Genomic DNA, 144,179 nt, shown 5'->3' with positions numbered 1-144,179 from the left:
GATTATTGATATAACTGAAGAAGGATGATAACTATCTTTATAACATTATTTTGTCATTGATGTCAAGAAATTGATTATCGGATTCAGTATGATGTTGCCATATCTTGAGAAGATTGACTAGAAGAGAATTAAGATGTCGGTAAAAGACACAGAAAGAATGTGATGAATAAAGGGAGCAATAAGTTATTCAATGGGCAACTATTACCGAGTTAGACAATGATGAGATCATGATGTTTAGATTGTTTTGATATCCTACATATGTTGTTGATTGTAAGGTTAATACTATACTATGCAACCGAGAAAAGAACCTAGTCGGTAAACCCTAAGGAACCTATTCGGTAAACCCTAAGGTTACCGATATCGGTTAAAGAAGGCAAATTGTCTACCAAGTAAAGTTTAGTATTTATCAAGTTGTAACCGAGTTATAACAGTGCGCATTGGATGGATAAAAACATTATTTAATGAAGGATAATGATTAGCTGGAAATGTATAAATGATTGGTATGTCATGCATGAAGTTTGTTAAGGATCTATGGCAAAGGAAAATCGACATGAAGATCTACAACGCAGATTGAACTGCAATAACCTTGTGAAAGTTCCAAGAAGGGAATGCAAGTCTCGAGGTAAGGTAAAACATTTTCAGATTAGAAGGATACATTGAACCTAGTCAAGTTTGAAGATCTGATGGCTAAGATTGATCATGGGAAATGTGATCAAGGAGATTCAGCAGTTAGCAATTTTTTATAAATAAGGAATTGTTGATAAATAATGTATGTGGGCAAGTGTATGCACAAGGATGCTACATAGTTATTACCGAGAACAGAAGCTTGAAGACCTGTTTGAATAAAAGAGTAGAGAGCCCAGCAGAGGGACAAGATAAGTCCTATGACTAGATTGTTTTGAGCAAATAAGAATCTGGTTTAGCATTTTAGATGTGAAGTTGCAAATAGATTTTTATTACTGTTATTTTGTAAGTGACAGAAAATCTCTTAACTGAGTGGACTTAATAGTCTTATATGTAAACCCTCTAGCAAGGTAACATTATAAATGAGTGTTTGAAATCCTTTGACAAGGTCACATCTAACAAAGTGAAGATCCTAATAGATTTGAGGGAAATCCCTTAACCGGGTCACATCTAGCAATGTGTTTGTAATCTTTAACAAGATTTTCTTTTAACCGAGCATACTCTAGAAGAGTATATTTCTTAGTGGGTCCGAAATCCCATAGTGGTTTTTCCCTATTTGGGTTTCCACGTTAAATATGGTGTTATGAGTGTTATTATGATTATGTGTTCATAAGTTTGCATGTTTAGCAGTTTTTTGGTTAAGTTGCTGAAGTTTAAGTTACCGAGGTTGAATCTGTTGATTTATGGAATTTTAAGTTTGTATGATTCACCCCCCCTCTATCATCTTGTTAGCTATTGGCATCTGTACTTTACATTAAGTATCCAAACTAACAATTGGTATCAGAGCTTTGGACTCTAGAAGAAAAAGTATAAAGGTACTTGAGGGAAAGATCCGAAGATGTATAAAAGGGATGCACCAAAGCTGAACAAGTCAAGTTTCTCCACATGGCAAAAAAGGATGAAGCACCGAGCACCAAAGCTGAACAAGTCAAGTTTATCAGGAATTGGATAATATGCAACATATTATCTAGAGAATGATTACATTGCACTGAGCACCAACCCTATGACATTGGAAGAGATTAAGGAAAAGTAAGAACATATTCAAGCTATGATTGAAATAACATCAACATTGACCGACTCAGAGTTTAATGATCTAGAAGGCTGTAATGATGCAAAAGCAATGTGGACTAAACTCATATCTGTGTATGGAGGTGATGAACATGTTCAAAGAGAAAAAGTAGATAGTCTAAGAGGACAACTTGAATCCATGAGGATGAATGAAGGTTAGAACATAACCCAATACAGTACAAGACTAAAGGAGATTGTCAATCAAATTAAAGGAGCAGGTGGAACTATTGAAGAAAATGATATAACAAGTAAGTTGTTGAGAACCCTTCTACCAGCTTATGCTATTCGAGTCTCTGCAATCAATGAATTGAGGTCTATATCTAACATGCCAGTTTCTTTGGATGCTACTATTGGTAAGCGACATGCATTTGAGTTAAGTAATTTTGATAATAGTTGATCTTTGGTAAATAAAGTAGAATCTGCATTCAGTTCTTTTCATATTGGTGAATCTAATGATTGCAATGATAGAATGAGTAAGTACTCTGAAGGGGATCACAGTGGAGAAAGTGAAAGATTTCACATGAACATGGAAAAAGTGCACAAACTGTATGAGGAAATCAAGAAGCAAGAAGAATTTGAAGCATTATTAGTTAGAAGGTTACCGAGAGGAAAAGGTAAGTATAAAGGAAAGCTACCTTTAAAATGTTTCAATTGTGATAAAATAGGACATATGGCTTCTAATTGCCCTGACAAAGAATCTAGTGAAAAGAGAGAATACCGAGATAACAGGTAGAAAGATAACCAATATAGAGGACACCGAGACTTCAGAAGGAGAGATAGAAAGACATGTCTAGTAGCAGATGAGGAATCCAATGATGATAAATCTGATGAAACTGATACTGAGGAAGTTGTTTATGTGGCTATTAAAGATGGATCTGAAGAAGAAAGGTATGAAAAAAAAGCCCTAATATCTCACATAAATAATAATGATTCTTGGATCATAGACAGTGGATGCTCACATCATATGACAGGTGATAAACACAAGTTTGTTAAATTAGAAGACTATGATGGAGGCTATGTAAGATTTGGTAATGATGCACCATGTCCGGTAAAAGGTAAAGGATCTATAACACTTCTTGACAATGCTAAATGTGATGATGTATACTGTGTTGAAGGTTTGAAATACAATTTGTTGAGTGTAGCACAACTAAACAATACAGGATACCAAATCAAATTTCAGAAAGGAATTGTCAAAGTTCATGACAAGCATGGAAAGTTAGCTACTACCAGGACACAAACAAAAGGTAATACATTTCATCTTGACTCAACTCGAAACAAGTGTCTTTATGCAAAGATAGATGATACCTGGTTATGGCATAAAAGGTTTTGTCATGTAAATTTTGATAATCTAATCAAAATAAGTAAGAAGCACCAAGTAAGAGGTCTACCGAGTCTTGAAAAACCCAAGAATGCCATGTGCTGAGGATGCTAGATGGGTAAGATGACAAGATCAAGCTTTACAAGTAAGTCCTACACTTCTAAAGGAATTTTAGATCTAGTACACACTGATCTTTGTGGTCCTATGAAAGTTCAAAGTTATTATGGTGATAAATATTTAATATTATTTGTGGATGATTACTCAAGGATGATGTTAGTTATGCTTTTAAAAGAAAAATCAGAAGCTTTTAAAATGTTCAAATGGTACAAGGCAAGAGTTGAAAATGAAACAGGAAGACAACTAAAATGTCTTAGATCTAATAGAGGAGGATAATTCACTTCTGATGAGTTTAACTTATACTACAATGATCATGGTATAAAGAGGCAAGTATCTGCACTGAGAACACCTCAGCAAAATGGGATAGCTGGGAGAAGAAATAGATCAATTGTGGATTGTGCAAGAACCCCGATGATAGAAAAGAGGGTACCTCAAACATTTTGGAGAGAAGCAATGAGCATTGCAATTTACACCCTGAACCAAGTTCAACTGAAGAAAGGAACTATGAAGACACCATATGAGATTTGGTATGACAAGAAACCTAATGTAAGTTACTTTAAAATCTTTGGAAGTAGATGCTATGTTCACAAAGATGACATAAATGGAAAGTTTGATCAGAAAAGTGAAGAAGGAACATTTCTTGGTTATTCTTCAAGAAGTAAAGCATTTAAATGTCTGATCAAATCATCTAACAAAATAGTGGAAAGTGCAAATGTGAAAATTGATGAATTTGTAGAAAGAAATGATGAAAGAAATTCCAAAGAACCAAAAGATTATGAAGAATTTGTTTATGTTCAACCGAGAAGTCCTACCGAGAAAGCTGCTGAAGAAAATGAAGATAATGTCCAGTTACCGAGTGATGAAGAAGATCATATAGAACCTACTGAGCCTATATTAGCCAAATATGTCAGAAGACATCATGCATCAAGTCAGATTATAGGAGATAAAGATGATCCAGTGATGACAAGAAATAAAATGAGACAAAACACATGTCTGATTTCTGAATTTGAACCGAGAATAGTGAAAGAGGCATTTAACAATGAAGATTGGGTAAATGCTATGACAGAAGAAATTGATCAAATCAAGAAGAATGATACATGGACACTAATCCCAAGACCAAATGACAAAAATGTAATCAGCACTAAGTGGATTTTCAGAAACAAGCTAAATGAAAAAGGTGAGGTCATTCGCAACAAAGCAAGACTAGTTTGCAAAGGTTATGCTCAAGAAGAAGGAATAGCTTATGGTGAGACTTTTGCACCTATGGCTAGACTTGAGGGAGTAAGAACATTGTTGGCATATGTTGCTTTCAAAAATTTTAAGGTATATCAAATGGATGTTAAATCTGCATTTTTGAATGGTATACTAGAAGAAGAAGTTTTCATTAAACAACCTGAAGGATTTGTTGAAGACAGGAGTAAAGATCAGGTATGCAAACTGAACAAAGCCTTATATGGTCTAAAACAAGCACCTAGAGCATGGTATGAAAGATCACACTCTTATTTAATCAAGATCGGTTTTATAAGGACAAGTGAAAACAACAATATGTACATGAAGAAAGATGAGGACAATGGAATATTGATCTCAGCCATATTTTTTGATGACATTATATTTTGCGGTAATGACTCCTTATGCAAGAACTTTGGAAATGAAATGTGCAAAGAATTTGAGATGTCACTAATCGGTGAGATAAAGTATTTTATAGGTTTATAGATATTGCAAATGAAAGATGAGATTTTCATTACTCAATCCAAGTACATAAAGGAAATCTTGAAGAAATTTGGAATGGAGGATTCTAAACCAGTAAGTACTCCTATGACTACTAACTATAAATTATCAAAGAATGATGAATCTGCATCTATTGATGAGACACTTTACCGATCTATGATTGGAAAATTGCAATATGTTGTGCATAGTAGAGCAGATATAGCACATGCAGTAGGTATTGTAGCAAGATTCTCTACAGATCCCAAGGAAACCCATATGACAGCAATTAAGAGAATTTTTAGATACCTGAGAGGCACTGAAGATTATGGCTTAGTATATGAAAAGAGTAATAATTTTGATTTAAAAGTTTATACTGATGCTAATTGGCCAGGCAACATAGATGACAAAAAAAGCACAAGTGGTGGAGCTTTCTTTTTGGGAGAAAGAATAGTAAGTTGGCTTAGCAAGAAACAAGGATGTATTTCTCAGTCTATAGCAGAAGCTGAATATGTTGCTTCAGCATTGAATTGTACCAATATAGCTTGGATCAAACAACTGTTGGAAGGTATAAATGAGAAAGTTACCGAGCCAGTAACTATATTATGTGATAATACTAGTGCCATTAACATTTAAAAGAATCTAGTAATGCATTCTAAGACAAAGCATATATCTATAAAGTATCACTATCTCAGAGAAGAAGTTTAAGAGAAGAAAGTTGTGCTGGAATATATCAGTTCAAAGGAGTAATTAGCAGACATCTTCACAAAGCCATTGCCAAGGGACACTTTTGAGTATTTCAGAAGCAAGTTAGGGGTCCTACCCCTATCTTCTACTCACTGACCGAGTTCGGTGAAAGCATCAATTCGATAAATCTACATAATATTATGTGTGGATTGATGCTGATTTACGCACTTTAGAAGGTTTTCTAAAGGTGTGCAAGAAAAAGTGAATAGAGACAAGTTGATCTGACTGAGATTGAGATGTTACATAGCAAGGCAAATCACTTCACAGAGGAAGAAATCATGATTTAGTACTTTTACTTTTTGGCATTGTTGTCAAAGGGGGAGAAGACTAAATGGTTGACTAAAAGACTAAATGGTTGAAAGACTAAATGGTTGAATGCATGGTAAAGCCCTGAATGATGGAAATAACAGAAGACTATCGACAGGGGGAGTAGATTGCAAAAATGAAGAAGACTAAATGCAAGTCAACGGCTCAGAAGCCTAATGAGAAATGGAGAAGACTTCAGAAGACAACAGACCAAGGATAACAAGAGAAGTCTAGCAACAATCTGAATCCGAATCAATTTGAATATCTTGTTGGTATTACCATTTAATTGTTGGTTTTGCCATCAATGCCAAAGGGAGAGATTGTTGGCATTACAGTAAGAAAGATTGTTGATATTCAATAAGGATATTGAGAAGGTTGTTGAAGATTATTGATATAACTGAAGAAGGATGATAACTATCTTTATAACATTATTTTGTCATTGATGTCAAGAAATTGATCATCTGATTCAGTATGATGTTGCCATATCCTGAGAAGATTGATTAGAAGAGAATTAAGATGTCGGTAAAAGACACAGAAAGAATGTGATGAATAAAGGGAGGAATAAGTTATTCAATGGGCAACTATTATGGAGTTAGACAATGATGAGATCATGATGTTTAGACTGTTTTGATATCCTACATATGTTGTTGATTGTAAGGTTAATACTCTACTATGCAACTGAGCAAAGAACCTAGTCGGTAAACCCTAAGGAACCTATTCAGTAAACCCTAAGGTTATCGATATCTGTTAATGAAGGCAAAATTTCTATCGAGTAAAGTTTAGTATTTACTGAGTTGCAACCGAGTTATGATAGTGCGCAATGGATGGATAAAAGCATTATTTAATGACAGACAATGATTAGCTGGAAATGTATAAATGATTGGTATGCCATGCATGAAGTTTGTTAAGGATCTATGGCAAAGGAAAATCGGTAGGAAGATCTACAGCGTAGATTGAACCGCAATAACCTTGTGAAAGTTCCAAGAAGGGAATGCAAGTCCCGAGGTAAGGTAAAACATTTTCAGATCAGAAGGATACATTGAACCTAGTCAAGTTTGAAGATCTGATGGCTAAGATTGATCATGGAAAATGTGATCAAGGAGATTCAGCGGTTAGTAATTATTTATAAATAAGGAATTGTTGATAAACAATGTATCTGAACAAGTGTATGCATAGGGATGCTACATAGTGATTACTGAGCACAAAAGCTTCAAGACCTGTTTGAATAACAAAGTAGAGAGCCCAACAGAGGGACAAGATAAGTCCTATAACTAGATTGTTTTGAGCAAATAAGAATCTTCTTTAGCATTTTAGATGTGAAGTTGCAGATAGATTTTTATTATTGTTATTTTGTAAGTGACAGAAAATCTCTTAACTGAGTGGACTTAACAGTCTTATATGTAAACCCTCTAGCAAGGTAACATTATAAATGAGTGTTTAAAATCCTTTGACAAGGTCACTTTTAACAAAGTGAAGATCCTAACAGATCTGAGGGAAATCCCTTATCCGCGTCACATCTAGCAATGTGTTTGTAATCTTTAACAAGATTTGCTTTTAACCGAGCATACTCTAGAAGAGTATATTTCTTAGTGGGTCTGAAATCCCAGAGTGGTTTTTCCCTATTTGGGTTTCCATGTTAAATCTGGTGTTATGAGTGTTATTATGATTATGTGTTCATAAGTTTGCATGTTTAGCAGTTTTTTGGTTAAGTTACTGAAGTATAAGTTACCGAGGTTGAATCTGTTGATTTTATGGAAGTTTAAGTTTGTATGATTCACCCCCCCTCTCATCTTGTTAGCTATTGGCATCTGTACTTTACATTAAGTATCAAAACTAACAATTAACACTTCTCTTTAGGTTAAATGAATTTATTCAATCATCCTAAGTGTCTCATGTCACAATCAAATTAATTATTTAATTGGCTAATCTCATCTCTTTTGTGAGTTGATTAATAAATAAAAATCTATTACTTAATGCCACCTAATTTTCTCCCACCTAATTTTCTTCTAACATTTCCCATTAATTTCTCCACCAATTTGGGCTCCACTTTTCATGCTTAATGTTGTCATAATTTGAAATCTAATTTCATGATTAATTCGTCATGAATTGTCTTATAAATTTGTCATGAATTTTCATATAAATGTGTCATATTTCTTCCTGTAAACACTTAAAATACTTATTTTAATTATTTTTAATTTCTCACATAATTAATTTATTAATTAATTATGCAAATTGTAATTCTCTTCAATATTAATTAATTATAATTAATATTGTCACTATAGTATATAATTGATTTATTTAATAAATCAACCCCTCTTTTTATTCTTCTAAAAATTAAATCTTTTCAAAATCCTCCCCTTAGCTAATTAATTTTGATTAATTAGTTAACCTACATGATTCTTACAAATCATCTTCCTAATCCATCATTAACCTAATAAATTCTTCTAGAAACTCCCTAAACTCACTTAACCTTATTCTTCTAATTTTTAATTCCCTCCACTCATTCTATCTCCTAGTCAAATCCTCCTACAAATCCTATCCCACCTAACCTTTCCTCTAATCTCCCTTCTAATGAGTTGCTAGTGGCTAACATTATGATTAGCCACAAAGTCAACTCCTTGTCCCTTCCATCCAACCACTATCCTTAAATGCTCTTTTCCTAGGTGAAATCTCACATTCCTCTAGGCATCTCCCCTCCCAAGGAATTTTTAATTCCTTCTTATTCCTCCAATCCCCATGATCATCCCTTTTTGAAGAATTTTAAATTCCTCCTCCCCATTCTTCAAGGAATGTCCCATCCCTTACTCTTCTCAAGCCACATTGGGAAGTCTTCGCAATGCACCTTGAGGAGTGTGGAGACAATAAATGTCTTTAAGACATATCTTTTGGTCTCGACACCCTCTCTTGGGCCTTGTGTGAGCTCACAATAAATCCTAGCCATCCATTCTTCTTCTCCTCTTCCTATAAATTGAGGACCCCATCCCTTCATTCATCATCTCCAAGTTTAGTAATCTTATGCTACTAGTTTGAGTCTAGAAAAGCCATCATAGCATCCTTACCATGCCAAAATCATCTCTCATCCACACTTAATCATCTCATCCATATCATTCCTCAAAATCCATCTTAATCCATTTGTGCACAATATTTGGAGAGCCCTCCACATGAAGCAACCAAAGGAGCATATCAAGTGGAGCATTATCAAGGGGCGCCTTCACTTCACCAAGCTCAATCCAAGGGAGAGTTAAAAGGATTGTGAGGTATATGCATATTATTCATTTTTTTATGTGTTTTTGAGTTATGTCTTTGATTTCATATTCTTCCATATTTTATTTGCATGTTTACTAACTAATCCACCTCATTCTCTTTTTCACCCTCTTTATTTTGGCACACCTGGTGGGACCCTTGTCCTTGAAAACTAATTTTTTTGTGAGTTTTTGTGAGTTGTGAGACGTAGGTTCTGGAACAATGCAAGAGATTGGAAATAAGTGTGAACGACTTGTGTTCAACGCGACAAATATCCTATATCAGCGCGTGTGTAGGCACATCAACACGAGTGTAAGTGCATCAGCGTGACCGCCCCAAAACATTTAAATTTTTCCCATTCGCCTTTTTAAAAAAAAATTATTAAATTTTCCCCCTTGTTTGTTTGTTTACTGCGTGCGCAGGTGTTTCGGCGCGATTGCAGGCATTATGGCATGATTGATTTAAATCAACATGACCACTTTTATAAAATTCCCACTCTGTTATTTGAATTTGAATCTAAAAAAAATTTATGCGCTAACCTGCCAGGTTTTTGTTTTCATGGTTTCAGTGCGAGCGTAGGTGTTTTAGCATGAGCACGGGCATTTCAGCACGACAGACAGGTATAAAACTCTTATCTGTTCTATGATTGACTGTTATCTTTTTACTAGTTTTATTTTCTTAAGCGCGTATGCAGGTGTTTCAGCGCATGCGCTATATGTGTAGTATAGTAGGTACTAATTGCTTTTTTTTTTAGTTTTGTAGTTTAAATCAACCATCCAAGACCTTAAAAATTAAAAAAATAAAAATACTAATCCACTTTTTTGCAAGTTGCTTAGGAGACCCTACCAAACATTGTGCTTTCTTTTTTTAACTAGGCACTTAGATGATAATTAAAGGGTGAATGAATCATTGTTTTTTTTTGTGTTCTAAGAAAAGTATAAAGGTAGGAGAGTATTCTCTCGTCTAGCTAGATGATCAAAAATCTAGACCCTCCAATATTTTCTTTTTCGATTGCATGTTTACCCGTAGCGAGCCTGCCCTCCCAACTTGCTCTTTGAGAAAGTAAGAGGGGAACGACCCAAGTGAGTACACCCGAATCTAGGGTTCCAAACTCACTATAATAAATAGGCTATTGACTTACAAAAGGGTCAATGGTTGGGGCTATATGAGAGTTCACCTCATATTGGGTGCTTAGTAGGATCCTAGAGATCTCAATCACACTTGCGTGACTGCTAAGTTCTTGGTGCTTCGTTAGGATATAGGCCTCAATTGTGCTTGCACAACTGTGAAGGATAGCTCCTAATGGGAAGACTTACTAATAACCTTGTTCATAGTGGCCAAAAACCTTCTAGTCATTGGTGCAGGAGGTCCGACCTCCGAAGCAGCCCATATTTTTATGACCCTTAGTAGAGACACGAAGTTCGTCATGAGGAGTTTTCATGGGAATTTATGCTTGGCTGCCCTAGAGAAGTTAGTGTCATGGAGGAGAGCCAGTGGGGTCAAGCATCTAAATGTGCACTCTGGGTAAGCATAGCTGGGAAACCAATTGGGATCCAATGACTATTGTCCTTGCTAGCCTTAAGAATGTAGTATATGAGCATGAGTGTCTTTGAGTTAGAATATATTTGATCATTGTGTTTGCTTTGTTTGATACATACTTTCCAAGAGTAAACTAGATAACACATCATTATCCTCAAACACATTACAAAAATACTACCCACACAAAGTCCAAATTGCGTCAAAACTTTGTTTGTCTCATATTTCATAAGCCCAAGTTGTATAAACATCCTAAAAAGTCAATTCACCGACCTATCGAGAAGAAAAAGCTCATACAAGCACAACTCCTTAGGCATCAGAAATTTTGGTATACCAACCGTAAACTCTTGCTCAAACATAGAACATTCTTGCATCATTACCACGATTACGTCCATGGTCATAGCAATGAGTTTGATGCTAGTGATGAACTAAGAGTCTGTGCTCTCCATCAAGGTTTAGGTTTGTCCTTTAACACCAACTATCGTCAAAATCAGGGTATTCGTGTCCCTTCATACAAATTGCCATCCGAACCAATCATCTATTGAGCCATCTTCATGCCAAGAATAACCTAGTCATCAAGTTTCCTCTAGTCCTCACTATCATATCTCCCCAATCAGTCACCCTTAATCTCCTAAGGACTTAGCACATCAAATCAATCTCACTCCACTATCAAATCAATTATCAAAATCCAAATCCAATCATCCTTTAATCCAATTTGACCTCACATTAAGGTTGCAGGCCTTGTGAAGTTCCATTTAGACCCCATCATTAATCAATTGGCTCTTGTGCTTGAAGAAGAATCCTCTCCAAGTATCTTTTTCCTTATCCTTTTTGAGTCGATTAAGACTCTTAACTTGTGCCTTTACTTTTCTTAGGGTCATTAGTCAACCCTTGATGGAAAAGAGGCTTTTTAATCATCATTCCAAGGTCTAAATTCTACCCAACTTGGTCATTACCTTGATTATGGTTTCATCCACCACCTAAAATCCTCATCCAAGGACTAAGGTGTGAATCCTAATCAAATCCGGGCTCTAATCCAAGAACCCCACCAATTAGCAGAATCCCTTGTCATCAAAGACAAAATCCAAAAATTCCACAAAAATCTTTCTAAGTCCTTTCATCAACGATTTCTTCCTCCAAGCTTTTCTAAGGTTATTCGTGTATGGTCACAACTTGATCCCAAAAGAAAAAGATGGCTGAACAACAATATGGCATGCCAGACATTAGTGTCCTATATGAAGATCCCACACAATATCCTACACAAAGTGGGCAACCTAGCAATCAATATCAAAGCTAAAATCCTAACATGGTTAGCTAAGATGAACTCTCTCCAGAAGTCCAAACTTTCCTAGAAGACTCTTACAACCAAGAGATGATTGAAAAGTTCATCTAACACAATCCTACTGCACTTCTAAAGACTCTCCTTGAAAATGGAGCTCAACTTCCACCTTAATTTGATAAATCCACTCTCGGCCAACAGCCACAAGGAGACCTTGCTCCCACACAAAATGTTGCACCTATTATTCAAAATCAATCAAGTGCAGCCCCATCAATCATCGAAACTCAGTCAATACCACCCACCACACCTCCCACCGTGGTCTCCATCCCACCTTCTTCCTCTTTACCATCTATAGCATTATCAAATCCGATCTCATCTATTCTCCAACATGCTTCTATATCACCTCCTTCCATTCAACCACATATTTCTATTCCACAAACTTCGCTTCCTGTCAACAATGTCACAAATTTTATCTAGGCTGTACTCAATCGCGTCACAATAGTTTGTGGACCACAACTAACTATCACTCAAATCCATGCGACATCGGTCATCACATCTCATATTCCCACCTCTTCATCATATCAATACATTGGTGGTGGTGCACCTTCTTTGGCTCATCCAATTCTTGGGGCAAATACAATTCATCATTATCAAAGTCCACAACAAGACCTCATCAAGGAAATTCAAGACATGAAAAATATCATCAAGGACATGAAAGAAGGGACTAATAAGAGGAAACCTTACTCATTTGAGGAATTTTGTCCTTGTTCTTATGATCCGTCTATATCAGTTGCACCTTACCCTTCAAGATTTGAGATCCCTAAATTTACCAAGTATGAAGGCAAAGGAGACCCTCACGACCATGTCCGAGAATTTCACATCTTATGTCAAGAAGTCTCCTATAGTGACTTATATCTTCGCAGACTCTTTCCCAAGAGTCTCACAGGAGATGCCCTCGCATGATTCACATCTTTACCACGAGGCTCCATTCTCTCCTTTCCAAACTTCATAGAGAAATTTTTAGCTCACTATGCCTACAACATGGCTAATGACGTTTCCATGATGGACCTATGTAACACAAAACAAAGGCTCGGAGAGACTTTCACCATTTCTTACAAAGATGGCGACATCTTATCAAGAAATTCCAATGGGACATGCCAGAACAACATCAAATTGAATTATTTCAAAAGAACTTGGTACCCAAAATTTCAAGACCTTTGACATCTCAATGTATCAAATCCTTCCAAAAATTGACCAATAAGAGCCTCACCCTCAAACGTTTCTTGTTGGAGGAAGGAACCTTGAAACATTACCAAAAATTGACACAAAGTTCTTCCTCTTATCATAAGGACAAGACAAAGTTCTAGTCTAAAAACAAAAATGTACTCAATGATGGTGTAACTGATACAAGCAAGTCCAAACCGTGGCTGCTCCCCCAAAATCCACCACCAATAATCATCAATTCAACAATCAAAACAATCAAAATCAATCCCAAAAACCTCACAACAATGTCTCAGTCTAGGGACGACCACCCCGATCAAATAAGAGGACTCCAAGAGACTTCACTCCTCTTGTTGAGCCTATTGAAATGGTGTTTCAAAAACTTGTGCAAGCAGGTGCAGTGGTTTTTCTGATCATTCACCTATTTTACCCCAATCAACCAAAACCTAGATGGTATAATGAGAATGAGTATTGTGAGAATCATCGTATCAAGGGACATGATACACGAAAGTGCATGAAGCTCAAAATCTACATACAAGATCTCATTGATAGGGGTGAGATTGAAGTAGAAAATGCAAAACCTGGTAATAACAATGAGAAACTTAAAATGTACCAGGAACCCTTCTCGAAGCATGATAAAGGAAAAGGCTCATCATCTAACGCAGTGAATTATGACTACACCAATCATATAACCGGTTTTGAATCTTTAGTAGGTTGCATCAAGCCCACAAACAACCATGTTAATGTCATAACTATCCAAGGAGTTCATCCTCCCCCTCCCCAAAGTAGACCAAATCCAGCTAGGATAGTCATTCAAGGTGCCATGCCTTCCACCTCCCATCCCCAAAATGACTGCAATGTAGCCACACTCTGAGGTAAAGTGACCATTCAAGGAGTTCCTCCCCCACCAAACCCCCCGCCCATGTCTTCCACCCGCTGATATGACCTCCTTGACCAACTCGGGAAGACCCCCACACAAATCTCCATCCTAGAACTTCTCAAGACTTCCCCTGTACATAAGGAAATTTTAGAGCAAGCCCTCCTTGAGCCTTGCATTCCTGATAACATCAATGCTACTCAATTCCAAGCTCTCATTGGAAACCTTATTGCCTAGCAAAACCTTATATTTACCTCCAAAGATGTTCCTATGAATGAATATCACAACAAACCTTTGCATATTGAAGCCCTTATCCAAAAGCACAAGGTTAAATGTATTTTGATAGATTGTGGATCCGGACTTAATCTGTGTACATACAAATTAATAAAACAATTGGTACTTTCTGAGGACTTGGTAGACACATCAAGAAAGATCACCATAAAAGCATATGATGATGCAGAAAGAGTTTTGAAGGGCATGATCACCTTACCTCTTCAAGTGGGCCCCATTACAATTGAAACCCCTTACCAAGTACTAGATCTTGATCTCCCCTATAACATTCTCCTCGGACGGTCATGGATTCACTCCTTGCAGGCCATACCTCCACCTATCACCAATGCATCAAATTCCCCTTTAATGGAAGAGAGATCACTATCAAAGGTGATCCCTAACCTTTTCAATATTGCAAAATCTTAGAGGGGAAGCATCCATATCATTTCCCACTAAATAGACCCTCGCCAATGCCTACATTTGACACATCAAATATTGCCTCCACTTGATTCCAATCAGATACTCAAATCAAAATCTTGGACAATGGCTATGGAGAGTACAAATTGGAGGACATCTTATTAATAGGTAACCTCCCCCTCTCTCCTAAGTCATTTGGCAAACTGAAAGAGCTCAAAAAAGACCTGAAACAAGTCATGCAATGCCAAAACACTACCTTCTAGCAATGGGGCCCACTTGATGAGGAGAGCCTCGAAGTAGATGTCTCTTCATGGTTGTACCAGGAAGAAGATGAAGATCCAGCAAAAATATCAAAAAAGATGTACCCAAAAGCATCAGCCATAGTTGAAAAAATGGGTTACAAAGGACACGACCTAGGACCAGAGGATAAAGAAAGAAAAACACTAATAAATCCTATCTCCTACAAATACAACAGAGCCTTGGGGTACACCCCGGTGCTTAAGATTACTATCGATGGTGCCCCTTCTAGTCCTTCTTTGGATATCAAAAGCACTGATGAAGAGGAGTTCCACAAAATGCCTTATGAATATGAAAATGATATCTTCTTTGACACTGACGTCAATACCATTATCCCCATAACTCCTTCCACTTCACTCGAGCTACATCTTGTCCATCCTGAACTCATAGACTGGGGCCAACGAGACAAAACCACGTTAGACATCTGTGCCGATGATAATGCTCTCATTACTCTCTTGACGGTGCAAAATCTGGAAGATTGTAACAGAGTAGAGGGTATTCAACTTCATGAACATGGATACTTTGATAGTCAGGTCAATGCCCTTAGTCACAAAAAGATAATCAAAGTAAAAAACATGATTCCCTAGGTGAAAAACTCTCTAAGGCACCTTTGGATGAGCAAAAAATAAAAACAAAGGGCGTATCCAAAAGTGAAAACCTGGAAAAGGCACTTGACAATGAGGAACTTGACCTCCCTACCATTGGTTACCTTCCACAGGATAGATCAAATTTACTAATAGAAGAAACAGATAGCATCAACATGGACACCAAAGCCATCCCACAAAATGTGCTCATTGCTAAGTCCCTTATAGAAAAAGAGAAACAAGATTTCATCAACTTCCTTACAGAGGTAAAAATCAATTTTGCATGGTCCTATGCCGATATGCCAGGGTTGGATCCTGCCTTGGTGGTTCAGAATCTTGCCATCTACCTAGATGCAAAACCTGTAAAACAAAAATTGCGCAAAATGCACCCGCATATTTCTCTCATGGTCAAGGCAGAACTCCAAAAGATGTTAGATGCAGAATTCATCAAACCAATAGACTACATTGAATGGGTCTCCAACATTGTACCTGTCGGCAAAACCACCGGGGGCATCTGCATCTACACAGATTTTCGAGATCTAAATAGAGCGTGTCCTAAAGATGATTTTCCGCTCCCCAATATAGACATGATTATGGACCTTACAGCAGGACATGAGATGTCGTCGCTTATGGATGGATTTTCTGAATACAACCAAATCAGGATTGCAGATGAGGATCAATATAAAACTGCATTCACAACACCATGGGGTACTTTCTGCTACTGTGTTATGCCTTTTGGCCTTAAAAATGCTGGAGCTACATATCAATGTGCCATGACAATAATTTTTCATGACCTCTTGCACAAAATTATGGAGGACTATGTGGATGATTTGCTAGGAAAATCTAAGACAAGGAAAGAACACATCCCTATCCTAAAATAGATCTTTGAAAGGTTAGAAAAATACAAACTACACCTGAATCCCAAAAAATGTGTGTTTGGAGTCACATCGAGAAAACTGTTAGGATTCATTGTTTCCCGTAGAGGCATCGAGGTCAATCCTACAAAGGTAAAAGCTATCATGGAAATCCCTCAACCAAAAACTCTCAGACAACTGTGTAGTCTCCAGGGGAAACTCCAATCTGTTAGACGTTTTATTTCACAACTAGCAGATAAGTGTCATCCATTTGCACACCTCTTGCCCAAGGACACAAAATTCAAATGGGACTGCTTATGTCAAAAGAATATCTAGCATCACCTCCAGTGTTGATGCCTCCTACTCCTGGAAAACCTCTTATTTTATATATATGTGCTACTAGAGTGGCATTGGGGGCATTATTGGCACAAATAGATGATCAAGGGAGGGAACATGCCATTTACTACATTAGTCAGACACTAGTGGGGTATGAACTCAATTATACCCCCATTGAAAGAGCATGCTTGGCATTGGTGTTTAGCACACAGAAGCTCCGACACTATATGCTAAACAACAAAACTAAACTAATTGCTAAGATTGATCCACTTAAATATCTCTTGTCAAAAGCTGCTCTCACTGGGAGAACCACTAAATGGGTCATTCTCTTAAGCGAGTTTCACATTGAATATGTGGACATAAAGGCAATCAAGGGACAAGTCATTGCAGATCAGTTAGCTAAAGCTCCACTTCCAGGTGATCATCCTCTTCTCACAGAATTACCAGATGAGTTCATTATGACTGTTACCACATCCTCCACATGGCAATTGCACTTTCATTTCTCTTGCACCCAAAATGGATCGGGGGCAAGAATATTATTGATCACACCTCAAGGAGATGACATCCCAAAATCATATAAGATAGCCTTTTCATGTACCAACAACATCACAGAATACGAGGCACTCGTCATAAGTTTGCGCTTGGCTATCCACTAGAAAATAAAAGAATTACAAGTCTATGGTGATTCCCAACTCATCATAAAACAAGTCAATGATGAGTACCAAACAAAAGATGATAAACTATTTCCCTACCATACCATGGTTGAAGATCTTAAGAAATATTTCATGGAAATCAAGTTTGATCAGATCCCCTAAACAAACAACAGGGCTGCAGATGCAATGGCCACCATTGGTTCCCTCCTTCAAATGCCAACACACAGTCAGAAGTGCGAGTTCTTGGTTGAGAAATTATTTATATCAGCATATGACCTACCAGAGTCTGAAATGGTGTGTGTTCTTGTTGGTCCCGAGTCCCCTTTGTACCAAGAAACCTTCGCTTTCCTCAAAGACAACACCATTCCCCCACATCTCACCAAATCCCAACAACAAACATTCGTTCGCTGACGTGCTCATTACACCATCCTTGGAGACACCCTATTCAGAAGATATTTTGATTGTTCCCTCCTAAGGTGTTTAGATAAACAAGAGGCTGAATGGGCATTACGCGAAGTACATGAGGGCATCTATGGGGCACACTCAAGTGGGCTCACCTTGGCTAAATTTTTTTTGAGAATAGGATATTATTGGCCTAAAATGGAAGTACATGCATATAATTATGTGAAGAAATGCATCCCTTGCTAGTAACATGGCGACAAGATTCATGCACCGTCACAATAATTGCAGTCATTCATTACACCATGGCCCTTCTCATAGTGGGGGTTCGATCTCATTGGGAGAAAATTCACCCTCCATCTTCCAATGGACATAGATTCATTATCACCACTACTGAGTATTTCACCAAGTGGGTAGAGGCTATCCCTCTTACTTTTACCACTAGTAAGAAAATATCCAAATTCATCTTGAACTACCTAATCTGCAGATATGGCATCCCAAAAGTTATCATTACGGATAATGGATGACAATTTAAAAACCAGGATGTTAAAGAACTCTGCCAAAAATTCAACATCCAACATCGCTTTTCCACCCCATATTATCCCCAAGGCAATGGCCAAGTTGAGGCTTCTATTAAAACCCTAATCAAAATCCTCAAAAAGACAGTCAATGAAGCTGGTCGTGATTGGCACGTCCAATTCCATCTAGATTTGTGGGCCTACCACACCTCCATCCGCACCCCCATAGGAACCACCCCTTATTCATTTGTCTTTGGCTCTGAAGCCATCCTTCCCCTTGAGATCAAGATCCCCTCTCTAAGGGTATTGTTGAAAAATATCTTACCAGATGAGGAATACATAATTGTCTACTTACAAGAGCTAGAATTGTTAGATGAAAGGTGCCTCAAGGCCTAGAATCATCTTCCAATATATCAAAACCGTCTGTGCATGAGTTATCACAAAAAAGCCAGAACCCGGGAATTCCAGATTGGTGATCTTGTCCTCATGGAGAATCAAAAAAATCTACAAGAAAGAGAAAATAAAGGCAAGTTCGAGCTTAATTGGCTTGGACCATATGTAATCACAAAAAAATATGGATCAGGAGCTTAATAGTTGGCTACTCCTGAAGACGATCCTTTAGATGATCCAATGAATATCATGCACCTCAAAAGATTTTATGCCTAGTCCTCAGAAAGTCTTAAATTATCAAAAAAACAAAAAAATACAAAAAAATAAAAATATAAAAAATGAGAAAAAGATCCTGAATAAAATCATCACTTTGGTGAAACTTGGCAAACTAGCACCTTGTGGTGCAAAAAAAATTAAATTTAAATCAGAAAAAGAAAGAAAAAACAATTCATCCATTAGTGAAAACCACTTTGTGGCGCTATGGACAAGTACCTTGGTGAAAACCTCCATGTAGGCACCAAGGTAAATAACCGGATCCATTGTCTATTAGGTTGATACTGCAAGCACCCTCCATCCAGTCCACCCATTTGCAACATTCCTTCCCTTCCACCTCCCAATAAAACATGCGTATGATGATGAGTCTTCACCTGAGTCATGAATAAGGAATGTCCCATTAAACTGATCTTCTATGCCTCTATGTGAACTTCAATAAGTCTTGAGAAACATTCCTAAACCCACAAGTCAATCTTCAAAACCATAGGATCCCTTACCTAATCAAAAAGTCCACTTTTCCCTAGGGATGAATCCTTCCCTTGCCTGGCAACCTAATCCTCCATCATAATCCTACTCTTGGCAAGAGGTATCAAGTTGGTCATGAGTGAGTGACTTGTTTGACTTGTTGGATTTTTCATTTAGACGTGCATCTTTTGCCCTACAACTGGAACTATCTACGACTGCCTAGATTTGCCATATCCAGGTATGTTACAATAGTTGCATACTGGGGCATATTTTCATAACATGGCATGTTTTGGATTTCTCTTGTATAAACCGATGACCTAGTACTAGTGTTTATCAACATTTACCTTCTCGTGTACAAGAGGTGTCAATGTGTTTTAGGGTTTCCTTGCACGTACCCACAACCTTGTATTAGTGTTTCTCAACACTTGCATAGCTATGTGTAAGGAATTCCCGTTTGTCTAAGAGTTAGTCCATGCCTTGGGTTTCTCATGGCATCCTAATTTCTATAATGAGTGGTGCAAGTCACCCAAGGCAATATCAAACTAGGTTGTCTCTCCACATATTTGTGCACAAAATTTCACCATGATTCCATAAAATCCTAAACTCAATAATCCCATGGAGTCCTCAATTTCCTCAATTTCCCATTTATTCTATATTCTTCTATTTTTCTATCTAAGATCATTATGTGATTATTGGCATATTCCCTCTTTATTATTTATTCACATCATATAGATTGCATTACTTATTTCATTTAGATAGTCATTTTCCACAAAACATTTATCACATAAGGTTACACTTAGGTTGCATCACATAAATAAAAGATACTTATTCATCCATGTAACATTACATCCAAATTGCATCATAAATCATTTTACATCTACGAATCCATCAAACATTTTCATATATGCACATCAAAAAGCATAAGTCACTCATCCTGTATCCAAAAATGTGTCAGCAATAGATCATAAACATACATGTATAAGCATCTGCTTTGCATCACAAATAAGTCAGCATAACATATCCATAATTGCATTCATATATTGCATCACAAGATAAACAAAGAGTCCATCATAATAAAAAAGTACACATCATCCATCATCATCAAATCATGTATATATATATATATATAAAGAGGTAAATGTGTCTGTCATAATACAATGATCACCCTAAAGGGTCAAAATATGATACACAAGCAAAACAAGGAGCAAGCTCTCCCCTCCTGTCTCTCCACCCCCCTCTGTTGTACCTCCCCCACCTGATCCTCCTGCCCCCCTGCTGGTGGCCGAAAACCCACTGATCCCCATGTCTGCTGACTCTGAGTTGGCCATTGACTATGGGTCCTATGAGACCGCACACTCTCAGTGTACGAGGTTGCTCGTTGTACTATAGGCATTGCTCTGTGATAGAGACCCCTATAATACTGCCCCTCTCAAGCTTCCCTCTCCGCTCTCTCTCGATGCTGCATACTATCAGAAAATATCTGCGCCAATCCTGCAGGAACCAATGCTTGGTGGGCTGCATCCCTCTCCCCTCGCAGTCGTGTCACATCCGCCTCCGCCCTCTGCACTCTAGCTTGTAATCACTCTAACTCAGCATCCTGCCAATAAATGACATCCTGTAGTCCTACTATGGTTGTCCCTATCCGGCCCTCCTCCAATATCCTCTCTGACTCCTCCCTCTCCTCCATCAGGGCATCCACCTCTGTCTTGGCAATATGGAGACTCTCTGTCAAATCAACTATCTCCATGTCAACCGCTCCACCTCTGCCTCCATGCTCTCCCTCTGAGCCCTCTCTTCTTGTAGCTCATCCTCCACAAAATGGAGCCTCATTCGTTAACTATCCCGCTCCTGCTATAAAAGGTCAAAATTAGCTTGTGTAAATCCTCCCCTCTCCTCCTCCTATGCCTCAGGGATATCCATAAGATCAACCTCCCCTCCCTTGCCAACTGCGGCCTCCGTAGCCTCTCCCTCTAGGGCATCCTCTCCCTCTCCCTCTCCCTCCTCTAGATCCCTCCTCCACACCACCCGGACTCTCCTCTATTGTCCGCCCACACCACGCCCTGCGCCAACCAAAACTCTCTCTCCCAGGCCATCATCCTCTCCACCCACCACCTGATCAGCCCCTGGCTGCAGCTCCTCATCCTCCAAGACCCCAGGAATGGTAAGCCGCACTGGAAAGTGCCCCTCCCACCATCTCCTATATCCACCTGTCATGCCTAGATCCTCCCCTGCCCCCATCCTCTCATCCCACACCAAGTGAAAAGCTATTTGGAATCTTGTACGCCCCTCCAAGGGATTCGTTGTAGGGCCCCAATGCCTAACCTCTCGGGTAATCTAGGGATACACTGGAATATCCCCCACTATATCCTGTACGTGCCCAAGCTTTTGAGCCACCCTAAGTGGAGCATGGTACTCCATGATATACATAGATCTCCCAAAAATCCACATCTTGACTCCTACCTAGTGCAGCTGCCAGTCATCCCTCCACCGCTCACACTCCAAGAATGGTCTCCATGTGAACTGTGCTAGCTGATCCAAAACTACATGGATGTTGTCTGTGTATAGTGTAGCAGTCCCCTGTATCTGTCCACAAACGACTGTCGTGGCCTCCTATCCTATACCCCCAGTGGTCGAGTCACGACAATGTGCTCCCATGCCCAGATGTGTAAGAGTGTGACCCTTACAGATAAACTGGCATACTCTCTATACACCACCAAATGCATATCATGATATAGCTGGGAAAGCATCATTGTGCCCCATGCATACTGCTCCATCAGCTCCATCCAAGAGGAAACCCATGGCCGCCCAAATCCAGAATGATCCGCCCACTTAGGAATCTACAAATCACCAAAACCAATCGAGGAATTTGTCGAACACCCATCGCTTGACCCAGGTGCATCCTACTCCTATCTAACATAGGTGGCGTCTCATACTTGCACACCTCCCATAGATAAAAATCAGCCGCATCTAACTGATACTCAGGGATAACACCACAAATGGGGATCTTTAAGATCCTCCAAACATCTAACAGAGTCACTGTAACCTCTCGAGTCGGCAAACAGAAGGTGTTATATTGACTATCCCACCTCTCCACCAGTGCTGTCATCATGGCAATATGCACTCATATCCTCGGCCACCTACCTACATAATGTAATTCTAGTGCAGCTAGCACCTCCATCTCATCACAACCTAACTAATGATATAGACTCATCGTAGCAGGTCAATGCTCTCTCGAAGCTAGTGGTCCCCTCTCCACCTGCATCCATTAGACCAAATCATTACTTTCATGCCCAAAAATTCTCTCCTAACCTCCCGAACCAACCATACCCTTCCCCCTATTCCAAAATTCTAAACCAAAATTGCATTTCCCTCCTTCCTAGGTGCACGCGTTGATTTACATAGTCCTTGCGCCAAAACTGTGATGCTAGTGCCATTTGGTAGGCATTCACACCAACAGAGCTTTCATCCCTTCTCTGACCCTCCCTCCCCAACCCATCAATGCAAGCACCCGCGTTAAAGCGCGAACGCTCGCACTAATGCACGAGCACACGTGTTGAAACCCCCCATTCCCTTAAGTTCCCTATTTTAGCCGACCCTTTTGCGAGCGCCTGCACTAGTCACTAGCACTCGAGCTGAAATAACGATCAGCGTGTGAGCCTCGCTTAACCTAGACCTCAATTTCTAGCCCTACTTTTTACATAAAATTAAAAATTCCAAAAGAGGGATTGTCCTACTCACCAGTGGTCCATAGCTAGTGGGTCGATCGAAGTGTCGGATCCTCTCAGCGTGATGATCACGAACTAGAATGCGGTCCATGTCTCCTTCTCTTCTTCTTCATTGTGAGTGGCTCTACGGCTTGTGTGTAACAATGAATCCCCATTGGGCCCGTTGTGGCTTATATGGGCCCTCATGAGGGCCCATTTCCTCCACGGTCTCGCATCTTCATTTCTTCCTTCTAAATTTTCCATGACTACGTCATATTTCTTCCTAACTTATCGCTTTCACCCAAATTCTTCTTCCTCTATTTTCAAGAATTTTTCATCTTTTTTCAAAAAAATTCTCGAGGGGGCATACACTTCCTACACTTTATGCTGGGGAATTTTATTCTTCTTCTTCTTCTATCTTCTACCCATAACCAAATTTGTCATTGTGTAAAAGAGGGACAAAATGTAGACACTTAAAAATAATTTTAATTATTTTTAGTTTCTCACATAATTAATTTATTAATTAATTATGCAAATTCTAATTCTCCTCAATATTAATTAATTATAATTAATATTGTCACTATAGTATGTAATTGATTTTTTTAATAAATCAACCCGTCTTTTTATTCTTCTAGAAATTAAATCTTCTCAAAATCCTCCCCTTAGCTAATTAATTTCAATTAATTAGTTAACCTACATGATTCTTACAAATCATCTTCCTAATCCATCATTAACCTAATAAATTATTCTAGAAACTCCCTAAACTCACTTAACCTTATTCTTCTAATTTTTAATTCCCTCCACTCATTCTCTCTCCTAGTCAAATCCTCCTACAAATCATATCCCACCTAATGTTTCCTCTAATCCCCCTCCTAATGAGTTGCTAGTAGCTAAACATCATGATTAGCCACAAATTCAACTCCTTGTCCCTTTCATCCAACCACTATCCTTAAATGCTCTTTTCCTAGGTGAATGTGAGATTTTTAAAATCTCCCATTCCTCTAGGCATCTCCCCTCCCAAGGAATTTTTAATTCCTTCTTATTCCTCCAATCCCCATAATCATCCCTGTTTGAAGAATTTTAAATTCCTCCTCCCCATTCTTCAAGGAATATCCCATCCCTTGCTCTTCTCAAGCCACAATGCACCTTGAGGAGTGTGGAGACAAGAAATGCCTTTAAGACATATCTCTTGGTCTCCACACCCTCTCTTGGGCCTTGTGTGAGCTCACAAGAAATCCTATCCCTTCATCTTGAATCCATCCTAGCCATCCATTCTTCCTCTCCTCTTCCTATAAATTGAGGACTCCATCGCTTCATTCATCATCTCCAAGTTTAGTAATCTTATGCTGCTAGTTTGAGCCTAGGAAAGCCATCATAGCATCCTTACCATGCCAAAATCATTTCTCATCCACACTTAATCATCTCATCCATATCATTCCTCAAAATTCATCTTAATCCATTTGTACACAATATTTAGAGAGCCATCCACATCAAGCAACCAAAGGAGCATTATCAAGGGGTGCTTTCACTTCATCAAGTTCAATCTGAGGGAAAGGTAAAATGATTGTGAGGTATATGCATATTATTCATGTTTTTAATGTGTTTTTGAGTTATGTCTTTGATTTCATATGCTTCCATGTTTTATTTGCATGTTTACTAACTAATTCACCTCATTCTCCTTTTCACCCTCTTCACTTCCATATAATTTTATCATAAATTGACATAGCATTTGTCATGGTTTGTCTCTGCAAGCATGCCAATTTCAAATAAAATTGCTTCTTTCAATTTATCATGCTAGTTTGGGTCTCTCATTCAAATTGTCTATAAATTGAGCTCTTTCATGAATCATTCCCAACACCAATTCGAGTCTCCTTATACCGTCTCTTTCGAATTCATCTTTTGAAATCCAACTTGCTCTCATATTCACTTAAATTTGTAGGTGATACCCACATAATTTGAAGGAGAAAGAATGCCAATGGAGGAGCTATGAAGGAGATTCCAACACTTTGGTTTGCGTTTGTTTTGAATATTGTCTTCATTTCCTTTATTGAGTGTATGAGGAGTTCATTTCATTGCAATTTAGGTTTGTGGTTGCCTAATTTTATTTCTTTGACGATTTTTCCCATTTTCCTAGTTATAGTCACTACTAATTTTTTTGATAATTAGCCTACATTAGGGGCAAATCTTATTGAGATCGAGCCTGATAATTGTGATAGTTTTGAAAATGATGAATTCCTTTGGTGTATGATTGAAAGGGTTAATCTTGCAACCTAGATTAATGGTATGAAAGGTTTTGATCCCTCTCTTTCAATAATTTTCCCATTCTTGGGATGAGGGGAAGGTTTTTATTAGGGGATTGCTTTCACTATTCCTATGAAGCTCATCATGTCTAATACTGGGCTTTTGATGGATAGAATAACTCTCCCAAAAAGACCAAAGGAAGTTACAAAGAGGAATTCAAGAGATTCTTGAAAGTTGGTGAGTGAATCTCTCAATTGTACAATCTTTCCAATAAGGACATCCTAGGTGAATAAAAGGAGGTTGCATTGTTCCTGGTGATGTACATCACTCTTGATGGAAAGTACAAAAGATTCCACTCATAATTATTTGCAATGCTGACTCATTTTAGGCATGGTGTACAAAAGAACTTTATTATCTATTATTTTTCATCCCTTTCTCAATCTACTGCTATGACTAAAATGAAAGAATTGTTTCACTTTCTCCAATGGTTAATTATTAGGCTTTATAATTTCCATTTGTTTCTATCTCTACTAGTGGACTTAATATGAACCTTACTCAACACCTTTTAGACCCTACCATGGTTGTAGAGTTGTTAAATGCTCCGAAGACTAGTGGTAAAGGTGCTTCCAACTCTTCTATGGTCACTCCTATTTCCAAATAGTTGTTACCTAGATCAATCCCTAGTATAGTACCAAAATGAAAAATATTGAGTCTCATACCCAACCCTAGAAAGAGATAATTGTCAAATGGTTTTTCATTGAGGAGGTCATCTTTAAGGACTGCTCTTTCTCCTAGAATAATATATCTGAATGGATCCCAAATAATTTTATCCCTAATATTTCTATACCGACCTCTAACCCTTGTACACAAGACTTGGGTTCCCCTCCTCCCTCTCTTATTTCACTTATATGCATTATTTTAAAAGATGTAAAATAAACCAAAGCTACAAATTACACTTCCTAATAGAGGTGTTTAAATATATGTATATTTTGTTCTTGTATAAATTTCTATACGAACGTCAAGCCTAACCAATAATGCAAGTGATAATCAAAGTTCACCTAGAACTTAATCTACTAGATATCATGGAAGAGAAAAAAATGGAATAATGATATATAATTTTTATCAATTAAGAGTTTGACCCAACAAATCATGTTGATGCATTGAACCTTATATTTCATTAATAACAAAATTATTATTGAAAAACTACCTTATACATTTAATTATTTAAATAACAAGTTTATTTTATGAATATATGATATCTTGAACATTAAACAAGATTTGTATTTATTTACCATAACAACCTATTCAATTTCAAACAGAACAAAAATATTTGAAATCGATTCGTTTGTTAAGGCTATCAATTCATTTAGAGTTTAAAATAGTAAAATAACAAGGGCTGCATTGCAGCGTAGTTCCTGCCAAAGCTGGCGGGGCAGTTGTGAAAGAGAAAATAAGGATACCACAATCTAGATTATAGAAAAATGCAAGCCACCATAACACGAAATTCATGAGGGCTTAGAATAGAGCATGAATTCATGTTCCATTAATGGCACAAAAGAGAAAACTTAAAAATGATCAAGAGTACTAAGAGTCAAGCATTACTTATTTAAAGTGTGTTGAACTGCAATAATCATTCACAATCCAGAGTCTATTTTCATGTTGTTGTTCTATATCACTGTTTAGTGAACAATTGAGAAGAACGAGGCACGCAAAACTGCCCTGCAATTGATAAAGAAAACAGATCAATTCCAAGTTCTTCCGTTTAAGCTAAGATTTTTTTTCGCTTTGAGAGAAAAGAAAGAAAGTATATTAATCGTTAACTCAATATTCCCTTTGGATGAAGTTCTGTTGCTAAACAACTATATGAATCTTCATCAGAAGAATTAAAACGAGAAGATGATAAAAAACATTTGCAAAATTTGGTCAAACCTATGTATGCGTGTATATATGTACATACATTTCCACAACCTTTAATAGCATCCTCCCTGTTCGTGCCAAAATGGCAGCTTTGAAACAAGGTATGGACATCCATCAAAGCATGAAGGATAGAGGATTTTTGTCAAATGTTGCAGTTGCAACTGCTCTGGTACACATGTATGCAAAATGTGGAAGCAGGCAGGGCACACCGGCGGTATCCCTGAAAGAAATGTGGTCTCAAGGACTGCAATGATCGTGGGAAATGCACAAAATAGACTTGTTGAAAAAGCTTTAGAGACTTCCAAGCAAATGCAATTAGCAGGTGTAAAGTCAGATTCCACGACGTTGAAGGAAGAGGAGAAAAATAAACACAGAAATATACTGATTTTTATTGATTATCATCCACTCAAAAATTACATTGCATTGCTTTATTTATAGAGGGCTGCATCAAATTCTTCAGCCAAGAAAAGACGGTGTAACTGACTGAGAAGAAAATGTGAACAGGTAGTTTTGACATCGCATGCATGATAAAGAATGCATGGAGGAATAAATCTAAACTAATAGTCTAGTACACTGCATGGTCGATGCATAGTGCATGAGTTTAACGGTGGCTGACTGGAACGGTAGAATTGCCGGTGGTTGCATGGTGGTAGAGTTTTCTTGCATGAGGAAGAAATTACACTCCAACAGCTAGCATCCTCCCTACTCCCGATAAAATGGGATATTTGGAACAGGGTATCTAGATCCATCAAAGCAATATGGAAGGTGGATTTTTGTCCGCTTGGAAATGCTCTGGTAGACATGTATGCAAAATGTGGAACCACAGACAAGGCATGTGTACTGTTTGACAGAATGCCTCAAAGAGATGTCATCTCATGCAGTGCAATGATTGCAAGATATATAAACAATGAATTTGTTGAGAAGATTTTAGAAACTTTCAAGAGAATCGAATTGGCAGGTGTAAGGCCCAATTTTTTTGCCAGCATCCTCCCTGCCTGTGCCAAAATGGCAGCTTTGGAACAGGGCATATACATCCAAACCAAGAAATATTTACGAAAGAGGAGAATGCCAGTAATACCCATTTTCTACAAGTCTGTAAATTTTATGTTTTGGGAAATAGTAGCATTGTCTTGAAGAAAGTTGCAATCCTATGTTTGGTCTAACGTGAGTCTCAGACATATCAAATAAAATAAATAACTAAATAAATATGGACAGAGGAAATAGGCAAAAGTAAAGATTGTTTAGCATTGGCCCAAGTCAAGAAAGAGTTGAATTCTCCCTCTGCCTCTCAGCGCCATGACCGCTGCAACCTGTTCTTGCAACCTGTTCTTGGCCCTTTGTGTAGACCTATGAAACATTGAGATAAACCCATGGCTAATCTCTGAGCTTGCATTGTGGGTGAAACGTCATATAATCATAGAACAAAATCTATTTTCAAACATGATAAAGGGAAGATATGGAATGATCTGAAACTTAGCAAAGGCCAAAATGGCAGAGCATCGAACGGACACGTGGGCTTGAGAAGTACCTTTTTGACACGTTACATACCTGCATGCTAATTCCGAGAAACGAACGCACTTGAGGCGTGGATGGGACGATGCACAGGCCTTTTGTGCTTCTTGATATTTGTACCTTTTCTCCCATAAGGGACTCTGAATCTACCTCTGAACGCTATGCAAAATCTGACAAACCAATCCAACCTAGACAGTATAAATTTTTAATTGTAATTAATTAAAATTTGAGCAAGTTTTCATAATAGACATAGGGCAAGAAATTTAGACAAACAAATCTGAACATTTGATTGACTGAATCAATTTAGATTAATCGTATATACTTACTTTACACTATCAACAATTATTTCTCTTTCACATTGGGATTTGAGACTTCATGCTTTTCCATTTTTTTGGCCGCTGCCATTAAATTAAGGTCTTAGAGATGAAAAAATAGAGTCTCTAATTCCTATTAATTAATTATAAAAGATAAGTAATCTTTCGATTTTAGGTACATGCAATGATTTTTTTACAGCCGGTTGGGCCCTCTTAACATGACTTTTCCACTTGCTATCGTTTCCGTTACTGTTCCTACTTATTTCTACCGTTTAATTTTGGAAGAGCACGTAGTTTTAATTTTTTAATTTTGTTCTTTACTATATACGATTTCAAACAAATAAGGTGGACTACGAGTTGTCATTTGTTCTGCAGCTGATGGGAGAGGCCTCTTCTGCAATCCTGCACGGACCGAAAAATTGTCCCATAAGAAACTTCAACCATTTAATACAATTCTCGTTTCACGTGAAGGTATGTATATCGCTTAAATAATTTCATCCAATGAGAAGACATTAAAAAAAATTGTTAATGTATTTTGGTTAAAAAATGTTTAGTTTAAACAATTTAAACATTGCCAAATACAAAACTGTACTTCATGGAATAATTTATATGGAATGTCATTGGATGCAATAAGGAAAAATTATTCGAAAGTTAAAGCTGAGCCTCGACAATAGTTCTTTGAAGGCAGGAACTAATAAGTCATTCCCTATGACAGCCCTAAATTTTTTTTAAAAGTCCTAAATCGTTTAATATTATCAAGCATTCCTTTTTGTTTTCTTCTTTATACAATCTTTTCCAGATTTGGTTTCATCCAGCTACTCGGAGAAGATTCACATGCAATATCAACATTAATGTTGAGGATTATACTTCGAATAATCCTCCACTCGCCATTGACAGCCAACACTCGAAGAAGCGCGATGAAAACACAGATGGGACGGAAGATTCAATGAAACAGACAATATTCCCCAACACTTATACAAATAACATGATTGATTATAACAAGTGAATTGTGTGGAAAACACGATAGAGAGTGCGGAAGACACGAAGGAGAGACTTTGGCGTGTGAGCTATATAACTAGTTAATAATCCTTTCCCCATAAAATATCTATCTGGAGTTAGTTGCTTTTATACATGGCAAAGGTCATATATGTATTCCTGCGTTGGTAATAATATTATTTGTTATCTGACGAACACACGGAGAAGATCAGTCGTTGGTGTGTGAGCGGAAGACACGAAGGAGAGAAGATGGCGGGTGAACTGTATAAAATATATATCTACAACTGGTTGCTTTTATACATGACTAGTTATCCTCATAAAATATCTATCTGCTCTTATCCTTGTTTTCATTGATTATTTTTTCTCTGCGGAACACACGGAGGAGAGTCGTTGGCGTGAGAGTTATATAAATCTGGACTTGGAGTCATACATTACCTTTGGATAACATATAGCTTTTTAATATACGCCCTTCGCCATCTAAGCAACTAATAGCAGATGTTTTATATCTGTAACTAACTGCTTACATGGTGAAGGTCATATATTACAAAGATATATCTGCAATTACTAGCTGCTTACATTGCGAACGTCGTATATTACAAAGATATATCTGCAGTAGGTTGCTTTTGCTCCTTCGGCTTTTTCTCTTTTTCTTTTTTCTTTTGTAATAATAGTATTTGACTTCTGCTGTAGATTAATATTTATATATGGTTTTATAATTCATCTGTTAATGCTCTGAATTACTCTGAATTACTTACTGGTTTGGTTTTGTTTTGTTTGAGGAGGCTTGAAGGAAGGTCACAAAGACAGGATGGGGGAGCGAGGAAGGTCTTAGTAACTAAATTGATAAGTAGAAATTTTGGTTTTCTTTTCTATCCAATCTCTTAGAAACATGATTTACTTTGGTGAAAGGAATAATGTCCATTATGACTGTTCGGCCTTGTTCTAATTATTCCTTTGGTTAGAATTGTTTATGGTTATTTAAGTAGTAGATTTGTATAATTCTTTGTGGGTTGTAAATAGTCTAATTTTTATTGTGAATATTTTTTAAGAATTTAATTATTTAATTTTGTTTTTTTGGTTATAAAATACATATAACAAAAATTGGTTGATGGTAAAGTAAGTGATTATTAGTTCCTGCCGTGTCGGCAGGATATTAACGCATTAGTTAGATGCAATTATTATTTTGAGTTGTCCAATGAGAATGTAGTATTTTTCAACTTTTCATTTTTTTCTAAATGTTTTGGTTTTTAACAGATTTAATAATTCATATAAAATTATTTATTCTAATTTCCATTGGAGCCTGCCGTTAATTTTATTTATTAAAAAATAAAACTGAAATTGCATAAACTTCTCCAAGAAGCACTAGGATAAAATAAAACTAGAATTGCAAGCAAGAAATTCTGGAAGCGTCAGGATAATTCAACATCAGGCATCGTCAATATACAATATACAAGAAAAGACCTTTGATACCACTTCTGCAGAGGTTCATCCGAAGAGCTGTGTATGTTGGCATGCTTGCATTGGGATATCGAGGTAAACATCTACTAATTTTTTTGTTTCTGCTACAAATGCAGTAACAAAGCGAATGACAGGTTTTATTTATACTGTTCCTACCACCATATTTTTTAACTGGATATATAATGCAAGCTGTTTATAAACACCCTTGCATCTGAAACCCTTTAAGCGGAGGACTATTATCACTTTAGCGACCTTCGAAACCTCTGTCAAATCAATTTCATCCTCCTTGAAACCCATTTCATCCACAATTTGATCACCCAATTTGGGCATGTCTGACAACAATTCTTCCAAAACCTCATTTGAAATCTTTAGCATTCACACTTGAGTATGTGAAGAGAAATGCACACTGTATGTGTAATATATAGAAAAAGGGTGTGGTTTCAGTTTAGGGGTTATCACCTTCATCTTGGTCATAATCGACTTCCTTAGAAGACAATATTACGAGGATATAAGAGGACCGACATTGCCAGATTTTGCAGTCTTTCCCAGACTTTAACATTTCAGTCTCAAACACCATATCGTCCACTTCTAGCATCATTGGACAACACTTGATTTTGTTTCCATTCCAGAGTGGGGTTTCATAGGCACCATTTTACCCTAGGCGGCTATCTTGGGGAAAGACATTTGCATATGTTAGAGGCTGCCAACGTCATCAAAGTGGTCCAGAATTGCCCAGAGTACAACAGCAGGAGTGCAAACCTAAATCCTTGTACAAGCTTCAACGGTCATCATACAAGGGTACAATCCATCTGGGTATGTGAAAAATGACTTAGATTTAATGTTGATTGTGTAATGTAACTCATCATATTTCAGTCTGAAAACGTTTATATCAGACCTAGAAATGCATGTACTCAAACTTGATTTGAAGTAATGAAATGGGCTTTCATTGAAATTAGTTGTTGTTCATGTTTACGCATTATTGTTCTTTCATTTTGTATGCTCCTATCATCATTTGGCATCAAAACATAAGTGCTCAAACCACAAATCAGTGCTCAGGAAACAAAATCAGACTTTGCACATAAATTGTTTGACAAAATGCCAATAGATTAAAATTGAAAATTTAAGGTAGAATAAGCAGGGGTTCTTACACTATCAGTGGGCAGACTTCCCTGCATATAGATTGCGGATTCCAAACTGCTTTTCCCTCAATTTTAAAGTTGTTTTCTTCAATGTAGTTTAGAATATCCTATGTGTGTTTTCCGCTATTAACTAAAACAATTTTAATATTTTTGAAAACTTCCAGCTGCACAATTTTTTAGACATACATTTTCTTCCTATGTGATATATTTATTCATTTTTTTACAGGATTTCATAGAAATGTTACAAAATTTCAACGTTGTCTGTGTTTCACTAATTTTATATATTGAAATTTTCTTGGTCTCTCATTCAATTGTTGATTGGAACTCATTGATCACTTCCCAAACGATATTAAAATCTGATAAAGATAAAAAATACATCATAGACTACACAATGTTTTGTGACCATCCTCTAATGCAATGTTTACCTCGTATGAAAAATGCAAATGTAATTAGAGGCATCAACAATCTTCAAAACTTGAGTTGATTCCTTATTTTAATACTCGCATCCTTCTCCTTGATTGTGCATGACAACTATATGGGGTAAATTTGGTACAACCAGCCTTTGACCTGCAAATATTACTATAAAATAGTACGACTGCCCTTCAAGGCCTCGCCTCTAATCTATGAGTATATTTTCAAATAAGCTCACAACTAGAGTTTGATCAACACTCTGGAAAAATAAAATTCTTTTGTTAATTCAGCACACATCTCCTTACCAGAACTTGATTTATATTTGTTTGCAAATGACTTTTGATAAATCTAAAACTTGTAACTCCACTGTAAATCAAAACATCGATCTTTTGGAAATGACATTTTAAATATTCCTTTCAAATCTTCACAAATCTTCTAATATTCAACACATCAATGAATCTCATATGAATCCACTCGATTAGCTAGGTGGGTTTTTGTATACATATTTATATATTCCACTACAAGAAAGGACCAAATATCTCTACAGTAATTTAAATCAATATGAAACAGAGTATTGTGTGCATTTGGTTTCTTTAAATATTCTTGATTTTCTTTCTGTCTTTCCAAATTACGTTGTTGGCTGAATTTTGATGAAAGAAGCTTACTGAATTTGATGATCAAAGCTAAATACTCAAACACAGAGTTCAAGCACAAGTTGTTTCATCATTATTTCAATCAGCTGTACAAATGAATAATCTCCTTGGACTTAGTGTCAAGAATTTCTTTCAACCTAATGCCAAGAATAGAGTTTTCATTCGCCAAATTCTCACCTTATGCAAGGCCTTCTCATCTTTAAGAGTTGATGCAGGATAGCTTCGATATTTAGAATATAGGAGCAAAAAATCCTCTACTAGGATAGCTTTAACATTGATATTCTAGAGAGATTAAACAACCTCTACCATACTAAGTACCATTGTAGATTGAAGGTTCAAGGTGAATAGCAGTATCTTCACCATTCTAATAGTGATGGATAACCAACCAATCACTTATTATTGGTTGTGGTTTTCAATTTATGTCTCGAATTTACTCACATCGCGGCTTTTATCCACAAGGTTTCTTATGCCAATACAGTATGACTTAAGAGTTGCATGGAAGATGGGAAAATCAAGAGTTTAATAAACACTAGAATCCTATTTTGAACAGACTGTGGAGTTGAAAGTTTGCATGGATTACACTTTGATGAAAGAAACTTATTGAATTTGATGATCAATGCTAATAATGATCACTTGGTCTCCACTATTCTAAAATGTGGTTTGATTTTGATAATACTTAGGGCTCTATCAATCTCGAGTTTGATGATAATTTAATTTAGCGATTCTTTTCTTTCATATGTGTAATCTAGTAATTCGTTTCTTTCAAATGTGTAATTTTTTGGTTTGCTTTACAAAGGCAAATTTTTTTAATGCAAACTTGACACTAGAAACCATATAATTTAATTTCTTTTTGTTTCATATTGTATACAAAACTTGGAAGGAATAAGAGCATCAACAAAGTAGAGAAAAAATGTGTGTATGTGTATGTATACGTATACATACACATCCATATGTACGTATACATCGATGATAGATATGTATACACACATACAAACATATGTACATACACTACCATGAACCAATAAAGGGCCTCCATATTCCATTCTTCACAGTATAATAATAACAATGCAACACTCTTTCCTTCCTTACTCAATATACGAACCTCTAAATATGTTGAATCTGAAATGCATAGAATAAACACAAACAACTACAACATTAAAAAGACAAAACATAGAATGGTATTACTGTTAATATCTCTTCACGGGTTTATTTCTCTTCATGGGTTTAGTTTTATTTAGATTAATTTTTCATTAGTTTATTTATTAGGTTTTTCTGTTCCGGTAGTTTTGTATAACAGTTTACAACTGTTTTTGCCTCCTCTTTATATCTACTTGTTTATTTTATTTTGAATGTACAGTTTTTTTATTGGAATACAAATTATATTCAGATTGCCATTCTTTCCATTCTTTTTTCTGTCTGCTGCTAATAGAGATTCCAGATTGTTATTTTTTGCTAGGCTAACAGTGGTATCAGAGCTTTGAAGTTTGGAGTATATTTTTATGTGAAGCATTTGAAGATTGTAGCTTTCTACAGAATCAAAATATGGAAACGAAAAAAAAAATTGATTCAGGTGAAATCAATTTATTTATTTGTACAAGAATTTTATATCTTGTTATATTTGATAAAAATTGGCAAGAGATTTTGAGCAATCCTATAAATTTGCAAACTCTACAAATTCTATATACATTTATTTTCAATTTACAATGCAGTCCATTGTTTCATTGATTGGGGAGATATTAACTGGAAAAGATACTTGGTTGGAATGGCATAGAAAAGTGGAAAATACATTAATTTTTAAAGATTTATGGTATAAAATATGTGATGGAGATACCCAACCTACAGAACCAACAGATGTTAAAGAAAAAGAAATTTGGAATTATAAAAATTCAAAAGCCTTGGCTTTGATAAGAGCTTCAGTTAACGGAGATGTATATCGTCATATACAGGATGCAAATTTGCTTGGGAAGCCCTTGACAAATTAAAATTTTTATTTGATTCTCATTCAGAATTAGAATTTATTCAGTTACAATTAAAATTGTTCAATCTTGAATTAAAAAATGGTGATGTTATGAGTTTGGCTTTTGAAATTAGAGCCATAAAACAAGATGTTAATGCTGCTGGTGGGAAAGTTGATATTTATCTCACTACTTTTATTAAGGCACTCCTTCCAACACATTCTACTTATCTAGAGTCCCTTCAAGCAAGTAACCAATTGAAAACCATTACTTTTGATTTATTGGTTGAAAAGTTGGCTGAACGTGAAAAAGCTTTTGGAAGGAAAATAGATAATACTAATGAAAATGTTTGTTTTGCTCACCAAGAAAAACCTCTAAATAAGAGCTCTTCAAGAGGAGGTTCGAATGATAGAGGCAAAGGTAGAGGTCAATGGAGGAAAAATGATAATCAAAATGATAGGCAACATTTATATTGTAAAAGATGTGGTAGAAAAGGAAGTCATGAAGCACATGAATTCAAGTTGTCATGGGATAAGATAGAAAGTTTTAAAGAAAATACTTTTAAGAAAAAAGATAAAATAAAAGTTTATAATGATGATAAACATTCAGATGATAAAATTCCAGGAGCAGCCCAATTTGCTTGTGATAGTGATGGTGATCAATATGTGCTTTCTATTTTTGACTTTGCATCTAATTCCTCATGGTATGATTCTTGGATCTTAGATACTGGAGCCACACAACATATGACATTTCGGCGTGATTACTTTGAGGAATTTCATGAAAGTGCATGTGGTCCAATTCATTTAGTTGATAAATCAAGTCTCAAACCTATTGGAAAAGGAATTGTTCGATTTAAGTTGCCTAATCTTCCAGACTTTGTGCTTCATGATGTATTGTTTATTCCTCAATTGCAACATTATTTGTTATCACTAGTATTGATTCGACAACAAGGCTACTCCATTCTGTTAAAAGATGGGCAAGTTGTTGTTAGAAAACAATCAAATAATCAAATTGTATTCACTGGATGTGAGGATGGGAGATTATTAAAACTAAATGGCACTTCTTTTTCTAAAAATTTTGCATATCTTACTGAAGAAGGTAGTCTATCTCCTGTTCTTTTATGGCATGCAAGGCTTGGGCATACTGGTTATGATAACATTCACATCTTGCAAAAGCATGGTGTTGATGGCTTACCTATTTTGCCTAAAACAATTGAAAAATGTGAAGCATGTATTCTTGCCAAGCAACATAGAAATTCTTTTCCTCGCTCCACTTGGAGAGCACAAAGAAAATTGCAGCTTATTCATTCTGATTTATGCGAGCCTTTACCAATAAATTCTGTGGGAGGATCTAAGTATTTCATGTTGTTTATTGATGATTACAGTCACATGACTTGGATTTATTTCTTGCAGCAAAAATCAGAAGCTTTTGAAATTTTTAAAAGGTTTCGTGTTATGATTGAAAAACAAGCTCAATCTCAAATTGGTACTCTTCGAACAGATAATGGTGGAGAATTTACTTCTCTAGTTTTTGAGGACTATCTACATCAAAATGGGATCCAACATCATCTTACTGTTCCAGGTACTCCTCAACAAAATGGTGTTGTTGAACGAATGAATAGAACTATCATGAATATGGTCCGTGCAATGTTATATTTTAAAGGAATAAAATTACATTTTTGGGCTGAAGCAGCAAGAACTGCAGTTTATCTTCATAATAGATCTCCATCATCTGCATTACATCAATCTATTCCATATGAAGTGTGGTTTGGATATCCTCCTTCTGTTCGACATCTCCGCATTTTTGGTTCCACTTGCTATGCTTTAATTCCCAAGGACAAAAGAAGTAAGTTACAGCATCACAATATTAAGTGTATTTTTCTTGGTTATTCAGAATCTTCCAAATCATATCAATTGTATGATGAAGTAAACAAAACTTTCTTTATTACATGTGATGTTGTATTTGTTGAAACCTCCAACATTGCTGAAAATGATGAATGTAAATTCAAACAGCTTGATACAATTACAAATTTGTCTCCTTTGATAGAAAACTCTTGTGAGATTCCACATATAGAATCTATATCTCCAAGTGATCTAATTCATGTTGCTCCATCAATAAATGACCAAGAAGATGCCCATCATGATGAGCTTGAACTCTCTGAACTATTAACCACTGGTACAACATCTAGTAATGAAATGGTCACATCTTTTGTGCAACCAAAGTCTTCTCATAAGTGGGCAAAACAAGTCCAACAAACATTGAAAGATTTAAGACCTGATGAAATAGGTAAAACAGGTACAAGAAGCTCTTACAAAGCAAGGCTCCAAGCTCAAACCAATAGTGCAGATAACTTGGAGGCCATTGGTGAACTCAATCTCATAATTGACTCTGAACCATCATCCTATAATGAAGCCAAAAATATTACAGTATGGAGGAAAGCTATGCAAGATGAGTATGATTCTCTTTTGAAAAATGGCACATGGCAGTTGGTTGATCCTCCACTTGGTTGTAAACCTATTGGCTGCAAGTGGATTTTTAGGAATAAATATAAAGCAGATGGTACACTTGACAAACACAAAGCCCGACTTGTTGCCAAAGGTTATGCTCAAAAGAAGGGGATAGATTATGATGAAACCTTTGCACCTATAGAAAAATGGACCACCATTCGTGCTTTGTTGGCCCTTGCAGCTCAATATGGGTGGAAAATTCACCAAATGGATGTTAAAACGACATTCTTAAATGGTGATCTCAAAGTATCAGTTTATATGACTCAACCAGATGGGTATGTAGTCAATGGAAAAGAACATCAGGTATGCAAGCCTGTCAAATCATTATATGGTTTGAAACAAGCTCCTCGAGCCTGGTATGAAAAACATACCGAGTATCTTTTAAAGTTGAATTTCTAGCATTTTGAATTTGATGATGCCACACTTTTTGTTAAAAAACTTGATAAGATTATTGTCTATCTTATTGTTTATGTGGATGATTTATTTATCACTGGTCCCGATGAGAATAATATTCAAAATGTGAAAGAACAACTGAAGCAAGGTTTTGATATGACTAATTTGGGCCATCTTCATTACTATTTGGGTATTGAGGTAACTCAAACACCTCATTTTATTTTTATCACCCAACAAAAATATATTGGTGAACTTTTGCATAAGTTTGGCATGGCTGATTGTAAACCCCTTAGTACTCCTATGGAGCAAAATCTTAAGCTCTCTTCAGATGACCCTTCAGCATTGGTTGATGCAACTATCTATAGGAAACTTGTTGGTAGTTTGATTTATGCTACAACTACCCGTCCGGATATTTCTTTTGCTATTGGAGTTCTTTCAAGGTTTATGCAACAACCTAGAGAAACTCATTGGTTAGCTGCCAAGCACATTCTTCGCTATTTGCAAGGTACTCAGCACTATGGGCTCAAATACTCCAAGACAAACCAATTTTCTTTGGTTGGCTATTCCGATTCCGATTATGTAGGTGATTCTATAGATGGAAAATCTACATCCGAGTATTTAATGTATCTTGGATCTGCTCTCATCTCTTGGAGATCTATAAAGAAATCTGTTCTAGCTACCTCTTCTTCCAAAGCTGAATATATGGCCGCCTTTGGAGCAACTCGAGAAATCTTATGGTTTTGAAGAATTCTTGAAGACTTGCAGACACCATAGATTTCATCAACTCCACTCTTCATTGACAATCAATCTGCTATCAAAATGACTAAAAATCCAGTATTTCATGATCGCACCAAGCACATCAATACAAAGTTTCATTTGATTCGGCATTATGTGAAAGATGGCACCATATACCTTAAATATTGCCCCACTGCAGATCAACCAGCAGATATTCCTACCAAGGCTTTGGGCAGAGAAAAGTTTGAGATGTTCAGAGAAATGCTTGGCTTAACCCCTTCAGTTTAAGGGGGGGATGTTAATATCTCTTCATGGGTTTAGTTTTATTTAGATTAATTTTTCATTAGTTTATTTATTAGGTTTTTCTATTCCAGCAGTTTTGTATAACAGTTTACAACTGTTTTTGCCTCCTCTTTATATCTGCTTGTTTATTTTATTTTGAATGTACAGTTTTTTAATTGGAATACAAATTATATTCAGATTGCCATTCTTTCCATTCTTTTTTCTATCTACTGCTAACAGAGATTCCAGATTGTTATTTTCTGCTAGGCTAACAATTACACACATAAACCTTTTTATTCATTCAGAATTGATCATGTCTTACCTCAATAAAGAGGTCATGTCTTTGTTCAATACAAATGAGGGTTAACACTCCATTCCGAACAACATTAGGATATTTTTTTATGAAGATTACATCATGGTTTGCACTCTTCAGTGCATGACATAAAAAATTTGGTTCACGAAGCACACTTGTGGCTTTACCATGAGAATCCTAGCCAGGATAATACTAATGTTAATCATGTTTTGAAGCCTATGAAGGATCCCATAAAAGACCCTTTGGCTTCTTTTTGGTTAATTGTTCTTTCTCTGTTTGAAGGTTTTGACATCTCTCTACTTGACCTCTAGCACATTTGATTCATTAGATAAGGTTTGTATAGAAATTTTTTGATTCATCTGATTCTTTCTCTTTTGTAATCTCATTAAAATAATAGTGAAAAAAATTCCAATTCTTCCCAAAGTAGAAAGCTCTAACCGTATTCATAGTAGTCCAAAAAACTTGATATCATCTTCAATTAAAAAATTGTGCACTAAACTACAGCTTGACCGAGGTGTCCATGCCTACAACATGCTTAACTTTCTTGTTCTCTCAATGGTTCAAAGAAAGGTAATTTCCTTTAGCTACACACCACTTGGCTAATTCCTCACAACATTTGTAAAAATTGGATTGGGCAATTAGAAAATATTCACCAGGTTTTACATATGAAAGAAATCAATGAAGCTCAACTGAAGAATCTGAATTAAAAAAAATTGATGATTTTATCTGAAACAACCCCCTCTTTCTCTTTAATAGATTGCAAGTAACAATGTCTTCAAGAACACTAGAAACTTTCAGAAAATAAGATCAACATCTACAACATGAAAACAGAGAGAAAACTAAAAAAATGAAAACCAAGTCAATTTAAACAGTTGTTCTATGAAAATTTTCAGCCTTCTTACCAAATTCTTGAGCTCCTACAATCAAGAGATAAAGCCAAACGAGCAGAGATGAATGAGGATGAAAGAAAATGCTCTGAAATAGAAAATGTAAGGAACATATGGTGTTGTACAGCCAAACCTCTGCATCCCCTTAGGACATATTCTGCTTATAGTGTTGTACATTTGGCTTAGTACTCAAGATGTTGAACTCATCTTCTTAAATCATACTTTGACGTCGTTCCAAGATCTGCACAACTTGAAGCCACTTGCCAGCGTGCATATAGTTACTTTTGTACAACTCAAATCTTTCTCATTTCCTCTCCACGTGTTTATTTCCTACAGACATTTAATTTTACAGATTGTCTTCTCTTGCATCTAGTGAAAGGATTATTTTGGAGGCCATAAATTTTTTCAATTAATATACTATGCTTTTCATGTATGCGCGATGCATGTAGGTAATTAAAATGTGTAGAGCAATTTCTGCTGGCACGTCACCTGCCTATAATATTTTTCCCTGTGTTTTTTTCTGTTTATTTTTTGATGTCCGGAATGCACTAACCTCTAAGTTATTAGTTAGGTGAGGGACAACCAATAAAATATATAAGCTTTATTAAATAATAAAAAAACAAATAAAAAATATATATAAATTTGAAATTTTGATTGAATCAGTGGAGAGGAAAAGGCTTGGTTCTAGGTGAAAAGAACAAAATTTAAAATAAGAAATATTTTTGTTATTGATATTTTTATTATTGATTTAAAATAGAAATTAAATTATAAGTATAATAATATTAAATTCACAAATTTGATTTTAGATTATGACATTTTATAAATTATTACATAAAGAAATTGTGAGTTATAATTTTAAATAAAGATTTTATGATAAAGATTATAACTATCCATAAAGATTATAACTGTAGAATAGAATTACACATTTCTAATTAATATGCTATTAACATATTAATGAACATACCTTCAACATATCACTAATGTTACTAACAAATGTTCATAATTCATTTTTATATTGGCAGCTATATAAATTGGACTACCATGAATGAAATTATGCAATTAAAAAAAGTTCAAAATGGTGTTCACTTAAACACATTTTCATTTGAAAAATTTAAATAAAGAAAACAAATTAAAAGTTTATCAATTCCAACATGGCATTTCGAATCCTATCAAGAATAAAAAATGACAAATAATTTTGTGGAAAGGAAACTATGATATTTTTATATAATATCATCTCTAAGTGGTTAACTATATATTGGTTGTTTCAAGTGTTCGTCAATTACTATCTTAGACATTGAACTATTATCTGTTCTATTGTCTCATTATCAAAAATTTCACAAACAATTGTTGTTGGGTGATTCTGATCCATCCTACATTTTACTAACCTCTCACCAGATGCCCTAACTAATTTGACATACAATCATATTACTAATTTATATCTTTCAGATCGACCTAATACAACTACCCTCTCTATTACAATTATTCATGTTCACAAACATCTTACCTCTCCCTTTTCCACTCTACCCTAATCCTCTATCGCAAATGGCAGGAACATGATGCTTTGCGTCTCTTGTTTTAAGAGTTTTTAACATGATTATTTAATTTGTCAAATTACAAAAAATTTCAAACATCTAGAGTAAAAGTTTAATTTCATTACAATGCCAAACTATTTCATGTTATCACTTTAGAGAATGAATCTTAACTATAATCATAAGGCATCAAGACATTAATACCATAGTACACAACCAAAGCATATAAAAGAAACATATTTAATCTTGTATCAATGTATTAAAATTATAAGATATCCGAACGAAAAATATAATTAGTTTGAACATTTTTTATTTTGATAAAAAATTTTAAGAGCATCACCAAGAAAAAACATAGTGACCATGGTAATTACAAACTATAGTGATGACTACATTAAATTCTAAATATCAATACGATTAGTCAATGAGATTTTACACAATTTTTTCTTCACTAAATGCTACATGTTTGTACACAGGACCAACACAATAAAATATTTAATGATGGTGTGAGCGGTTTGGTCTATGCACAATACAAATGTTCAACTCTGTATGTTTACATCGTGCTTCTCCTCTAGTGGGAGACTATAAATAAATAAATTGTATAAAAAATCTATGCAAAACAAAATATCATCCGTTTTTGTTATTTTGGTATAATCAAATAGTTTTTTTTTGAAAATCTTAAAGATGTATGTATAATTTTAAAAGTTTCAATTATGTTAATAGGGATGAGTATACGAGGATTCCTTGTAATTTATATAAATAATTTTTTATTTGTAATATATAGTTAAATTTAGATTTAGATAATTTCAAAGTATAAAGAAAGTTTGAAAGGCTTTTTATGTAAAGATTCAAAATGATCTAAAGTTATGTTTATAAAGGAGATGACTTAGATCAGACAATCTAGTCAAACATAAACTATTTGCCCCATAAGAAAAAAACAGTTAATATTATGCATGGTTATATGTACGAGGATATTAAGGAATAGTTAAAAGAAGAAAAAATCAAACACATTGACATTACATAATATATTTATAATTCTATTACACACACACACACACACACACACACACACACACACACACACACACATATATATATAGATATATAAAATAACCTTGAATTAGTTCATTATCATAAGACTCTTTTTAAAGATACTTGAATTCATATATTCATACACATATTTTTGCTAGGCACATAAAGGGTGAGATTACTTCATCAGCGTTGGCATGCAATTGCTCTTGTAAAGTAGGAGGCATGATAGTTGCAACCAAAAGATAAAATTAACAAGTGCCACATAATGGTCAGTAGTTGCCTTTTTAGTATGCAAATTTTTAACCTAATTCTAACTATAAATCTAACATTGAATACAACCCTAATCTTTTTTTTTTTTTTAATTTTAACCCTAGTTCTTAATCTAACTCTAAGCCTAAATCTAGAATCTTAATTTAGAAATAATTTGAACCCTATTTTTAATCCTAACGTCAACCCTTATTCTAACACTAACTCTTATTAGGAAATCTAATTTTAATTCTAATCATTATTATAATGATTTTAGAATTATAGTAATAAATAAGAATTAAGATTAAAGTTATAATTTAATTAAGAATTATAAATTAAGTTATAATCATTTATTTAAATAATAACTGTAAAATTAATAATAATAATCTTAATTTTTAGTAAATTAAAAAAAAAAAAAGGGGGTACTATAGAGTACCACCTTTTTTTTTTCTCTCATCTCTTCTCCTTCTTCTCGGCCGAGATTCGAACTCGTGCAATAAAAATATTTGAGCTTAGAAATAGCCAATGCACCAGATTGAAGAGGATATCCAGAGCAACCCTAGTAGCCTTGAGTTATCCAGCAAAATTGTATAGGGTAGGGATGCTTTGAGGATGCACCAACAGGTTAAGATTAGAGGTGCAATGATTTGGGCCCTAAGTCACTGTATGCAATTTGGTGACAAAGGGTCTAAGTTCTTTTTCAATTTGCTTAAGCCGAAGCAGAACCGAGAAAAAATTGATAGACTATGGGATGATAACAAGGAGGTAGTGGAGATAGAAGATATTAAAGATGCCTAAATGCCCTATTCTACAACGAGCTCTTGTCCTTTAAAGATTCTCCCAATTCACAAAGAGCTAGAGAAAGATGCAAAGCACTTATTCCTAGCAGAATAACTGATGAAGACTTCCACTCCTTGAAACAAGCTATATCTATGGAGGAAGTGAAAATTTCCATTATTGCCCTTAATAATTACAAAGCACCAAGCCCAGATGGATTGCCTCTTTGGTTTTATAAAGATAATGAGGAATGGATTAGCCAAGATATCCATGAGTTGTATGTTGAGGCTCTTGAGAAAGGATACCTAGGAGACATCATCAACAAAGGGATTATCAAGTTGTTAATCAAAGAGGGGGATAAGACACATAAAAAATGAGAGACCTATTACGCTTCTCGATGTGTCATATAAGATCTTGGCCAAAGTTCTTGCTCTTAGAATAGAAAATATGTTTCCCAAGTTTATCTGTCATACTCAAACAGGTTTCATTAAGGGAAGATTCATTTTGGAAAACCTAATAACCAGTTGGGAAGTAATGGATTGGGCTAATGCTTCCAGGAAAAATGTTGCCATGTTCTTCTTAGATTTTGAGAAAGCTTATAATAGGGTTGAATGGGATTTTATATTGATGATGTTAGAAGCCTTCAGATTCCCTATAGAGTTCTGTCAATTTGTGAAGGTTCTTCTCAAAGATGCTTCCACACAGGTTGAGGTTAATGGTTCACTCACTTAGGTCATTAAACTTGGAAGATCCATCAGGAAGGGATGCCCCATTGCCCCGACCCTGTTTGTCATTGCCTCTAATGCATTGTAATAAATATTGAGAGACTGCACCATTTCCCCTAAAATCAGAGGTGTTGTACTTCCTGATGGATCGGATTTGGTTAATATTCAATTTGTAGATGATATTGCATTATTTGTAGAACTCACCAAGCAGAACATGGAATCCCTTGAAAGAAAAATCAAGTTCCTCGGTGATATCTCAGGGGCCAAAATCTCTCAAACTAAATCCACCTTGCTTAGGTGGAGAGAGAACCCTTTAGATTGGTTACAACAATTGGGGTTCCAGTGGGGGAGTCCAAACAAGATTGTCATATATACATTGGGATACCCTTCTCTATCTCCCCTTCTCTAAAGGAAATATGGATATGGGTTAAAGGTTTAATAGAAAATAAATTAAATAAGTGGAACAATAGATATATGTCACTTGCTAACTGAGTGCAAGTTTGTCAAAAGGTTCTATCTTCATACAACATTTATTATTCATCTATCTAGATGATTTTTAACTATCAGATCATTGAAATCCATAAAGTTATAAGGAAGTTCTTATGGTCTAATGGGAAAGGAAACAATAAGATACATTCAATTAAATGGGGTTGGTCTCATATTGAGAAGAGATTGGGAGGGTTCAGACTAAAGGATTTGAGACTCCAAGGGATTGCACTTTCTGCAAAATGTATCTTACAGGCCTTTGAAGACAGTGAACCATGGAAGTCTTGGTCAGAAGCAACATTATGAGGGTTGTACAGAAGGGGGCTAAATCTTGGAAGCCTTTACCCTTTTGTGACCTGGTGGTTGGAGGTTTCCCAGTCTCAGTACAAGAATCGTGTGTCTTTAAACCTATTTGGAGGGCCTGGGAAATAGTTAGACCATTCATCACCAATAGTAGGGCCACCAATAGTGATCACATTCATGGAGAGATATCTATCTAGTGGAACCTTTTCCATTTCTCCAACCTCTTGCACTTACAGAAGGTTGTTCTGCCAGAGCATTGGCTAACAAAGGTATTTGTTGCTTTAAAGACATTATTGATAGTGATATGCTTATGAGTTGGGAAGAACTTAGTGCTAAGTATGATCTTCTGGCTTCCCAAAAAGGAACTTACAATATAATAAAAATACTTGTTTTTTTCTTCAGTTGCCTAAAACTTGTAATGTGGATAATAACATATTTACTTCTTATAAATGGAATAATGATATGCTTATTTCTAATGTTAAGTATATCATTGTTTATAATACTCTCTCATATGATGAGTCTATTATCAAACATGCTAATACTTTGTGGTATGCATATTTATCTTTAAAGAAGTGGCATAAAGTATTCACAGGATTATGGAATAGTCCTACTGTTCCTAAGATAAAATGTTTTAAATGGATGATGTTAATTAACAGGCTTCCTTTCTGGAAAGCTCAATCCAATATTGATATGTGAAATATATGTAGAGTGCCTGAATCTATTAGACACATCTTCTTTGAGTGCATTATTGCTAAAGAAATTTGGTTTATATTTGGTATTTCTATTCCTAACGAGGTTAATATTATGGAAGTTCTTACTGGTTGCATCCATGGTTTGAAAAAAGACAATATATTTTGGCATATTCTTTCTACAGATATCTTATGGTACATTTGGACGATTAGAAATGAAGATAAATTCCAATTTAAAACTAAGGCCCCTACTGAGTCATTTCGTGGACTTACTCTTCATTGCATTATTTTGCATGTCTTTGTAACTATGAGGATAGAGAAGAACAAATTTATGTGGTTTCTTAAATATGGTCACGATACTATGTTCATATATAAGTTGGAGAATGGATTTGAATGAAAGCGGGTTGTAGGAGACCACACCTCTTTTGCAACTATAATGGAGAATCTTGGTGCTGAGATTCAGAAAGGTAGAAACCCAACTATGGAACAGATCTAGACATTGACTCAGCCGCATGAGGGAAGGAAGACAATCTAGATAGAAGGCCTTTTGGGGTGGACAACTTGGATGGAGCCCTGTCAGGATCATCTTGATGAGTGTTGAGATGTTGTTTGGTTCTTTTTGTTTGAACATGAATATTATCTATGTATACTCTTTTTTCTTGGACACATCATAGAATAGGATATGTATAGGATTATCTTGTTTATAATGTGCATGCAGAACTATTAGTAGTCTAGGATTGTTGGTTTTGAAGAATGACCTCACATTATTATTGAAGCTATACTTTTTGTAATTTTACTCTCTATATTTAATATAAAAAACAATAATATTAATTTCAATTAATAATTATTTAATAAAAAAATTTAATATAATTATTAATAATATATTGATTACTATGTATTTTTGGTAATGTTATTATTAAAAGATTATCTATAATTAATATATTAATCTTTAAAAAAATATTTCTGATTATATTATTGCATTATATAGATTTAATATTATATAATAGTGATAAATAATATTGTATTTCATTTATGTTATAAATATAATTTAGATTATAATTAAATATGTTAATAATATTTGTCAATAATATGCATAATATTAAATTAGTTATTAAAACCTTAATCTGTAATTTTTTTATATTTTAATAATTTAATATATTTAACCTTACTAATATATTATTATATATCATTTTATTATTCATTGATTTTATATAATTAACATATTTAGTTTTAATATAAAAAATATATTTAATCTTAATATAATAATTTTAATTATATTATTATATATATAGACTAAAATATATTAATAATATTTATATTAATAAAATTATTTATTATTTTTTATCTAATATTTAATTTAATTATATCCTATATAGAAAATATATATTAATGTATTTATCAAAGATATATTTTTATATTTTCAAATTATCTAATGCAAATTTAAATACAAATTTTAAAAAATTTAAAAATAAAATTAAAATATACTACATATTATTTTAATGACATAAAAATTTGCCTAAAAAAATTCATGTAGAAAGTGGATTCAGTAATAAGATGTAAATTATTTGAGCCAATTAGATTGAAGAAAAATAGTTTCTGGAATTTGAAAGCATTAAAAGCATGCATCTTAACTATTTAAAAATTAAAACAAAATGTTGAAACAAAAAAATTGTGGATATAATTGGTGGAAAACCAATTGAATAATAATGGGTTAATGAAAATTAGGTGCAATGAATTGCAATAGTACTAGCCTAACGACAAGTACTAATAATAGATCTAACTAAGAAACTCGAGTAGGCATAAACAATAACATTATATTATAGAGAAGAAATTTTTTTTTTTTTTTTTAAATATACCATAGTGAAACAAATATGTCACATTATGAATAAGCATATTAAATGATACATATGAGATAGTTGATGATGTACCATCTTATGATATTAAATAGAAATATATATATAGAATGTTAATCTAATTTTACAACTAAAGTTCTTGTCCATGATCACTAAGAAAATTGTGGAAATGCTTGGGTAGACATGTCGGGAAAATGTAGAGTTTTAAACAACACAATTGAATTATTTGCAGAATGGCTCAAAGAGGTGTCATCTTATGGAATGCAATCATTGTTAGAATTGTAAAAAAATAGATTTCATCAAAAATTTGTTGGAAACTTACACACAATTGTAGTTTGTAGGTATCCTAGTCAAACTCACAAATCAACAGTCTTAAACCACACACACTAAGCAATAAATTAAGCCTAGGAAATGTCAGTCAATTCTTCGTATTTTTTTAAAAAGTTGTTAGAAACTTACACACAATTGTAGTTTGTAGGTATCCTAGTCAAACTCACAAATCAACACAAGTTCAGCCTTAAACCATACATAGTAAGCAACATATTAAGCCAACATAGAGATTCAGGACCTGAAGAAAGTTGCTCGGGATATGTGCACCCTTGAGACCAACGTGGCTGAAACTCTAAAGTCTTTAGGTTAGGGGGTTCCTTTTTTGTGTCTATTTTTTGCTGGTTTTTTGTTTTGATGCTATTGGCTTTTCTTCCTGGCTAAGTAGCCTTCTCGTCTGGTCAACATCATGTTTTAATCTTTTATTTGTAACTTTGTGATTTCAGATCCCTCTAAAACCCATTTTTTCCTTAATAAAAAATACTTTTAAGCCAGCAAATCAAAATTTAATATATTAGACTTAAACCATGCGCAAAAAATCTATGATTTATTGAAACTTTTTATTAAGAAAAATGCTCTTGGCAGGTCTAAGAACAATTTAATACTATTGTTTTTACTTATTGGTGACTATTGTGAGGGTACCATGCCTTGACGTGAATGGTGTAGGAGATTGCAAGGGTCCCATGCCTCCATCAATTCGATGTCTCCCACCTACTTTGACTTCAACAAAATTATTAAACAAATACTTGCTACTGTGGAGTAGAGTGTAACACAAAGAGGTGTATGGTTTAATGCATATGGCTTTAATCAAATCATAGTAAAGGAAAGTTCATAGATAATATCAGGAAAATTATTAAATGAATACTTCCTACCGTGGAGTAGAGTGTAACACAAAGAGGTGTATGGTTTAATGCATATGGCTTCAATTGAATCATAGTAAAGGAAAGTCTGTAGATAATATCAGGAAAATTATTAAATGAATACTTCCTACAAAAGAACACAACACAGTGTAACACAAAGAGGTGTATGGTTTAACACAGATGGCTTCAATCAAATCATAGTAAAGGAAAGTCCATAGTTAATATTAAATATTTAATTGAATAAATGATTTAAAAGGGAAGTATATAGTTAATATTAAATATTTAATTAAATTTTTGAATATTTTATTATATTAAAATATAACATATTTTGTGCTAAATATAATATTGTGTTTTATTGATTAGAAAACATAAGCCCAACTTTAACTAAAATCAGAAAATAAGATAATATTTACATTTCATTAAATAATATTTAATTTACTCTAATACTTTAAACACATTTATATAAAAAATGTTTATGAAACTATATTCTTTACATAGATTAATATTTATTTTAATTTACATTGAAACTATAGTCCAAAAGTTAATAGAAAAAATCCTCTATCCATATTACCAATGAGGGTTTAATTCTCCTCATCATGGAATATGCCAAATATGTTTCGGTTTAGAAGAACCCTGCTCCTAAATCTAGAAATAAATTGGAGCATAATGTCAGTCTTGAGGGTTTCTCAAGTGAGTCAAAGGATGCACCCTTAGATGAGGATGTGGGTATCCATTTAGGAAAACATAAATGATCGAAAAGGGGCACCTTAGCCCAACATAAAATTGTGATTTTGATGATGAGGACTCTGAGTATATCCCTTCTCATAAATATGTGCCTGATTTTATGGCTCCTAGTCATGATGTTAAGGGTAAATGTAATTTTGGAGGTCCCTCTCTTGTTTTGGTGAAAGGGAAGGGAAAAGTTTTGTCCATTTGATGGGAGACTCTTCCCATAGAAGGAAGTGGAAACAATAGAAGGATAGGAGAATTGACCCTGGTTTGCAATCCTTTAGAGCCCAAACTCTTCCTATTGATGGTATCTTTGTGGGTCTTCATGTTAAAATCCTTGTGGATATTGGTAATGATACCCCTTTGGAGAAAGGCTCATCTGTCAATGATTCTGGGCATATGATCTAGAATGCTAAGGATGTTGTGAATAGCTAGAGTGCCCTATTTTTGTGGATGGTGTCTGAGATTAATGCCTTGAAGGACAAGGTTGCTCATTTAATTTGAATGTGCAAAGCATGGATAAAATATTTGCACTATTCAGGAGCTAGCTAAGAGAATTAAGGATCTAAAGTAAAGGCATGATCAATGCATTAAAGCCCTAGAGGAGTCCTTTGCTAAAGTTTAGGATAAACATAGAGTTGTTGTGGCTGTGAGTCAAATGGCCATCTAAAGGACTTAAGCAATTGAACATCCAACCTCATTCTATTTAGAGCCTTTCCAAAGGAGGTGATGATTCCTATAATGCTAGTGTTAAGTCTATGAAGAAGGTTGCCACCCATGACCTTGTTTTTGGTTCTTCCCTTGGTCCTCATACCAGGCTCCATAGTAGGGATAAGGGCATAACTCCCATTGGCAACATTTTCCATAAGGTACACAGCATAAATGAATATTTGATTGAAAAAAATGAAAGTTTAATGAAAACTCTGTAATATCTTCGGGGTTTCGATCCCTTGTTTTTTGATGTCATTTTGCTTATGTCCATTAGTTGGTTAGTGTCTATTTTCTTTGACTAGATGACTTTGTTGTAAAGGGTTTCAGGTCCCTTCAAAAACTATTTTCCTCTAATAAAAACCTATTATGTATATACACAAATTTAATTTAAATTATTGTTAAAAAATTATTTTAATAAAAGTATAATTAAGTTTTATGAACATCTATTAGCTAGTTTAAAAAAGGATAATAAAATTTAATATAAAATCATACTCTTTAAAATTGCATTTTTATTTATTTTCAATAGAATTTAATTTTTAGTAATAAATAATATTTTACCATTATCAAATAATTTTTTAAATATATTATTTTAATTTCAAATTTTCTTCAAATGAAATACCTTCTATATTAAGAATTGCAAGAAAGTCATTGAAAAGTAACTTTGCTGCAAAATCGAAAAATATTATATTCCAACACATTAACCCCACGAACCTATCCATTTTTTATTTTTTATTTAAATAAAATGCAAGACATACATTACTGAATTAATTTTTTAATTTATTATATATATGTTATTTAATGTTAGATAAAATTTCTTCTAATAAAATATATAATAAAGTCAAAATCAATGACATATATAATAATGAACATTTCATGTCAAGAATTTAATACCAATGACATTTGATGTAATATTTGTAATTTAAAAAAAAAATAAAAAGAAATTCTAAACTTATTGTTTACAAAATGGACCAATAAAGAGAAAGATAAATATTATTTTAAAAATTATTAAATAAAAATAATAATAATTATAGACTATAGAATTGTTATTTAAAATTTTTAATTTTGTGCAATGATTGTGAAAGTGCATAATACAAAACTTGCAACCATCTATACAACATGAGAGAACATAAAAGATTCCCACCCTCTATGTACAATGAAACACATTTCTTCCAAAATTCCACATCTCCTTTGAATGTGTCTAATGCCTTCTCTAGTTCTACACATGAGACTCATTTCCTCTAAAATTCCACATCTCCTTCGAGTGCGTTTAATGCCTCCTTAAGTGTTATAGAAACAATCCCTCCTCTATTGCAAAAATAATCAACCCAATGTTTGCACATAAGACACCTTTCCTCCCGAAGTCGAGATCTCCTCCAAGTTTGTGTAATGTCTCCTCAAGTACTCGACAAATCACCATTCATATGCGAATACACCAAATGGACCCACAAGAAATCTTGACCCCCTTGCTGCTAGAAGGGACAAACATTCTACCAAGCCCCCTCTTTTTTTCAGGGACATAAATGTGAAAGAATGCTTCTCATGCACTGAATCAATCTTAAATGAAAAGATAACTTGAGACGATAAAACCAAAATTAACAAGATCTCAAATTCAATAGAAAATTGAACCTTTACAATAGAATGTAAACACAAATGAATCAATGCAAACTCCTTTTACACCTTAAAAGTTTAAACCACACACCTCTAATTCATCCATGATTGCACTTCCTATTTCAACAATGCAAACTATTAGCTGTATCAAACAATTCTCCCGAGTGACATAGATCTTCAACAATTCCAAATATGAGGTAAAATCTCATGCATTTTCTTGCAGTTGTGTATAGAAACAGATACTAGTTTTCTCCTATTGCGCAATCATATAGAAATATTGTCTTCATATGCAAATTCCCATCCGTAGAAAAATCACCACGCCATATAGCTCAAAGGCCTCATTCCTATATTTGTTCAATAATTATTGATCAATGCCCTTGAAAAATAAATAAATACCTATCTGTAATTCCTTGGTTGGCTCGTTATCCTTGGTTACATGTATTTTAAACTTACTCTACAAATGTGATAAGGACTCTTTCACTTGCAATTTCAACTTAAAAAATGTTGCTTGTAGTCACTATTAGAAACCTATTTCAACAGCTAATCAAACCCTTAAAATGTCTCAAATAAGATGAAGAAAATTTTGCCTGCAGCAACTAAAACCTCCTCACCTGTTCTCTTAATATTCAGCATTTGAAACACATTTTCTAAGATCCTAGTAGTACTGTGCATCATCCACCTTTCTCACCATTAATGCAATGCTCAGCAAACCAACATATATAATAATACATCAATCTTAATTTTCAACGACTAGGAGGTATAGCAACATATTTAGATAAAGGAACATAATTTTAAAATTGAATTACCGATTACATTCTGTTCCATACAATCCTTAAAATTGGTTGCACCGCCTTCCTCTCTTAACGGGAGCACAAAAAAGGAATACAATCAAAACCAGAAGCAATAGATATATTTATTTTATGGTTAGTATAATACATCTTAAACATAATATTATATGGAAATTTATTAGACATGTATTTGTGCTTTAATATAATTATAAAATTTATTATAAAGTTTATACCATTTTCAATATTTAATTTATTATTGTAATTTTAACATTTCATATGTATCCAATAAATTTAAGTTAAATATATTATAAGTTATGCTATACATTCATTTATGGTAGTAATATTGAAAGAAGTAGTTAACACATTTACACACACATAGTCGAATTTTCTTATAATATTATCAATTGAGACATTATATATTATTTGCTACACATGATACATATATTATAAGTTAATTTATCTCATAGCTCTAATGCCATACAACATATCCATAGTGGTCAATTCATTATCCATCACAAAAAGTAATCAAAATCCTTATAACATTAATCATTGTACCACATAAGGCATAAACATTAACTTTATTCTCCATGGGTCAAATCACTAGACTCTATTCATTCAAAAATATTCTCTCATTCTAGATTCTAGGTTAATACTACATATCAATTAAGTCCATGTGTATTTTTATTTTTCCTTTGAATATTTAAGATTTTATTATATACCTCAGATATTTTACACATTCAACCAAACCATAATTTCCATCTACCCATAAACTAATAGTACATAACATTACGATAAAGTGAAGTATCTCAAGATAGAATTGAAATGTGAAGTGTTTATACCCATCTATAAGTGGGGCTTTAGAAACTCATACATTGTGCATGAATACCTCCATAACAGGCCTTGTAACTATTTGAGGCTCTTATTTATAGTAAAAGAGTTATTTGAATAGTTTAATACATAGGACACAACTTAGCATATAACTTTCATCTATAATGTTTACATGAATATGACCTATCCGAGTTCATGGTTTATTTATACTTTCATAGTGATAACTTCTAACTATAAAACTTATTCTATCTTTCTAAATGATTTATTAGTAGCTTTGCACTTGTCTCATTATCAATGGCTGCATGAAGGAAATCATACAAGTTCATAGCATAAAAGATAATTAAAAATATTTGAAATAATCTCAAGTTATTATACCTTCTCACACCATTTTTCAGCCAAAGTGATGCAAGCAAATCACTTGATTTTCTCTCGACCTACCTAATATGTTGATTTATTTCAAGCTACACAATCGTATGGTTTTTGTAAGAAAAATATTAGCATAAGGATGAAATGAATTCATGGATGAAGGAAAAAGGCTCCAATTTATAGATTTTTGGTGGAATACTGAAGGACTAAGATGAAAAATGACATGGAGGGCTATGATTTCATTAAAAAATATGACCACAACTAAGAGTTTAGCCTTCTGACGAGTGTCACTGTCATGCCCAAAATTTTACTAATGGGACATGACACAACTCCAACCTTTTTTTTATATTTAATGTATATCTAGCACACAATATTTGTCACACACGAACGTGGTGCGGTGTCTATGCATGATAGGCAATCAATACTTGTGTATCATCCCCAAAGACACATAGACTATTGGAAGGGATTGAAGGAGTGTTAGTAATGACATGGGTGAGTGTTGACATCATCGAACACAACCCAAAGCAAATGCTTTTGTACAAGTAAGTTTGGTCTAGAAAGGGATAGCTTGACTCCAAAAGAAGGATTCCTTGTTAAGGCAACTAAATTGGATATAACCCTAGAACTTATGACTACCATCGTATATATAACTGAATTTAAGTCTTATATAATATTATTAAGGATTCCTACAATGTATCCATTAGAAACATTTAGGTTTTTTGATCATGATAAACATAATATGAATTTGGTACTCAAGAGTGGATATCATGCATATGTATACTATACATATATACATACGTATAATACATCAAATTTCAAGCACGTATGATAAAGAGGCCCCAAGATTACCATTTTCGTTATATTAATCATCTAACACCATTTTAGTAGCATAATCACAAGTATTGAAAGTTGTGTGCAAATTATAATTGTTACTTTTGTTTAAAGAAATCATTATCCTTATCGTTATACATAATACCTTAAATTCTCACAATAATAATTAATACTATTCATGTATTATCAGTGGTATAGTTATGATTGAATTCGACTCCTTTTTCTTAAGCCACCAAATTTATCAATTTTAATTATTTGAATTACAATAAAATTCCCATATAAACTAATAGTATAAATGTTAATAATTAAATTATATTATTTTTCATGCATTTATTATATATATATATATCATACTTGTTTATTACTAGATTTACTTTTTCTAAAAGTAATTTTATATGTAAAAATAAACTAATCATGAACCACTTATATAAAGTATTTCTTTATTCTTTAAAATTTGTTAAGCGACATTTTTAACAAACTAAAAGGTATATTTTAATAACAATAAAACATATTTTTACAAGCTATCATATACAAAATCAAACCCTAGTTTTTTTTTACTACCACTATGAATCTGTTTGTTCTTTCTTTTCTTCCTTTCTCTTCTCTAAAGAGGTGGCGACTGGTTTTGAGGACAAATTAGGTTTTCTATTTTTTTGTATTACAGGCTAAAACATGATTGATAGAAGCTGGGGATTAATGGTGAGCTTGAAAAAGAGGTTATGACCATAACAAGGGTGTTAGGATTAAGGAGAGGTGCACACATGAAATATGAAATGTTGTTTTAATTTGTTATTTCTTTTCTTTTCTCAGTTTCCTAAGTTTGATTTTAATTCATTTGGTGGTCTGCTCCTAGAGAGGCGATCAAGGTAGATTTACAGCCTGGAACCCAAATTGCATCCTTTGGAGGTGCAAAGATTGACGAGAAGAAGGCGAAGAGGTGGTGCGGATACAGAAATGGTACAGATACGAAGTCAAAACAAATGAAGAAACCACAGTCAAAGGACTCTCTTGGAATCACCAAGGAGAAACAGGATCAGTCTGCCACCTTCCTTTGGGTGACGAAAGAGGGGTGAGATCTAGAACGACGCAGACCCCAAATTCTATATGATTTCCCTAGAACAGGTAGTGCGTAAATGTACTGAACTAAATAGTCATCTACTTTATTTTGAGTGTCTAAATAAAATAAAATCATTCTCTCTAAATGTAACTACTGAGCCAAAATAGAATTTTGTAATTGTGCACTCTATTTATCGAGAAATATACCAATACCTATTTCATTATTTATCATTCTTATACTGGAAATAAATGGGGTTTTATCTAGTGACTGTAATACCAGATGTTCAAAGAACATTAAATTTTATTCAACATCTATAGTGAAAGAGTGTTCATTTCTGAATTGAACCATGTTATCTTATGCAATAAAGATAAAAGCATATACAATTAGAGAATTAAGATTACATTGCATATAATATCTCTTGGAGGTTCTGGTTCACTGCTCCTTATTTAATCAATAAGAAAGAACAAAACACAAATTTCATTGCACTTATATATATACATATATACATATATATATATATATATATATATATATATATATATATATATATATATATATATATATATATATATATATATATATATATAAACTAGAGAACATGCTTCATATAATTTCTTTATGTTGGCATTGAGAAACAAGCTTTCTCTATAAGTCCCTACTCTTGTTGCTCCATTTATTTCTTTTTAAATATACTCTATGAGAGAACACAAGATAAAGTGCTTACAATAGAGCTTGAAAGGACTAATAGTCTAGTTTTAGAACAAATAAGAAGAACATGACAACCTAGTTTGGCATTTCAACAACTATGGACTTGGTAAGGGTGATTACATCAGCACTGCTCTTTTTTTTCATTTCATATGACAAGGGAACAAACAAACTTTCTTCTTTATAATTATGGTAAGGCTTTGGAATTGTTGACTCTTCTTCTTTTTCAATTACAAAACGAGCTTATCATATGCCTTGATTTTTGATAGGTAGACTCAGATGGTTGCGCCCTGCTAAATTGCACATTTATGCAACCTACACAAAATAGAGGAAAGAAAACACTCCCATGGCTCGTTTTAAGCTCACCTCCCAACCTAGGCAGGAGAACCAACCACCCCCAAGCTAGGAGGTAATCATAATGATAGAGGTAACATTCATGCAAGACACAAATTTCATTCATGCAAAACACAAATTTCATTGCACTTATATATATACATATATACATATACATATATGTATATATATATATATATATATATATATATATCTATATATATATATATATATATATATATATATAAACTAGAGAACGTGCTTCATATAATTTCTTTATGTTGGCATTGAGAAACAAGCTTTCTCTATAAGTCCCTACTCTTGTTGCTCCATTTATTTCTTTTTAAATATACTCTATGAGAGAACACAAGATAAAGTGCTTACAATAGAGCTTGAAAGGACTAATAGTCTAGTTTTAGAACAAATAAGAAGAACATGACAACCTAGTTTGGCATTTCAACAACTATGGACTTGGTAAGGGTGATTACATCAGCACTGCTCTTTTTTTTCATTTCATATGACAAGGGAACAAACAAACTTTCTTCTTTATAATTATGGTAAGGCTTTGGAATTGTTGACTCTTCTTCTTTTTCAATTACAAAACGAGCTTATCATATGCCTTGATTTTTGATAGGTAGACTCAGATGGTTGCGCCCTGCTAAATTGCACATTTATGCAACCTACACAAAATAGAGGAAAGAAAACTCTCCCATGGCTCGTTTTAAGCTCACCTCCCAACCTAGGCTGGAGAACCAGCCACCCCCAAGCTAGGAGGTAATCATAATGATAGAGGTAACATTCATGCAAGACACAAATTTCATTCATGCAAAACACAAATTTCATTGCACTTATATATATACATATATACATATACATATATGTATATATATATATACACATATATATATATATATATATATATATAAACTAGAGAACGTGCTTCATATAATTTCTTTATGTTGGCATTGAGAAACAAGCTTTCTCTATAAGTCCCTACTCTTGTTGCTCCATTTATTTCTTTTTAAATATACTCTATGAGAGAAGACAAGATAAAGTGCTTACAATAGAGCTTGAAAGGACTAATAGTCTAGTTTTAGAACAAATAAGAAGAACATGACAACCTAGTTTGGCATTTCAACAACTATGGACTTGGTAAGGGTGATTACATCAGCACTGCTCTTTTTTTTCATTTCATATGACAAGGGAACAAACAAACTTTCTTCTTTATAATTATGGTAAGGCTTTGGAATTGTTGACTCTTCTTCTTTTTCAATTACAAAACGAGCTTATCATATGCCTTGATTTTTGATAGGTAGACTCAGATGGTTGCGCCCTGCTAAATTGCACATTTATGCAACCTACACAAAATAGAGGAAAGAAAACTCTCCCATGGCTCGTTTTAAGCTCACCTCCCAACCTAGGCTGGAGAACCAGCCACCCCCAAGCTAGGAGGTAATCATAATGATAGAGGTAACATTCATGCAAGACAATACACAAGGAAAAAGTGATAGAATTCTTAGAACAATTACACATACATCCAAAACAGGGGACTCACAACACTTTGAACCATTCTTTGGTTCATTTTAGGGAGAGGCGAGGGGATCTCAACATGGGTAGACTAATATAGGAGTATTTTCTCAAATTTTCACTTTCTCTTCTACAACAAATCCATCCAAAAACCAATAAAGGGATACTCATACCCATTTTAAAAAAAATTATTTGCAATAAAATAGAATTTCTCCCATAGGTTCTCCCTCCCTCAATCCCAAACATGGGTTTCTCTCAGCCATGAGGGGAGCCAACCCAAAACACATACATACACAAATAATCACCTCACAACACATACGTTCATAAACCAAATATTTTAGGATAGCAAGTAAAACACTAACCTGAAATAGCAATTCAAAAGCAATTCAATATGGAAAAGGATGATGTTGAACTCTTTCCTCCTCCCAATCTTATCTTTCACCTTCTACCCCTTAGTCAAAATTAGAATTGTCTTCCTCCCTTGTTTTTATTTTACAACTTCTGCATACTTATCCTTAAAAAACTTCCATTTCCTTCTTCCACCCTTCATTAAGAGGAATGGTGCTCAAAATGTACCCTCACCCTCTCTTGCCCCCTCTCATAAATGGGGTTTAAGACTAAAGAGGGAATAGGGTTGGCTTAGTATTCCATTCATCCCCCCATTTTTGTTACTTCTATAAAATGGTATTTATGAGGGGCTTTTATTAAGGTATGGGCATGACAGTCACAAGGTGGGAGTATGGGAGAATAAAATTTCTTATGGGGAAGAGAGAAAGGCGTGCTCACACATGTGTGATAATACCTTAGGATGAACAAAGATATGTTGAAAGGATATAAAAGTGGAAATGTGTAAGAGAAGTCGGATTGGAGAGGTGACAAATGGAGAGAAAGAGAAATTATAGGGTGATTCTACTTGTAACAACATTTTAAGACATTTTTTAGTAAACCAATTAAATAATTGGTCAAAGGATGTGTTGGAAATGTGTAATTCACATACGAATGCAAGCATTTATAAGGTTACATGACTACAAGATTGGATGTTGTTGAATAAGGGAAAAAAGGTTTTGATGGGCCCCTAAAACCCATTACAAACAAAAGATCATAAGATATACATTAAAGCGCAACAAAATGCAAAAGACAACAAACAAGAAAAGGAAAGCTGGCAAGAAAAAAGCCCAGCAAACTAGAGACAACTAACAACATACAGGATAGATAGAGAAAGAGCCCAGGTTAGGTAAAGTTCTGAAGCATCTCAGTGGCTTCCAGCTCTAGTTGCTCCATATTATCAGTCGTTCACTTGATATCATCAATTTCCTTGCTTTGGCTTTGCATCTAACTAGTGCTCACTCAGATTCTTCTGCCAAGCCCTGTCTCCTTATCATCAGGGGTGTCTTCCTTCATATCAATGATGCCCGTAGAGGCCTTATGCCCATAGTCATTCTCAAGCTTACTGATAAGAGCTTAGTACTAGCAGAGGTGGCCTTAAGGATCTTATGACTTTTCTCACCAATCTTCTTGAGCGTGTTCTCAACTCTTTCAAGTCTTTTTTCAGTAGCCCCACCTTCGTTCTTCAAGATTTGGAAGCTATTCCAATGAGCATTAATGATCTCCTCAACATTACTGATAGCTTTGATAAGCTCACTAAGACAATCAAGGAGGGAGTTAAATTTACTCGTGCTAATAGCTTCTAAAGTCTCAATTTTTCTTGGCTTCCTGGGCTTGCTTGGTTTTAATGCCAGTAATTTCCTTTTGCAACCAGTGGAAAACCTTGTTGAAGCTATCTGTGCCATTTTTGATGCAAAGTTCAATATCCAGATGATGGCCTTCCTGGGCCTTGTCTCTAGTAGACTCCAAATTCACCTCAAGACCCACCTCCCTGAGATCAGAGCTCTGAGATTATTTCATGGTCGTGTCCTCCCCAACCAAACCCTTATCTTTAGAACCAGTCATGAGAGGTGACCAGTTCTTGGTTCCCACATCCTCATTTTTAAGAGTTTTCCTTTTCTCCTTATGGCTTTGATAGGATTTGGACCTCCTCGCTTTCAATATCCATTGCATCATCAGTCTCATTTTCCTCCTCATACTAGCTATCATCATACTCTCCCCTATGCTTCCTTTTCACCGACCCTTTGTTATGTAGCTCATGCCCTATTTTTCTTTTGCTCTTGCTCGACCCAATAATTTGGGGATTGTCCTCTATCTCAGCTTCCATGTCATAGCCATCACCATCCTCATCATCATAGTCATCCAATTCCTCTTCCGACTTTGAAACCTCAGTAATGTTAAGATGGATGGTAGTATTCTTGATGTGATTATACAAAATCACCATCAGACCCTCATGCATTACAGGATTAGTATTGGGGTTGGAAATTGCATCCTTTATCCTAGCATTTAGGGCGTAGAAAAGATAATATGGAATGGAAATTTTCTCTTTATACCAAAAATGGTTAAGAATGACAAAATGATAGTTGTAAACACTAGTAAATCTCCTATCTAAAGTGATAAATTCCATAATAGAAAGCAAAACACTTCACCAAATTAACTTAATTACGTTCGGTGAGTAGTAAGTATGGCTACCCTTCACCAATCTGGCTTTCTCATCCTCATCCTTAGGAAATTTATTCACAAAAGCATCTGAAATATTCCTATCCCTATAGAACTTGATACCGTCCATTGGAAGACCCGTAGCCTTAGTGATCATGGTTTCAGTCACCTTGACCTTCCTGGTGCCAATGGTCAATGTGCCTTATTCCAACCCCTTTTGAAAATTCTTGTAATTTCAGGTTGCTTCTCTTGCATTCTCTCCTTGAAATCAGTCATCTTGGCTTCTTGAAGCACAACCCAAACCTAAGGATGGTTCATCCATTTATCAATAGTGGTAGCCTCTGTTCTCTTGCGATTTCCACCCATATTGTTATTGATATCTATCAATTGTGAATTCCTGCAAATATCTTTCTTCGCTATGAAATTTCTATGAGAAACCACTAGAAGCCTATAGAAATTTCTAATGCTTCTACTTGATAGGGAAAAAAGATCCCATAAAGCATGCGAAGTGATCCTACAATTATCAATGTACCTCCTTCTCGGCTGCATACAAAACCGGTTCCTACTGCCATGACCTCCCCTATCATCTGGGGAAATGATTTCAAATCCAACCTTGCTTACCATGATATTTTTCATAAGTTAAGATGTCACATGCCACACACGGGAGCTCCTCCTCACTACTCCTGATCTTGATTTGCTCACTTCGTACTGCCTCATTGGCAGCCTAGTCAACACACCTATTGGCCTCTCTATACTCATGAGAATTGTAGCACTTATCAAACCCCTCAAGCAATTCCCTGGCAGAATCAATGATGTTTTTAATCATCCACGAGGGTTGGTGTTTAACAAGGAGGCAATCAATAATATTTTTAGAGTCCCCTTCTAGCCATAACACTGTGACACCCAAATTATAAGATAATTTAATAGTTTGGAGGATGCCCATAGCTTCAGCCAGATGATTAGTCTGAATCCCCAAGGGAAAGGAAACTGCCCCAACACAAAAGTCAGCACCATTCCGGATAAATCCACCACAACCAACAGGGCCTAGGTTACCTTTAGTAGCTCCATCGAAGTTAGCCTTAAACCAATCATTAGGGGGAAAAGACTAGTTGCACATACTTCTTTTGATTTGGTTTCAATGTTGGTGTCCATGTAGGCTGGAATGTTCCAGCTCTTGAGAACATCAAGGTCCTCCTTATTATTATAGCCATGCTCTCCCCTAGCCATCACATTCTCAACATAATTATATTATATCTTGGCCCACACCGCTTTAAAGGTGTGAATATCATTCTTGAATATTCTGTTGTTCCTCTCTTTCCATATACCCCAAAGGATATGAGCGAAGAAAAAATTCCATAAATTTCTTGTGGTCGGATTATTAGTAGTGTAGTACCAGCTTCTGAAATAGTCTTGAATCTCCTTTGGGAAGACCCAATTCAAACCCCAATGTTGAAAAAGCATTCTTAGATAGGAAGGACACAAGGACAGTGTATAAAAATGTGGTTCACTGATTCCTCATCATTGAGACAAAGCTAGCATCTATTGGGGATGCAAAAACCCTTCTTTCTCAAATTATCAGTAGTTAGAATCTTATTTTGCAAAAGAATCCATAAAAGGATATTGATTTTAGGAGTCAAACCTAGGCCTTAGCCTAGCAAGGGCTAGGGTCTTGGGACTGAGCCAGCATAAAGACAATAGATGAAACTGAATAAATCCCTGAAGAGGTTCCACTCCACACCATGTGGTCTTCCCCTCTGGTATTTAAGATGGCATGGTTGATCATTAAGTTAACCTACTTTAGGTTGCGATCGGTAGAGTTGAAGTCCACCCCCTTTTGATCTTTGTAGTAATCAACCACTTTAACATCGAACTTCTCCTTACAATTTTGGATGAGCATCTGAGAGGCACACTTATTAAGAGGGGCTCCTCCAATCCAAGCATCATCCTAGAAATCCACCTTCCTACCATTACCTATGGCCCAAACATTGCCTAAACTAACAATACCTTTAGCCTAGATAACATTGTTCCAAATAAAAGAGCCACTTGGTATTTGATCAAAGGCAAGGAAATCTTCCATGGTGGGAACCTCTCGTAAGTACTTAGCCTTCCAGATATCATTCCAATATTTATTTCCCTAGTAGTTTGTATAGATTTATTTGGCAAGAAAAGTCTTGTTCAAGGTTTTAATATTTCTTAAGCTCAGATCCCCCACCTTTTTGGGTTTAGAAACATTATCCCAAGCTATGAGTGCCATTCTCTTCTTCTCCTCAACCCCAGAGCAAAGGAAGGCTTTCTGAATTTTCTCAATAGCATCAACAAATTTTCTAGGGATTTTGAAGAGTCTTAAAGAATACACTACAAGACTCTGGCCAACTTCCTACTGAATCTATCAACAAGACTATTCCAGAACAACTCTTAAGGTTTCATACCCAAAGGGAGACCAAGGTAAATAGAAGGAGGCTTACCAACTTGGCACCCAAGGATCTGGGCCATCCTAATCTATCTGTCCTCCGAGGTGTTGAAGAGGAAAACAAAGATTTTCTCCCAATTGATCTTGACCCGAGGCAGAACTATAAGTATTGAGGAGGTTCTTCAAATTGGACACTACTTCAATTGAAGAAGTACCCATTAAGATGGTATCATCAACAAATTGCTGGTGGGTACATGCTCTTAAACTAGAAGAGGGCGAGATTCCAAAATGAATCCCCTGAGAAACATAATTGCTAATAAATCTACCCAAACATTCAACCAGAATAATGAAGAGAATTACAAGATTAGATGTTAGTAAGAGTTAAAAATTAGATTTTAAAATATTAGTGAGGATTAGAATGTGTATTAGTTAATTGATGAATCTATTAATTAAAATAGAAATAAAGTTGTATTTAATCTAATTCAATTGGTCAACCTTAGTGAAGAATGGATGAAAGTGTAATTAATTGTGCATTAAGTATGAGAAGAAATTATCATTAATTAAATCTCCATATTAATTATGGAAATAAGAACAATGAGTTGGATGAACTCAAATTAATTTAAAAAATTATTTAATAAATTTGAGTAGTTGAATTTAGGGTGTTTACAATTGCTTTCTACTTCTGCCACTCATTTTCAATTTCTATCAATTTCTCTTTTATAAATAATGGTGATGGCTTTTACTTGATTCATCATATTTATAATCTTACAATTTATTCATAACCTAAGGAACTAGTTAATATTAATTGGTTAGTTTACATAGATTATTCAATATATTTAGCTTATAATGCTTGTATGGGATTAATTACTCATTTAACTTTATGCATATAATATCAATATGAAACTCAGCCCGTCATTATATGAGGTCACATGAATATGTAGATAACATTTGTAAGTTAAGTTTTGCTAGAACATAACATTATTAGGGGCCATACCCTTATAACATTTACATAATGTTCTAATATAAGGTTATAAATATTTTATATTATATGCTTTATTAAATATATCATGCTTGAAATAACTATAATCTAATAACTAAATTAGATTATTAATTATTTATGAATGGGGGTTATTGAAAAGGTGTGACTAGTGCAACCACCATTCCTCCTATATTTAAGGAGGTTCTCTTTCATTTGAGAGGTATGTGAATTTGGAAATTCATAGTGAGTTGTATCACTATGCACAATAGTTATTACTCGCTAGACGGAAGTATTTGTTGAGAATCCCTTAGTCCAAGTCTATTTTGTTATAGACTATATTTTGACAGTGTTTTAATAAATAATACTTTATGAACTTTTTTACTCGAAAGAGTTTTCCTCATATATATGTTGTGTAATGTGTACACATATCCATGTATGATTCTCATATCATTTTCTTTAATACTATTTTTATATAATAAATCCTAAGATCCTTTAATTGTTAACAAGATATCAGAAAAAGTTAAGCTATAATATTCACTTTTATAAATTATAATATTCACTTTTATAAATTATACTAGAAAGCATGTGCAACTTATGTTTTCCTTGATATATTCACATAAAATACAATAATGAATGATATATATTTAATGTTTATTTTTAATTATCTTATGTCATATTCAATTCAAAATTACTTTCTTAATTTTAAAATTACTACATATAATTTCTATTATATAGAGAGATAACATATGATCATCTTATCATATACTTGCTTCGACGTTTTATGTATATATTTGCAACATTAAGCAAATCATAGTTTCTTTGCCTTTAATTTAATCCTAATGTGAAAGGCCTTATTTAACACTATGTCCTTACAATGGGTCAAACAATGCACACCAAAACAATGGGTCAAACAATGGGTTAAACAACTCTTTTCTAGTTGAGTGCACATGCACACCAAGCTCTTGCAACGAAGAATACAGAAATTGTTTTGGTACCGTTCTGTATTATATGATATGATACAGAAATTGTCTTTAAAAGTGTATTTTGGTTCTACATTTTGCATGCTTGTTGACAAGAGTATTGTTTAACCGGCTGCTAGCTTTGACTAGTTTCTAACTTCAAATTAAGTGGAACAGTAAACCGTACTCCGGTACACCATTTATGGTTGTATATATCTTTATAAATTCTTGGCACGTCATCATTCTAATTCCGGTGCATATTTGGACCACCTCCCAGCTCTCTTTTATTACATTTTCTATTCATGCCAACAGTTCATCAAATGCCTCACAGAAAACGCCATCCCACAGTGGAGTATGATCGCAGGATAAGCACAAAATGAATTTGGATATCCTATCTAGTCTTGGTGTCGAACTAATCTAAGTCGCATGATACCTATTTGAAAAAGGCCCAACCTTTTAATATTTTTTTAATTATAGGCAATACCTTTTGTTATTACAAAGGAAACTTTTGTTGTGAATTTGTTTTTTGAAAATATTCACCTTTATATGGAATAAAAAGAATCAAATTAGAATTTTTAATGATTTTTAGTATAAATGTATAAATGACATGATTTTGAATTTTTTATGAAAAGGTATAATTTTATGTTTATATAAAATAAGTCTAAGTCATTTCAATTTAAAAAATGTATAATGAATAACATAAAAATGCTATTGATAATATAGTATTGTAGCATTGTAAAGTGTACTTACTTACAATATCATCCTTCCCTGGGCCTCGCTTTGATGTTCTGACTTTTGATGCTTAATTACAGCGTTGATTCTGCTCAGACAACATCCCAAACTCACATTTTTGTCACATTTCCATCTCCACCCTCATTCTGATGTCCTAATTTTTTAAGATTAGGGCATTGGGCGCATTGGTTCTGAATTGGGACCAGAGGACCAAGGCAGCCCACAACCTAGTCCTCCTAATCAGGCCCTAAATCAGGGTCTCACAATGGCCATCTCAAATGAGTAGGAAATTTGATCTTGTGTTGGCCTCTTCCAAAAATTCAATTTATTTTCGAATAGTCAAGTATAGAAGGAAGTCGACCCCCTCTTATTTGAAGTTGAACTGAAATCAAGATCTTAATTCAAGTGAGCAAGTAATCAGTCATTCATCAAGTATTGGAGTAGAAGTGAAGTCAAGCTCAAGATGACATCCATGATCAATGTTTTATGAAGACATGTTACATGACACCCTAAAAACTGTGTGTGAAGGTCAAACAAAACTTCATCAAGGTATACATTATTGTTTCAAGTTTTTCAACCTTTTTGTGAAAAGGAAAGTATTTTATTACATTCTTTTATTACATTTTCCAATTCAATTGCATGGTTAATTCCAAAATTAGGGTTTGACCTAAGGAATATCCTTATTCCCAACATCTTTCCCTCTCTTTCTATGTGTAGGAAATAGGTGTAGGAGTTGTAATCAAGAATTTTGGTAGTGTTGATAGTGACAAACATGTTCAACTTTTGATGGTAGATAATTCAGAGGACCGGGGCAGATCTGTGCTACTTGGTTCCAAAAAGTTGGGCCGAACTTCTATAATAGGTTCTAAGAAACTTTTTTTGCCCAGATCTTTATTTGTGGCTCAATGGGATATCTACAGTAGTCGATTTTTGACAATTTACTTCAATTGTTCATATTTTTACCTTAATTTCATAATTACAATCTAAATTCAACTAAGAAAAATGATAATGAATATTAACCAATTGAATCCAATTAGAATCTTAGACCTTTCCTCATTGGGATTGAGCCTAGATCTATTAGTTTCAACCCTCTTTTAATATTGTGGTGTTAATTGGGTTATTTAGTGTATTTACTTGGTGAAACTCTAATTCCTAATTTTCCCTAGATTACAAGTATGATTTAAATGTTCATACTCTTTTATAGTTGTATGACTTTTGCATTCTTCTTTGGTACTTTATCATTTATTAGAAGGTTTCCCCTTTCTTAAATTTCAATAAATTATATAATGTTACACAATGATTATAAGAAATCTTTCTCTTTTGATGGAGTTATTATCCTTTACAAACTTTTGATTTTTCCAAGTTACACATTGCATTCTTGTTGACTTTGTTGGTATTAGATTGTCATTGTTGTCAATAGTTGAGTTGATGTAGTAGAATGAAGATGCAACAAACAACAGATTCGTTAGATATGCAAAGGTATGCAAAGTTGATTGATGTCAATAGTTTCAGTATTGGATGGAGATACAGAGAGATGCAAAGGCATGCAGAGAAATTAGATTGGATAAAGATGTAGGATGATGAATGCCTCGGAGGATCAAATTGACTGATATAGTGCTGCATCAGGTTAGTAGAGCTATGTAGGTTAAATGTACATGCAAGGAGGTTGCATAGAGTTAATGGCCTCAAATAAGATCTAGAGGACAATGGAGTCTGCTATTGAACCTACATGTGGTAATAGGACCAAGGCCATAGAGATGTGATGTCATGGGGCAAATAAGATTAACCAAGAGCATAAGTGTTGTTGCAACTTCATATAAAAAACCGTGTTAGTGTCACATGAAGATAGAAGGAAAGCATGGAATGTTCTATTGGGACAGGTTATTGGATGAAGAAGACAAAGGCTAGTGAGGTGGTAAAGGAATTGTGCAATTTAGTCTGACTTAGAAAAAGTAAAGTTGCAGTTGTGTATAACACACCATGTTAGTCGCATGCCATTACAATGTGTATCAGTTGCAGTTATGTATAACACGTCGTGTTAGTTACACAAAATATTCAGGAATGCCATTAACTCCCTTGAAGTGGTGTGGACTAAGATAAAACACAATCTTGTTGAGAATGTGATGGCTATTGGATCTCATCATTAGAATAGTAAAGAGGAGTATGAAGTTTTAAGGACCTAGAATATCCCAACCTCTATGGACAATAACACCAACCAACTCAATAGAAGGATGTGTTGTTGGTCTTCTCCTCCTAATGATTGGATTAAGGCTAACTTTGACGGGGCTACTAAAGGGAACCGAAGGCCAGCTGGCTGTGGTGGAGTTATCTGGAATAGTGTTGGCTTTTGCATGGGGGTGGTTGCCTTCCCCTTGGGGAACCAAACTAATCACTTCGCTAAAGCCATGGGGACCCTCCAAGCAAAAAAATTAGCGCATCAACTGGGAGCCCAAAATATATGGCTAGAGGGAGACTCTAAAAATACAATCAATTGCCTCCTTGGTAAGAAACAACCATCGTGGACGACTAAAAATATTATCAAAACAACCAAGGAGGTACTTGAGGTATTTGACCAATATCACATTTCTCATGATTATAGAGAGTCCAACAAGAGTGCTGATTGGGCTGCTAGTGAGGCAGTATGGAGTGGGTAGATAAAGACTTGGTATGGAGAGGGGGAGCTCCCTCAAGTGGCACATGACATTTTAAATTATGAGAGATATCATAGAAAATAAGGTAGGATTTGATATCATTTCTCAATATGGTAGGGGTGGTCGTGGTATCATGAAATAGTATCATAATCAATAGAGAAGGAGGTACACCATTATTTGCCATAGCATCGCGCACACTTTGTGGGTTCTTCTTTCCATTTAGAGTGGAAGCTTGAGAAATATCTATTTGCTTCTAGAGGATTCTTCTTTGTTTTGAAATTTAGTAGAGAAGAGTGGTATTTGCTAGAATTTACATTCTAGTAATACTCATAAGGAGATGGGGGGGAATCGTAAGCGCACTGAGGCTACAAAAATTGATAAATGGTGGCACCATCCCAAGGTTTGGGTTGTGCTGCAAGTGGCAAAGAAATTATATTAAATGGAAATAATGCAAGGAATAAGACCTGAAATCACTAGGATTTTCAAAAAGGGGTGGAATAAAGGAACCCTAGCCATTGACAACATGAAGGTTGAGGTTAATGAGACCATATTGCAGAGGCTACTAGTCTGCCGATGGATGGAATCAAATTCTATAGGGGCCAAAAGTTGTGGGATGTTGCTGTGAAGAAATTCCCAAAGGACGAGATGGAGAAAGCAAAACTGGTCAAGGGAAGCCACACATACTACTCCCCTAAGGTAATCAAGTTGCTCTGGTGATTGATTTTGTTTGTTGTTATGGAATTTATAACTTTAGATGGTAGATATACCAGAGTTAACATTTTGTTATTCTTAATCGTTTCTGATGCAAGGATAAAATTTCCCTCCCCTACTACCTGTTTTGTGCTCTAAATGTCTGGCTTATGGATGCTATCTCTAATCCCAAGACTAACCCTTCTTTACATGAGGGTCTTATGGGAGTCCTATATAGCCATATCAAGAACACCACTGTTCAATAGGCTATATCTGAGGTATCTGAGTCAGATGATGATTTGGGTGATTTGGGTGATTCGGATGATGAAGATGACGAAGGATATGACCTAGAGGCGGTTGTCGAGGTGGAACCCCATACCACCAGGTCAAGCAAGTGTAAAAGGAAAGCCAGTCAAGAGGAATAGGGTAAAGGGTTGATTAGTTGGAAAAAGAAGGGGGAGAATGATGATAGTCGGCGTGAGGAAGAAGAGGAGAGTGAAGATGACATGGAGACACATAGTGAGGAGGTTAAAATTATCTCAAGCCAGAAGAAAAAAGGGAAGATGCTCAGAGGTGAGGAGTTGGAAGCCAAGAACCGCTCGCTCCTTCCTACTGGCTCCAAGGATTAGAGTAAGGGCTTGGCTGGGAAGAATACCCTAAACAAGGAAATTAAGACAGTTGAGTGGAAGGAGGTGGGTCTGGAGGTGAACTTGGACCCTATGGGAGATGACGCTCAAGATGGCTCCCCTCTAGAATTCAACCTCTATATCAAAAATGGAATGGACTGCTTCAATAAGGTCTTCTTTTGGATTCAGAAGGAAATAAAAAAACATAAAAGCTAAATAGGTCCAGGAAGCTAGCAAACTTGAAGCTTTGGAAGCTATTAGCATCGACAAATTCATCTCTCTACTTGACTACTTAAGTGAGCTAACTAAAGCTATTAGCAATGCAGAGGAAATTATAAATGTCCAACGCAATAGCTTTAAAACCTTGGGAGATAGAGCATGGGCAACTAAAAAGAAGATGGAAGGGATTGAGAATACCCTAAAAAATATTGGGGAGAAAAGTTACAAGATTTTAAAGGCCGCTTCTGATAGTATCAAGGTCCTTATTAGAAAACTCAAACCTGTCCAAGGGGATAAGGCCCGTGGGGACACAATTGAGGAGAAGGATGGATCCCCTAAAGATAAGGAAGCTAGTCTCAGAAAAAGAACAACAACAAGTACCAGGAAGAAGCGAAACCAAAGCAGGGACATTGAAGATATCAAGAGGATTGTTGTAACAATGGAGCAGTTGGAGCTGGAAGGTGCCGAATCGCTAAAGAACTTCACATAGGCTTGGGTGTTCTTCTATGCTTTTTCTATTGTCTGGTGTTTAGTTTCTTTGTGTTGTATTTTTTCTGTTGCTGGCTTTCAATGACTATTTTTTGAATCTATGATATAAAGGATTCCAGGGACCCTTTTCAAACCTCTTTTCCCCTAATAAAAAACAACCTTATATTTCATTAATAACAAGATTATTATGTAAAAACCACCTTATACATTTCATTATTCAAATAAAGAGTTTATTTTATGAATATATCATATCTTGAACATTAAACAAGATTTGTATTTATTTACAAAAACAACAGGTCCAATTTTAAGCAGAACAAAAATATTTGGAATAGATTCGTTTATTAAGACTATCAATCATTTAGAGTTTAAAGTTGTAAAATAATAAGTCATTCTCTATGACAGGCCTAAAATTAAGAAAAAATCCTAAATCATTTAATGTTATCAAGCATTCCTTTTTGTTCTCTTTTTTATACAATATTTTCCAGATTCGGTTTCATCCAACTACTCGGAGAAGATTCAGATGCATACTATGGTCATCATTATGCAAATGTTGAGTTTAACATTAATGTTGAGGATTATACTTCGAATAATCCTCCACTCGCCATTGACAGCCAACACTCGAAGAAGCGCGATGAAAACACAGATGGGACGGAAGATTCAATGAAACAGACAATATTCCCCAACACTTATACAAATAACATGATTGATTATAACAAGTGAATTGTGTGGAAAACGCGATGGAGAGTGCGGAAGACACGAAGCAGAGACTTTGGCGTGTGAGATATATAACTAGTTAATAATCCTTTCCTCATAAAATATCTATCTGGAGTTAGTTGCTTTTATACATGGCGATTGGCTAAGGTCATATATGTATTCTTGCGTTGGTAATAATATTATTTGTTATCTGACGAACACACGGAGAAGATCAGTCGTTGGTGTGTGAGCGGAAGACACAAAGGAGAGAAGTTGGCGGGTGAACTGTATTAAATATATATCTACAACTGGTTGCTTTTATACATGACTAGTTATCCTCATAAAATATCTATCTGTTCTTATCCTTGTTTTCATTGATTATTTTTTCTCTGCAGAACACACGGAGGAGAGTCGTTGGCGTGAGAGCTATATAAATCTGGAGTCATGCATTACCTTTGGATAACATATAGCTTCTTAATATACGCCCTTCGCCATCTAAGCAACTAATTGCGGATGTTTTATATCTGTAACTAACTGCTTGCATGGTGAAGGTCATTTATTACAAAGATATATCTGTTACTAGCTGCTTACATGGCGAAGGGCATATATGTATTACTGAAGTTTTCATTCTTCATGGCTCCTTTAATTTCTCACAGCTCCTTTTGTTTCTCCTCTCTCTCTTTTTTTTTTTTTTTTATAATAATAGCATTTGACTTTTGGCTGTAGATTAATATTTATATATGGTTTTATAATTCATTTGTTGATGCTATGAATTTCTTACTGGTTTGGTTTGTTTGGTTTGCAGAGGCTTGAAGGAAGATCACAAACATGGGATGGGGGAGCGAGGAAGGTCTTAGTAACTAAATTGATAAGTAGAAATTTTGGTTTTCTTTTCTACCCAATCTCTTAGAAACATGATTTACTTTGGTGAAAGGAATAATGTCCATTATGACTGTTCGGCCTTGTTTTATTTATGCCATTAGTTTGAATTGTTTATGGTCATTCTAAGTGGTAGATTTGTATAATTCTTTGTTCTAATTTTTATTGTGAATATTTTTAAGAATTTAATTATTTAATTTTGTTCTCTAATATTTTTATGGGGAATCAGTCAATTTCTAGCCCTTAATATTGAACCTTAAGGGCGAGGCCTTGAGAAGGTATAGACAGAATGTAAGGGAAGCAGTTGAGTTTCTGAAGTGGAGAGTTCCTCACCATCAACCAGAGGACATCATGAGGGAGCAACTACAACTATTTAAGGAATACGTGGCTAGCAAGGTTTCATCCCTCCCTTAGAGCCAAATGAGCCGGTGATCCCGTCTGGTCAACCCCAACCAGATATTCAGCTCGTTTCACAGAGTGGTGGTATTGGAAGTCCATTTCGTGGCAGGGGTTGAGCAGGTCTTCGAGGTCGATGCAGGGGTGTGGGCCGTCTCTTGTGTAGGGGTCGTGGCAGGGAACGTGGCCATGGAGGGGTCTCAAGTTCAAGTTCAAGCTCTACTAACTCTCCCTCCTCCTCTTCTACATAGCGTATGGGAGAATTGGTTAGGTTTTGTTATCTTCTAAACATAACTATTTTTCTTTTTCAGCTGTCGCTACTCTGCAAAATGTACTTTATACCGTGCTATTTTTTCAATGCTTTCTTTCTAGTAAGGGGTTGATTCCAATCTGGCCCCTTTATTAATTTTGATAATCTAGACATGTGTTCGGATATTTACCTTTTGTAAATATTTTTATAATGTTATAAATTTTTTGGCTTTTCCGTTTATTAATAAAAAAAACATATAATAAAAATAGGCTGATGGTAAAGTAAGTGATTATTTGAAGAGTTTTCAACATGATTACTTAAATTGTCAAATTATAGAAAATTTCAAACCTCTAGAATAAAATTCTTATCTCTTTACAATGACAAACTATTTCACGTTCTAACTTCAGAGAATGAATCTCAATTATAACCATAAGGAGTCAAGACATTAATACGCTATATAATACACAACCAAAGCATATAAAAGAAACATATTTAATCTTGTATCAATGTATTAAAGTTATAAAACATCGAACAAAAAATATATTTAGTTTGAACATATTTTGTCTAGATAGAATTTTTGAAGAGCTTCACCAAGAAAAAGCATAGTGATTATGGTAATTACAAACTATAGTGATGTCTACATTAAATTCTAAATATCATTACAATTAATCAATGAAATTTTATACAATTTATTCTTCACTAAATGATACATGTTTGTACACAAGACCAACACAATAAAATATTTAATGATGGTGTGAGTGTTTTGGTCTATGTTGAATACAAATCTTCAACTCCCTATGTTTAAGTTGTGCTTCTTCTCTAGTCGGATAATGCGAATAAATAAATTGTATTAAAAATCTATGCAAAACAAAATATCATATGTTTTTGTTTTTGATTAAGATAAAATGGGTTTTATAGGGGCCCAAAACCTAAATCCAAAAAAATCATAGAGAAATAGCAAGATAGTCCAGAAACAATAGCTAAATAGAAACAAAATAGGGGCGTAGCCCCACAAAGCCCTATAACAAAATGACACAAAAGCACCAGGCCATCTAGAAAAAACTTAAACAAAAGCTCCTAAAACCTCTTGATTTTTCTCCACAATATCTTCCAGTTCCTTCACGATGCTCCTCGTGGTGCTCTTCTCTTGAACCCTACTCCTAGTTCTTGTAGATGGACCTGTAGAAGCTTGTACCTCTAGAATACTACTAATCAGCTAAGCATGATGGATTTTGATTTTCTCATTAAGCATTTTGATGCCTTTCAGACTGTTATTCATAGCTTTTTTCTGATCTCAACCATATTTCCGAGACTTCCTTTAATGCCTTCCAACACTTTCTCCAGGATGGCAATTCTGGATTCATGCTTGGTTTTAATGACCTTAACATCTTCAATTAGTTTTTGGGTAATTTTTAGGAGCTTATCTATTTTATTATGCATTGGAATATTAGTAAAAGTGTTAATAATTTCAGATATTCATTGTCTGATGATGTTGATTTCACTGATCACCCATCAGAAGCACTTCTCCTGACTGGAAGTGGAATTGGCCAGTAGCATATCAATATCCACCGACTCACTTTCACTATTGTCCAGGTCCATCAAGTTTAGATTTAGGGGAATATCCAACTTCATCTCCTTCTCCCCTTTGTCATTTGGATCCACATATTTCCCCACCTTTTCCTTTTTAAAGTTAACATTACCCAAGTCTTGAGAAGGAGGGGTAATGTTGTTTTTGGTTGCCTTTACAAGAGGGGTTTACACTTCCTACTACTATTAGTGGCAGGACTGGCCTTAGCTCGAGGAACCTCATCCTTAGAGGGGCTATACTCTGGATCTTCTTCGGAGCCTTGAAGGTCCCACTAATCCATAGTCATCTTTTCATCCTCCATTTCGGTATCAAACATGACATGCAGCTCATCAACAGTCTAGGATTTGGGGTCAATATCACATTTGAGGGCTGACGAGGGTTTGACTTCATGTTTTTTAGCATATTCCATGATAAGAAGGATAAGACCCTTATGTAAAACAGTGCTTTCTTGACCTCTCTGGAAAGCAAGTTGAAGCCCAAGGTAAGTTGAGTTTATATCATATGTTTTTCTTATTTTGTGATAAAATCCCTGATATTATCTATGGATTTTCCTTTACCATGATTTGATTGAAGCCATATGTGTTAACCATACACCTCTTTGTGTTAAGCCCTGCTCCACGGTAGGAAGTATTCGTTTAATAATTTTCTATGTATTATCTATGGACTTTCCTTTATTATGATTTGATTGAATCTCTATGCGTTGAACCATACACCTCTTTGTATTACACTCTGCTCCATGGTAGGAACTATTCATTTAATAATTTTGTTGAAGTCATTACACCCTTGCCATCTCCTACAACATTCATGTGAAGGCATGGTACCCTCACAATAGTCACCAATAAGGAAAACAATGTATTAGATTGTTCTTATGCCTAGCAAGAGCATTTTTCCTTAATAAAAAGTTTCAATAAATCTATGATCTATGATTTATTGAAACTTTTTATTAAGGAAAAATGCTCTTGCTAGGCATAAGAACAATCTAATACATTGTTTTCCTTATTGGTGACTATTGTGAGGGTACCATGCCTTCACATGAATGTTGTAGGAGATGGCAAGGGTGTAATGACTTCAACAAAATTATTAAATGAATAGTTCCTACCGTGGAGCAGAGTGTAATACAAAGAGGTGTATGGTTTAACACATAGAGATTCAATCAAATCATAATAAAGGAAAGTCCATAGATAATACATAGAAAATTATTAAACGAATACTTCCTACCGTGGAGCAGGGCTTAACACAAAGAGGTGTATGGTTAACACATATGGCTTCAATCAAATCATGGTAAAGGAAAATCCATAGATAATATCAGGGATTTTAGAGTTATTGGATTATTGGATGGTGTCTCTCACATTAATCCATGATATTAGAGTAGTCCTTAAGTGAATTCATCATTCAGCATTGACATGTTGTTTGGTAGAAAAGTAAATAGAAAAGTATTTGAAAAAAATATTTTATGATTGGAAAATCCATTTGTTTACAAGTAAATTTTTTTTGGAGTATTATTAGTTATAAAATAAATTGAATTATATTTATTAATTGTAGATGACATTCTAAATACATGCATAAAAATATATATGTAAAAAGAATTTAAGAGTGAAATAACAAATAGAAACTTGACATATTCAAAATTGAAAATTCATATTTTAATATTTTATTTTTTGAATAAATTTAATTTTCTTTATAATAAAATAAATGATTTAAAATGGAAGTATATAGTTAATATTAAATATTTAATTAAATTTTTGAAGAATTTATTATATTAAAATATAATATTATTTGTGTTAAATATAATATTGTGTTCTATTAATTAGAAAACATAAGCCTAAATTTAATTTAAAATTCGAAAACAAGATATTATTTACATTTCATAAAATAATATTTAAATGAGTATACCAATTTAAACACATTTATATAAAAAAATGTTTATGAAAATATTTTGCTTACTTAGATTAAAATTTATTTTAATTTACATTGAAATTATAGTCTAAAAGTTCATAGAAAAAACCCGTCCATATTGGTTATCCACAAGGGTTTGATTCTCCTCATCATGGAATATGCCAAATTTGTTTCTATTTAGAAGCACCCTGCCCCTAAATCCCAGAATAAATTGGAGTATAATGTCAATCTTGAGGGTTTCTCAAGTGATTCAGAGGATAGACCCTCAGATGAGGATGTGGGTATCCATTTAGGGAAACGTAAACGACCCAAAAAGGATGCCTCAACCTACCATAAAATTGTGATTTTGGACGATGAGGACTTTAAGTATGAAAAGCATCTATATGTTTAACCATTTATGTTTATAATGAATATATATTCACATAGAGTATAAGTCACATACTACTATTTTTGAAATGTATATATATAAATAGATATGATGAATCATATATCAAATTTATTGTTGGATTTTGAATGCTTTAGCTATGGAATCTATTATTAAATAATTTTAATAGATTGATTATAATACATATATTTATTTCATGTTTAGTATAATATATTCTAAACATAATATTATGGGGAAATATATTAGACATGTATTTGTGCTTAAATATGATTGTAAAATTTAATATAAAGGTTATACTCTTTTCAATATTTAATTTGTTATTGTCATATGTAACCAATAAATTTAAGTTAAATATTATAAGTTATGTTATATATTCATTTATAGGTAGTAATATTGAAACAAATAGTTAACACGTGCACACACACAGTCAAATTTTATTATATCGTTATTAATTGAGGCATTATGTATTATTTGCTACACATTCAATACATATATTATAATTGATTTATCTCATAGCTCTAATTCCATACAACATATCCATAATGGTCCATTCATTATACATCACAAAAAGTAATCAAAATCCTTATAAATTTAATCATTGTGACACATAAAGCATAAAAATTAACTTAATTCTCCATGGGTAAAAATCACTACACTCTATTCATTCAGAAATATTTTCTCATTCGAGATTCTAGGTTAGTACTACATATCAACTATGTCCATGAGTATTTTTATTTTTTGTTTGAGTATTTAAGATTTTATTACATACATAAGATATTCCACACATTCAACCAAACCACAATTTCCATCTACCCATAAACTTATAGTACATAACATTAGAAAAAAGTGAGGTATCTCATGGTAGCATTGAAATGTGAAGTGTTTATACCCATCTATAAGTGGGGCCTTACAAACTCATAAATTGTGCATGCATACGTCAATAATGGTCCTTGTAACTATTTGAAACTTTTATTATAGGAAAAGATGTATTTGAATAGTAAATAATACATAGGACACAACATAGCATATAACTTTCGTCTCTAACGTATACATGAATATGACCTATCCTACTTCCAAGTTTATTTATACTTGCTTCTTGATAACTTCTACCTATAAAACTTATTATATCTTTCTAAATAATTTAATAGTAGCTTTGCACCTTTCTCATTTTTGATGGCCACATGAAGGCAATCATAGAAGTTCATAACATAAGATAATAAGAAATATTTGAAGTAATCTCAAGTTATTATACCTTCTAGCACCATTTTTTAGCCAAAGTAACACAACCATATCACTTGATTTTCTCTTTAACTACCTAATATGTTGATTTCTTTCAAGCTACGCAATCCTATGGTTTTAATAAGAACAATGCTAGCATAAGGATGGCATGAATTCAAGGATGAAGGAAGAAGGCTCAAATTTATAGATTTTTTGTGGAAGAATGAAGGACCAAGATGAAAACTGACATGGAGGGTTATGATTTCATTAAAAAGGATGGTGATGGCTAATGGTTTAGCCTTCTGCAGAGTGTGACAAGGTGGGAGCATGGGAGAATAATTTTTTAATGGGGAATAGAGAAAGGCATTTCACACGTGTGTGATAATATATTAGGATGAACAAAGATATGTTGAGAGGATATAAAAGTGGAAACATGTAAAAGGAGTAGGATTGGATAGGTGATAAATGGAGAAAAGGAGAAATTATGGGGTGGCTCTACTTCAAACAACATTTTTACACATTTCTTGTAAACCAATTAAATAATTGGTCAAAGGATGTGTTGGAAATGTGTAATTCACATATGAATGTGATCATTTATGAGGGCTTGTAGAATGCATGTTACATGGCTACAAGATTGGATGTTAGTAAGAGTTAAAAATGAGAGAATATTAGTGAGGATTAGAATGTGTATTAATTAATTGATTAATCTATTAATTAAAATACAATTAAAGTTATATTTAATTTAATTCAATTTGTCAACCTTAGTGAAGAATGGATAAAAGTGTAATTAATTGAACATTAAGTATGAAAAGAAATATCATAAATTTAATCTCCATATTAGTTATGGAGATATGAGGAATGAGTTGGATGAACTCAAATTAATTTAATAAATTTGAGTATTTGAATTTAGGGTGTTTACAATGTCTTTCTACTTCTGCCACTCATTTTTAATTTCTATAAATTTCTCTTTTTAATAAATGGTGATGGATTTTACTCGAGTCATTATATTTATAATACTACAATTTATTCATAACCTAAGGAGCTAGTTATTATTAATTAGTTAGTTTACATAGATTATTCAATATATTTAGCTTATAATGCTCATGGGGAATTAATTACTAATTTAAAATTATACATATAATATCAATATGATACTCATCCTGGCATTATATGAAATCACATGAATATGTAGATAATATTTGTAAGTTAAGTTTTGCTAAAACATAAAATTAATAGAGGTCATACCCTTATAACATTTACATAATATTATAATATAAGGTTATAAACCTTGTATATTATATGTTTTATTAAATATATCCTTCTTGAAATAAGTATAATCTAATAACTATTAGATTATTAATTATTTATGAATGGGGGTTATTGAAAAGGTGTGACTAGTGAAACCACCATTCCTCCTATATTTAAGGAGGTTCTCTATCATTTGAGAGGTATCTGAATTTGGAGATTCATGGTGCGTTGTATCACTATACACAAGAGGTATTACTGGCTAGGTGAAAGTATTCGTTGAGAGTCCCTTGGTTCAAGTCTATTTTGTTATAGACTATATTTTGTAAGTATTTTAATAAATGATGCTTTATGAGTTTTTTTACCCGAAACAATTTTGCCCATGTATATCTTGTGTAATGTGCACATATATCCATGTATGATTCTCATATCATTTCTTCTAATATTTTTTGTATAATAAATCCTAAGATCCTACTTGCTAACATGGTATCAGAAAAAGTTAAGCTACAATATTCTCTTTTATAAGTTATACTAGAAAGCATGTGAAACTTATGTTTTCATTGACATATTCACATAGAACACAATAATAATTGATATATATTTAATAATTAATTGATATTTAATGTTTATTTTTAAATATCTTATATCATATTTAATTCAAAATTACTTTATTATCCTTAGAATTATTACATATAATTTATATTATAGAAAACATATGATCCACATTTTATGTATATATTTGAAACATTAAGCAAATCTTAGTTTCTTTGCCTTAAAAATATTAATATGAAAGGCATTATTTAACACCATGTCCTTACAAAAGTCAACCTTGTCTTTATAAAAATTGAAAATCTCTTGTTTTGTCATTGATGGCAACATATTCTTTTGTTATCCTGGTGTTGTAGTCAAAAGGATAAGTTGGTTTGGGCAGTGTGTTACAGTTGAGCTATTGTGGTTTAATGGGTTTATAGATACTTATCTCTAGTTGATTCGAGAAAAGTTTTAGAGATCCAAATGATGATTTGATTGAGTTATGAGATCTGGTATTGTGGTTGATATTTAGTTGTTCGTGTTATTCGATATTTTGGTTTGTGCTCTGTAGTGCTCCAAAATTGCTATATCATGGTTTTTATATTTGGCAGAGTGTTTGGGATGTTCATATGTGTCATCAAGTCACATGATTCATGATTTGGAAGTCTGCAACTAAATCTTTCAGTTTGACATTTAGTTCAACATGTATTTTTGATGTTCAGTATATCGTTGATGAAGATTTTAGTAAGTCGTAATGTTGTGGTTGTTTTTTATGCTATTCACGTTGCTTGTGGATGTTTCTAGATCGTTCTCTATCTATTTTGTCTATCTGCATTGATCGTTGTGCGCATTATTGATCATTTTCTTGATCCAGTGGTGTTCTTCATGTTATTCAACATTCATGATTATTGTAGTGTGTTGTAGATGATTGAGGCATAATTGTTGAAGGTGTTGCATATTTGCGGTGTTGGTTTGGGTCCAAAATATGTCAGCCGATATTTTTTTGGTCTACATGTATTATTGTAGCGTGTGAGATTATTATTTTATAATTTGTGTTAAGGGTTTAGCCGACCTTGAAATATAGGTTGATGATTTGTATAGATATATGTAATATTCATTTGTGAGATGTATCTATGAGAGTGAATAATGATTTGATCTTTCAGTAGTAGAGGACAAGTGCAAAAGGGTGTGAAAAAGTGGAAAGAGAAGAGTTTGACTATCTATTCTTGACTAGAACTATAACCAAGCATATGGAGATGTTATTTTCATAGTTCATGTAATCTGGATTATTGTCTGATTTTTGTAAGACAGTGAGTCTTCCTCATGGTTGTAGCCCTTGTTGTATTTGACCAGTGAGCTCTAGGTAGTGTGCTTGAATGCATGTGCATTCCCCATTGTAATATTTACATTTACTCCTAACAGGATATTATCTCATTGTGGGTAGGTTCCCACCATGGTTTTTCCCTTAACTGGGTTTTCCACGTCAAAAATCTTGGTGTTATGTGTGTTATTCATGTAGTGTTGGTTTATATTTTCATTGCTAATAATCAGATCAAAATTTAAGTTTAAGTTGTGATGAGTTTGTGGGAAACTAATTCACCCCCCCTCTTAGTTTGCTGTTTTTTTTCTAATAGTTTATACTTTCTTGTTATAAAATAGTAAATATCATTAAGGGTGATAATATTTTTCTATTAGTGAAATTAGTATTATGTTATGTAATATTCTATAAAACATGAGATTGCTGCAACATTTATTCAATGTATCGATTAGCAAGGTCAAGATACCCCCATAATTAGAATTACTATTCAATATAATATTATCCCTAAATTGGGATGCACTTAGGAGGTAATCATAAGAATGATGATATGAATACCCTATCAAATTCTATGAAATTGCATAATTTCAACAATGGAAATGAAGGATATTTCATTGATCATCTCAAAAAGAAATCTTCTTCTTTTATGTATCAACTAAAATAAACTTTATCGAAAAGTAAGTGACTAATTAGTTATAACTCTTCATATATGTTTAAATTTTCATAATGTTCTGCCAATTGTGCTTCAATCCTTTCATTTCAATCATCCTAGAAATATTATAGGAGTTTTATCCATGGATCTATACTCCTATGTTAGACAAGTGTATCTTATGAGGTTCTTGTTATAAGAATTAAATATTTTTATATTACTTGAATCCATTATTTTAAGAGATTTAAATTAAACTAAAGTTACAAAGATTAAACTTCCTAATTGATATGGTTGAATATATGTATATTTTGTTCTTATATATAAATTTGAGATAAATAACTTACACTAAATGTATCTAACAAATCTCAAGCCTATGTAATAGTACAAGTGATAATCGAAGTTAAGCTACAAGATACTCTAGAAAGGAAAACATGAATAATAGTAATTTTTTTAATCAATTAAGGGATTGACCCAATAAATTATGCTAATGAAAAACAACCATATATTACATTTATAGAAACATTCTTATGTAGAGGCTACCTAATATTTTAAAAATTCAAATACCGAATTTATTTTATGATCACATCATATTTTGAAAATCAAACAAATTTTTGTAGTTATTTATAATAATTACAGATTCAATACCTATTGCATATTATAGATAATAGGAAGTATTTGAAGTGTGTACATATCTGTCCACTTTAAAATGAAATTAAAATATTTGAAATACACACATTTATTAATTTCATCAATTTATTTTTATGATTGGTTAAAATAGTAGAACAATAAGTTTGTTCCTAAGAATATTTTGAAAGAAAAAAAAAATATAAACCATTTTACATTATGTTGCATTTTACTGCTACGTTTATTTATAGAAAACATGAAATTAATACTTAGATAAATTGATTAAATTTGTTTTATATTTAAATATTTTAAATTAGTATAATGCAAAATTTAAGGGACATCTTTTATTTTTCTTTGAAGGAATCTTTCATATATCAATAGATTAGATTTTCCATAAATCCATAGAAGGAAATTTATATAAGATATTATATAAATTATTTCAATAATTTATTTGTCAATATTAGATTTTATTTGTCACTAATCAAATAAATTATCTCTCTCTCTCTCTCTCTCTCTCTCTCTCTCACACACACACACACACACATATTTTTATATGTGTGTATATATATGTGTATGTGTGTGTGTATATATACATATGACATAATTTATTTCATTAGTGACAAATAAAATCTAATATTGTCAAAAATTTCTAAAACCAAAAAAAATTACAAACATTTTATTTAAATATCTTAAAAAAACCTTTTAATAAGATTATAAACTAAATTTCTACGTAAATGAAATTATTATAATTGAAAAACATAGAAAAGGAAAAAAAACAGAACAAGGTAAAGTAATCTATACTAAATTCAATTGAAATATAAAATGTCAATCCCAATGGGACAATAAAACTTAATTGGTTCATCAATTTGACTATATCTTTAAAAAAAAAATAAATGGATATTTTTTATTCATATATGTTAAGAGCAATAACACAATTTTTTTTTTAAAAATCCTTAACCTCACTATAATTTTAATTTATAAAGAACAGGGAATGGGAATATGAAAACGGTTGGACTCCACACAATCAAACAATAGGTCACATATATTAAAATAGGAGCATTCTAAGAATCCTCCAACCGCCATGAGAACATCGATGAGAAAGAAGATAAAAATGGAATAAAGAATATTAATTGAATATATCAATAAATATACTCAATTGCGTGGAACAAACTAGGGAGGGTGCGGAACAAACTAGGGAGGAGGAGAGTATTTGGTGTGAGAGCTATATAATTCTGGAGTGATACATTGCCTTTGGACATCATATATCTTTTTCTCACAGAAAACATTATGTTAGGAAAGCATATATATAAATCTGAAGTGATACATTACCTTTGGGGACAACATATATCATTTTAATATATGCACTTCACCATGTAAGCAACAAACTACCGATATATTATATGTAGATATATCTGCAACTTACTGCTTACATCGTGAAGCGCATCTCTTAAAAGGATATATCTGCAGTTTGTTAGTTACACGGCGAAGGGCATATAAGTATTCCTGCTGTTTAATTGCTCACGGCCCGTCTTGCTTTTTTGTTCGTTATAGTATTCGAATTCTGCTGTAGATTAATATTTATATATGGTTTTATAATTCATTTGTAGATTGGCTTGCTGGTGCCTTCAGACCTACTAGAATACAAATCTTCTCATCAATATTTATTCCGTATATACTTATTAATTGAATATAACAATAAATATGTCCGTGATCACAAGTGTTATTTACATATTTTCTCTGGCGATCTCTCCTTCACAGAAAGATAATGAAGGTGATGGTGAGGCTGATGAGGATGGCCCCTCGTGAATCTGCTGACGTATGGGGTAAAAATGATGGTTTGGACCCTCCGCCTCCTTGCATTGCTACTGTTTTAGTCACTTAAGTTTTTTGTTTTTTTTATGTTTATGGCATCGTAAGTGATTTTGTTGTTTCCAGGCTGGCCCTGTGATTCTGGGGAGTGATCTTTTCCTCTCACCTTTTTTTGGTTTGTGAATAGTATAATGTTACTATTTATTTATTGGAATGTCTATTCATAAAAAATTTAACAGAAAGTAGTTAATATTGGAAAATCTTGACAATATGTTAGTTTTTGACTAATCAATTTACATATAATTATTTTTTATTTTTAATATTCAAATAAATTTATATTTAAATCATTTTAAAGTATAAGTAGCTTTCAAAATGTTAAAATTATATCTGAAAATTTATAGATGTTATTAGATTTTTAATTAAATTTAGAAGTTCCATAAATTTGTTATTTTATATTAGTGATCATTATCTTAATATTAACTTGTCAAATTGTGTTTTTTATTACTCATTGTTAGTTATGGAGATATTTGTAATCTATGCATATGAAAAAACATGTTAATATTTCAATCAGATTATTCTAGATGCCAAACTATAATTAAATCATTTAATAAAAAATGTCTCTTTATTTTTTTAATTTTTTTTATTGTTTTAAGATTTTTCTTTTCTTGAGCCACAACATTAATTTATGGTCTATGTATGGTAGACACCCTTGGCATTCAAAACTTAATTATAGAGGGGGATTCTATGAACATAATCTCAACCCTCAAGAAATTGCAAAAACACACCAAACTTCATTAACTCATTACTCCTTATGAATTTCTTAAACAAGTTGAACATGAACATGTGAAACTAAAGTACACAAGTGGACTAATCATATAAATAGTTAAACATATATGCATCCTTTACATTCTTAACTTCATAACATTCATCCAATCTTTCAATTTCCCTTGGGTATCATAACATCATTACTGAATTACAACATTATGAAGGTCATATACAACAACAATGATCCATAACTAATTTTTCGTTCCCTACTAAATTTTTCCCTACTAACACTATTACTTGTTTCACCATAATCGTCATAGAAAAGAAATCATATAAATTCCATTAAAAATCTCTAACACAATGAATCCATTAAATAATCCTAAACTAACAACACTAATATCCACTTATTCATAATTAACATTACATAAGTCACATTACATATTACTATTGGAGTAAGAGAACACTGAGAAGTGGGGTGAATCAGTGTTCCTAGTCAAATTAAAATTTCAATTTAACTTTTTAGGACTGAATAGAAACTGCATATAAACTGAAAAATATAATTTTATTAGTATCCACAAGTATGATCAACTTATAAAACATAGTACTCATAGAAAATTCATGACACAATAATTTCATGAGTGGAAAACCCTGAAGGGGAATAAAAACCACTCGCAAAGTGCCTCATTGTCTTAGTAAAATATGTCTCATTGGCTGGCCAATTATAATAGCCTTAGTGGAAAATACAATGTGTCTCACTGACTGAATTCAGAGCACCAACTCTAAGAGAACCAACCCCTTACAGATTTAGGAACACCCATTCCAAGGAGCATATACCCCTTACAAAAACTAGTTCAGAGGGTTACTCTGTTTCCATTCAAAGCATCTGATACATATTGTCACAAAGATCTTGTCTCTATTTCACAAACCTTACCTTCACAATCTGTCATTCAAAACTTTACACCCTGCACTCTCATTCAAATCTGCAATAATAATGGCAAATGTGCCAATACACCCTTGTATATACAGCCTATTGTACATTTGTGTTTACATGAAGACAACCAATCACTATGACTCTTATTATCATTATTGATCATCATGCATAAAACTATGACAATAAATAAGATGTACATTTTGCACTCTTCCTTACAACAGATACAAGATATTCAAATTTGCAGATGTAAATCTATCACAAACTTTAGTAACATGACAGTATTCTAAACACATATCTCTCTTCATCATACTATCATGATATATCCTTGCCATTCACACACTTCAATCTGCTCACATTCTCTACACACTATGTTCTTCTTTACTCACTATGTGTTCATATCCTCTACATTCCCCATGCACCCTCACATAGATTTAATACAACATAATTATCAATTCACTCCAACTTAAAAAATCCACAACTATTTCTTCCGAAGGTTATATCTATGTTCTGCAAACCGGTTCAAATCAGTTTCCTCATAATCCAACTGTCCAACCTCTTAGTTGTCAAAAACATGAAATGTAATCTACATAAAATCTCCTTAAGACAACTCCGGCATGGAGCTATCAACAACTGACAACTCGAAAAATAAAAACAGGTCCATCATGGTCCCACCCTTATCTAATGGATTATCAACAAGAGTCTTATCTTCGATAGTGACTTAGAGATCTCTTATTGAACCCTAATGTCTCACCGAAATTCATAGTGTGTCACCACGACAATTTTTTGTCTTACCGATATTAGCTTTTTTGGCATAGGGCATGACTTCGGCTTTCTTCTTTGAATGTCCTACCAAAAACCAATCCTCTTACTGAAATTCATGTTGTCAGTCAGACTCACCAATGCCATACCGAAATTTTTCATGTCGTTAAGACCATTCAAAAGTTACACCGAAATATCCTTTGCCGTCAAGACTTAACAAGTGTCATACCAATATGACTTTTTCGGTGTAGATAAGAACTTCGGCTACCATCCTAAAGTATCTCACTGAACCCGATTATCTCACTGAAACCTCAAACATCACCAAGACCTTCTAATGTCACAATGAAAAAGACTGATTATCGCAATGACAAATCACTTTGCCAAGATCCTTAAGTCACCTCCCAGATTACCAAGGTTACACCGAAAAACTCATTTCCGGGACAAAGACAAAAGTTACACCAAACCCAACTCTTCAACTAGTAGATAGAGATATCTTCTGGAAATTAGTTATCATACCGAAAGAAGATTTGACTTGTCGAGGAACACAATGATGAACTTCGAACATAGTCACCACATCGAACCCACCGATTCAACTACAATCATGCTTACCGTGGAATTCAAATACATTTGTGCTCGATACACCATGTGATTCAAATGCATTAAAGGATACGAGGATAGAAGATTGTTATTATATTTAAATGAAACTAATGCCCATGATAACAATACCTCAAACAATTATTCAAATACTTATTCTAGTTCGTCTACGAATGACACTGAGATGTATGAGGTGCTGCCATCTCTTTTCGATATGGCAACTCTCTATGGTCTTGCTTTCCATATTTTCGTTAAGAGTGGACATAATGGCAATGGTTGTGGCACAAATGAACAAAGGATTAGAGTTTCATTAGAAAACCACATAGATGAGACATCACTTGGACTTGGATATAATCCTATAAAGCCCACCAAACCATCCTGCAGACCATCTCTTAATGTGAATGTTATATTTTCTTCTAAATCTCTGCATCTAGTTAATCCTCACCTTATTGAATCTGATTCTAGTTCACCTTCACATGACACCTTTCCAGAGATGATTCCTTAGCTGAGTTCTTAAGAGTTTATGATAATCTTCCTCGTGTAATCATAATTGTGAATTTGCCGAGTGTTTATTTATTGAATTATACTCTGGAAAAATGTCAAATTACAAAATAATACTAAAGAGATGACTCAAGAAAACCCTCGTCCAATGGATATTACTTAACAAATAAATCCCCATGTAGGAGATACTATATATTGATGTCAATTTAATGGATCGTTGCAATGATGAAAAGATCATTAAAATTGTGAAGTACCTAGAAGCCGATTGTTGGGTATTCCTTCATTACCTTAGGTGTGGTTTGTTTGATATGTTTATTTGTTTATAATTTAGTAATTTATTAGAGGTTGTTAGTTTATATTAGGCATTATTTGTTTATCAATTATTTTCATATGGAACCCGTGAGTTCCTCATTTATAGCTAATTTATAGCTATATAAACATTGTTCTATGTAATTGAAATTCAATGACCGATATTCTCTGATGTGGTATTAGAGCAATATGGATTCTGTGCCTATTATGTGAGTTAGAGATACCTCCGGTTCAGCCACCTCGATAGGAGTTAACAACTCAGTTACCTCTTGATATCTCAACACTGTGTGATGCAAAGTCGGCAAGAATTGTTTGTCTTCCAATGGCTTTGATCACTTACCGGTCTTGTCTTTAATCTATTCTGCGCAGTGTTCTTTGTTTGGGCCAACATTGAATTTGGGAAAAGTCATTTTTCATAAGTCAAGACTCGTTTTCAGCTGGCACACTTCTTTTTAACTCTGGTTCGTGTTAGTTCCTTGGCTCTAGACATTTGAGCATGGTACTATGGTAGACCAATACTCTTGACCAGCCATAGTTCAGAGTGTTGTATGCTCCATTTAAAGTTGGAGTCACAAACGTATTTGACTTTCCATTGCAATTTATAATCTGTGTTTGTTTATAAATATTTGGTGAGTCCTGTGCCGGCATCGATTAGCATTTGGTCAAGGCACATCAACTGTCCATGTGCTTTCAAGGCATCATGAGAAGCGATATATCATTTGTGTAAGGATATGTATTCTTTTTCAGTTTCGAAGCTCGTGGCTCTATCCACGTGGAGTTCTATTTGAAAGTTTTGGTTGCACATAGTCTCCTATTTGGTGTGCAATCTTTGGTCCGATTTATTGCTAATGAACAGAGAGGCGTGAGTGTGGATTGACAAACTACTCCTTAATATGCAATCTTCGTCATTTGATTGGTCGATACCTTTTGCACATTATTTTGATCAGGATCTTTACATTGCCCCGTGAATAATTAAGCCATTGTTCTGTTTTTCAAGCTTTGCAGACTTCCTATGTTAGCTACTCATGATATCTTATTTTTTATTCATTTTATTTTATTTTTAAAGTGTATGACTCTTATAATGAGATATGTCACTATAAGGAGATCATTAGATTGCACTATCGTTAGTGTGAATTTATGATTCACATCAAGGGGGGTTTCTAAATAAATACAAAAATACAAAAAATTGGAAGCCTATGTTTTGAGACAAATTAAGCTCTTTCAAGGGGGTGCTTATTTTGTTCCTTCTCTAATACAATGGCAAGGATTTCTCCAAAATTTCTTCTCCTAGATTCCCAGTTACTACGTGGGAATAACTATTCTGTGTGGAAAACCAAACTCAAAACTCAACTTGAGTTTGAAGAAGTTTGGGATGTGGTCAGTGGAACCACATCATGCCATAAAATAGACGTTGATGAGCAGAAGAAAATTGATCAAGCTGACAAAAAGGAGAAATTGATTATTTTGTCTAGTGTGTCTAATGATGTCCAACCCTTTATCTGTGACTCGTCCACTACCAAAGATGTGTGGGACAAGCTTGAGACGGTGTATGAGGCAAAGAATCAGAATCAGATCCTGAATTTGCAAAGTTAGCTATACAAACTAAAGATGAAAAATGGAGAACAGTTGGAATCCTTTCTCAAAAGGATTGTAGAGTTGAGAGCTTCTTTACAAGCATTAGTAGAAAAGACAAAGGATGCATTTATGGTGCCTATTGTTCTATGGGCACTCTCTCCTAGATATAAAGTCTTTGTAATGACTTTGAATGTCATTGAGACAACACCTACTTTTGAGAAGTTGGTGAATCTTCTCCAAAAAGAAGAGTCGGTAAGCCAAGAACATGATCAAGATGATCAAGCAATGACCACATAATATAAAGGTAAGAAGCCTATGAAGTATTCTAGTGGGCCTCCCAAGTCTAGTTGGAATCCAAGAACACTGAGAGGGGGGGTGAATTAGTGTTCTACCAAAATGATCAATTTTAACCTTATTAAAACATGCATTCACCAACCGGTATACCGGTACATATAGAATTGAAAGAAGTAAAGCAACCAATAAGCCAATCACACAAATGAATACCATAACACAAAGAATTATACGTCAAAAACCTCAAAGAGGAAAAACCATGGTGGGATTTGTGACCCACAATATCAATCCATTGGCCATATGAAGAGATATTACAAAATATAGGGGCCTGCATTTGTAGGAAGGCTTACATCCTAGAGCACACTACTCAATCACAATAGGAGCCTCACTGACTACATACAAATCCAAACTACAATCCAAAGAAATTATTGAATTGCAATGATAGCATCTTCTATGCCTGAATACATTTCCGGTTAAGTTTTGTCTATTCTGGTCCAAAATCCTATTCCGTTACTAGAATACCCTCTTACATAAATATCCTTACATACATGATCTCTCTTATATATTTCACATCTCCATTACATTCCATAACCTTACATATTCATATCCTTGCCTATATACAAAATGATCTAATCAACTGACCTATATACCCCTTTACAATCCATCATGCCTTATGTCAGCTTACAAAGATAATTACAATATGAATATACATGTCGGCTCAATAACATAAACACATGAATATCAAAAATAATTGCCGATGCTGGATCGCCCAAATGATGTCGACATCCAATACTTATAACCTAATGAAGTCATGTCAGCCTGCAATGTCGGTAACCAAAGAATTCCTTCCAACCTGCTAGTGTCGGTGTCAGTGAAGTGTCTGTCGGTATACAACTAAACCATAATATAAAGACGAAACATGTTTCCATCAATGGCAACATATGGCAACATATTGAAACCAACCAAATGAGTATCAATTTCCAACAATCTCCCCCTTTGGCATTGATGGAAACACTCATGTGAAAAATGATCATGGTTTCCATCTATCGGCTTCATCCTGAGCCTGCTCCCCCTGAGCTGAATATCCATGTGAACAAAATACTCCATATCTCCCGAATATTGTTCACCTATACTCCCCCCTTGACATCAATGCCAAAAATACCAATAAAATACCAAAATTTGGGACGAAGAATAAAAAACTATACAATGAATTTCCCAAAATACCTTACTGGAGCTGAATATATTTGAAATTTTCTACATAGGCATTCTCCAAAAGCTCTAGATAAGTATCCCAACCTGATTTGAAGGAGTAGGAAATAGATACAATTCCATTTAGCATATGGGAATATGACTCTTTCTCATTAAGTTCTGCTGGTGTGGGCTTACCAACCATATCTGTACACTCCTTATGTACAATTAATGAATCCAACGGGGGACTCACCAATCCTCTAAGAGCTCTTGCTCTCCTTATGATTTTATCTTTTTCCATCTCAAGAGCTAAAACTTGGGCTTCCAAAACCAAAATCTGACCATCTATAGATGTAGTCAATGAGTGTGAACCATCAAAAGAATCGACTATACCAACAATCTCCTCCTGAATATCCTTAATCCTTTTATCAAAATAAGCTGTAAGTAAACCTGTGTTACCACATACCCTATAAATATTAGTACACTGCCTTGAATAACTATCTATCAACTTCAACTTATCATTAATCACCTTCCTCTCTGATTCAATCATTTGATCAAATATAGCTCTCTTTGCATATGTAAACCTCTCCAGTGCCTATCGGTTTGATATTTGCTATAAAGACTAAAAGTCCTTTGAAATATGCTCTATGATTATCTTAAGGTTGCCAGATGGGCTTGCTTCATTGTCAAATTTGCACTCCAGGACAAGTCTATGCAAAATAGTGATAGACTGATCAATAACACCTTTGTCCATAGATCCCTCCATCATTTTTTGTGCATTCATCATCATGAGTTCAGTAGAACTCATCTTAGTTATGATTTTGTTTTGAACCTATGAGGTGTCAATTGACAACATTGATGGATTTACTACCGATTCCCTGCTAGATTCCCCTCTCTTCTCCTCTGATGGCTTAACTTTTATAGCTTCCTCACTTTCACTAGTGGCTTCACCACTTGGTGCAGTCTTAGTTACTACTAGTTCCTCCTTAGGAATTGTGTCCTCATCTTGTACATTCTGATTCGGAGGACTGTTGTCCTCAACATTAGTAACATATACACTTGCAACCTTTTCACTCTCTGATTCTGCCGGTATCTCAACATTTGCCTATATATTAGTCTCAAACAGGGGCTCTATATCCAATATCTTAATTTTTTTAAAATTGAGGGTGAAGTACCGACAATACCTTTACCTTTCCCTTCAACCGATATATCTGTATTATTTGTTTTGGGTTTCGGTGAAGTATAAAAACTACGGTTTTCTAAAAATAATTTAACCCATTCCTTGTGGATCTCCTTGACTATCTCATTAACGCTACCTAACATAAGACTTACTAATCTGTGTTTTCTATGAAAAATCTTTCTATCTGCAACCTTAAGTGTCCTATCCATCTCCTTTGGAGTAATAGAAACACAAATAGATAACAACTCCCGAATCTTTATATGTTTGTCCTCTTCCATTACTGATAATATTATAGCATCTAATATGTCATATAACTATGCCGGTATTTAGTTTTCAATTTCTAGCAAGGCTTTCTTATAAATATCCAAATATAACAAAATTGATTCCTCAACTTCTCTCTATTAGAAATCATCCAAATGCTCATAATAAAATTGTACATTCTTCAACGTACCATCTTTAGTTATTTCATCAACTGATTCTACACAAGTCTTTGGTGGAATAATAGTTACATTATTAGATACAAGTCCAAGATCGGTGTCATCCTTCTTTCTTCTTCCAATACCAGATGGGGCTGAAGGTGTTTCCTTTGGAGCTCATTTCTGTGTTGGTATCCTGATTGTAACTTTCCTAACTAGTTTCTTCTTTGCTTCTACCTTAGTTTCTTTAGTTTTTTTCCTTAATAGCCTCTTGAATGCTAAGGGTGTGTCATCATCGAATCCAGATTCTGCTACAATTGGCTCAATGAATATTTCTGACTCTTTCCTTTTCCTTCGGAATAACATCAATTAATGCTTTGATGTGTTGTGAAACCTACTCGAAAAACTTGCTTCCCTTGCCCTGCTTCTTCTCCCTCTTCTTCTACTTGAACTTAGTTTCAACCTCTTTCTTTTTCTTCTTAGCAATACCAAAGGCTTTTACAGTTTCATCAATAGGTGCATCAATTAGCAATTGTGCAGAAGCATCTAGAATCTGAGCATCAACTTCATAACCCATTTCCTTAATCCAAATCTTCTAGGGCTTTATAGCTTCCATCAAATTTTCATCTTTCTTAACCATAAAGCATATCTCGGTTGAGTACTTCTGAACAATGTTCTTTGGAATCCTCTCCCTAGATTTCATATCCTTCTGAAATACTTTAAAGTAACCCCACACTTTGTCTTCTATCTGACTACCCAATGTAGCAATTGATTGTTTTAGTTCCCTCCCTACTAGGATATCCAATGGCCATTGTCTCTTCCCAAAATCAGGAGTCTCATTAATGAAAAACAACATAAAATAGAAAATTAGGTTTCCATACTAGAATGTTCCTTTCTTCTCTTCTTTGATCTTTCCTAGGTTAATCAACAATTCATCCAACATCCAACCACATAGATCTAACTTCTCATTTTCCCTCATCATTTTATGAGCTGCATAAATGTAGGAGCTAGAAACAAAATTCAATTGGTTTGATTGAGTTACCTTGTACCCAATGACCATTCTTTCAAATCTGATATCTTTGTCAGTGATAGTACTAATCCTCATTGATCACTTGTTCGATGTTGTGTCAGTGATCTTGTTGACTTGATCATTAGAAACCTTCTTCTCGAGATGTTGTCTAGCCTGTGATAAACTGGTGATGGCCCTGATAGCCTCCTTCAAAATCTTACATGGTCTATCTAACCAGATAAATTCTCTATGCACTCTTCTCAAAACATATCTAACAATCTCATCTTTAAATTATGGAATATCAAGAATGCCGATAAATCCTAGATCCTCAATATGCAGGTACTCGGGCTTAATCTTTCCAGAATCTCCCATTAACTCACTCATGTGCATGCTCTTAATATCACTTGTTCCTAAAGCCTCAATATGACAGTGAATGTAATGTTTGACATCTTCAACATTCACGGCTCATTTCGGGACACAAGAAAATGCGCCGACCGAATTGTCCAAGGTAGAAATATACAGATATCGCTTGAAAATAGGCCTAGGATGGTCCTTGACCTTAACACCAGTAGGATTTGCAATAACATAGGTACAAATGATGATCCCACTTCCATGATGAAAGATAAATACCTATGAATAGCTACCCATGAAAAACCCTAAAGAACTCTTGTGATCGTGGTGAAATCGCTCACGAAGATATCGATCGTAGTGAATCACCTTAGACTTTCTTTGAATTTCTCTTAATAACTCTGAATGCAAAGTGATCAGAAATGAAGTGAACTCATCCTTTTAACCTCCAAGAAACCTTAATCCGTCATTGATATGAATGACTTTCGGTGAAAGATACCAGATCTCAATTAAACATTTCCATGCCAGATAAGCATCTCCAATGTCTAGAACATCTTTGAGAACCTCTTCCTAGGGCATATGCACTATCTTAATGAGCTTTTCCAACCCATAAGGCATATTCCTTAGTTACCAGATGAGTTTCATGCTGGTGCAGGAGCAACCTCCTCTATCAGTTGAGTAACCAGAGTATTTCCATCTACTAATTGTTCTTTTGACTTCCTAACCCATCTCTGGGTATGATCTTGTCAAATTTCATTAACCTTCTCTTTCCCTTTCTTATCCAATCCATCATTACCAACCAGTAGATTTGTGCTTTACAGAACCTAGCAATATGTCCAACCTTATTGCATGCATAACATGTAACATTGTTCTTTTGAATTGCTTTGCTAAAACTGATATAATTGCTTGACCTGCACTGATTAGCCATATGTCCAAATTTTCCACATGCATAACATTTAGCATTCATTCTGCAATCTTCTATCTTATCACCATACTTATTGCATTTAGATCATTGCCCGGAAGTAGAATCAGGGTTCTGATTTTCTCTATTTCTACATTGCCTAGCCATGTGAACAAATTTATTAAAAACAAAGCATCTACCATTAAATTTGTAAGCATTAAGCTGCCTTAACAGTGGCTTATGGTTTTAATCTTCATTTGCAGTACCGAAACTTTGACTTTGTTCAAATCCAAGTCCACTGGAATCTCCATTCTTCCTTTGTCTTTTCAATAACTCATCTAGATGTACTAAACTAATATTAATTTTTTCTTTATACTCACTTGCAATAGTCAGATCATCTCTCAGAATTATTATTTGTTGTTGGAATACAATGAATCCAAGAACAATGAGAGAGGGGGTGAATCAATGTTTTGTCGATAATACAAGATTTTAACTTTTTATAACATACACATATAAACCGGTAAATGAAGAAACATATAAGATGAAGAAAATAAACCATCCACATGAATGAACACCATAACACAATGAATTTGTATGTGGAAAACCTCAAAGAGGAAAAACCATGGTGGGATTTGTGACACACAAGATCAATTCACTGGCCATATGAAAGATATTACATAGCATGGGGGCGTGCAAAATCAGGAAGGCACACTGCCTAGAGCACACTGCTCAACACAAAAGAGTCTCACTGACTACAAGCTTCTTCTGAGATAAAATAGTAATGGTGAACTCACAAAAATACATCTACAATGCCAAAAATAGTTCTGATTAAAGCTTTGTTTTGTACCGGTTCATAAACCTTGAATCCTTCTATCGGTATCTCCTTTCCTCCAAGAATTCTTCAAAATCCATCTACTGATCATAACATGATATTACATTTGCATACAAATGACCTACATACATATCCTTCGCATTACACAGTTCTACTACCTTTTCCTATCTCTATATATCTCACAACATGACCTAACAGACTTATATACCCTGTACAAACAATATGCCTTATGTCAGCAAACAATACAAAAGATATTCAATGTCGGCCATATACAATGATTACAAAATGATTTTACAAATAAAACCTTTCAGATCCAGACTGATGTCAGCTCCACTAAAGTGCAGGATGCTGGTGCCAGTGTCGAAGTATGCCTCCAAATGCCGGTATCTGTCGGTATATGCCTTCTATAGAATCTTGTTGCCATCAATGACAATATATGAATCCAATGAGTGTCAATTGCCAACATTTATCTCTCAAGTTCTTGTTCATTACTCTGGGCTTGTACTAAATCAGTTCTTAGCATATCATTTTCATGAACCAACCTTCCACATTCTTCAAATTTATGTTTCAGAGATACAACAAGATTTTCTTCCCTTTTCTTCCGGTCCTCAATCTCTTTAGACATCCTCATAGTTGTATCTTACATTTCATTCCTCATAACCGTGTTCTCCTGACTCAGCTTCTAACATCTCTCATTAAGGGCATCTTTCTCCTCATTATCCTTATTCTACAAAAGTTCCTTCCTTCTGGCTTGAACAAATGACAGTCTCTCCTATAGGACAAGAATGAATTCCTGAGTAGAATTCAATTCATCTTGTAACTTAAAGTTCTTTATCCTTTTAGCATCATAATATTGAAGTGCTACCTCAAGTTGCTTCTCCAAACTCATATCCATGTATTTCGAATTCACCCTAAAACCTTACCGGAATACCCTCTTACATAAATAGCCTCACATACATGATCTCTCTTATATATTTTTCACCTCCATTACATTCCATAACCTTACATATCCATATCCTTGCCTATATACAAAATGATCTAATTAACTAACCTATATACCCCTTTAAAATCCATCATGCCTTATTTCGGCTTACAAAGATAATTACAATATTAATATACATGTTGGCTCAATAACATAAACACATGAATATCAAAAATAGTTGTCGATGCTGGATCTCCCAAATGATGTTGGTTGCCAATAATTATAACCTGATGAAATCATGTCAGCTTGCAGTGTCGGTAATCAAAGAATTCCTTCCAATTTGCCAGTGTCAGTGCCAATGCCAGTGAAGTGTCTATTGGTACACAAATAAACCATAATATGAAGCCAAAACATGTTTCCCTCAATGAAAACATATTGAAACTAACCAAATGAGTATCAATTGCCAACAAATCTAGTAACTCATCCAGATCTCAAAAGAAATGTCCAATATGTGAAGGAGTTAGACATGATGCGAAAAAATATTTGTACAACTCCTTCAACAAAGGATCATCCAACAAATCACATGAAAAGAAGCCATTTCCAAAGTGACAAACTAAAATGGGAGTAGAAGAACAAGCAAAAATAATAAAGAAATTTTTTTGAAGCAAAATATTCTCCAGATGAGGAATGTGTGCTATCAACCTACACTTCAAAAGATGGTTCACAATCAACCTCAATAAGGTATGTAGACTAGTGCTACAAAGAAAATGACTAGATAGAAGGAGTGGTTTCTCATATTGAAACCTCATCATGGTATAGTCACTCTTAGAGATGATACCACCCATGAAATCAAAGGTATCAGTGACATCTATTTGAAGTTTGGCATCAATCATTGTAGGCTTACTAATGTCTTATTTATATCAGGACTAACTAAACATATCATTTATGTTAAACAATTTCTTAACCACAACCTTAGGATTGAGTTTGATAGCAATCATGATAAAAATATTTATCTTATCAAAGATAAGTATAAAAATGACAAGATTGTTGTCAGTGCTACTAAGATTGGATAAATGTTTAGGCTTGATACAACTTCTCATAATCAAGCCTTAGTGACAAAGGAAAATGATCATGCTCTCTTTTGGCATCATTGATTTTGTCATTTAAGAATTAGTTACTTGCTAAAACTCAGTCAAACTAGTATGGTCAAAGGCATTCCATCACTTGAGAAGTCAAGTGTTGTTTGTTCTATCTGTATATATGGAAAAGAACATAGAGAACCCTTCTATCCCAATGAGCATCATGCAAGCCAACCTTTTCAACTAATGCATACCTATCTGTGTGGTCCTGTGCGATCTAGTCACAATGGATATAGGTACTTTAAGCTTTTCGTTGATGATCATACAAGGAAAATGTGGGTATATTGCTTGCAACATAAAGATGAAGCTCTTTTCTATTTCAAAGAGTTTTGCACTCAGGTGGAGAAAGACAGAAATCATTGTATTCATGTCCTCCACTCCAATCGAGGGAAGGAATACACTAGTGCAGAAATCTCCACATATTTGAAGGGAAATGGCATTCAGTGTCAACTAACGACAACATACAAACCTAAACAAAATGGTGTTGTAGAATGGAGAAATCACATCATCGCAGAGATGGTCTAAAGCACGTTGAAAGCTTATCAAATAGAATGTGCAGATTGGGCTAAAGCTATTCACACTTTAGTTTATCTTCTTAATTGTGTGCCAACCAAAGCCCTTAATAGCGTCACACTAGAAGAAGCATGGATATAGGTAAAACCTTCTATCTCCCATCTTCATGTATTTGGATGCACTTCCTATATGCATATTCCTAAACAAAAAAGGAAGAAGCTAGATGAAACTTCAATGCGATGTATTCTTCTTGGATATAATAACTTGAATCCAAGGTATATCACCTCATGGATCCCAACACAAACAATATTTATATTAGAAGGGATGTAATTTCTGATGAGAAGAGTGAGTCAAGTTTTCCTCCCATTTCATCACCTTCTATAGATAGTGCTCCTATTTTCAAAATGGATGGTAAAAATGATGAGAACATTAATAATCAGTCAATACCCACCAATTTCACAAAACCTTTACCAAAGTGGTACACTAGTACCATTCAAGATGCAAAGCTAGACAAAGTTCCAGACACTTCTATTTCAGGTCCAAGGGCTCACAACATGACTCACAATGAGGTAAACTTAGCTCTAATGACTATATTTGTTGAAAATTGTGCCATCTAATATTCAGGAAGCACTTGAGTCAAAGCCTTGGAAAAAAGCTATAAATGTAGAGTATCGATCACTAATGAAAAACAACACTTGGGAGCTCGTAGATCTACCACCTGGTAAGAAAGTGATTACTAGTAAATGTATATTGAAAAAACAATATTGTTGGTGTAAATAAATATTCATTTTGGATATTATTACACTTACTTAAGTTAACTTAAGATAATGCATCTCTTCGTAGTTTGGATTTGAGACACTTAGGGAAGTGTGCACATAGGGATAGAGCTTGTAGGAGAAATTCCACCTTTTGTGGTCTTATTTTGCTGTTACACTCCACATTCGGTGGGTCATCCACCTCTTGTGGAATATTATATTATTTCTCCTACCTACCCCTAGTATTTCTTACCTACCCTTGTTTCTCATTGAGCCACATGTCATATTTGTGTGCTCATACATCCATATGGCCTTGCCTATATAAGCAGGCGTTTATTCATTGTATTGGTTAATCCAGTTGATCATTTGCATATTGATGAGAATACAGTTTGTTCTTGTCATTCTATTGTCTCTTTTATGCTTTTCATTGTGCCCTTGATCTTGGGAAAATCCTACATGGTATCAGAGCTATTGGGGTTTCATTGATCGATTTTTGGAGACATCGTGGAAGGCTTCTATTTTCGGATTTGGGGATCTTCATTTTTTGGGGGTGTCATACAGAGATTTGGACATCACCGTTGAATCCGGGAGGCTGTTTCCATAAATTTCGACTATAAAGTCGACCTATTTTGGTGAGAAATTTTTTCTCCCCATTTTGGCTATTATCGTACGGATTTCGAAATTTAAAAAAAAAAAAATTTGAAAAATAAAAAAAAAGTGATCAAAAATAAAAAATTAAAAAAAAATCAAAAAAAGAAAAAGTGTTTTTTGGGGGTCCGCAGACCCCCCACACTGTACGTGTGTTGTAGGTATCGCAGGCGTACCTATTGTCGGAGCGTACCTGTCCACGCCACCGCGGCGTGTACGTGTCGGCCGCCTCGATTCCCTCCCACCGGCCGCTTTACCTGCACACCGCCGAGCTCCATGCTGCCGGTCTTCGCCCTCCATGCCGGCCGCTACCTCTTCTCCGGCGACCGCAGCCCCCTCCTGCCGGTCGAGACACAGACTCCACCGGCAGAGACCTCCGGCGACCACCCAGACACCTCTGGCAACCACACAGACACCTAGTCACCTACTAGGACCCCGCCATGCGGCTCACACAGGGACATCCATACACCACACAGACCTCCATACACAGATTGCCACATCATCCGTACGGCCTGCACAGTCACTTGCCCAATCAGCAGTCCGTACAGTACGGATGCCCAGTCAGCAGGGAGGCGCAGTTTTTGTGATGGTCATATGACTGTCAAATTTAACATAGTGACTTGCTGATGTCAACGCCACATCAGCATTTTTTGAAATTTTTTTGACCCCTCTCCATTGAGCTTTTCAGTTTTGCAGTCTAACTTTGAAAGGCCATATCTTGCTCATTTTTGCTCTTTTTTTGGTGCAATTTTTTTTGAAATGGGCTAAAATTTTGTGATCTTCACAGTGGTGTGGTTATTTTCTGATTTTGTTGCATAGGTTTTTCACAATTTTTGGATTCTCTCAGCTGTACCTGTTCAATCCTCAATTCTGCAACTTCAAAGGCCTCGTTTGAGCTCATACGACCTCCTTTTCAGGTGCTGTTTTTTTTCAAAGTGCATATTTTTTCATCTACTTTCATAATCTATGATCAGATTTCAGAGATTTTTAGTGGAAATTGTACTTTCAGATATTGGTCTTATTTGGCCTATTAGGTACTTGTAAATTGCTTGGATCCTAGTTAGATCTCTTGCATTATCAGTTTGAGACTCTTTTGGCCTTATTAAGGCAGTTGTAAAATTGTAATCAGAAGTCCACTTTGCCATTTTTTGCAAGTGACCCATTGTATACGCACTAATTATAAAGTGCCAAATCATCACATTTGGGGGGGTGTTCTTTGATTGAGTGAATTTGCGGGGGGGTCTTGTGTGATTGTGCCTCTCTTTGTTCTCTTTCCATTTTTGTTCCAATGAGTCCTAATAAATTTCCACCTTTAACTCCACATAATTATGCATCATGGAAAATTAAAGTATGGAGTAAATTAATGGAAAAGGGTCTCACACACTACATAGATGGAACAATAATAGCACCACCTGATCCTAAGGCTGATCCAATTGCTCAATTAGAATGGCTCACAAATAATTGCATGGCTCTTGGAACCTTACGCAAGTATGTATCAGATGACCTCATTTTTCACATTGAGAAGTGTAAAACAATCAAAGAGGCTTGGGATATGTTTCAGAAATTGTATGGACAAGTTGATGAAATCAGAGGCTATCAGATTGACAATGAGCTCACCAACTTGGATCCCAAGAGTTTTGATACAATCCAAGATTATGTCACCAAAGCAAATGAGCTAAGAGCAAAGCTCAAGGATTGTGGAATTGACAAAAAGGATGCTCAATTGATATTCAACTTGTTGGACAAGCTTGCACCAGAATATGCAGCATTTGTATCTAGCTTCCAAACTCATTGTTTGACAGTGGGGAGTTCTTATGTTATGCCTTCATTTGATGCTTTCACAGAAATGTTGATATTGGAACAATCTAAGTTGTTGAACATGGGGTTTCTCAAGTCTTCAAAGTCCAAGGCTTTGGTGGCTAATCAAGGGAATCAAGGAAGTTAAGGCAAAGATTCCAACAAAAAGAAGAAGCAATCCAAGTCTAAGCCACACCAAGAAAAAGGACAATCATGCTCTCCATCACAAGGCGATTTTTCATCCTCTTCCAAGAAGGGGACACCACCTAAGAAGGATAAACCAACTTGTGCATATTGCAAGAAGTATGGTCATGATGAGCATCGATGCCATGCAAAGCAAGTTGATGAGTTAACCAATCTTCTCAAGAAAAACAACATCAACTTGCCATCCGCCTACACAAAGAAGGATTCATCTCCTTCCTCTTCCTCACAGTCTAAGGGAAAAGGGCAAGCATTTGTGGCTACAATAGGTTCTTCATAGCAATGGATACTTGACTCAGGTGCCTCATATCACATGGGTTCTACAAAGGAGCAGTTTTCTTCATTGGAGCCATCTAAGGTACCTCACATTTACATAGGTGATGACACACAAGTAGAGGTTGAAGGGAAAGGTTCAGTTGACATGGATGATGGGACATTTGAAAATGTTCTGTATGTTCCTAACTTGTCTACCAACCTTCTCTCCATCTACCAAATCACTCACTATGGGAATGGGAAAAAGGTTGAGTTTAAACTAGATTCAGTTGTGGTAAAGGAACTTGATGATGATGCCTTGGTAGCAGTGGGACAAGTCAATGACAACTCAAGGCTTTATTCATTCTCCCACTTTGTGCCAAGTTCACCTTCTAGGGCCTTTCTTACTCATTCAAATTCAGAAAGTAAGCTATGGCATGAGCGGTTTGGTCAACTCAACTAACGCTATCTTCAGTAGCTAAGCACTAAAGACATGGTCACAGGTCTACCTCGAATTAGTTTTTCAGAGGGTGTATGTTTAGGTTGTTCCATGGGCAAGCATCCTGAAGAGAAGTTTGATAAAGGGAAAACTTGGAGAGCTTTGGAAGTTCTTCAACTTGTTCACAGCGATGTAGTAGGTCCATTTCCAGCACCTTCATTTAGTAAGGCCCGCTATGTTCTCACCTTCATTGATGACTACTCCCGCTTCACTTGGGTCAACTTTCTCATTCATAAGAGTGAAGTATTTGACAGATTTCAGGACTTCAAGACTCGTGTGGAGAAGCAATCAGGGAAAGTGGTCAAGATTCTTCGCACAGATAATGGAAGGAAATATGTGAACAAGAGACTTGAGGATTTTTGTACATTTGAGGGGATTGATCTTCAACATTCTGTAGCATACACTCCATAGCAGAACGGGGTTGTAGAATGCAAGAATAGAACTCTCAAAGAAATGGCTAGTTGTATGATACATGCACGTTCTCTTGATCCCGCCTTTTGGATAGAGGCTATCAGTTGTGCCACACACATCTAGAATCGGGTTCCTCATAAAGCTTTGCAAGGTATTACTCCTTTTGAAGCTGGGGCTGGTAGGAAACCGATTGTGAGACATTTCAGAGTCTTTGGGTGTCCAGCATGGGCTCGCACACCTTCATAGAAATGCAAGGCATTGGAACCTCAGAGTTGGCCTTGCATATTTATTGGATATCCTGAGGGTGTTAAGGCATACAGATTGATGGATCTAGAGACACATGAGGTATTCATTGAGAGGAGTGTTCACTTTGAGGAAAGCTCTCCTAGCTTAGCCTCTCTACCTCCTCCACCTTCCTCCATTATCGATAGTGATGTTAGTGATTCAGATGATGAGACTCCCTCAACTCCGACTCACAGGGTAACACCTCCTCAGGGTCCACTTGCAGTTGAGGAGCTTCATTCTCCACCTCCACCTAGACCTCGTTGGGCTCGACAGACACTTGAGTTTGCGGGTTCTCTTATTGGGGATCCTTCAGATACACGAAGAACTTGATCACAACATCAGGAACTTCCACATGCATTCATTGCTACTGCTTCCGATCCACAGACATTTAGGGAAGCATCAGGGGTTCCTGAGTGGGATCAAGCTATGGAGGAAGAGTATAGTTCCTTGATGAGGAACAACACATGGGATCTAGTCCATCTCCCTAAGAGGAGAAAGATGGTTCAATGTAAGTGGATCTATCGGATCAAGTTTGCAGTGGATGGTAGTGTGGATAAGTATAAGGCTCAGCTTGTTGTGAAAGGTTTCTCGCAGGTTGCAGGTGTTGATTATACTGAGACCTTTGCACCCGTAGCCAAGATGAACTCCATTCGTTTGATACTTGCTATTGCTACAACTCATGGTTGGGCTGTACATCAGATGGATGTGAAGAGTGCTTTTCTTCATGGTGATTTTGATGAGGAGATTTATATGGAGCAGCCACAGGGTTTCATCCAGGATACTTCCTTGGTTTGCAGACTAATGAAATCTCTCTATGGCCTTAAGCAGGCCCCTAGGGCTTGGTACGCCAAGATGGATTCCTTTCTTCTCTCTGCAGGGCTCACCAGGTGTCATTCTGATCCGAATGTCTACATTTTGCGACAAGATGACTCTCACTTGATACTTGTGCTCTATGTTGATGACTTGATCATTACAGGGAGTACTTCATCCATCATTAGCATGGTCAAATCTGCTTTGCATTATAGATTTGCTATGACTGACTTGGGTCTTTTGCACTACTTTCTCGGGATAGAGATTTCATAGTCACCTTCTGGGATTACACTATCGCAGCCCAAGTATGCTCTTGATCTACTTGCACGCTTTCATATGGCTGATTGTAAGCCTACCTCGACTCCCTTTCTTTCAGGAGTCAAGCTTGAGGCTTAGTGTTCTTCTCCACTAGTTGATGCCACTTTGTATCATCAGCTTGTGGGTAGTCTCATCTACTTGACTCATACACACCCTGATATTTCATTTGCAGTTGGCATGGTTTCCCGCTTCATGGAGGAACCACATGAGCTTCATTGGAAAGTCGCCAAACACATCCTTCATTACATCCAGGGTACACATCACTATGGGATTCACTATGTAGCAGGCATAGGACTTCACTTGGTTGGTTACACAGACTCCGATTGGGCTGGCGATCTAGTTGATCGTAAGTCTACTTCTGGTTACAGTTTTCACCTTGGTTCGGGCCCCATTTGTTGGTAGAGCAAGAAACAACATGCTATTTCTCTCTCTTCGACTGAGGTTGAGTATCGAGGCGCTGTTAACGCAGCGACTGAGACCATTTGGCTCCAGCAGATTCTCACCAAGTTTAGATTCACCACTCCACGGCCGATAGTTCTACATTGCGACAATCAAAGTGCTATTGCAATCTCGAAGAACCCGGTCCAGCACCAGTGGACCAAACACATCGAGATTCATATGCACTATATCTGAGAGCTCATCCAGGAGCAGGTCATTGATTTGCAGTATTGTCCTACAGCAGAGTAGGTTGCTGACATATTCACCAAACCTTTCACCGAGAGTAAGTTCCAGCAGTTGTGAGCTCTCTTGGGGGTGCGGGATGTGTCATTAGGGGGGGTCAACTGACTTCTCCTTCCTCTCTTATGGGGGGGACTTTTTCCTCTTTGAGATTTTGTCCTTCTTCTTTGAGAGTCTTTTGTACATTCATCTCTCTTTTGGGGGGGAGTTTTTTCCCACTGGGTTTTCTACCTTTCTCCGTTTGTGAGAGATTGCATTGCATAGTTTTGGTTGCATTTTCATATTGTACATGGGTACCTATCATGGCCTAGTAGTTGGGACCCATCTTGCATTGTTGACTTGAGTCTTCATTCCCCTAAGCTGCACTTAAGGGGCGGTGTTGGTGTAAATAAATATTCATTTTGGATATTATTACACTTACTTTAGTTAACTTAGGATAATGCATCTTTTCGTAGTTTGGATTTGAGACACTTAGGGAAGTGTGCACATAGGGATAGAGCTTGTAGGAGAAATTCTACCTTTTGTGGTCTTATTTTGCTGTTAAACTCCACATTCGGTGGGTCATCCACCTCTTGTGGAATATTATATTATTTCTCCTACCTACCCCTAGTATTTCTTACCTACCCTTGTTTCTCATTGAGCCACATGTCATATTTGTGTGTTCATACATCCATATGGCCTTGCCTATATAAGCAGGCCTCTATTCATTGTATTGGTTAATCCAATTGATCATTTGCATATTGATGAGAATATAGTTTGTTCTTGTCATTCTATTGTCTCTTTTATGCTTTTCATTGTGCCCTTGATCTTGGCAAAATCCTACAAATATAAAATAGAAGGAAGTATAGACAATCATAATGCTATATTTGTACCTAAGGGCTATGCCCAAAAAAAAGGGATAGACTATGAGGAAACCTTCATTGCCACAAGAAATATAAAAAACAATTAGAATAATTTTTTCTTTATCTACACAATTTGGATTGAAATTATACGGGATGGATGTTAAAAGTGACTTTCTTAATAGAGACCTTAAGGAAGAGGTTTATATGACTCAACTAGAGGGATATGTTGCAAGTAGTAAAGAAGAAAAGGTGTGCAAGCTAATCAAGTTCCTATATGTTCTCAAACAGGATCCCAGAGCTTGGTATATCAAAATTGATGAGCATTTGCTAAAACATGGTTTCACTAGGCATCCATATGATCCAAATATCTACCTCAAGGATCAAGGGGAGAATATTGTGATCATTAATGTATATGTTGATGCCCTGGTTATCAAAGGCAACTTAGAAGAAATTGTCGAGGAAACCAAGAATGATCTCAAGAAGGATTTTGATATGACAGGTCTCAGGCTACTAAAATATTGTATAGGCCTAGAGGTATGGCAAACAAATCACCATATCTTTGTGTCATAGAGGAAATATGCCAAGACATTGCTTGAGGAATTCAAAATGATGGATTCCAAACCCATGCCTACACCTATGGAATCAGGTTTGTAGTTATCTACATTTGATACATCTTCTTAGGTGAATGCAACTCTCCAATGTCAAATAATTGGAGGTTTGATTTACTTGATTTATACTAGACCATACATTAATTTTTCTATTAATTATCTATCAAGATTCATGCAAGAACCAAAAATTCCCATTGGAAAGTAGCAAAATGAGTACTAATGTATATCCAAGGTACAAGGAATCACGGTTTAGAATACAAAAGGAATGATCAATTCATCTTGACAAGATATACAAATGTTGATTATGTTGCTTTAGTACATGATAGTAAATCGACATCTAGATTTGTTTTCTTCTTGGGTTTCGGTCCTATTTCCTAGGGAAGTAAGAAGCAAGCAACAACTTTTCATCCTTCAATAGAAGCAGAGTATCGTCTAGCAACTGTAGCAGTTTATGAAGTTGTTTCGCTATGTCACATACAAGAAGGATTGAGGGTACCTCAAAGTGAGCCTACCATTTTATATTGTGATAATCAAAATGTTCTCAAGATTGTTCATAATCTAGTGTTTCATGAATGAACCAAGCATATTGAAATTAATTTTACTTCATCTGAGAACATGTTTAGTAAAATAACATCAAGCTTTAGTTCTCCTCAACTTAGGAACAATGTGTTGATATCTTCACAAAGCCTCTTGCATGTGTTAAGTTTGCAACATTTCAAGATTCTATTATTAGTTCTTTAAAACAACGATGTAATAAGGGGAGAATGTTCGTTATTCCATTATTACCTTACACGTGATTTTTTTGATATGTATATTTGTTAGTAGTTTGTTAGAGGTTGTTAGTTTATATTAGGGATTATTTGTTAATTAATTAGTTTCATATGGAACCCATGAGTTCCTCATTTTTATCTATATAAATATTGTTCTATGTAATTAAAATTTATTGAACGATATTCTCTGATACTGATGAACTACATGATCATTCTTCTCTTTTACATGAATTCCCTGAAGTATTTCCTTGTACTTATTTAGACATGCTTATAATTTTGTATAATACAAAAAATATTTTTAGGCTAGTTAATTACACAAGTAGTGATTGGGTAGGAAGTGTAGATTATAGCAAGAACACAATAGGTTGTGTGTTGCATTTGCATTTGGGATTAATCTCATGAGCTTCTATGAAGGAACCCATTATTTCCTTATCTATAACTGAGGTTGAGTATATAGTAGAAAACACAATAGCATGTCAAGCAATTTGGCTAAGAATAATCTTCATAGATTTGAAGAAACAACAAGAGGATGAAACCATAATTTATTGTGGCAATGTTTCATCAATAGCTTTGATGAAAAATATTTTTTTTATGGAAGAAGAAATCACATTGAAATAGGTTATCATCATATCAAATGATTAGTTAAAAATGGTGAAGAAGAATTAACACACATTTTCACCAAGCCTTATAGCAGGGATAGTTTTGATTGCCTAGAAAGAAACTTTAGCATTGTTGGTTTGTATCAAGAATGACCTTTTTTGATGACCCGAGCAAAGGAGGAGTGTTGGAAAATCAAGTTGTTTGAGCCTTTGTCATGTACTCGCGTACACACCTATCCTATTATGAGAAACAAATAGTAAATGAAACCTAGAGTTTGCCAATAGTTCATTGGGATCTCAAACTATGACTTGCTCCTTACATTGCTATAGTTGAATTTAATTGTGTACAAACAATTTACTTATGTAGGTTAGTTTGAATTTGAATGAGAGAGGTAAATTTGTGTAGCCTGAACAAATAGAATGTCAATAAGCATTTCCTAGTTAGTAGCTTAAAAAAAATTGTGCTTAGTAGGGAATGTTTTGTGTGTTCTTCGAGTGATTAAGAGTTGACAATAGTAGTTGTGTATTTCATTTGTTGAGCATTGATTTCTCTAGGTGTGTGCAGTTCCAAGTGAGTAGTAGTTTATAGGATAGCTCAAAGAAGATTCAAGTCTTCTAGAGTTTGGGAAGCTCCAAAATACTAAAAGCATTATTATTAATTACTTAATTTTTATGTTTTTCAGTTTGAGTTTTTCTTTTGTAAGAGTTTCAGTTTCAAATTTTAGTACTTGAAGCAATAGAGGATGTTGCATGTCTCTAGTTGTGTGTATGTCTTCATTTTATTTGCTTCCACTATGTATTGCTAGTGATTGACAACTAAATTGCAATCTTAGATTTATCTAATCATTTGAGTTTCTCAAATTTAGGGATTTGTCGATATCAAAGCATTTGTCTCTACCCTATTTTGATAAGTTTACATCTTTTACATTTAATATATGTCATTTGCAGTATTTGAGGGTTTATAAAACCTCTCCAACAAATGCATTTTTCAATCAAGACTATATGTCTTTCATGTTTTGACATATATTGTACCGCATTCCAAGATCTTCTACATCCAATCAGGTTGCTAGTAAAGGTTGTCAAATTTTTCTGTACACATGCCAATCTCATTTCTTGAAGCTTCCTATAACCATTTGGGTGTATTATTAAATCATTATAGTCCATGTGAAAATATTTATTTAATGCATTTTATCAAACAGTTTCATGCCCTATCCATGCTTTCATATTTTTCATACAAATCTAGTAGAGAAACTGCATCTACAAAATTTGAGAAAATTTTGGTACCTCCAAGCCTTGGTCTAATGCTCCCATTTTTACATAGGCTGGTGGGATGCTAGCAAAGTTTGAGAGCATAATTTAATAGCAGCATTTCTTGGATTCTAAGAGATATCTATCTAAATTATCAAAAAGTAACTGAACCAACATGCTGAAACAATATCATACAATTATTGCCAATTCCATAGAAAAAGCGCCTCCATAATGGTTGAATGAAAGACCCACCAAAAAAAAATGTTATTTTTTCTTCTCGGAGTTCTCATGTATGATAGAATTAGTGCCATTACAACTTGATTCAACTACAAAGGTTTGGCATACTGCTCTAAGCCCGAGGTATCACCTAATCTAAAACTGATTTAAGTGTACGTAGGTTGTCTTGTTTCTATCAAGTAAAGCAATATATGTATGCATCTATATCTCAACAAGTAAATTAGAAAAAAAATCTGAAAATATTTTTTGGTGGTGCTAATTGCCAATTCCCCAAGGCTCTCTTCACCATATTGAAGTGTGTTATGTATCAAGAAATTTTCTAATACTACAAATTAATATCAAGTTCCTAAAAGAGAGATCATTTTTGTTTCTCCTAGTTAATTTGTTTAAAAAGTACATGGAAACATATATAGATACCATTTGAAATTGAGTTTGCAAGTATAAAGCAGCGTTGTAGTTGTGGAGTCAATACATAATAGTGAAGTAAACCAATGATACAAAACACAATAATTTTTTTGTTTTTCTCTCATTTTATATTTTCAAAGACATGAATCACATTATATTCATTAATTAGGATTCACTATTTAGTCACAAATATTTATAATATTTATAATAATTATGAATTGAAAACATGATCCTAATTTTTATTTGGTAAAGCCTAATCCTATCAACTAAATTATAACAAAACATTTAATTAGAGTGGTCTATGTTTAATTTATTCATTTTATTAATCAACCTACATTAATGTAGATGGCAAAAAAAAATATTTGCCTTCAAAATTAGTAAAACACTTCTATTATTTAATTCTTCCCAAAAATATGTTAATATTTAATTTATTTATGAACTATTTTGTAAGTATAAATTAACTAATTTCGTTTAAGAGTAAAACATTCTTATTTATTTACTATTCTGGATAATATTGTAACATAGTTAAAATATATAGTAGAAGTATAAGCAGAAAATGAAACTAGATATGCGTTTTTTTTTTAAATAATAACATGCAATCATCACATTACTTTGTTTTATTTCATTTTATCTTCATTCTCATCGATGTTTTCATGGTGTTTGGAGGATTCTTAGAGGAGACCTATTGTTTGGTTGTGGGCTCCGACCGTTGATATTCACATTCCTTGTTCTTCATATATTATTGAATAAGAGACCAAGGCTGTGAAGAAAACATTATCTATTATTGCTTTTATCACATAGAAAATTAAAAAAAATCCACTTTTTTAACAGGTATGAACCACTTCAATTTTATTGGTCTTTTATGTCATTGGCATCTTTTATCTCTATTGAGTTTAGTGCAGATTAAATTACTTTGTTCTATTCTATTTTTTACTTTTTTTAAGCATATATGATGATTCATTTATCTAAAAATTTAGTTCCTAATCTTGTTTAAAAAAAAACAAAAACATTTAAATGAAAGTCTGCAATTTTCTTGTCTTTTTTACAATTTTTTTGAGAAAATTACATTTTCAATACTATTAATGAAATAAATTGTATAGTTTAAATTTTTCAAATAAATTTTCAAGCAAAATAACTGTAGATTTTTAGTACTCTTGATGAAATAAATTATGTAGTTTAAAGTTTGCATTACACTAATTAAACATTGAATTATAAAACAATCTTAATCAATGTATCAAAGCATTAATTTCATATTCTATATAAATAAACTTAGCAGTTATCAAGCCTATTTTCGTTTTTGTATCTATAGAAAAAATATAAATTTAAGGAAAAATTAATTTGACAACTGAAAGCAAGGAAAAATTAAATTGACGACTGAAAGATACATTATTACAATTGAAAACATATTTAGATTTGCCATTTAAATGAGGAATGAGGGATGCACAGTTATAGAATTGATATTTAATAGAATACACCATAACATAGTCTCCCTATGAAAGGAAAACAAAACCTTTTAGTTGTTGCCATTATTGACTTAAATCCTCATATCTATGTCTCCATTTCTTATTTATAGTGAATACCATGCTATCTAGAAAATGAGATCCTTAAGTTAGGTAGAAGGGTATTTATAAGACAAGATTAATAAGAGTTAGAATTATTTCATTGAATAACAATCAAATTTACTTTAACATTGTTAAAAATATCTTGCAAATCATGACACTCAATAATCTAGTGAAACAAAATAAAAAAATAAAATAATGAAAATTTTTCATTCTATTCTCCCTTTTTCATCTATATAAGCTTGCTCCCTTAGAGTGTCTACTCGAACCAAAGTTGCAATGCCCCTTTTAGGTATACAAACTTGTGGTGAGTACTAACCCTCCATAGGTTACAACCTAGAGGTGCAACATTGAACCTCATTTTCTTTCCATGCCAACAATAATGAGCACAAAGAAAGGCATACATATCTAGAATACAGATATCATATATATCTTGTTTCTCATGCAAATAATAGTTAAATAACTACAACAGAATAAATAACTTGTGGCCATTCTGAGCACTTTAATAGAATTAAAAATAGAAATCCAAGTAAAATTAAATTAGATATATGCATAATGATAGACATAGTGCCCATGTAAATATTGTTTAAGTCAATACGAGAAACTAAAGCATGTGAAAGATGAAAAAAACTGAAATACTTCAAATAAAATTATATCAATTAAAAAATGTTCAATGCTTCATAATATTTTGAATTAGTCAACCTGACTAGGTAAAGATAGAGAGAGGGCTGCAACTCCTACATAAAGAATTAAGCAAGCGAAAAAGAGTCATGTCACAAGAAGTGAAATGACCAAAACCAAAAAAGACAAGAAAATTTTTTCAAAGATGGGATTTTTATTGTAGCAACAAAATAGTGGGAACAGGGGTCCCAACCCCACTTTAGATTTTCATTTCCATATCCAATGAGTTTAGGAAGGAAATTTGTGTTGATCTATTTGTCATTGTTTTCATTGATTTCATGAATATCCTATGTTATCCAGCATGCATGTATAGTTTTCTTCATATATGTAATATTTCTTTATCATGTGTGCACAGTTTTGAGGTCCGATATTCTGCTTTACTGGAAGTTGCTTTTGGGTCTAGTCTTATCCGAATATGGTAACACATATCTCAAGATGCTTTAGATTTGGTCCTATTTAGATGTGCTGGAAAACATGGTCTACATGTCTACTTGTTGTATTAATGCTCTTGATGGAAGCCGACACTAGGTGAAGACACTTTGGTGATTTTGGCATGTTTATAAGTCTGGTCTCACCCCTTCCAGTCGACTCAACTTGTTAGTCAGTTGGTGTGGATATATATTGCCAAGAGTATTATGTGTTAGATATGTATAGTTGCTGAGAAATGACTATTTTTGTGTATTATATGCAAAAAAGGTTGTAGTTGGGTATTCTGTGTGAATTAAGTATAGAAAAGTTATGTGACAACTTATGTACTTGAAGGGAACTGTAATCCATGCATATGTTAGATGCAACTATAATAGTTCAATTTTTGTATACATCATAATTGGGTTTAAGTCCCTTTTTTATATTTTGGACAATGAGTCAAACTGACAATGAGCCACCCCTTGTATTGTGTAACCAGTAACATATTATATTATTCCTGAAAGAATTATCTCGGTGGTTTTTCCCATATATTGGGTTTTCCACTTACAAAATTTTATGTTATGTGTTGCGCCTCTATTTTGTTTACTAAATTTGAATTACGTTATGTGATTGGTTAATTATAAGTCTCAATAAGTTCAAGGGAATACTAATTCACCCCTCTCCTCTCAGTATCCTAGTTATTCAATAGTTAGTATCAGATCCAAGTCCTTTAGAAGAGTCTAAACACTCAAAGGAGATCCAAAAATTTGAACTTATGGATTTCAATGATGATCTGAGAAAATCTCTTGAAGAACTTGAAGCAACAGAATCTGAAAACAAAGATCTAAAGGAGAATGTCCTACTAGCTAATGAGTGCATCAAGAAGCTAAGAGAGCAGATCCAGAAATTTAAGATAAGACATAAAGAAGTCATTGAGGAGCTCAAGCAAGCAAGCAAATCTATTGTAGATCTAAGGATCAAAGATGAAGACAATGAGAAAACTAAATAATTTACCTAAATAAAATGGTGAAATGCAAATTAGAATAATGTGAGAGACTAAAGAAAAAAGTAACATCTCTCAAAGTAGATCTCAAGAAAGAAAAGAAACAATAGAGAAATATTGAATTTGGTAAACTTGACATAATATCAGTGGAAAGGAAGCTCCAAAAACCATGAAGGAAGAAAAGATTGAAGCTAATGGAAGATCACAACCTTAAGAACATTCATCTCCAGTTAAGGAAACTATCTCCAAGGGAGAAAAAGGTAAGTCTTCGGTCAAGTAGCAGGTAAGTATGAAAAATAATCTCTTTAATGACTCTTGCTACAAATGTAATTTAGTAGGACATAAGGCAGTAGAATGTAGAAGTACTCTAAATCAAACTTCATTTTTTGGTAGGTGTTACACATGCAATAGATCTAGTCATAAAGCTAATAAATGTAGGAATCCGGTTGTAAATCAGAATAGACATAATCACTTTAGAGGAAGATGTTATACATGCAATATTTTTGGACATAAAACTAACCAGTGCAGGTCAAGTAAAAATCTAGCAAACATCAAGATTACAACTGCAATAAACCCTGACACATGTCAAGACAATGCAAAAGCAACAAAGTTCAAAACACCGCAACATAATGAAATTTAGGCTGACTAGGCCCATTATGGGATTGCACACCACTCATTTGGGCACCAAAGTTTATTCTACAGGAAAAATCCATAGTCTAAGCAAATAGTTTCTCAAAAGCCCTAGGTGTGATAGTATTTGGGAGTCATGAAATTGCCAAAAAAACTATAATATAGATGATAAAGTTTATAAAGTATTTTTCTTTACATTATTTATATATCTATACTATTTATTAATATCTATTTTAACTACTCCATACACACATACATATTAATATGGTAACCATTGATTAAAAATATAAATAGACAAAAGAAAATGGAGGACATAAATACACCAAAGCCAACATACACAATGAGAGACATATGTCCCTATCCATTTGACAAGAGCATTCCAATGCCTCCATTTCCTACACACTTTGTGATGCCTAAGTTTGATAAGTATAGAGGCAAAGGGGATCCTAAGGCACACATAAGATAGTTTTTCACAGCTTGCATTGAGGTAGCAGCAGAAGAGACATATTTGATGAGATTATTCCCACAAAGCTTAGGTGATCAAGCTATGGAATGGTTCTCCCAACTTCCACCTGGTATTAAGTCATGGGGTGACTTTGAAGAGGCATTTATTCAACATTTCTCCTACAACATAGAGATAGACATATCAGTCACTACTTTGTACAACACCAAGCAAAAAGATGGAGAGTCTTTTTCGTCATTTTTACAAAGATGGTGAAATCTAGCCAGCAGATGGTCTTGTGAAATTCCACAAAAACAAATGGTAGAAATGTTCACCCAAAATTTTAACAAAGACATTGGCTATGATCTAAGGAAAGCTTGTTTGTCCACCTTCAAGGACATCATTGAAAAAGGCTTAGTGACAGAAAAGGTCCTAATTGAACAAGGAATCATTAAGATATTCAAGGAAAACAAAGATGACTTTAAAGGAAAAGATAAGCCAAGATTTTGGAATAAAAACAAGAACATAGTCAATGATGGTGTTGTTGATGCCAATACGGTACGACCAAAAACCATTTTTTCTGGATCAAACTCTACAAACAATCAAGTGAATACTCAAGCAACTTCTAGATCATGAAGGAAGTATACCCCATTGGGAGAACCACTTGAGTCAGTCTTCAAGAAGCTAGTGGCAAACAAAGTAATCACAATTCCATATTTTCCTTGATATGAACCAAAGGTCAAACCAAATTGGTGGAATGATGATGAGTATTGTGAATTTCACAAGAGCAAGGGTCATAAGACAGGAAATTGTCATCGATTGAAGAACATCATACAAGATCTCATTGATAGAGGTGACATTGAGATTGAAGGACACTCATCCAATCAAGAACATGAGATGTTTAAGGAACCATTCCCAAAGCATGACAAGGGAAAGGCTACAGCCACAGATGACCAAACCAACTATACCAGAGCAACCTATAACTATGATTCAACTATCAATCATATCTCGATGAATAATTATGTCTTTACCATTATCATCAAGGACAAAAACCCTGAGAATTCTACCTAAAGACCCAAGATCATTCTAAAAGGAATTGGATCTTCTTCCGAACCTACCTTGAATGTCATGTTACAACCCGTCAAGGTAAATTCACTTTACAAGGTGCTCCAACTAAAAACACTGCTTCCTCATCAACCAAACCTGAGTATGACCTTGTAGAACAGTTAGGGAAGACACCTGCGCTCATCTCCATCCTTGAGCTCTTACGCATATCCCCCACACATAAAGCTATTCTTGACAAAATCTTGAGCGACACTGATGTTCCTACTGATTTGAATGTGGACCAATTTCAAGCCATGGTGGGATACCTTTCCATTCCACTCTCTCTTACATTCACAAAAGTTGATGATGCCTCTATGAGTCAACCACATAATGCACCACTAGACATTGAAGCCTTCATACACAAACATCGAATTTCTCTCTCTACACTCTGATCTCTTGGATGTGTGGATGACAATGAGGATGTATTTCCCTTGTGGTCTATCTTTTAGACTACCCTAGCCCTAGCCCTCATTTCTTGAGTCAGTCTTCATTACCCCGTGACTCTGTCACTCTATCTGGTCAGTCCATTCTAGCCTTTCTTTCTTATTGAGAGATTGTCTGCGATCTTTCCAAACATTTTCATCCAATCTCTCAAGGGGGCATATCATTCCCATCTTGGGGAAACTTTGTATCAGTTCATATTATCTTCTTTGAAACAATGTGACAAGCTGCATTGTCTCAAAGAGGGGTAAAATGTAGACACCTAAAATTGTCCAGTCTAATTAAATAAATACTTTATTTATTTAATTATCTTTAGCCTAATTCTTCTATTAATTGAATAAATCTTTATTTATTTAATTAATTCATTTATCCTCTTCTAGCCTTATTTCTCATTTAAATAAATACATTTATTTATTTAAATTATCCTTTTCCTAAATTAAATAAATATCTTATTTATTTAATTAATCCCACTTCCTCTATTAATTAAATAAATCTTTATTTATTCAATTAATTCATTAACCTTTTCTACCTATGACACATGTCATTCATCTCTTAATTCATACACTACCTACCCCTTTTATTATTTTATTATTTTCTTTACCTACCCTCTAATCATAGCTGACCTCTTTTACACCTCTCAATCTTATCCCTCCATTTCTTATGGTGTCTTCGATATAAGGAGATGCTTCCTTCATTATCAAGCCCGTTGACTACTTGACTACATTACGCTTTGCACTTTCATATGCGATCATACTTGCAACCATATTTCCGTTGTTTGTTGAGCTCTTGTGCATACATAAAATCTGAGAGCAAATATATCAAGCAAGATCAATGGAGATAGGAAGAATGGAGATTCAAACCCTATTGGACATGTGATGGTATAATCTTTGTGATTTCATTTGATTTGCATTATCTTAGGTAATCTTCATATGTTATGGTGGATCTTTGTTGTTGTTAGGCTAGGGTTTTGTGGTTGAATTTATTTAGCCTTTCATCATTGTTGTTTTCATTTTCACCATATACAGACCATGTACTTACAATAAGTCATGATCTCACCAAAAGAATATGGAAGACCACATCCTAATAAATAAGTATCTATCATTGTACTCAAATGGGACTCTACTATCTTTCAAAAATGGGGTGAACTGGAAGAGGAAGACTTATACAAAATACTTTACAAAGACCTTGAAGATGATACACAAGATCACATCAATATATCATGTGAGAAATATGGCAAAGGTTTCAAGATCCTACAAAAATTCGGGTATGATGGCAAAAGCCCTCTTGGGTTAAGAAAGGAAGGCATCATTGAACCTTTACAACCTGAATTGACATTCAAAAAAGAACGCTCGAAGGGACTTGGTTTCGTGACTTCCAAGGTCCACACTCAAAGGACAGAAGAAGCTTTACAAATCAAAGCTGCCAAATTCAACAAGAGAATCGCTATTCCACAGACTCCAATGAATGGGGATGGGGTTCAGACAAATCCTCTAGTGACTACGAGCTCACTGAGAGATTCAGAGAGCCGGATGAACCCACAAAAGAAGAGGAATTTTATGAAAAATTCAAAGTTGGTCAAGAAATAATCCTTGAGGATTCCACACAGTCTTTGTCTCTAGGTCCTAGGTTGAAATCACATAGGATGAGAACAACTGTCCCAGAATGTGCTACTAGTGATGATAATTTGGATTCGTTCACAATCGAGACTGATGAGGAGAGTGCCAACGATGATCTCAATAATTACCTTGACATACCTGAATATAACTGCATCTTCACTCTTATCCCCGCTAACTTTGAAGACATCAAAGGCCTTCCCCTTGTTCACCACCAACTTATTGACTGGGATCATGACGGACCTGCACAGTTTGACACATTTGAAAATGATGAAGCTTTTATTGACTATCTTGGCATACGAGATGATCTTCCCCCTAGGGACCATAAAGTGGGATACACTATAGAACTCAATAGCGTGGCATATTTTGGTGAGGGTGTCGGGCCTTCAGTCACAAAAATATGTAAATAAAAACAAACCAAGGGTCTTATGGTGAAAACCATACCGTGGCGCTGTCTGACCCCAAAAAAGTAAAAAGAAAGGACGTATCTGAGGGCGAAAACCTCTCTAAGGCACCCGAAGATGGAAGGCTCGACATTCTCCCTGCATCATATGAGGAAAAGTCATCCATGTTGGTAGAGGAGACTATCAAAACAAACATTGGTATAGAAGAGGTTCCACACAACATATTCCTGGCTCAATCATTAACGGAGTCAAAAAGGTCAAAATTCATAAGTTTCTTCAAAGAACGACAAATCAACTTTGCATGGTCATATGCTGATATGCCTGGATTGGATCCAGATTTGGTAATGCATCATTTGACAGTTAAACTGGGGGCAAAACCAGTGAAACAGAAATTGAGAAAGATGCATCCACAAGTCGCATTATTGGTCAAAGTAGAGCTTGAGAAATTATTGGATGTCGGATTTATATGCCCAATTGATTATCCTGAATAGATCTCCAACTTAGTACCTATCAATAAACTAGATCGTAGCATCAGAATATGTACAGATTTTGGAGACATCAACAAAGCTTGTCCTAAGGATGATTTTCCATTACCAAATATTGACTCGATTGTCGATCTCACAGCAGGTCATGAAATGTTATTGTTGATGGATGGATTCTCTGGTTATAATCAGCACAAAAAATCATTCACCTGTCCTTGGGGAACTTTTTGTTGGAATGTCATGCCCTTTGGGCTAAAAAATGCAGGCACTACATATCAAAGAGCCATGACTACTATCTTTCATGATCTCATGCACGTAACTATGGAAGATTATGTCGATGACCTCTTGGGCAAATCAATAGATAGAAATACACATTTGGACATACTTTGAATCATCTTTGATCGGTTGGAAAAATACAAAGTAAGATTAAACCTCAAGAAATGTGTCTTTGGAGTAACCTCCAGGAAGCTCCTAGGATTCATTGTATCAAAAAGAGGAATCGAAGCCGATCCAGCAAAAGTCAAGGCCATCCAAGAGATGCAACCACCAAGAAATATTAGTCAACTTTGATCTTTACAAGGGAGACTCTAGTCCATACGAAGATTCATAGCACAACTTGCAGATAAGTGTAATCCTTTTCAGCACTTGCTACATAAAAACATCAAATTCAAATGGGATGATAACTGTCAACAGGATTTCCAAGTACTCAAAGATTATCTTCTGAATCTGCCAGTTTTGATGCCACCAGTTCTAGATCAGCCTCTATTACTATACATATCAGCTACTCCAACAGCACTGGGGGCACTCTTAGCACAACAAATTGCTGAGGGCAAAGAAAAGGCAGTATACTATTGTAGACACCTAAAAATGGTCAACGCTTGCGGGATCATACTTTAACATTTGCGCATTGCCTCATTTTAGGTTTTTTGCGTCACATTAACATTTCTCCTATGATTCGCACTTGGTTTTTATCATTTGCGAGCATCGAGTCTTTCTTCTACATTCTTCATTTATCTCGCTTTCGAATTTGGTCTTGTCGACAACAATCTTCAATCATGATTTTGGTCGATCTTTGTCCTTTTCAATCTTGTCATATTGCGATCGATTCGTCATTGATCCTTGCCCTTTTCAATCATGTCAATTTGGATCAATTTTTCATTGTTCCTTGTTAATTGGCACATTTATCAATCAAATCATTTATCACATTGACCAATTTATCAATCAGAATCATGATCGAGTCAACTATCCTTTGTCAAGACCTAATTGTCATCCTTGCATTTTCTAATTCATCTTCTAGGGTTTCATGATTTAATCATTTAACCTTGTTTGTCATTTCTCTCTCTAGGATTAATAAATTATTTATTTATCCTAAGTATTCTCATCGCAATTAAATGTTCATTTAATTGGCTAATTATTCCTCTTTTTGTGAATTAATTAATAAATGACAAATTATTAATTAATTCACTAATTTTCCTATTTTCCCAATTTTCTAATTTTCCTAATTCCTAATTTCAATTTTCTCCTATTTTTCTCCTAATTTCATGGGAATGACATTTCAATTTGTCATAATTTGTCATAATTGACAATCAATCAATTTTGACATAGAAATTTGTCATATTTTGTCATAATCATCAATCAATCAAATTTTGCATAGAAAGTGCATAATTTGTCATAATTGACATAATTGATTTGAATTTCCATTTGAATCAATTTCATGCTAATCTTGTCATTTCTCCAATTTATCTATAAATTGGATGAATTTCTTCAATCTAACCCCTAATCAGATTATCGAATTTCTAATCACTTTGTCAAATCACGCTTTGAGTACTCTTGAGCAATCATCTTATTTACTTGCTTTCATATCATGATCATGCACAAGTAGGTGAGATCCACAACAAAACTATTTGGAGAAGAAAGAAGAACAATGGAGCCGCATGAAGGAAGCATTCAGATCTACATTTGGTTTACATAGTATTTAGTTTTGAATGTTTTGTCTTTATGTCTTTATTGAATGTGTTAGGATTGATCATTGCATTTATGCTTTCGTGATTGAGCTAATGACTAATATTGAATTGCTTTGATGATTTCCGATTTCCTACCTCACATTAATTTGTGAACCCGACGTGAACACTAACCATCTAACCCCTTAATTGTGTTTTTGAGTGCTTTTGAGTTGATTTGCAGGTCAAAAAACCAAAAAATAGGGTAGTGCAGGGTTTTCTGGGGACTTCCGCGCCTGTGTAAGACAACTTGCGACTGTGTTAAGCATTCTATGCTTGTGTTAAAGACATTCTACGCTTGTTTCATAAGTTCTGTGCCTGTGTCATGAGTTCTACGCCTGTGTAAAGTCCAGAAACAGAGGTAAAAATGCAGTGTTTTACTTGAAAATTGTTTGTTTTGCATTCTGTTTTCTGCTTTTTGGTTTTTGGTACTAATTCTCTGTGCACAACCTTGGCATACACATGACAAAGGCAATAAATGAAAATACTAACACGTTTTGTGCAGGTTCAATAGTCAAAGACTAAGCATATCAAACTTTTGACTTGGGTTTTGCAGGTGGCCTTGGAATAACTAAACTTTGTGTTTGAAATTAATGTTTAGGCACCTAGAGATTTCTAAATAGGATGGAATGAATCTATGCTTGATTTTATTATTGAGTTTGACATTGGAGTAGGAGAGTATGCTCTCATCCTTCTTAGGGTGATCAGAAATCCAGATCTTCAATACCATGCTCATGTCTTTGATTGTTTGTCACCTTTAGAGGGCCTGCCTTCCCGACCATTTTCTTTTGCAAGCAAGTGATAATCGTGAGAAGGGAATGACCCAAAGTGAGTACGGCTAGAATACCTTGGCATTCTAACTCACTATAAATAAATACCTGATGGGCGAAAGCTTTGAAGGAAGGGTTACGTGGGAATTGCAGTTACTTGGGAAGTGATGACCCTTGAACTCTTTCTCATATCAACATCTAAGTAGGACCTCACGGTCTAAATCGTGCTTGCGTGACTACATTTGTTTGGTATCTTCATGGGCTTAATGTCTCAATCACACTTGTGTGACATCAAGGAGTAACGCTTAACAGAAATCCTTACTAAACACCTTGTTTTTAGAGGCCAAAAACCCTTCTAGTTGCTTGAGAAGGACAAGTTTAGATACTTGCAAGAGATACTAAGTTCACCATGGGGAGATTTCACTGATGCTTGGCTGCCCTGAGAAGTGAGTGCCGTGGAGGGGAGCCCATGGGGTCAAGCATCTATGTATTCTCCTTGAATCCCATAACAAGTCTACCTCTTAAGTACTTAATGTCCTTGCCTACCATAAGAAATATGTGAATGAGCATGATTGTATTGAGTCTAAGTTGAAATATCTTGTCTTCTTTGTTTGTCAAAAGTTGAATTGCATATCATTTCAAAAACAAGGCAAATTGATTCAAAACAAGGTTAAACATAAGAGCATTTCATCCAACAAACTTTGAAACACCTTCAAACATGGTTATCAAACATTGTTCAAAATCTTGTCTTAACATTCATGTCACTTAGATTTAGGTTCATCCTAGGTTTGCATTTTGCAAAGTCATTGTCTATTACCAAGGTTAAGTTCCACCTAGGTCATACTCCTTTGCATGTCAATAAGGGTCATCCATTTGCATATGTCCTCTTGCATTATAGTAATACCATTGTCATACATTCATATTTGCATACCCTAGGTCTCTTCATTAAGCTTAGGTCATTATCATATCATATTAGGGTCATTTTGCATAGTAAATTGTCCCTTTACATATAGTGTCAAAACTAGGTTTTGTCATATTTGAGTAATCCAAATCTTTGATAAACCCTAAGTCATTGTTAGGAAGTCTAGATCTTATCAACCTTTTTCTCTTTATGTCATTCTTGTCATTTGGTCAAACTTAGCTTAGTATCCAAGCATATAGGGGAGACATTGTCATTTTGTCCTTTTGTCCTTTAAGGTCTAGACATCATTTCAATTTCCTAAGGGTCTCTTTTAGATTTGCATTCCAAAAAGTTGTCAAAATCTTGAAAAACAACCAAAAACATAGATTGCACTCTTGCCATAGATTGTATTTTCATCTATTTAGTTTGCATCTAGTTGCATATCATACATTATCCTTGAAAAATGCCAAAAATATTGCATTTGCATAGTGACATGTCTATTGAAACAAGGTTCCAAGCACCAATGATGCAACAAAGTTTGACATATCAACCGACAATGCAATCACAATTCTATCCAACCCAACAACAAAGCAACATTGATCAAACTAATTATGATGTAAATGTCCAAATACAAAAACTAGAGGAGAAACTAGCTCAAGAAGAGGAGATTTTGGAACAAAGAGTGAAAAACATTGAGAAGAATAGATCAGAAATGTCCAAAGTGTTTCAAAAATTTCCAGGTCAAAATCCAAAGATTGAGCCAATTGATGTAAGATCTCTTCTTGAACGATCAGACATACCAGCTCTCCTCTCCCAAATAGAGATGATGAAACAATTTCAAGAAAAGAGACAACATCAATTTCAACATTTTGTGCCTCCACAACAAGAACAAGAAGGTGTTTACTATCAATCAGATTTTCAACCAATACAACCAATGGTTCAACCAATGGTCCAATTTCAACAATATGTCCAACCAACTATACAATGTCCACAAATAGTTCAACCAATGGTGGAATATCAACAAGTTCAATCAACATATCAATGTCAACAACCACAATCACAAATTCAAAAACAAAGGTTGCAACACACACCAAGCCAAGTTTCAAACATGTCAAACCAATTTGATCAACATCTAGTTCAAAATCAAAACATGACATCAAACCAAGACCAACTCCTTTCCAAACAAGTTCAAATTCTAGATACAACTATGTCAAAACCTCAAAAGAAAGGTGGCTTTATTGCAAGGCTCTTAAGGAACCTACCAAGTGAGTTCTTTGAAGAAGATCAAGATAATACACTTATGTCTAGCAATACCTCATCTCCCCACAAGCAAATTGACTATCCAGTGGCATCTATCCCTACACCTTTAGGAGCTTCACAAGAACCTTCTATATTGTCCTCATCAAACAATACACCCAAAGATGAAATTATCCAAGAGCTATCCATAATTGATTGCCAAGATAATCCAATTCATGATGCACATCCTTGTCATGTTTCAGAAATACAAGACCCAATGCCACAATGCACTTTATTGCCATTACCTGTTTTAGAGGACCCCATTCGAAGTCCCTCTTCCTCATGTTCAAGCATTGATTCCTTGCCAGAATCCACCACAAATGTTCAAAGTGCATTTCCTTCATGCCAAAACATTGATCCCTTGTCAGAATCCCTCATGCATATCCAAAGTCCAACCTCATGTCAAGAGGATAATTTAGAGTATGAAGAAATGAGTCCTCAAGAAAATCAAGATCAAGATCCTGAAACCTTATCATCCCATCCAATTGTTGACTAGGACCCCATGTTCCCAGACACTCACGATGATTCCCTTATTCTTGTCCATCCTATCCAAGATACTATTGACACTCCATTTCCCAAGCAAGCTCAAGATATTCCAGTCCATCCAATCCCAAATGATCCCCTTCCATTTCATGAACACAACGTCCTTTCAAATCCCATTGACATTCCACTTCCTGAGAAAGATCAAGATATCCTTTCCATCCTTTATGATGATCCCATTGAAAGTCTAGAGCAAAGCACCTTTAAAGAGGATTCCAATGATCTTCCTCCTTGTCAAGATCAAATTATTCCTTTAAATCCTCCACAAGATCCTTTTGTTCCTCCATCTCCTTGTCTTAATGCTCCATATACACTCCAAGATCTCATTTCTTGTGATGATCCCATTATTTCTCCCATTCCATCTCTTGAGGAGCCTGTCATTGAACCATGTCCACTACACAATCCTAGTCCCCCTCATGATCCTAATCCCCCTCATGATTCTAACGTGTCAGTGCAAGATGTTCATGAACCCTCGACATGCACAATGGGTTCTTCCACTTTGGTGCAATCCGATCCACTTCGAGATCTCATTATTTCTCTCATATCATATCCACCTCATAATGGACTTGCATCTTCTTCCCAAAGAAAAGAGTATCCTACAAGTCAAGATATTCATAAAGGCAAAGGAGTAGATCTCCATAAGCAAGCGTCCCTTCATGTTAAAGAAAATATTAAGGGTCATTTCTACACAACTCACTCTCAAGACGTTGGTATCCCTCCATCACAATCCAAACATATCCCTTCCCCATCATCCCTTCCATCCATCTTAGGTCCTTATATCCCTTCATCCTCTATGCAAGGTCAGCAAAGGCACAAATCTTTGAGAACCTTCCAGTCATCCAAAAGAACTCCATTTCATTCATATCCATCCATGCATTCCTTTCCCCCTCCAAGCAATTTGGATGCCAAATATAAAAGTCATAAGTTTAGCAATCCACATGTATTCAAGGATCAACATGTCCAATATAATCGACATGTCAAAACAAAGAACAATATGATCTATAAAGAAAAAGAAATATCCAAAAGGCCACAAAGGCCCATTGCTCAAAAACAAAGGTCAAAATATATATGGGTTCCTAAATCCCTTGTGCAAGAAATGCACTCCAAGGAACCACAAAAGCATGAAAAATCAAAAACCATGTGGATCCCTAAGCAGCTCCTTGAAGCACAAAAGCCTAAAGAAACATCCAACTTGGCATCCAAAGTTGCTATTCCTCCATCCAAACTTCTCAAATCTATTCCTCCATCACCTTCTTCATCCATTTTGGGCTCTTATGTCTCAAAATCCCAAGCCATTCCTCCATCCAAATCTCACAATCTGAGATCCACTCTTCCTCCATCAGTCCATCACCCCTCAAGGTGTGTGCCAATGTTGATCTTCCCTTCATTTCCATCCACTCAAGCCCAATTCTTCCAATACCCTATCCATTATCCAATGCATATTTTTCATCCTTCAATCCCTTTGATCCCATCCTTTGCATAAATCCTCGCCTTAGTTTCATCTTATTTTCCATGTCCTTATCCTACCAACGTCTTTGAGCATACTTTTAAAGGTCATGGTCTAGTGTTTTTCAAGGCTACTATCCAAACAAAAAGACACTTGAGTCCTTCTTCCATCCCCTATCATGTGTCCATCTTCTATTGAAAAAGTCAAAATCAAAAAAAAAAAAAAAAAAAAGTGAGAAAAAAAAAGACAAAAGAAAAAAAAGTAAAGAAAAATAATTCGTCCATTGGTGAAAACCTGGCAAACAGGTGCCTTGGGCAAGTACCATGATGAAAACCTGGCAAACAAGCATCATGCATAATCTATGAACTTCTTGTACACCACACTTGGGGGCAGGTTTTATCCTATCATATCCTTTTGTCCTTCATTGTTCCATTATCCTATCATACCATGTCATACTCCTTCATATCCTATTGCCCTTCATTATCCTATCGAACGCCTGTCATTACCCTCCATTATCCTATTATCCCTCATGTCTAGTTTCCCTTTCCACCTTTGATCTTGACAAGGCTGAGGATCGTCATGAGCATCATGCATCTTGTTTGCAGCTTTTAGTCCATCATAGCTTTTGGTCTTTATCCATTTGCTTATTATACCCTTTCATCCATTTCCCTAGCTTATTGCAACTTTCTGCCACTATCCCTTGGCCAATCCCAACCTTTAGTCAAATAAAGTCCTGAAAAAAATGAACACAAATTTTATTTCAAAAACATTAAAATCCAAAAACAACCATTTTGTCAATAAATGATCCCTCTGTGCATAGACAGATCACTGAGTATGCATCCAACAACAATTAATCACAACATTGCGCTTTAATGAAATCATGCGTTAAACAGATGAACTTTTTCACTCAAACCAGACATTCAAACTAATCAAATTGTCTTATTAATCGAACATCAACATCAATATCATTTGTCCTTGTCTCTACTATCATGGGTCTTATACAGGGTGTGGTATACTTGAAACCAGACTGTGTCCTGTCTTTGACGGGGTACCACATTCCCTGAAATCAGACAGCATGATCGTTCTATCAGCACTTTCAACTTTTGACAATGAAGATCAAGGTGTTTGTTTGATTTATTGGCATCTTATCCTTTTTTTTATTGATTTCTCTTCGGTCATGTTCCTATGTTGCTCGATGATGTCACTGAGTGATTTAGAGTGACCAAGATGGTTCATGGTCCTTTTATTCTTTTGTTGTGATTGTTGTTTGTCTGCAATGTGTCTGTCTTTTGCAAAAAGGGTTGCATTTCAACTTTGGCTTTCAATGCCATGATGCTACGCATCTATTTTGCTACATTAAAATAAAGGTTCTCACCTACAAAGTGCATTACTGAAAGCAAGTTTTTTCTTCATCTCTAACTGTCCTCTGTCTAATTTCTTCTTACTAACATTTCTTCCATCAGTCTTGGCAGTCCGTTTGATCCTATCATTTTCTATCATTTTTATCGATCAATTGGCCTCTTCTCTGCATGTTTTCCGGCCAATTCCTCAAGGGGGCATGCATATGTCATTGTCATTGTCTGGGGCATTTTCATCACCGTTCTTTGAAACAACGCTTAAAATCGCATTGTCTCAAAGAGGGGCAAAATGTAGACACCTAAAAATGGTCAACGCTTGCGGGATCATACTTTAAAATTTGCGCATTGCCTCATTTTAGGTTTTTTGCGTCACATTAACATTTCTCCTATGATTTGCACTTGGTTTTTATCATTTGTGAGCATCGATTCTTTCTTCTACATTCTTCATTTGTCTCACTTTCAAATTTGGTCTTGTCGACAACAATCTTCAATCATGATTTTGGTCGATCTTTGTCCTTGTCAATCTTGCCATATTGCGATCGATTCATCATCGATCCTTGCCCTTTTCAATCATGTCAATTTGGATCAATTTGTCATTGTTCCTTGTCAATTGGCACATTTATCAATCAAATCATTTATAACATTGACCAATTTATCAATCAGAATCATGATTGAGTCAACTATCCTTTGTCAAGACCTAATTGTCATCCTTGCATTTTCTAATTCATCTTCTAGGGTTTCATGATTTAATCATTTAACCTTGTTTGTCATTTCTCTCTCTAGGATTAATAAATTATTTATTTATCCTAAGTCTTCTCATCGCAATTAAATGTTCATTTAATTGGCTAATTATTCCTCTTTTTGTGAATTAATTAATAAATGACAAATTATTAATTAATTCACTAATTTTCCTATTTTCCCAATTTTCTAATTTTCCTAATTCCTAATTTCAATTTTCTCCTATTTTTCTCCTAATTTCATGGGAATGACATTTCAATTTGTCATAATTTGTCATAATTGACAATCAATCAATTTTGACATAGAAAGTTGTCATATTTTGTCATAATCATCAATCAATCAAATTTTGCATAGAAAGTGCATAATTTGTCATAATTTGTCATAGTTGACATAATTGATTTGAATTTCCATTTGAATCAATTTCATGCTAATCTTGTCATTTCTCCAATTTATCTATAAATTGGATGAATTTCTTCAATCTAACCCCTAATCAGATTATCGAATTTCTAATCACTTTGTCAAATCACATTTCAAGTACTCTTGCACCAATATCTTGTCTATTTGCTTTCATCTCATGTGTATGCACTTGAAGGTGAGATCCACAAACAAAGGCCATTTGGAGAGGAAAGAAGAACAATGGAGCCGCATGAAGGAAGCATTTAGATTTACATCTGGTTTGCATAATCTTTTTGAATGTTTCATTTTCATGTCTCTATTGAGTGTGTTTAGGATAGATCATTACATTTAAGATTTTGTGATTGGGCTAGATTAGTTTTTATAATGTTTGTGATGATTTCCGAATTTCCTATGCTACAACTATATCAGTCGCACATTGGTCAGACATGAGCTAAACTACACACCAATTGAGCATGCATGTCTCGCCATGGTCTTTGCTTCGCAGAAATTACGACATTACATGCTAACTCATAAGACTAAGTTGGTTGCGAGGATCGATCCATTGAAGTACCTTCTCAATAAAGCAACACTTACTAGGCGACTAGCCAAATGGGTAATGATCCTGAGTGAATTTGACATCGAGTATGTGGATAGAAAAGCAATGAAAGGACAAGCTATTGCAGATCAATTAGCAGATGCTCCCATGATAGATGATGTTCCTCTAAATTCAGAATTTCTAGATGAATCCATTTTAATAGTGTCACATGCAAAGCCATGGCAACTATACTTTGATGGCTCATACACACAGCATGGAGCAGGAGCTGACATCCTCTTCATAACTCCTTAAGGGGATTCTATACCAAAACTCATATCGATTATCATTTCCCTGCACTAATAATATAGCAGAATATGAGGCATTGACAACTGGATTACGGATTGCGGTTTAGTGGAAGATCCAGGAACTTCAGGTTTTTGGGGACTCTCAGCTAATAATTCGTCAAGCAACTAATGATTACCAAACAAAGGATCAAAAATTAATGCCTTACAAAAGAATGGTGGATGACCTGAAACAAAATTTCACAAAGATAGACTTTGAGTAGACACCAAGAGAGCAGAATCGAGCCGCAGATGTCATGGCTACAATTGCTTCACTGATCGATCTACCTCCAAATGAGACCCACTATGAGGTCTTGGTGGATAACATTTTGGTTCCTTCATATGAAATCATTCCTACTGAGATAATATGTGTTGTCGGTCCTGAGTCCTAGTTATATGGTTCCATTTTCACATACCTTCATGACAATACCCTACCTCCTAATCTATCCAATAACCAATGTCGCACTTTCATTCGCCAATCTTCTCGATACGTCATTATAGCTGATATCCTACATTGTCGAGGTCTAGATGGTACTCTTCTTAGATGTTTAGAAAGTGATGAAGCTCAGATTGCGTTACGTGAAGTACATGAAGGGATATGTGGTCCACATTCTAGTGGTCCTACCTTAGCTAAGAAACTCATCAAGACTGGATATTACTAGCCCAATATGGAAAAAGACTCATATCAGTTTGTCAAGAAATGTAAGCAGTGTCAACTTTATGGAGACCTCATTCATGCACCAGCACAAGAACTTCAACCAATTGCGACTCCTTGGCCCTTTTGTTAGTGGGGACTCGATCTCATAGGCAAGATTCACCCTCCTTCTTCCAACGGTCATCAATTCATTATCACTGCCATAGAGTATTTCACAAAATGGATCGAAGTCGTGCCTCTCATGCAAGTCACTGGAAAACAGATTGCTACATTCATTCTCAACTATATCATTTGTCGATACGGTATTCCTGCTTCCATTATCACTGATAACGGGCATCCCTTCAAAAATCAAGATGTTCGTGAACTCTGTGACTGCTTCCATATTTCCCATCATTTCTCCACACCATATTACCCCCAAGGTAATGGTCAAGCTAAGGCATCTAATAAAACAATCCTTAAAATCTTAAAAAAGACAGTCGACAATGCTGGCCGTAATTGGCATATCCATCTTAATCCTACACTTTGGGCCTACCGCACAAGTGTCCGCACACCTACAGGAGCTACACCCTATTCACTTGTCTACGACGCTAAAGCAATCTTGCCTATTGAGTTTGCGATAACCTCTTTATGAGTCTCTTTGCAAAACATTATCAGTGATGAAGACTATAGGGTCTCTCGCTTACAATAACTGGAACTATTGGATGAACGAAGACAAACTGCTTTTAATCATCTCAAGGCTTACCAACAATGAATGAGTCGCAGTTACAATCACAAAGTCAAGCCTCGCACATTTGAGGTAGGTGATTTGGTTCTTAGAGAAAATCCCAAAAATCAACAAGACAGAGAGAAGAAGGGCGGCTTGGTCCTTACATCATTACAGTAGCATATGAATCTGGGGCATATCAGCTCTCAACTACAGAGGGTGAACCTTTGGAGGATCCTATCAACAACATGCATCTTCACAGGTTTTACACATAGCTCTTCAGAGTATCCCAATGTCAAAAATACAAAAAAAAATAAAAAATTTCAAAAATACAAAAAAATCATAAAAACATAAAAATCGTTACTTGGTGAAAACCTGGCAAACAGGCACCTCGTGACACAAAAAAAATAAAAAAATCAAAAAATTAAAGAAAAACATTTCATCCAATGGTGAAAACCACTTTGGTGGCGCCCTAGGCAAGTACCATGGTGAAAACTGGGTCACCAGCGCCATGCGTAGAGACATTGCTCCTCCCTCCTTCAGGATTCACTTGCATCCTTTCACTCTGCACATACTCACAACCTATTCATTCATAATAAACTTACCCATTCCCCATCATGGCTTGTTATTGATCTATCTAAGATTGGTTCGCCATTCATAATAAACATTCCTTTTCACAACATTTCCGTCCATAATAAATCAGATCCTATCTATGGCTAAGGCAAATCCTATGTCTAGTGATGGGTGTGGAACTGAGAGCATCACATGTTTTGAGGAGTACAATTTCTTCTAGTTTTCTTCAGTCTATTCGCGCACAATCCACAATAAAACAGCATCTGCATCGCCAATCCGCAATAAAGTTTCGTCTTCTCTGCAATTAAGTATCAGTTTCATGGATTCAGTCAGTTTCAGATGAGACACACCAACAACAATGGGCTTCTACAAATCAAATATTTCAATAAACTCAGACAACATTATGGTTCAGTGCTATCTATCCTTTTTGTGAAAGTAAACATTGTGACCACAATCAAATAGACTTATACAAGTGACAAAAGACACTAAACTTGAGGACTACAGTGGATGTTGGTGTCGAGTCTTGGTTTTCTTTTGATTTTTATCTTTTTGGTGACATGTCTTTTAGCTTTTCCAGGATGTCTTTGACTAGAGATTCTATCTCCAGGATGTCTTTGACTAGAAAGGCGAGGATGGGGTATCATCACCTATTTTTCTTTGTTGTCTGTGGATTGTCTCTTAGTAATGCTATGACTTGTCCAAGGATATGAGGACACTGAGAGTCTACTATGAACTCGGGTATTCCTTGTTTGCAACTGTCTTATCTTCATGCAAACACGTACAATGACTTTCTAGGTCGCACATATGCCTCGATTGTCATAACCTATTTTTCCATAATAAATCTCAATGATGATAATTGACAAAGAAGTTCTTTCACTTTCATATCTTCTATCTTCCATCCCCCTTTCTTGATTGACTTCCATCGTCCTTCTCGAGTTCACGTAGCCTACTCTCACACGACTGAGTATAATGACACACCAAAAACATTTGCATCTCATGTAGTTGCACCTGCATTACCACATATAAGCATTTCATACATACATATAGGTATCAAAATGCATCACATCCTGCACACAACACATATTAGCACATTTTACATTCTCATCATGTAAATAGTTATTTGCATTATCATATTCATCTGCATTTCATACATTCACATTTGCATTGGCATAACATATTAAAAACATAAAAGAACAAAAAAAATATTGCATTTCATCATGTACATATCTGCATCCATATCATAACCATCACATAGAAACATACATCATGAAACATCTCATCACATAGGTACACATGCATATAGCTACCGCAAAGAATCATCTCATATATATATATATATAAAGTGTCATGATACAATGATGTCAAATTCATATGGCTACAATCACCCGAAGGTGTCTACATCATCATACAAAAAAGGTACACTACTGATACATAGGGAGCCCTCTATGACTATGATGAACTCCCTTCCTCGGACGCGCCTGGCCTCGATGAAATTTGAGCCCTAGAAGGACCCGCCCCAGGATCATCCCTCTTGTCCCCTCTATCTGGTGGTGGTGGAGGACTCATAACCCCACAGCTGGACGCCTGTCGCCTCTAGCTCCCTCCTGTAGTCATCGCTGTCTGCAATGGCCTACGGAAGCTCCTCACTTGCTAATCTACTAGCACTGCACCATAATAGAGATCCCACCAGTAAGCGATCTCCTCCCCTACCTGCAGGACATAGGCATATCTAGCCCCTGTGTCCTCTATTGCCTACCTCCCAGCCCTCAGTGCTGTCTCACCCTTAGTGTAGCACTGTATATCCTGGTCTCACTCCTGCTCAGTATCTCTAAGCCACCTCCTGAGTCTATCCCTCTCCCTCTCTAGCTCTTGAATCTCATCTGCCTGTCCTTGGCAAATCTCCCTTAGCTCAACCAGCTCATCCTCCTCTGCCTTGGCCCCCTATACCTCTGCCTGTGGCTCCCCCTATGCCTGTGCCTGTATTGGTGGCTGTACCTGTACCTTTACCTGCCTCTATCCCTGTCCCTGCACCTATCTGGGACCCTGTGCTATTGGCACCTGTAGTGGCAATCCACCCTGACCCCTCACAATCCAAACCTGTCTGTCCTCTCCACCCTCCCTCCACGGTGCCACCCTCTTCTCTCCAACTGCACCCCGCCTCCTCCATCGGCCTCTACCCCCATCATCTCCATCATCATCACCATCCCCACCACCATCTCCATCTAGCTGCTCTCTTGGATCTGTCAGGCATGGGAATGGATGCTCGGTCCAATACGTTGTGTACTCTACATCCATGTCGGCATCCTTGATCTCTAGCCACATATCCCAGGGTAAGGGCATCATCTCCACTGGTTGTGTAACAGCTTGATCATATGATAGCAATGGCCCAAACTGCGCCTGATCCCTGACTGTTCGTGCGTACATTCCTGAACCACATGGCATCCGCTGGATCCTGCCAAACTGCCTCTCCAGTACATAGGGCATCCGCCCAATCAAATACCTGCTCTGGAAGGTGTAGGGTAGCTCTACTGCATCATCCTCCCACTGCTCGCATCCCAGATACGGCCTCCATATAACCATATCAATCTCATCTATAGCTCACTGCCAGTACTCCAACTTGGCAATCCATGTCTGCAAGGTAATCGTATCGTATAAATGCATGAAACTACATCCGTGACCTCTATCCCTAAAGTTTATAGGTCATGTCACCAGTAGATTCTCATAGGCCCACACCTATAACAATGTGACCCCACAACCTAATCCCACTGATCCGTGGTACACAAACTGATGAAGCTCATAATGTAAGTATGCCAACACACATGGTCCCCAGGCATATCTAGTGTGCTGTGTCACCAGTGTCTCCAATGTGCTCCCCTAGCCCATAGCCAACCCTCGGGTCGCTCTATCTGGATACAAGAACCCACTGATCACTCCTCCTACCACTACCAGTAGTGCCAATCCTGTCTATGTCATGGTGTCCCATGCCACATGCCCTACCCTCATCTCTAGTCCTAGGTCTCGGAACACTCATCTCAGGGCATCCCTGTCTCCATCTCGATCATAGGGTATCAGCTCCCCATCGATCAGTATCCTCAGAATCCTATATACATCCTCCAGGGTGACTGTCATCTCCCCCATTGGCAAATGGAACGTGCACATCTCTGAGTGCCATCTCTCAGCTAAAGCAGTCAGTAACCCCATGTTCGCTCGAAACTCAGGCACATATAGAATATGTCTCAATCCCATAGCCTCAATCGTAGCTCAGTCTTCGAACGTCAACTCAGGTCGCAATCTCTGAGTCGAAGGGAATCTCTTCTATGACTCTAGCATAGGCAGATACTCCTACAGTCAAGCAAATCAATCATGTCAGTTATAGTGCCATTCACTGTTGATCACAAAATGCTACTTTTTATCTACGTACATATGATACTCTATCCTAGTGACACTCACTGTTCATCACAAAATGTTGCTATCTATCCTAGTGGTACTCCCTGTTCATCACAAAGTACTACGAGTTTTGCACTCCCTGTTCATCACAAAGTGCTACTCACATTTGCAATCCCTATTCATCACAAAGTGCTGCTCATATTTTAGTACTCACTGTTCATCACAAAGTACGATGCCTTGGTACTCACTGTTCATCACAAAGTGCCTTGATCTATCTTATCCTAGGGCCTCTGCTTGAGTGAATCCTCTTGAGTAGTTTCCTAATTGGCAACGTATGTTCTATCATAGAATTGTCAATCCTAGCCCTATTTGCTATCATATTCTTCAATAGAGGACCTGCTTGAGTGTATCCTCTCAACAGCTTATCCAATCGACAACGTATGTTCATCACAGAACTGTTGATTTGACCTAGAAGACAAATTCACTTTTTTTTGACACAAACGCACTTTCACGACATAAACATGCTTATAGACTACATAGACATGCCTGCTCTGCACAGATGTGCCTGAAAAACATAGATGTGCCTATGCTCTGCACAGACGCGCCTACCTTTCATAGATGTGTTTAAATTTCACAGACATGCTTGCATGACACAGACGTGACCGCATTCTGCATAGATGCTTTTACTAACATAGATGCACCTGGCACCAACGCAGATGTGCCTAGCGAGCATAGATGTGCCTGGCACCAATGCAGACGTGCCTAGACGTTTTTGACATTTTTTGGACCCTATCCTAAAGTGCACTTATTACCCTATCTAGCATGCATTAATGACAATATTTATTGCGATAAAGTACAAGGAGGTTTTGTGGTACTTACTGGCTCTCTTGCCTCTGCTGGCCTCTGATATCGGCAAACGCGATCGAATTTGTGAACCAATGCCATCTCTGTTGACTGCTGGTTCTCTATTCTCTCTCTGCACTCTGATCTCTCAGATGTGTGGATGACAATGAGGATGTATTTCCATCATGGTCTATCTTATAGACTGCCCTAGCCCTAGCCCTCATTTCCCAAGTCAATCTTCATTACCCTGTGACTCTGTCACTCTATCTAGTCAGTCCATTCTAGCCTTTCTTTCTTATCAAGAGATTGTCTATGATCTTTCCAAACATTTTTATCCAATCTCTCGAGGGGGCATATCATTCCCATCTTGGGGCAACTTTGTATCAGTTCATATTATCTTCTTTGAAACAACACGACAAGCCGCATTGTCTCAAAGAGGGGCAAAATGTAGACACCTAAAATTGTCCAGTCTAATTAAATAAATACTTTATTTATTTAATTATCTTTAGCCTAATTCTTCTATTAATTGAATAAATCTTTATTTATTTAATTAATTCATTTATCCTCTTCTAGCCTTATTTCTCATTTAAATAAATACATTTATTTATTTAAATTATCCTTTTCCTAAATTAAATAAATATCTTATTTATTTAATTAATCTCACTTCCTCTATTAATTAAATAAATCTTTATTTATTTAATTAATTCATTAACCTTTTCTACCTATGACACACGTCATTCATCTCTTAATTCATACCCTACCTACCCCTTTCATTATTTTATTATTTTCTTTACCTACCCTCTAATCATAGCCAACCTCTTTTACACCTCTCAATCTTATCCCTCCATTTCTTATGGTGTCTTCTATATAAGGAGATGCTTCCTTCATTATCAAGCCCGTTGACTACTTGACTACATTATGCTTTGCACTTTCATATGCGATCATACTTGCAACCACATTTCCATTCTTTGTTGAGCTCTTGTGCACACATAAAATCTGAGAGCAAATATATCAAGCAAGATCAATGGAGATAGGAAGAATGGAGATTCAAACCCTATTGGACATGTGATGGTATAATCTTTGTGATTTCATTTGATTTGCATTGTCTTAGGTAATCTTCATATGTTATGGTGGATCTTTGTTGTTGTTAGCCTAGGGTTTTGTGGTTGAATTCATTTAGCCTTTCATCATTGTTGTTTCCATTTTCACCATATACAATTATATTTTTACTTTAAGAGTTATTTTATTTTCTATATGAATATAATTTTTAATATCTATTTAAGATAGGGGTTGTCCCCGTAGTATGATGGTTTGTCATGAGCCTGTTTGTCAAGTGGTATCGAGTTTGAGACACATGCGTTCTTGCCCTCTTCTTGCAAGTGATTCACACTGTTGGCATTTGGATGACCCCCACATGTGCGATTAGATGGATTGTCGGTGTTGTTTCCACAGTGGTTGGAATGGTGGTGTTGGTTGCAGTTTTTCTAGTCTTTTCCCTTGGTCGATGTGCTTAGCTTGTTGGTGCTTGATGGTCCATGTTGGAGGTGATTTGTCCTCCCTTCCCACATTATGGTCATAACTGAGTCTAAAGTGAAAACAGGTGCTTAGCTTGTTGATGCTTGATGGTCCATGTTGGAGGCGATTTTTCCTCCCTTCCCACATTGTGGTCATAACTGAGTCTAAAGCGAAAACAACTTCAGTGCCAGCTCACTGCCGTGGGATCGACATATGATGGAGTAATAAGGGTTCATGCTTGTGGAGAGATAAGGTGTGTGTGATAGTGGAGTGATAAGATTGGTAATATTGGAGTTATAAGGAGCATTGGAGAGACAAGGTGATGTCTTGGTGTAGTAAGTGAGGATGAGGCCCCTCATTAATTTGGAGAACCACACAAGGAGATATAAGGGTCTTAGTGTGAGGCCCCTCATTAATGTCCAATGCAACGAGATATGAGGGTCTTAACGTCAAACTAATATGAGGATGAGGCCTCTCATTAATGTGGTTTCACTCGTCACCGAAGAAAACAATACATCTATTTAAGATATTTTTTTAAGAATTACATTTTATTTCACTAACAAATAGTTTTATTTAATAAAATAACATTAATTATGTTAAAAATTTGACATAGAATAAATTTGTATTGATTGAAATTTCTATTCATTCATGCCTCATTAACCTCTCCTCGTGTGAATAATACCCATGATATTGAGATGTAGAAACACCCCTACCACTAGAAGTTAAATAAATGTTAAATTGAAGTTAGAATTTTCTTAACACACTCAATTAGAGCTCTTCACATACTAAATGTGTAGTGTAAAAATATTATATAAAATACTATATTATTGACAAATCACTTACAATATTTTAAGATCATGTCTTTTATTTTTCTTTTTTCAATTGAGATTTTGAAAAAAAACAATTTAAAAATCATTCCTTTAATTTGTTCCATTAAAGTTATAATAATATTTTATATTCTTTTCATAAATAATCTAATAAAATATTTTGTTAATGGGAATTGAGAAAAATTGATCATATATTTGATATCATAGAAAGAAGGCATGTTAGAAGAAAGAAATTAACTTTATAATCATGGATATTGTTTCAATTTTTTTTTCGAGATTACATTTGATGGAGAAAGACTTGACTCACCTAATTAACGTATAAGTAGTAAACTAATTAATTGAGATGGATAAGATAGAAATAGTGTGTCGAGTTCCATTTACCACAAGATATCATTTGACTCTCAATAAAATTCACATTCATATGTGAAATACACTAAATCAGGATCAATAGAGTAGGAAGTTTCAAATTGTTCCTTAGCATAACTTTCTATTGAAATTTATTTTAAGACATTTTTGAATGTTCAAGTACATAATTCCCTACAATAACTATATCATTTTGACTAGTTCCTTCTACTTTACTAGTTCCCATAAATGAAGCTTCTTGTACTTGCATAATTATTTCTTCTTTTATACACACATTATCTAAGCCTCTATCCATCCTAAGGAATTGTTATGATTATTTTCATATGAAACAAAATAAATAATTGATGCTTGATACAAATGGTATGTCTTGCTCTGTGTTACACAACGTAAAATCTGACCCCCAATTAGATTCACACTCTTGTGTGGGATGCATTAACCCATGATTAGTAGAGAAGGAATCTTCAAATGCTCCCATTGTATAAGTTTCTATTGGAATTCCCGATAAAAATGAATGGGGAAATCTAGAAAGCTCAATTGCATCATTTCTGACCATGCCTATATCATTTTCAATGCTACCTTCTATTTCACTAAAACCTAAAAATGAAGCTTCTAGTTGTACTTGTTCTTGCACTTGCTCCATATCTCTAATCATTTCTTCTATGCTCAACTTATCCGTTGGAGTCTCTCTCTCAATAAAATCATGATTATGATTATTCTCATATGGAAGAGGACTTTTAATTGTATTGCCTATGAAATCATGTATTGCCTATGAAATCATCAATGCTTTGTGGGATGATTACTTGTTTATCTTTCCCTTGTGCTTCAAAACTATAATTTTGAAGCTTTGGTTTTAGGTGATACCTCCTATAGTTCTTTATCTCATTGTCTGTTCTCCCCGGGATCTTTTTTGCTATAAGCGACCATCTGTTGAAGCACAAAATAAATCCATTTAATAATAAATGTAGTGAAATCTCTGGCATAGCTTGGCATTTAATTAAAATATGCTATGAAGTTAAAAAAATAAATTAGAAACATAGATAAATATTAAATCATTCACCTGTTACCCCAACGGCCATGAAGGTCAATTATGATGCATTCTTCTTGGGGAGTAATGTTGCCATGCTTAATACTAGGATGAAGGTAGTTTACCCACCTCAATCTGCAACTTCTTCCACATCTCTGTAGCCCTATACAATGTGAAATGTATTGAGTTGACGTTTGATACAACCTGAATAGATGGGGGACTGTAAAATAAAAAAGAACAAAATACTATAATTTTATTTTTAAAGTAACATCTAGAGGAAAAATAATTCTTAATAAAGATTGGTATAATAAAATATTTAATTTTTTGAATAGAAGGTAAAAGTGGATTTTTGGAAGGATTGAAATTCTTTAATAAATAATATTCAATATAATCCATTTTATAACCATGAAACTAATTTAAATCCAACATGTCAACAGTAAATTACTAGCTACAAAGAGAAATAATGGTAAACTAGTTAATTTTACTTCCTAGAAAAAACTATTATTTATTTTATAAATATAAAGTCTTCAAAATTTTTAACTATGATTGTTAAACATAACAAATAAATAATTATGCTATAATAAAGTGTAGAGTCAACATAAAAACATAAAACAAAAATAAAACATTTGAAAAAGAGAAACAAAAACTATTAAAAATATAATTAAATATTGAAATAAAACTTATAAATACAAAAGTTCAAGGGGTTGAGCTTAACTAGTTAAAAAGGTTCTCACTGTGGAGACCCAAGTTCAATTCCCAATAGGGACATCTAAAGTGGAATTCTAAGTTGTGACTCTTGACCTTCCATAAAAATAAGGAAGGTCTAGGGTCAATCTAATCAAACATAATAATAATAATAATAATAATTCAAAAATTGCGGCTTCGGCCTATTACCTACCCAAAAAAAAAAACTTATAAATATAAATACAATACAATTACATATATTTATTTTCATTTTTCAAAAAATAAAAAATAAATATAAACAATATATTTATCTAAAAATATTCACAAATATTAATATATTTTAATTTATTTAAAAAATATTTATTTTATGAATATTGTTTACTTGATAATTAGTTTATTTTTTAAGTACATGAAAATTATTATAATTTTATTCATCTAAAGATTATTTTATAATTTAAGTTAATAATTATATATTTTTTTCTTGTGCTTATAGAATAAAATAAAATAATTTTAAATTAATATTTTTTAAATTTTTAAATAAATATTATTTTGCTATCAATAATATCAATTTTAGTTTGAACTTTAAAAAACTCTAATTAAGATCAAAATTATTTTACAACTAAAAGACAAAAAGTGAATAATATAATATATTATATAATAATTAATATCTTATTATCAATGTAGGGAAGGATTTACAACATGATTAAAGAAAGAAGAGTTGAATATTATATTTTAAATAGTGGAGGAAGAATAATAAATGAATGAGCTTGATTTAAATAATCTATTAAATTTGTTTGTTTTTTTAAATATTAACTAAAGTTAAAATGCAAAGAATAGTCAATAGGTCTTTGGTTTGCTAGTGAAGTTGAATGGTTTTAATGAGTTTACTAGGAATCAAGTTGTGCTTAGTTGAGTGTTAAAATACAAAGAATAATCGATGGGTTTTTGGTCTATTAGTGAAGTTGAATGGTTCTTAATAAGTCTACTAGAGATCAATCTTTCTGAATTCCGACATCATAAGAGATAAGACTGAGATCGTGCCCCCTCAATCCTTAACCAGAGTGGTTTCAGCCTAAAGACTCATGATCCCATATCAGAAAACTAAACTGATTTTAAGAAAATCTTATATTAAAAATACAAAAATAAAAACAACTAACAGATAACTGAACTAGACTGAAAAATACCTCTCTCAAAGCAACCATACTTGAACTTAAACAGTAGACCATAGATTAAGCTTATTATTGTTCTAAAAGTGTTACGCTGAAACTTTTACCTGAAAAAAAAAAAAGAAATTATATTATACCCGCATCTTTATTATAACTGACAAAATGAATAAAATTTTATTTGCATGATAGGGGATAAAATTCCTGATAATCTATGCATACAAGTAGCCTCAACTTTTAAGGAGAAAAAGTTTGTGTAAGAAGAATGGAGTACCTGCTGCCTTAGCCAAATTGCTCCAGCGGCAATCACCATAAAGTTTAATAGAGCGTAGGAGACGAATATCCTCCTCGACTGTCCATGCCCCCTTCTTTAACTTTCCTTTCTCCAATTCCATCTCTAAAATAAGAATGAGAAAGCAAGAAAGAAAGAATTATGACTCCATTAGACTCTTCAGAGTTTATACAATTTCAGAGGGCAATATGTCTGCTTCAAACCAAATTCTGCAAGTCGTTCAATGTCTACCTCCTCTGTATAAAAGCCGTGTATATGTAGACATCTAAGACAACAATTTCCTGATTTAAGAGAAACAAAAGTTGAATTCCATGTATGTGAAAGCGGAAATTATTGGACTTAGAGGTTGACCTGTGGCGGTGGCCTATTATTGTGAGTTGTACTGATCTTGTTTATGGATGCTCTTCACCAAGTAACAACAGAACGAAAATATGTCTTTCAGTGTGGAGGGCCACAAAGATTCATCCAGCCTCTTTGATTTGTACCTAAGATTTTGTGTTCGATGGGGTGGGATCCAATAGATATATGGTAGGGATAGGGAATATTTTTAACTTACATTTTAACTTATCTTTAGGGTACATTTATTTGTATTTTGAGTTTCGATATACGTTCATCTTCTTTTTATTACCTTATTTTTAATACATTGTATTTTTATACACTCAAATTAAATTTAAAACTTTATCAAATAAAGTAGAATAATAGAATATACTTTAACATTTCTTTTTGTCAAATCTATTTGTATACAAAATTTTAGGTTATATTCACCATCTCTTTAGACTAAAATATGGATAAAAAGTTATTTGACACAAAAAGAGATACAAGTTTCATAATTCATTGTACACTTTTTTGTACTATTTACTTTTCCATTTCATAATGATATTATTTTGTATACATGCTTAAAGTCAATACAAACATTATTTTCTACTAGAGATTGGACTTTGACACTTTTACTTTTTAATAATAGATTCATTAATTCTAAATTGGTGGTCTTTTTCATAAGTCATGATAGAAGAGGTATATGTCAGTTTCTTTACCCCACAAGTTTATAGCAAGTGTTTTCTATTAATATTGATGGAATGAATTGAATTTTCCGTATATTATTGCGCAGTGATATGATCATGATAGTATCTTGAACTATTCACATGAACATTTTCAATTACATACTAGTTTTTCCAAAAAATATAAAACTTGTTATTCTAACAACATTACTTTTTCAATTTTTCATAGGACCGTCAGAAATTTTATTAAAGCTTCAACAGACAATTCTCCTTTGACACATTCGGTGGTTAGGAATATATGGAACAAAATTATTCTCTTTATTGCTTGGTGTATCTCGAAAGAGATGAATAATAGAATTTTTAGAGAAGATACTAAGAACAGTAAGGAGGTTTCCCAGATTCTAAAGAACGTAATCAGGTTGAGCATAAATCATATGAAATCCCAATGTCCTATTTGACTAATTACCCTTCTTGACCTATATTTTAGATGGTGGTAGGGATGGTACATGTAGTATGGATAAAATCAAAGTTAGAAAAAAGATTTTAAGAAAGCATGTGGGATAGAGAAAACCAAGGAAAGACTGGGTTAAGTTCAATTTTGATGGGAGTAGTAAGAGGAACCTGGAGTAGTCATTATTGGGAGAATAATAATAGATGCTAAGGGTGGGATATGTAGGGGCAAAAACCAATAATGAAGATGAACCCATAGCCCTATGGTGTGTTCTTAAAAGAATTATTTTTTATGGATTTAGTAATGTCATGATCGAAGGAGATTCAAAATTAGCGATTGGTCTCATCAAGTTGACTACTTCACCTTCTTGCAGGATTAAATAATATATTAAATATAGCAAACACCTTCTCAATTCGACACCTAATTGGGAGGTCACACATTTTTTTGGGGAAGGTAATAAAGTTGTGAATGATTTAGCAAATGAGGGGTTAAAGTGAAAAGATTGGAAATTTTGAATTAATTAGGTTGATGTCCCTTGTCATATCTAAGATATTTTATGTAATGATAGACAATCATGGTTTATTAACTATGTAGAGAACTTTAATTTTTAATTTTATGATCCTTGTGGTTGTCGTTTGGAATATTATAATATTTATAGAGCCAAGGTGTAATATGAAGGACAAGATGACTTGGCAAATTGATGATTGTTATGAAAATAATAAGAAGGGGTAGAATAATGATGATTGACTTGATACTATGGTTCATTTAAGGGAGATCTTCATAGATGCTATTTATCTTCTCATTAGGAACAAGTATGATAACATCCTAGAAAGGACCTCTTGTAATTGTCACTACATAAGGAACGAGGAGGATGCAAGAGATCAGAAAAGAAAAATTAATTATACTTTACAACTCTCATGTGTCAAGTAGAAAAGAGTTTTCTTAAGAACCTTGAGATTAAATATCAATCCCTTTCCAAAATAATTTACCAATTGTGCCATTTCTATTTTTTATCTCTGGCT

The 144,179-nt window shown here is 34.8% G+C and overlaps 1 protein-coding gene across 1 annotated transcript; it reads right to left on the bottom strand.

Annotated features, from left to right (window-relative positions):
• Window positions 1-84,723: 84,723 nt before the first annotated feature.
• LOC131034457 (MYB-like transcription factor EOBII) lies at window positions 84,724-141,811 on the bottom strand. Its single transcript, XM_057965952.2, has 6 exons — window positions 141,691-141,811; window positions 139,603-139,732; window positions 139,346-139,469; window positions 101,112-101,145; window positions 100,810-101,028; window positions 84,724-84,812 (listed from the first exon to the last, which is right to left on the bottom strand). The coding sequence occupies exons 1-6, from the start codon at window positions 141,809-141,811 to the stop codon at window positions 84,724-84,726; spliced, it is 717 nt and encodes a 238-aa protein (XP_057821935.2).
• Between the last annotated feature and the right edge of the window lie 2,368 nt (window positions 141,812-144,179).

Source organism: Cryptomeria japonica, chromosome 9, assembly GCF_030272615.1.
Source record: "Cryptomeria japonica chromosome 9, Sugi_1.0, whole genome shotgun sequence".
Classification (NCBI taxonomy): Eukaryota; Viridiplantae; Streptophyta; class Pinopsida; order Cupressales; family Cupressaceae; genus Cryptomeria; species Cryptomeria japonica.
The sequence above is the reverse complement of the archived record's forward strand: the minus strand, read 5'-3'. Positions and strand labels throughout refer to the sequence as shown.

Bases quoted from the DNA above. Each gene is read 5' to 3' on its own strand.
- LOC131034457 (XM_057965952.2), bottom strand. From the start codon at position 141,811: ATGGAATTGGAGAAAGGAAAGTTAAAGAAGGGGGCATGGACAGTCGAG. The intron at 101,029-101,111 runs GTCTGTGTGGTG...TGGTTGCCAGAG, and splicing joins GTGGCAATCTGTGTATGGAG to GTGTCTGGGTGGTCGCCGGA. The intron at 84,813-100,809 runs GTACGCCTGCGA...ATTAATCTACAG, and splicing joins CAGGTACGCTCCGACAATAG to CAGAATTCGAATACTATAAC.